Source organism: Ixodes scapularis, unplaced genomic scaffold (genome assembly GCF_016920785.2).
Source record: "Ixodes scapularis isolate PalLabHiFi unplaced genomic scaffold, ASM1692078v2 PGA_scaffold9__187_contigs__length_104089568, whole genome shotgun sequence".
Classification (NCBI taxonomy): Eukaryota; Metazoa; Arthropoda; class Arachnida; order Ixodida; family Ixodidae; genus Ixodes; species Ixodes scapularis.
In genome coordinates this window covers 25,651,891-25,796,069 of record NW_024609884.1, presented here as the reverse complement: position 1 = coordinate 25,796,069, position 144,179 = coordinate 25,651,891, and the positions used below count along the sequence as shown (strand labels likewise).

Here is a 144,179-nt window from a genome sequence, read left to right as displayed (position 1 = left end):
GGTCTTCGTTTGCAGGGGTGATCTGTTTCCTTGTATCAATTGAAGTATTTGACACAATTGAAACACTTGGGCCTTCACTGAGTCAGCGCTTGTCCGTGTTTGTGGGGTCTTCTACTTGTCCTCCTCTTTTGCGCTACCTTTGTTTGTGTAATGTATAACCAACTAGCCCGACATATGAATTGAGTACACCTTGTGCTACTTGGGTTGCTTCATGACTAACTGGAAAATGGAAGTGTCATCAATTCCAGTTCAAAGGCTGCACGGTTTCGGTATTTCGTGTACTTTCCAAAGTACGAGTTCGTATAATTTCTTAGAATTCAAAGAGGGCTAGGTTCGAGTTTGCGCCGGTCGAAGAATTCTCGAATTGGGATATCAGACGTTGATACCGTCTCGGCAGCGCCGCCTCGGAAGCATGTGTCACCGGGATCGCGACGGCAGAGCTGATTCATCACTGTGGCGGATGCGGAAGAAAAGTGCCACTGGCAGCATGTCTGGTGTTGCCGGCAAAAAGACGTGTATTCGTCAGTGCCGCATGCTTCGATTGGCGTTGCAAAAAAGACAAAAAACAGCGACGTTTCATGGTGCGTGCTTCATCAGTCGTCACGTTCCCGCTGTTTTCTGCAGTGTAGTGGCAGTAGAGTTTAGAGTAGTCGGCCTCGGCACTTCGATATCCGACATACGAGCAATGGCCTGCGAGTCCATTCAGGCAAGACATTTCGAAAAGGAATTCGCTTGTAGTTGACGTCTCATTGTCCCGGCCTACCTGATTCGTCGCATGACTGAAAAGTCTAAAAATTTTCCGTGTGGCACAAGAACTGAAGCGAAGAGTTTCTGCGGAGCTTGCTTTCCCTCGACGCGCAAGGTTGCTTGGGGCTTCACTTCTGTGTCAGCATAGCGTGCAATCCCACCGACCCACTTACAAAATGGAGATTGCACAGCTGCGCGTCAACCTCGGCAAGGTTCCAGTCGCAATCTTCAAAGATACTTGAACTTGCACAGTAGATCGAGCAAAGTATATACACGAAGTCTGAATTTCCTCGAAAAACAACATACAAAAACGCTTTATCCGCTCCGCGCTCACGGCGGACTTCCAACCAGCGCCATTTTAACTCGCGCGCTGTTACACGCCCCAGGAACGAGATGTCATCGCTTATAAACTGGCGCTTGCCCCCAGCCTACCGCTGCGGATCAACACAAGATGAAATGAAGTATAGTAATGTTGCCGGCGGCGCCAATAGGGACACCTGTGCTTTAAGATATCCCGGTCCCTTGGTCCCGCCTGGTCCCGCTATGTATCCCAGGGCCCCTAGTCGCCTTTCTACGTTTTCTGTGGTATTTATGAAGCAGTGAAGAGTGTGCCTGCCTATAGCTTAATAAGCGTCCATGGTGTGCGAGCGCTCATGCACCTCGTCGCACACAAGGAGGGCGTAGTGAAGCCACCACCAAATACTTTACTTGGGGGGATACATTCCACTTTGCTCATTTGCATTAGACGGAACGCCTACAGCGCCGAATCCAGCTCTGACGGAGGGGAGGTCCACGTCAGTCTACGCGCATGTGCACGTGGATGTTCGCGACAGCCGCGACGGTGTCTTCTCCGGTTCCACCTAAAGCCACTTCATGTTTCAAAAGTAGCGCAGGGTGCGTCGATGCACGAGGCACGTGCGTTCAAGAGACCATCTTCCGTTTTGCGTATGTTTAGTGTGTTTTAGTATTGAAACTTTAACACTATAAACGAGGAAACCCTATTGGTCTTTTTTTTTTAAGGCGCTACCGGATGTTGGTCAGCAAAGCATTTTTCTTTAGTCTTTAGACTTTATTTATTTGGCTCCGGAGAGCGGCGGCACCGCGCAAAGGCAGCAGCTCGTAACATGGAGGCCTGCGGTGCCGCGTCTAGTGAACATGATAATGTGATGAGCATATACATGCATAATGACGACAACATACACTGAAAAAAAAAAAAAGCCCGTGCGTCTACTTTGCCGCACAACACTCGGAAAGCCAATCACCCTGACTTACGAAGGCAGCTCAGTGAATGACGATGCCGAAACATATGTTTAGACCAAAAAACGCAGTCTGAGTTGTGACATTACGCGATGCATGCGTGACGTTTCGCATTGCCTAATGTCACAACTCAGATTGCGTTCTTCCGTCTATACTCTGTCTCATCCTACGATGGACTAAAGGCCAAAGCCACGGGCTGCCAGGTCCAATCACGTTCTACGCTATACTATGACACGCTTAACATTGACTAGGGGTGGACGAATAATGCTCGAATCCAAAAGCGACGCATCATTTTTATAGCTTCGACGCTGCAAAGAGCCTATATCTCGTGGCTTTCTTTAGGATGTAAAATTGTTGAGTCACTCAGCGCTCTTCAATTCGAGCCACTGTCCACCCGTCCCCTCATCGTGATCCGAGAAGCGGGCACCCATTCGTGCATCGAAGCGAAATACCGCACAATTTCGAAGTGGCTCGTGATTGGATATGGCGGTCCGTAACTTTTGCCTTTAGTCCATCATAGGGTGAGACATAAACACATGTTTCGGCATCGTCATTCGCTGAGCTGCCTCCGTAAGTTGCGGACAAACTTGGAAAGTAATCCGTTGCAAGTAACGGCTTACTTGTAATTCGTTACTTGTCCAATGAGTTTTGTAATTGTCACGTTAATTTTTAGCGGCAGTAATTTATAGTGTAATTCCGTTGCAAAATTTTAGTAACGGATTACTTTAATTACTTTTTACTTTAAAGCATATATGAACATAATACGGAAACTGTAGTAATATCTGTCTGGGACCAACCGCTCGACCAAAGCTCAAAAACGAGCGCTCGCGCTCATACATTTTTGAATACTGAAGGTGACGTGGGCGATCGAAAGCGTCGCTGTGGTCGGCCGTCCATAATTGGTCGAATGCTGACTACGACGTCAGAAAAGGTTTTCTCTTCGACGGAAAGAAGAGGAATGTTAGAACTTTAATTTTGGCGGTGTTGGCAGCCTTGGTTTCAGAGCGCAATGATTCCAAGCTTCCACCATGCTCATTACAAACACCATCGAACTTGTTGTTAACCATACGAGGGCGCCACCGAAACATCTCGCCACTAATAGGGGGTATTCACTGGCGGCCATAGCTGTGTGCGCGACTGCTGAGCGCGTTCTGACGGCGAGTTCTCACAGTTCTTCTGCAACGTGCATCCGGCATCATTAAGATTGCCGGTCTTAGCAACCCTTTAATGTTAGCTCGTTCTGAGCGTATACGCTCTATATATCGCCCTCCAAAATGCATAGTCTGACTGTGCGTCAAAGCTACAGGCACAAGAGCGCAGCTTTGAGACGTAGCGCTTACGCTTGAAAGGCCCGTTACAGCAAATAGCTTGCCCATAGATCGGTTCCTTACTTCCAAATCTCCTTAGCGGAGGTAGACGCTGCTACGGAGCATTCGCACTGCTAGCTTTATATGCAGGATTCCAGGGACCTTTCCAGCCACCGTAAGCTAGCGGGATGGCGGGTGTGCATGGTCGCAGGTTTTGCTGGATTGTCAGCTGACAGGTGAACGGAGTGCACCTACATTCCTTCACTTAAAGGAGCGATGCAACAATTTTTGTACTTTGCGCAAATACCATTAAGAACGGATCCCTGACATCAATGACCTATGAAACACGCGTTCGTTTTTCACCCCACGCAATAGAAGTCCCAGAAAAAAATGAAAGAAAAACGAGCAGCGTTCACCCCCTCAACTCGCAGCCAGAACAAGCGGCCACGTGATCTGGAGCCGATTATATGCCGCCAACGTTGATCATAGCCACGCGCTGGGGTTGGCAAAGCACAGGGCACGCGCTGAGTTCCAGACATTGTTATGGCTCGGCTATTGTCCCCGTCGCAGCGATTGGACACGGGCCACTACCCGAATGCTTCTCGAGCTAGTAATTATCACGAGCCCAAATCGAGTGCCCACGCAATGCTCGGGTCCAATCTATGAACAGCATTTAAATATCGTCATATGGTGTACTGCGATCCCCACGTTACGTCATGAAATTTTGCAAAGGAGAGATTGAATGAAAATGATCGCTTTTGTCCTGGAAATTACCCCGCAACAAAGGAGTTTCTTGGCCAGCGGAGTTGCGTGCGTGTATCCTTGAGCCCCACTAGTGCCAGTAAGCTCGTGTACACTCTCAAGAGAAAAGGGTGTCGAAAGGTGTGTTCTTACACCCTTTGTTCCATATAATACACCCCCAAACTTCAATTCGACATACAGCGCTCTACAGTCGAACAGACGGCCCGAAATTTTACGAGGGGCTTGATAGCCGTGTGGTACAACTTATTAAAATAGCTAATGTACGTTTTACTGAACACGAAAAAAATAATCCGGGTTTTCTTGGTCCTACTGTAAAAACTCGGTGTTTTCTTTATGTGGTCTTTGATACGTAGTTTAGCTATTTAAAATTTTGTACCACACGGCTATCAAGCCCCTCGTGAAATTTCGGGCCCTCTGCTCGACTGTAGGGCACTGTACGTCGAATTGAAATTCTGGGGTGTATTATATAAGACAAAGGGTGTAAGAATACACCTTTTGACACCCTTTTTTCTTGAGAGTGTAAAGTGAAAAACATTCCAACTGAATATCGTTGCACAGCTCCTTTAAATAGAATATTTTCTTTTTACAAGGACTGCCGTAATGCGATGGTATGGGGATTGGTAAGTAGTGTCGCAGAACATTTTTGAAAACATAAAAATTGTTTCGATTGTTTTCTTGATAAATGTACGAGAAAAGTAACGTGAAAGTACTTTGTAACGTAACGAGGAAAGTAATCCGTTCCTTTTCAGCGAAAGTAATTTGTAACGGTAATCCATTACATTTGAGGCTCGGTAATTTGTATTTGTAATCAATTATATTTTTCAAGTAACGGGAACAAGTCTGGTTGCGGTGATTAGCTCTCCGAGGGTTCTGCGGGAAAGTGGACGGACGTACTTTTTTTAGAGTGAAAAAGGTCACCACATTCTATATTTTAAGCGAAGTGGCGCCAAGGAAAGTGTCCTCTTTTCCCCCGTTTACAGCGAAGCTGTATTTGATGCCCCGGTCGGATTTCTGGAATTTCTTTGTGTCGTCATTTTGACGGTAAAAAAAAAATATATATATATATATTTTAGCGATTGATGCAAAAAGTGCATATCACGCATACAACATACAGCGCAGCATTCGATTCACCGAAGAACGAGCAGAAAACAAGCATCCGAACCAGATAATTGATGATAAGGCGCTCCTGATAACAATGCGAAGCACGTAGCTCTCACCGCATACGTTTTGCGGTAAATATTACTGTTGCGCAAGCTGCCGCGGCGACGGCAGTTTGCAACGTGGGTAGTGACGTCACTAGCCTTTCATAATATAAAACAATTTTGCTGTTTACTGTTTACAAACATGAACTTCCGCTTGCGTCCCAAGGGACTTCCGGTCGCTCCGTCATCGTAAGCCTGTCGAACTTGCTTATGTCAACAGTACTAGAAAGCATAAATGCTGCAAGGACAACAAAGTTGAAGATTTAACGACGGCCTTCGGCTGTACAGTTTTATGTCTTCGATGAGTCAAGTTGGTTTACGAGAATATTCAAAATTTTTAGTAGATCGCGCGCTTCTTTGTTTTCTTGGCGTTCACCTGGAGAACTGGTATAGCCTTTCATGGACATTCCGCCTGGTGGCGTTTGCCATGAAAAGGGTCCATATAAAAGTTTGGAAACAGTACATTTACTTTTCTTTCGTCAGTCATTTGGTATAGTGCAGTGGGCAGTCGTTGCAGGTGATACCACAGCATCACTGGCCAACCACCTTCACCACGTGGATTGGCGCCCCGACAATCTTTTCTTTTTTTTTTGTCTCGAACATAATGGTTAGCCACGTGCTTGTCAGGGCCTGAAGTTCCTTTAAAAGTAACGAAACTACTTTTCAAACAATTTCCACTAAAATAGTAAGTTAGATTCGGGTAGAAGTGACCCGAATATTACTCTAAATAGCTGATTAAGTATTTATAATTTAATTTACATCTTTTCGACAAACATTGTGAAAGGTGCGGTTGGTCTTACATGCTTGTTCTTTTTTCAAGCCTGACCAGGAAATGCAGGTTCAAGGAACCCAGGTTAGATGAACCATGAAGCGGGCGTACTTACTCGCACACTTGCTTGGCGTATTGGGGGTTGTCCCCGGCTCTGGCGTCCCTCAGGTTGAAGACGTACCTGAGCCCGCACTCGAAGAATCTATAGTAGTATATATTCTGGTCACATCTTCCCGGCGGGTGCTGTAGGGGGGTGGGTTTTGTAGTGAAGCCCGGCGTGACCGGAGGCTGGAATGATCTGCAGAGCTGCGAGTAGCTGCTCAGAAGTTCGTGCAACACGTGCGAGGCGTGCCCTTGGAACTCGGAAGATATGCTACAGCCTTGCTGCATGTTGATGACGTTGGTGCAGTTCTCTAGGTTTCGATAAGCCCTGCGAGCGTAACGTAACACGTTTTTGTCTCTAGCGCTTCCTTCCAATATGCAGCTAAATAGAAGGTTTGGATAAAGGCCAAGAGGCTGCTAAGCTAGTTTAAACGCTATGCATATTTCGACCGTAAAAATCTGTTCGTCGTTTGCGTTATGATTTAGCGTGTTTGCGACTCATTTTTTTGAATTATTTCCGACTTGGTTTTACCACTTCATTTTGCGACCAGCCACTGTACCACTTCGATATTCTAATGGGTGGTTACTGATTCGTGTAAACGTATTGAACAGGGACTGCACGGCATTTAAATATAGATTTTTTTCTATTGGCAAAAAGAATAAAGAGACGAAGAGGCTGACTCAGCGCTTGTGTTTGTCGGCTAGTTCGTGATTTAAAGATGGGGATTTGAACAGGTTGGAGTTCTAGGTTTTCGCATAATACTGAAACTGCGAAACGGGGAACTTACATGCACAGTTTTTCTTTCGGGGGATTTTGGTTTGCAATCTCGTTGAAGACCAGGCCGCACGCGAAGAACTCTCTCGTGGCACTTTCCTCCTCACAAGTAGTGTCCCTTGTGTGTCCTGCCGAGAGTAAAAGCAAGTACACAGCGAGACGCTTTTAAAGGGCAACTCCGCTTCATTTTTGATATTTAGAAAACTATGTAGCCCTCTTCAGTATCATATAGGAAGACCCCATGTCAAATATTACGATCTAAATCCGTCTATATATTTAATAAACTGGCCAGCAAACCTTCAAGTGAGCCAAGTCGCCGAAATCTGCCAACTCTAGCGTGCGACGTGAGGCGCAATCGTCAGCGCAGTCAATGCGACGGAGTTCGAGGGGCCAACGTTGAGTCACTACGTCAGAGGCATGACTACGTCATTCTCACGTTTTGTTTGTTTTTACTTCTCAGAGCGAAATTGAACGATGACGTCATGAGTTTCTCCTCCCGGTGTTGGCTGAACGGCGTCCACGTGGTCACCATAACGCGCAACGAGCTTGAGTCTTACCTTAGAGCGGTAAACCGGAACCCTCTGCCTGCAGCGGAATTGGCACCCCCCCCCCCCCCCCCCCGGTTGCCGCCATCTTGCCTGTTTGCCAAATTAGTGATCACGTGACGTTAAGATGGCTGCGCCCAAAGGTGGGCCAGATCAGATTGGCCAGATCGCGGTTAGCAGATGGGCACTCTGGGGCTGCGTTTAAATCTTACTCAAATGGCGCCGAGTTATTCCGGCGGATCAAGTCTCGTGACAAGACAGATGCAGCAACGCTGGACGCGGGTAGGTTTTCGAACGCAAAGGGTACGAGAACTTCACCCAGGAGTGAGATAGAAGCTGCGTTCGATTTACTTGCGCCTCCTGCACCGGTGCGGAAAAGTGTGGGGCGGTGTAGTTCCGGTCGTATCTCAATACATATACCGGAAGTAGACTGCCCTACACTTTTCTCAATGAGGTAGACTTTTCTGCACCGGCGCAGGAGGTGCAAGTAAATCGAACGCAGCTGCTATCTCACTCCTGGGTGAAGTTATCGAACCCGTTGCGTTCGAAAACCTACCCGCGCCCAGCGTTGCTGCATCTTTCTTGTCACGTCACTTGATCCGCCGGAATAACTCGGCACCATTCGAGTAAGATTCGAACGCAGCCCCCGAGTGCCCATCTGCTGATCTCGATCTGGCCAATCTGATCTGGCCTGGATCTGGCCCACCTCTGGGCGCAACCATCTTAACGTCACGTGATCACTAATGTGGCAAACAGGCAAGATGGCGGCAACCGGGGTGGTACCATTTTTGACCGCTGGTTTACCGCTCTAAGTTTACTCAAGCTCGTTGGTAACGCGGATGCGCTAGTTTGCGCTGCCCTGCGCGCTTATCTGTCTGTTTCTCCGCTCCCCTTCTCTTTCGTCTTCTCCCCTTCACCCTTTCCCCCGGGCCATCACCGACCACGCCATGCGAAGCGACCCGCCCGCGTCGCGTGTCCTGTCCCTCGCCCCCCCCCCCCCCCCCCCTTTCCCGAACGTCACAAGACCACGTGGTTGGACGTGACGTGGCCATGACTCTGACGACACGAGACCAATGTTGCCTGACGCAAACGAAGTTTCGGTTTCGGTATCAGCTGATGTTTAAATTAGGATTACACAAATAATATTCCACATTTTGCGAATCCGAAGACGTAGAGCTGTTTAGTAGTGCTTTGTGAAATGAAATCACATGTAAGCCTAAATTTTTTTGGAATTGAGCGGAGTTTCCTTTTAAAGGGAAACTGAAGCGGTTCTGTATTTGAGGAAAAACACCTAAATCGTCTACATTTGGCCTCCAAAATCACGAATATTGAGATTTCTTTTTTTTTTTTTTTCAATTTGATGTGCGAAGAATGCAGAAACTAATTTTTTAAAGCACCGCTGAAGACCCTCCTTCCCGAGGCGTGATGTCACACTAGGAGTTTTCGGAATGTCCGCTCTCACGCATCTTCAGCGCCTGACAAAGATATATGCACGCGCACTCTCGCTATTTTCAAAATGGTCAAAAAGAGACGTCACGACTGGTGTCAGTGCCGGGAAATATTGGCGACGTGCGCGATCGAAAGTGTCGCTGTAATCGGCCTTCCATGATTGGCCGAATGCTGACTATGACGTCAGCAACAGCTTTCTCATTGACGAAAATAAGAGCAATGTAAGAACTTCAATTTTGACGCTGTTTGCAGTGTGGGTTTCAGAGTGCAATGATTTCAAACTTCCACCATGCCCATTACAATTTGCAAGCATCATCGAAGATATTGTTCGCAAGGTAATGACGTCACGAGACGGAACCGTAAAAGGGCGTCACCAAAACACCTCGTCGCTATTACCTGACAAGCTTGCAATTGCAGGCGCTGCCCACACGAGCGACACGGGCTTAGCGGCCCAAAGATCCCAGTATGACGTCACGACTTGTCGGTTTTTTTTCGTGTTTTCTGGCTTTTAGTTACACCTACTAACGAAAGGAACCTGATATTCAGATTCACGGAATAAAAAATATATCAAAATTCACTTCTAACTCGTTTTTTCTTTTTTTTTCTTTTTTTTTTTTTTTTCAAGTAGCGTTTTAGTTTCCCTTTAAATGTCTAGTCTCTAAGGCTGAATCTTATACGGCGAGCAAGTGTTCAAAAATGCGTCTTTCGCGCATCGAAACTCAAGGAGCAGAGTGCCAATCGAAGGGCAACACTGAGAACGCGTCGGGAGCGAGCAATGACGAGGCAGCCAACCTCGCGCCGTCATTGGTCGAGATCGGTGGATAAAAAAACGCACAAGGAGCAGACGCAAAGAGCAGACGAACTTGCAGGCCGTATACTTTCAGCACGTGAACGTTAAATACCCCCCCCCCCCCCCCTCAAAAAAAAAGAAAAAAAAAGAAACGTGAACTTTCATTTTAGGTACTGCTATCTCGAGGACTTCAAAAATGCTCCGGGTAATATGCTCTAAAATTACAGAAAACAATGTGGTCATCAAGAAGGTGTAAGACCACTTGCTGCGCCTACTCGAGGACTGCAAAATAATCTAGATAGTACATCTACAATAATAAAAAAATAAAAAAAACCCTGATTAGGTTCTCCTGATTTCGGTATACCATGGAGGTTTGTGAGCCCTTTGGTCTCAAAACACCAGTTGCATTATTTGCAGGTTGCCTTTTACTAAATATTTATTTTGTTCTAATTAATAGTCTACTATAAGGAGAACTTCTCCACACGTTCGGCATACCGTTTTTAGCGTTACTGCTATGCCGCGCATACGCAAATAAAAAACATAAAGACAAATACTTAAAAAAAAAAAAAGAAAAGAAAGTAACCTTTCCGAATGAAAACATTCGGAAAGGTTACACTGTATATTCTAAAGCTGAAATAACGCTGAAAATCGCCTAACGAGCTGTTAGACGACTATCGGGTAGCTTATTCCGTTAGAGTGCTCGCATTGTCGCAGCATTCACGTTAGAAGAGCTGTGCATACGTACGCATACATATACTATAATTAAACTGACTGACCTGACAGTCTCTTGGCGACGTTCATTGCAGTGAGTTTCAGCTCAGCCAAGCACATCTCTCGGTACTTCTGACTCAAAACCTTAGGGAAGTACTCCATGTGCAACATTAGTTCCGTGTCTTCCTCGCATGCCTCGTTATGTAGCACTGTGTTCAGACAACTATAATATCGGCTGAGAGCCCTGCAGTATCAGAAGCGATATGACATTGAAGCACGGTTCAAACATCATTGTTAATTATTCATTTTGTAATAAAGCGACTCACGTAAAATACTAATGTTTTACAGCATTTAAATTGATCATTAGCGAAACGCTATACACACTGTATTCGGCGAGAAGTACACCTAAAGCTGAAGAAACACAGGGCTTGGTGAGTCACGGGCGTTTTATTATCACTCCTCAACCAATTAGATTTTGGTATTAACCACTAAGAACGCAGAAGAACGAATCGCAAGGTAAGAGGAGTGAAACATAGTAAGGCGCACCTGCGTTTCTCAAGTTGTCACTGACTTTTAGTGCGAAAGCTATAACCGTATCATAGAGTCGAGCCGGCGTTGTCCGTAACCGCGAAAAACGGCAAAGAAATTCCCTCCGCGGAACGGCTATTAAAATGGCTGCGACGCGCTGCATTGGCTGTGACTGATCGGCCGCGCCGGATAGGCTGTGGCCCGGACGCCGCGGCACTGCTCTGGAGAGCGTCGGGTGCGCCGCTCTCCAGAGCCCGGTCGGCCGGCCTCCGCAGAGGCTGCACTGCCGGCCTCTGCGGAGCTTGTAGGAATACGCTACGCATACGTTTGCTTTCGCATTCCTACGCGTAAGCGGTAATAAATGTCCACCTCTAATTTTTTTTTTTTTATAGTCGTTAGGAAGTTGCTTTACTTATTAATGAATTTATATGACTCACGAATTGGGGGGAAGTCTATACGCCGCATAGACAAATTTAAATATATATACCGTCGAATAAATTACCCTGTCAGTTTCAGAGATAAAAACAGATTATTCAAACCAATTCAGATCCACTGCTTGCAATTTTTTTTTTTTTTTTTTTTTTTTTTTGCGAGGAGTTGCGAGTAGTATATTTTATTTTGGAAACCTGACCTGCATGTGTGATGAGATTCGACCTCTTTGTCATCTTCGATCTTCCTCAGCTTTGAGTGAAACTTCTTGGCGCACAAAAACTGTGTCTCCCATGCTTTGTCTCTGATGCATAAATCCATTTTTGCCCGATATTCCTCCGGTGTCACCGAGTTAAACGTAGCTGAAAAAAAAAAAAGAAAAAGTGGCGTATGACATCTTTCAACTTGGATACACGTGACACGGACACGTTGTTGAGCTTCAACGGCGTCAAGAATTTTCCATAAATATAATCGTTCGGAAAATTCTGTGTCACTTGCTGCTGCGATTAAGCTGACCTAGCTCACCCACCGTTGCGAGGTCTGATGCATGCAATGCTATTTTCCCGAATGTAATCTTGCATCGGCTGCAACTGATTCACCAGAAAGGCCTTCTGCCCGCACTTTGCCTCTCGAATTACGTTGGTCAGGCATGCCTTGTATTTGCTGACAACTCTGAAAAGTACCGAGTAAATATTGTGCGATATAAGGGAACGCTCGCCATTGCGGCGCTGACTCGTTATGTAGCGGAGTGTCGTATATAAAGGCTTTGGGAAAATAAACGTTGCCCCTTTCCAAGAAGATGATAAAGGTGTTCTTACGAACAGATGAACTGCATGTCTCCATGGCTGTGAGGGATGTTAAGTTTAAACGCCGAATCGCACAGCTCTCTTTGGTTGGCGAAGAGTGCTGTGTCACATGTATTTTCCTCTGCAAGAGGAGAAAAATGACACCCCACTTAATCGTAAAGTACTGTAAAGCCAAGTACATACTCAGTGTTTCCGATGTCACCTTTCGAAAGCGGGTAAAACTAGCTTTTCGAGATACGCGAAGAGAAATAGGACGAGGAAAAAAAAAAGTGGAGAAACACACAGTTGTTTTGTATTTGTCCTTGACGTCGTGATTCATGCAATATAGTTTGTAAATAAGACTTTAAATATATTCTCGATTAGCGTAAACGTATGGCTCAAGTTTAACGCGTTACTTTGACTGAACCTCTAAGAAATCTGTAGCGTCTACCTTCCAGCAAAGCATTGGGTAGAGCCGATCGCTAAGATCTGAAGAGGTTAAAAATATGCTTAAACCTAAAAAAAAAAAAAAAAAAAACAGTCTGCAAATTGACAATGTGCACAACGTAAGCTCGTGAAACGTTATGATCAGTGTCACAACGCAGACTGTTTCTTTAAGTGTTGAGATATTTTCAGCGCGGTCATTCGTCGAGCTCCCCCTGTAGAGTGCCGCTATTGCTCTGCCAACTGCTTTGCGTAGACGCACCATAATGTTTAGAGCGATCGTCGGTGTCTACTTGACTAGCAATGAGAGCCAAGCGAGTTATTTTGGTGCGACATTAACCGCTCATCAGTTTTAGCAGATGACGCAATGTTTGATGCATGGTTTGCGACAGAAAATGCACCTTTAAAGTGGCACTGACACCCCAAAGGTCATATATTTTATTGCCTAAAACGATGCAAGTTGTAGTCATAGACAAGAAAAAAAAAAAAAAAAACATCGCGAAAAAAAAATGTTTGCGAGCGCGCGCGCGTCTTTGTATTTTTTTTTGTACTCTTCTCCCCCGCTGGTCACCTCCTTGCTTCTTTTGATTGGTGACGTCAAAAATCATGAAATTTAGAAGCTTTGTAGGCGACATTTCTGTAACATTTAATAACATCAATCGTAAAACGTGTTTTTTAACGCAATCGCGAACGCACTACGGCCCCTCCCAAATTTCAGAGTCCGGTGTGATGTCGCTTCCTAGATTTGTATCCTCCCTCGGAAAACTTGGCGGCACTCGAGCAGAGGATGATCGGCGAGTCGGGAAAGAAACCGGTCGAGTGCTCACGCAGTTTTTATTTATAGTCCACGAGCCGCGCTCGACTGTCGCCAGGCGGGTGGTTTCGATCCCAGAATTACATATTGAAGCTTTGCGAAGGCAAGACTGAATTTCACCGCGGCAAAGAAGCTTCTGACTCAGTGGTGGTCTCTGTGAGTATGCTTGGGTCAGACTAGGACCAGTACGCCTCTGCAAAGTCACGAACATTCCAACCCGATATCGTTTCGTGACCCCTTTACAGCTGTGCACAGTTCATGTGCACTATGGCTTGTTTTTGTTTTACAAAAACAACAAAATGCGCTTACGCCCATACAGAAATAATCAACGTTCCTTGAGCGTGAATCCTTTTATATTAGATTTTTGGTCGGCATGACTCGTTGGCTTATAAATAGAGGAAATTAAATGAGACCTGGAGAATAAATCTTTCGAACATAGCGTCAAGAAAGGAAATTAAAAGAGGAACTGGTGGCGACAACATTGGGCAAACGGAGGAGGCGTTATGTATACTCGCCGTTTCCGCCGCCTTGTAGACTCAGCGTTTCGGTGACTTGGGCGCCACCGCATGTAGCAAGGACCAGCTGCAGGCTCAAAAAACTGCACAGGGCGTTCATCTCCAGTCATAGACTGTGGACTGCCCTCGGGAACCGACTGCAATGGCAAAAACGGGCGTGCTATTATTATTTGGACTTATCTCTGGCGCACCACAAAATGTCCGTATACACCTATGAGATGCTGCTGGAATCTCTCAAAGAGCTAGGCAAAGAACCCCAGGAATCATCTGTTGTAAGCTGTAACTTCATACTGCACGTGACGTCACGCAAGGGCTTGGACTTCACAGCATTTTACGTGTTTGTGTGTTTGTTTCGCGACATAATAATTTAAACTATCATGTAAAACGGCAGATATGATAAAATCAGGCGGATATTGTAATATTACCGAATATCTGCTCGAATAATTATATACATTGTAAATTATTTTTGTAAACAACGGAAGGCATTATTAGACCCCGATGTTTGCATAATACATTTTGCGCTTGTTCAACAACTTAATTTTCTGCTTCACCTCAATACAATGGGGACTACGTTTTTTTCTGTTTTTTTTTTTTTTTTTTAACAGTTATTTGTTAGGTTCAGCACGAATGTACATCGTGTGTCCACGAAACCAAAAGTGTCGCAATACGTCCCTTAGATGCATTAATAGGCGATTGGTACAGCACCGAACGAGGAAGCCTAAGAACGACTGCTTTTGTCTAACATACTTCCGTACCCGACAGCCCGCGCACTGATATGCGCTGCCGCGCGTGTTATGGGAATGTTGGGTACAGTGCTTATGAGACATTGGACGGGAATACTTTTCATCGCACTATTTGTTCTGAAGTATGGTTTTGTCCTTTCTCTCAATCGATGACGCAGATGTAGGTTCATTGACAGAAGCTTGACGCCAAGCACAACGTCACTATTGAAAGACACGCTGTTTACAAACATGCCCGCGTTTTCCTACACCAGGTGTGGGCACTGCGCGTGCGCAGAAACCAAATTTGGGAGGAGTGAAGCGTCTGCGCACGCGCTGTGCTGCCGACAACGCCACCGCAGCTCCATGACGTCAGGGCCGCGTGTTGGTCCATAAGCTTCGTATCAGTTGCGGAGCTCGAACTCTGCGCTCGATCCAAAACATATTTAGGTCGAAACCTATGGACGGCGCTAGCGTTTCGAGTGGCTGGCTGAGCATTGAGAGCGACGTTGGCTGCACCCTGCTCCGTCAGTTCCGCAAACCCTTGCAAGGTCCGCATCTGTACGCTGGTACTGACAGCGTTATGCGGGGGTGGCCGTGGCGGTTTTTGAGAGATATCTCGCATGGTTCATCTATGCATTGATCGAAAATGTACAGCTTGTGGAGCATGGTTCAGTAAAATATCCTTCTTGAATTTTAAAAACACGAAATAACTGATCGGGACGAAGACAGACAGTACACAGTTTTCGATTAGCAACCGCCATTTAATGATGCCACCATAAATGCGCCAGTCCTCCCCTTCCCTGGCCCGAAATTCTCTAAAAAAAAAAAGTAAAAAAAAAAAAGAGAAAAAGACACCATGCACAAAAAAAGAAAATCCGTTAAGGAAGAGGAAAAAAGCGTTAACGCAAGGGAACTGTATTCGAAGTCGGATAGATTTCCGGTTATGCAGACGTCAATTGTGTACCCGGGCGTACGAGCGGAACGATTACAAGAGCAAACAAGAAAAACTGCCCTTTCTTAAGGTACTGGCAAGCGTAAAAAAAAGAAAAAAAGCTCGGTACCGCGTTATACCGCGCACAGGCCCTTTCGGCAAGTTGCAATATGTGTGATCTCCACTTTAACAGTGTGAATGTTATGACAGTTTACGAACACAGAATGGTAGGGCCGGGCATCGATTACAGTTTTAACCAGATTAATTAATTAATTAAATATGGGGGTATTTAATTAATTACCTAAATATTTGTTCGGTGTTTAATTAACAAATTAATTGATTATTTTTTCGATTAATTGGTGTCTTTCATTTTCATCATAATATTTTTAAGAGAGTCAAAACTAAACTTATATATGGGTGGGTTAATCTCAACTGAAACACAAAGTCGGGGCCGAAGTTTTAATTTTGACAAAAAAAATATATGTTTTTAGATTTTTTAGGTTTTAGAATATTTAGAAAGACCTGCAAGTTTGAAAATGGTTTTCTAAAAAAACCACCTTTCATTTCCTTCATTTTTTATTCACAGTTAGCCAATATAGTAGTCTTTCAGGAATTACCAAAAGAAATTGTAATAGATTGTTTGTATGGCCGCTATTAAACTTCGAATCTCGTGCTATGAGAGTTTTGAATGGGACTTTGCATAGATGCTCAGCTGAGCAGAATTTTGACCCATGTAAGGTTTTCTATTTTTCGATTTAATGTTAGTACTTACCTCAATATCTGAGCGCAAAAGCCAGTGAAGCAGCAATATTTATCCTAACAAAATTTACTTACTTGGCACAGGCGTGATTTGCAAGGTGTGTGAGCTTCGCACTATGTATTGACGGAGAAGGTACGAAACATCTAGACTCCCGGACAAACTTAAGTCAAGAGGAAAAAGTCTTAGTAACCCGGCATGAATCATTGAAAATAGGAATGAAACCTAAACATAGGACTTACACGCTACGAAATGTTCGTTATTTTACGAAAGAGTCCGTACGTGCACAAAATAAACCGTACTTCCTAAGCGTCAGCTACTAAATCCTACATATGTATATGCATTGCTTATATGTATGACATAAGAAAATATGACAATTACATATCAAGTTCGGTATTTCAAACTCAAAGGCAAAAGCAAAAGGCCCCAGAGGAATTCTCCAGCGATCTGCGTACCCCCATATTTGGAGGAAGTAAGCGCTGTGCCCGCACTTGTGGATACGGACTTCTAAGTAACTTTTTTTTTTAAAGTAAACTACTCCAAATTTTATTAATGTTTATGGTTGGATATTGAGGTTAATTGCTATCGATAAATAGAAAACTTTACATAGGCCCAGATTCTGCTCAGCAGAGCGCCTGTGCGAAGTCCCGTTAAAAATGGTCATAGCACGAGATTCAAGAAGTCTTAATAGCCGCCATAGAGACAATATATTACAATTTCAGCTGTGGTTCAGGATAGACTGCTACAGTACCTAACTGTGAATAAAAAATAAAAGTAATACAAGGTGGGATTTTTTACGTTTACTATATTACTCTATGCGTGAACTTCTGGACACACTTTTTTTCTTTATATTTCGCTAGAATCTGAACATCACGCAGAACTGGTGAGCATGGGCAACGGCTACAATGGATGGAGAGATTACCAGAATTTACAAGAAATAAACTGCTGCGAAGTGGAAATTTAGGCAAGTTGGTTCATAGTCAAATATATAAAAGCGCCAAAAACGACTGGGATAAAGAATAGTGTGGGAACAACATAAGGTGCAGTCCGGGGGGGGGGGGGGGGGGGGGGGGGAAGCAATTGAGGTTGATTGAAGAAAAACGGATAATATAGGCTGCTGTAAAACGCTTATACATAACGACAATAGATAAAACCCCTTGGATAAAATCAAACTCTTTCCCCGATAGGACAAGGGAGGGCTCGCTGACGCACTTATTTCATTTTGTTCAAATCTCGAAGGCCTTGTGAACTTCTGGGCACACTTTTTCCTTTATGTTCCGCTAGAATCTTAACATGTCATGAAACTGGTGAGAATGGACAACAACTACAATGGATGGTGAGATTACCAGATTTTACAACAAATAAACTGCAGAAATGTGGAAATCTGGGCAAGTTGATTCATAGTCAAATATATAAAAGCGTCAAAAACAACAGCGATAAGAACAGTGAAAACAACACACGGTGCTCTCGTAACTTAAGTTTATTTGAGAAAACAGAGAATATAGGCCGTTGTAAAATGCCTATTCGACACAAGAATCGATGAAACCCCTCGATAAAATCAAACTCATTCCCTGACAGGGCAACGGAGGGCTCGCTGACGCACTTCATTCCTTTCGCCCCAATCTCGAATGCCTCATGAACTCTTCGGCACAAGTTTTTTTTTTCTTTTTTTTACATATTTTGCTAGAATCTTAACATCATGCAGAACTGATGAGCATGGGCAACGACCACAATAGATGGCTGGATTACCAGAGGAGCATGGGCGACGAGTACAAAGAATGGCGAGATTACCGGAATATATAAAAGCGCCAAAAACGGCAGGGACAAAGAAGAGTGGAAACAACACCAGGCGCACTCGCAACTGAAGTTTATTTAAGAAAAACAGATAATATAGGCACAACGTTTCAAAGTTCCGGTGGTATTCTCAGCCCCCATAAAATAGTACGTCTGCGCCGCAGAATCGATAGTCCCCAGTCAATTGAAGGGCAGATATCGGACCAAATATGCTGAGTGTGCCATGGGAGTGGTGTACGAGATACCGCTGACTTGCGGTTCCGTGTACATTGGTCAGAGGGGCAGGTGTGTCAATGACCGTGCACCCGAACATGCGGCAGCCATGAAAGAAAGCCCTTGTGTTGTCTCCACTTTTCTTCGTCCCTGTCATTCTTGGCGCTTTTATATAATATCTGACGGAAGACTTCCTCGGGTCGGATCTAGCCCGCGGGCCGGGGTTTAGAGACCACTCGGTTAATCGGTCACTAGCTGAGCCCTACAAGATAGGCAATGTTATTGTGGAATTTCCACGAGGAGGATGGGAGGTCGTTCCATAAGTGATACGAAAATGACAAAACTACGGCTTTTCCTTTCTGCGTCCACGCGCGGGTCCAGCTCGCAACTGCTACAGGCCTAGAACTTCCACCAGGATAAAACGCGGAGCTGACACAATCAAAGGCGCCCGCGGCGCCCTCAGTGCCCTGCCAGCCAGGTGTGGCGCTCGCGTCACCTATTGGGCTGAAGCCAGACATTTTTTTCGGCTCGGGCACAAAGCATCGCGAGATCGGAAGCTCCACAACTGAACACGAAATGCTTCTAGCGACGTTGTCCAATCAGTCCTCGCATGGGGGGTATTCACATGTGGTCGTTTGCGCGAGCTGTGCATAAAGAAACTTATCGTCTGTGATGGCGTAAACTAAGCGTGATGCAATATCGCAACTAGCATGCGCTCACAGCCGATACGCATAGCTATGGTGGCCAGTGAATACACCCGATAGCTTCGGAAAAAAAAAAAACATTGCGAATAAATAGGCAGGACAACACGACGTCACCTGGAGCCAGTAGCTGTCTGTTCCTCGCTGGTGTTGTTTCTCGGCGGTAATTACATGGCCATCCCTCAATCCAGGTCCGAGACGCTGATTCTCTTCAATGGCATTCGAGGACACGCGACCGTGCGCGGCGCGAACGTGACGGGCAGCCGCTGGACGGCACTGCGCTCTGGCGATGCCGATGCTCGCGCCTCTCCTTTTCCAGACTTCCTCTTTTCCTCCGAAAGTCGGTTAAACGACATAAACGTGATCGACAAAAGAAAGTCACTCGCAAGCTAGCTTAAGCCTATGCATCTTCAATTCTACGTAAATTCCGAGCAAAACGATGCGTGTTAAGGCCACAGTCCCACTGAATGTGGCAGTTAGGTACTTTTTGGCTACTTTTAAATACTGTTTTGTGGGATTGATGTCATTCGAAAGGCAATGCAATCCTCTTTCATTTGATATTATGTATGTGTTGGTTTTTCTGTTCATGCGCGTTTGTAGCGTTGCGAATATGATGGCGCGCACGCTCACTTGGTCCGCTAGTTCATGTTTTATGAACGATCCATTAAAGATAGCACGGTTCCAATAGAGCAGTTTTGTTAAGATGACGTCGTAGCAGAATGTAATGATACACGTTTTTGGTATTTGCAATACTTTTTTTTTTCATCCCTCCAAATATTGCCCTAAAATTGACATTTTTCAGCACAACTACGTCTTTAATGTCAAGCGCTAGGGCAATGAAATTAGGTATAGATGTAGTGCTTATAATTGGTAATATGCAGAAAAAAATTGAATGTTGTGTAAAATTTTTTGTTCAGATAATTTATATAAAACGTAGCATTTTTTTTTGTGCTTAGAGTAATGGTACTTCAAATGCCGCTGGGGAAATAATTAAACTATGATAAAATATTTTATAACATTTAGAGCTACAATGGTTGCCCAAGAGGTGGACGATGGCTTTTTTTCATTTTCAAAGTCATAACGCTCCAGGAGCCCTTCAAACTTACCTGTTTTTGACGCATATCTTTTTTGGACATCAAACAGATTTATTGGCATCTAATAACATTTATTGTTTGGAATAGATATACTTCGATGTAATAAATTTTCACAATGATCTTCCTTTGGTTTCTTAATAAATAGAGCTTAGCTAATTTTAAAAACAATTAAAAACTGTTTGGGTGTTTTGTTGCGCTACCTGGCCGATGGCAGACAAACTTCTAATTTCTAGTGTTCAAAAAATTTCCGAGGGCGGCTTTGGCGTCTGTATCATCATCAATCTCCGTGTCTTTTTACCTTCACATTTAAAAATATATTGGAAGATTTACTATCGATAAATGAATGCTTTAAGTACTGGGTCAGGTTAATAAATCTAAGACAAATAATTACACACGCGTAGCGTGATATAATGTGTTCATTATTCGATATGATTGAAATCAATAAACAACGAAGACGAAGAGGAAAATAATACACCCGAGTTCACTTCATGCCTAGAGTCACTAAATGAGCTTTAAAGTATCGGCACTCCGTTCCCCAAAATTGTTTTGGGTGCCGCCATTTTGGGTCTTGTTCAGAACAAACGCATCTGCCGAACGTCATGACCCAAAAGTACGACTTCCTCAGCATTAGATGCAGTGCTAGGAAGCTGATGCAATATTGCAATGCTCTGTCGCGGGTTGTTTAAACATTTGTGGGGGACGTAAAAGCGTTTCCTGTGATTTTAGATAAAGCTTCTGGTAACTGGAAACCATGATTTTAAGCCACAATATGGCCAAGTGTCGTTACTCTGAACCGTAGCTAATTTACTGGCACAAGCGGGAACAATGAGGAAGAGGCAAGTGTCAAAAGGTAGTGGCTCGTGGAATCCACGGGGCTTACGTCATGGCCCCTCCAGGTATTACGAGCCTCTTGAACAAGAGCATGAATAGTGTCATTAAATAAGCTACGCGTCAAAGTAGTGACACTTGGCCATATTGTAGCTTAAAATCATGGTTGCCAGTTATTTGAAGCTTTATCTGAAATCACAAGAAACTCTTTTCCGTCCTCCATTTTAAACAGTGTGCGACAAAGCAAAGCAACATTACATGAGCTCCCTAACACCGAGTCTAATGCTGAGGATGTCGCACTTTTGAATCATGACGATAGGCAGTTGCGCCTGCTCTGCACAAGCACCAGAATGGCGGCGTTCACAACACTGTCAGGGAAGAGAGTGCCGATACTCTAAGCGCAGCTAATTTATTTGCTTTAGTTCCCGCGAAACTCCTTTTCCCTGACTGCAACTGAAAGTAAATATGAATAATAGGCCATTATTATAGCTTATTTGGTTATAACCAACTACACATAATGAGAGGATGAAGCGGCCGGGTAGGAGAAACGCGGGTTTTATGTGCGACCGTTCTAACCGTCTCAAAAGAGAGAACGCGCGAGCTTGCGCTGGTTTAAAAAAAAAGGCATCCAAAGAAAAGAGGCGGCACGCTCTGCTCCCTGTTATTATGCGTCTAATTGCAAATTGTTGTGTGTATGTTTATACAGCCGGAAGTTAGTCCGCCTTAGTGGGCGTCTGACTCCCAGCTGTAGATGAACAATTTAGCCAGTGCGGTACAACCGCAAACCTGGGGTCTTTAACGTGCACCACGCAGTAGTGATACACGACCGCACGCCGGTACGATGCTCTTCCAGATCGAAACGGGCAGGGGCGGGGTGGCTTCTGCAGCGCGAGTTTTCGCTCCAAGTGCTCCGACCTGGTGTGCGCTAGACCATGCACTCGGCTACCGACTCCCCCCCCCCCCCCTTTGTGCGTTTAAGTTATATACAGGTATAAGTATTTGAAGATCGACGATGGACGTCGATCGTCTCGAGGTAATGTAACGTAATAACATTATATAAATAATAAACTTGTTGAAGGACTGGACAACTCAGTCTTTCAATTTTTGGATTGTAATATGGCGGTAGCCTATTGTACTTACTGTTGATGAAGAGCAATATGAGGTGACGAGGTAATGATTAAATGATGAGGCTCTATAAGGACAACGACATTAGTGGGTGTCGAACCACAACGCACACTGCCAGACTGGTTCCAAGTATCGTGTACCCAAAGACTTTCTTCACACACAACAGAATATGGTAGAATCAATAAGGATGCTGCTTTACAACTGTACGTGGAACAGGAAAACTGCACTGTGCAAAAGTGCGGCTTATTCGTTAATAGGAGGGACGGATTTCTAGCAGCATTCCCTGATTGACTACTTGGAACAAATGGCCTCGTTGGCGTAAAGTGTCCCCGTTCCAAAAGATACTTGAAGCATACTTAAACCGCAAAGGAGTATGAGGCGAAAAATAAGAAAAAGGAGCCTGGTGTGAAAGGTACAAATCACCACCATAGCTTCTACTATCAAATACAAGGGCAGTTACACAATACACAAAGAGAGTTTCGTGATTTAGTTATATTTACACTAAAGGGCATTGATATCCAACGTACTCAGAGGGATGACCTTCTGGTCAACCAACATAGAGCCTTTTCTACTCAAGTTTTACATGGAAGGCCCGACTTCCGCTGAAATTCCTTACGTAGACGAGTTGTCCGACCGAATAAACTGCAATTACTCCCCCCCCCCCCCCCCCCCCCCCCCGCCCCCATCTGGGAATCTCTCAATCTTCGTTCGTAAGCCATAGTATCATGAGATCGAGGGGTGTGGCTCTTCGTCCGCCGAATATTGCTTCGGCGGGTGTTTTTACCGTGTAAGATGAGACCGTCGCGTGCTGCTGGAACAACAACCTGGCGATTCTTCACTGCACTGCTTCTTCCGTAAGCTTCAAAAGGGCTTTTTTTTTTGTTTCGCACACCATCTGTTCTGCATGCCCGTTGGTTGCAGAATGGTATGGTGCACTAATGTTATACCTGATGCCGGTTTTTTTTTTTCTTTTTTTTTCTTCAAAAACTTGTTTATTTTGTTTGAAGCAGGATTTCGCGCGTTATTAGAGAAAAGTATTTTCGGTAGGGCAAAAGTAGGTAAAAGAGACCGTAGAACGTCAATGACGTGTTTGGACGTCGTGGCAGGCATCGTGTAAACTTCCAGCCACTTAGAATACGCATCGCCCATGACGCCGCAGATGTGGATACGTTTCGCCATCCACCGATTGAATAGTGGATTGTTTTCAGTTACTGTTCATGATGGCGTTGGACTCAAGGAAGACTTCGAGTCTTTCCAGAAAGTTAGCCCAGGTGCCAGGACTTTTGTCGAAAGCGGTAAGTGTTCGAAACGTCGACAACGTCGGTAGCCACGTGTTTTGCTTGACACTGGACACTTACCATTCGCTGAGAAGAAACTTACTTGTTTGTCTGCCACGAGTCGTCCCATATCAGGTCATCACCGCAACACCATCTCCCGACAAAAACGCATGTAGATAGTTAGCAATCACGTGAACTTATAAATTCCCGAACGCTCATAACTTGCCGTCGATAAACGCCGTTCATTCATAGCGTCATCATTGCAAATAAACGTCTTCCTATTTCTTCTGATGGTTTTCGTCATATTCCTCCTAAGCTGTACTTACAACATTATGCGTGTCGGTACTTCCGAAAATATTGCAACGGCGTTTGTTTTCTGGGAACTATAATGTAACAACCTTTATAACATCTTCCGGACCCCGTGAAACACAATATTTCGTGACGTTATTTTAGTCTTCATTAAAATGGTGAGGTAAGTACTGTAAATCTCGAAGCAGTTTACTTGACGTCCGCTTCCACTGGTGTCTTGGAAGGTTGAGTCTACTGAGCGTGCATTCCTGCAGAAGAAATTTTTATTGATAAAATATTAACACGTCAATCAACATTTGATTCCTTCTTGGCAAGATTTATTGCGGAAGCCCGTTACAACCGCCGAGCCGCATCTCCTTATATCAGAGAACAATTTATACCCAGCCTGACAATATCGCATGCATCCGTTTGATGGGCAAGGCTACTTGAGCTAGCTGGGTTATGGGGATATTTATACAGCGTATAGTTGGTTAGCCATTTAAAGTTGCGACGAATCACTCGCTGTAGATGAGCAATTTAGCGAGTGCAGTACAACCGCTAGCCTGGGGTCTTTAACGTGCACCACGCAGTGGTGATACACGACCGGACGCCGGTACGATGCTCAACCAGATCGAAACGGGCAGGGGTGGGGCTCGAACCCAGGATCCCTGTGTTCTGCAGCGCGAGCTTTCGCTTCACGCGCGTCGAGCTGGGTGTGCGCTTTAGCCCACTCGGCCACCGAACCCCCTGCTGTGCTCAGCTAGCTGAGCACAGCTGGCAGCAGCGCGAGCAAGGCCACGAGGGGAACGTGATGGTGCTCGAGCCATCCCACTGTGAACCAATGTTTTGGCCACCCCACGGGTGTGTGTCGCCATCTGTTGGTTGAACTAACGCCTTGTTCAAGATGGCTGCCGTGGGACCGCAGCCTTAACATTGAAATAGTCCCTGGTTCACTGCGTAATTTTAGAAAGGGCGAAAAAAAAAAGACCAGATAAAACACGACAAAAAGAGCACGATGGCAACATAAAGTCAAACAAGCTTTTTAAAAAAAAATATTTTCAAAGCATTAAAACAAAACGAAATATTAAACTATGATGCGCATGTGGATGATACTGAGTAGATTGATTAGTCTGTCCTATAATCGATCTATGACAATATTGTAATATCTGCACACAAATGTTGCGCATGGACCACTTTTGTGCAGAAACATCAGGCTCGGCTTTTTGGAAATAAATTCAGTCGGTCTTATCAAATATAGTTTTAAGGCAAACCGTTTTCAAGGTTAGGCTGGCGTAAAGTCACGGTAAAGTTCAATGACTATAGACCGTTCCATCAGGGTCATAGCAGAGAGGGTAGTAGAGAGAAAAAAAAATGCCCTCCCCCTCTCACCCGTACGTCGTCTGCTCCGCCGAGTGGGCTGTACCTAGCATCCGGCTAGCGTACAAACTCTGTTTAAAATCTCGTCATTTTGGAAATTTCAAGCGCAGATGCGCTGATTTTGGTATGCCAGTTATCGTGTAATACTATGCTAGATAAAAAGACTAATCGGGTCTAATAGCGCTGTTACCTGCTTTCAAATAAAAAAAAAATGGGAAAACTGTGTCAGATTGGCCGGTCTCCCTGGCGAAAAGTAAATCCGGTTGCTGTACCTCTTTTGCTATACAAAGTTCGCATTGGTGTAGGCCTTTAGCGACCATGAGTGGAAGTCTGAAATAATAAATAAAAACCTGCTCCCCTGCCGCAATACACGCAGCAGTTGAGGGTTGTACTGCCGGCTGTCTCAACTGCTACTTAAGTAACGGAAAAAACATACGTTAGTTGATTATTTACCGAAATAGAACAACAGAGAGCTATTGGCTGATTTTGGAGTAGCCATAACTATTCTAAGAGCGCGAACCACTTCGCAACGGCAGCCACGAGCGTGAGTTCGATGTTCCGTACAGCCCGCCGGTACAGCCCAAAAATGGAGAATGGCAACCTCCCTGTTTGTCGTCTGCTAACGGAGTCGGGCGAGTGCCCTCTCTCTCGTTTTATCCCGCCGAACCCGCTGGATTTTCCGGATGTATGGAGAGGGCGCTACTGTCGACCAAAATGGTGCCGCCCGGAGAGCGCTAAATGGAATGGTCTATAGGCTGGTGTAGGGAGCCTTCATGTGCGCTTTGCTAGGGTGATGCCACTCTTTGTAATACCACTTGCCGACAAACCAGCAGCCATTTTGGTTCTCGGCGATAATACGTGGGGCTTATAACCTTCCCGGAAACAAGCACCTTATCTCACAAGTTCGGAGCAGCGTTGTGGAACCCACGGAGGGAGGATTAGCATTTTCCCCTCAGATGAGAGGACCGATGGACACAAAGGCCACTTTCCGGTGGACGGGTAAACAATGAGAGGAACAAAATGGCGGCGGAAGAGGGTGTGGGAAAGGGAAACAGGCAGTTGGCATCACTCTATGGGAAGCGCACATGAAGGCACCCTAGGCTGGGGCGCCCGCCTAAAGAGTTCGTGCACGACTTGGATCGTCTAAAGTAGGGCCCCTTCATGTTTTAAAAGTAGCGCAAGGTGCGTCGATGCACGAGGCACGTGCAACCTGCAGCACTTGGGAAGATTATGGTGGCACACCGCAGCACTGAGCTAGAGTGTGCTAGAAGGGACGAGTAGGACCACGGCCACTCAATCCCCCCTGTTGGTGCGGCCTGCCGATGTCTTTCCGAAAACAAAAGAGCGCGCGTGAGAGGAGAAATTCTCCCATTTTCCGTGGGGCGCTGCACATCGGTGAACGGTAAAGCCCCTTGATGAAAGCGTTTTTTACAAGTACGGCCAACCATTGTTGTGGAAGCGCTCGAGACACGTGCCATGAGCGGGTGCTCCGCCGCCATTCGCTTCCAAGGCCCGCTCATTTCAGTGCTGCGCCGCCATTTGCTTCCAAGGGCCGCTCGAGACATGGGCCTCGTGCACTCGCGCATTTGACGCTACTTGCAAGACGAGCGCAAACACATCGAGGGGCTTTAGTGAACGGTCTTGTGAGCTGAAAGCTACACTCTGTTTCACCCAGTGTACCGCAGGAAAGTCTGTAAGCGCGAGCTCCTTGCTTTGGGCAGATCTCGGCGGCACAAGCTCTCGTGCAGTAAGGGCAGCTGTCAACGCTATGAGCTCGCCGCTTCCAGCCTTCGCTGCGGTACAACATAAGGTGAAACGGGGTATAGAGAAGGCGCCCAACGCGCTCTTGCTCCGCTACCCAGATAAAATATCTGCCTGTCATTGGCTTCGCCGATACCGAGGCGCTGCCGCGGTTGCAGAAGGCAGCAAAACTCGCTTTCCCCCCACCTATGCACCGCTGTGCTCGGCGAAAATATCGTAGTGTCACTCTGCGCTCGCGTGTGTGGTTTGTGTTGGCATTTTGGAAGCTGCCGGAAATGTAAATGCGCGTTCTAGTTCTGAGGGCCAGACGGCGATGAAATGTGCCAACTCCACTCGTGAAACAGGAAATCCTGCAGTTGATGAAGTACAATGAAGTCTCTTCCGAACTGGAGTTCGCACCGCTGACTTACATGGCTGCAGCTACTTGGCCTTCGTTTACGATCAAAAGGTGACCATTTTCATTTGTAGAAATTGTTGTAATTTCAAAGTAATTAGCTGAAACATTCAACCTAGCAAAGCAATAAGAATTTCTCAGTGAAAGCAAGGAAGGATAATGTGCAGAACCCGCTAAACTTTGCAGGTGGCGTGTCCTGAATGCAAGCGCAACTTAAGGGAAATGCATCACATGACGCGGCATATCAGTCTATGTTTAGCCTTGATCAAGGAGGACTCAGCTATCCACGACCTGAAGCTGTCTGGCTGTGCAAGTGTGCAAGCTCGTCTGCACCTTTGTCGAGAGGGCTCTACAGTCGGCAGAGATTCGTGGTTGTGGAAGGATTTGCAAGGTCGTCTCGAGCGCTGTCCCAGACAACACTTGGATATCCCCAGGATGTCCTCAGGACAACCTTTTGAGGACATTATGATGTCCTGAGGATGTCCTCAAATGATCCTGAAAACATCCTACAAACGTCCCATTGTCCGGCCTCAGGACATCCTCAGAGCGTCCTCAGGAGGGCAGCCAAGGATCTTTCTAGTACATTTTTAGGACAATGTACTGCAGGTGAAGCTGTTCACTGAGCTGTTAGGATGCTTTCATATTTTATTGTTTCTAGGTTTTCTCCAACTGGATTTTGAACCTGAAGATGCCTACAAGAGCTGCCTGCAGAAAAAAAAAATGCATTGTTGTGCTGTATTTTAAAGTGAAATTCACACACTAATGCAAGATTACTAGTCAGAGAGAGGCTAAGAACATAGGGCAAGGGAAAGGAGGAAGAAAGCTGGCGGAATGCTGAAGAGGAGAGAAGAAAACCTCTCCCCTCCAGCATCCTGTCGGCTTTCTCCTCTGCGTATTTCCTTGCGCTATGTTCTTAGCCTGTAACTATGAGCATGATCGTGCCATTCATTATTGCAAACAAAGGTAACTGTTCAAGAAATACTTTATTGCAGAGCAAATGTTATACATGACTTTTTTCAATGTCTGCTCCAGACGCGCAGTATGGCTTCGCATTTTGGCCAGCACTCGTCCGAATAGTCAGCGGGATCTACAAAAATAAAGAAAAAATCAATTCCATAAGCATTAATAATAAAAACAGGTAATGTGAGAAACTTACCATCATGTCGAACACCTCCGGCCTTTGACTGCAGCTTTTTCAGTTACTTTCCAGCGTAGCGCAGCCATACTTTGATGATGGTCTCCACGTCAGCTTTGTTTGCGCACTCAACATTTGATTTCAGTGCTCCTAAAACATTGATTTATGATGACAGTCACAGCAGAAATCTAAGATGGTCTACAAAAAAAAATCACAATTGATATTCGTGCGAGGAAGATACCCCTGCTACCGAGTCTACTTTCGCACAGTTGGAAAGCTCGAAGCATTCGTTTACGCGCCGGCATCTTTCCCGCCGAAATTGCCGCTCATTGCTTTCCGCCATTTCGAAGAAGTACTACATTTCAAAACACACTAACCTTTGTGACTGCCTTGCATTGCTGCCATCATCAATTTGGATGGAACAGCGCGGATATACATACTCTACGCGCTGACTAACAACTCCAGTGATATACTTCTTCTTCCTCTAATCGTCATCATCTTCTCCTTCGCCGTTAATGAGAACATTTAAAATTTTTAAACACAAGAAGACAAATAGCCAATAAACATTATTAAGTAAGTAATAAATAAATAAATGACAGCTAAAAATAAAAAGACTAAAAAATTTAAAAAAATAAAAAGAAATAAAGTTAAAAATATTTTTTAGAAAATAAATTACAATTAAGAAATTAAAATTAAAAATTATTTATTTTAATTTTTTTAAGTTTTATTTCTTTTTAGTTGTCATTTATTTATTTATTTATTTATTAATGTTCATTGGTTATTTGGTTTCTGGTGTTTAAAAATTTAACATGTTCTCATTAAAGGGGCGATGCAACAATTTTTGTATTTTGCGCAAATACCGCTTAGAACGCATCCCTGACGTGAATGACCTGTGAAATACCCGTTCGTTTTTCACCCCACGCAATCGAAGTCGCAGAAAAATATAAAAAGAAACGAGCAGAGTTTAACCCCTCAACTCGCAGCCAGGACAAGCGGCCACGTGATCTGGAGCCGATTATATGCCGCCAGTGTTGATCATAGCCATGAGCTGGGGTTGGCAAGGCACAGGACGCGCGCTGAGTTCCAGACATTGTTATGGTTCGGCTATTGTCGTCATTGCAGCGATTGGACACAAGACACTACCCGAATGCTTCTCGAGCTATCGATTATCACGAGCCCAAATCGAGTGTCCACGCCATGCTCGGGTCCAATCTATGAGCCGTATTCAAATATCGTCACTGGGCGGTACTCCTACCGCCCAGCTACGTCACCAGGGTGTGCGGAGGAGAGATTGAATGAAAACACTCGGTTTTGTCCTCGAAATTACAGCGCAACGAAGGAGTTTCTTGGTCAGTGGTGTTGCGTGCGAGTATCCTTGAGTCCCACTAGTGCCAGTAAGCTCGTGTAAAGTGAAAAACATTCCAATTGAATATCGTTGCACCGCCCCTTTAGAGAACATGACGATATGATGAAGAAGAAATATATCACTGAGTTGTTAGTCAGCGCTGCGAGTCTGTTTCCTTCTTGTGTGCCTATGAGTGTGACTGTATCCGCGCTGTTCCATCCAAGCCTGAATTACCAACTAGCCCAAGCATCCTGATTATCAAGCCATCATCAACCTCGACGCTATTTCTGTTTCTGTCCTGGCTTGGCTTAGCTTGCTTGAGTCTCTCGGATGGGTGGATAATTGCCATAACGGTACACCTTGTAGTAGGCGGTAGCTTGCGCCACCTAGATTGAATGATGCCAATGGAACTGAATTTCGAAATACTGCGCGAATACAAAACTAATATTAATTGTAGTGCGCCCTGGTTTTATTAAAGAATTGTTTGATCAAAACTATAGTTAAAAGATGTCCTAAACTTACGCAACTACATGTAATAATTTGTATGTGAAATATAGTTGAGTAGTGAACGTGAACTGTGTATACTACCGCCATTTCATTCATTTATTTTTTAAAAACGATATCAAAATGAGGACGTATATATTACCTCTAACTTTGTATCCTTCGTCCTCAATAAGTCCTCGGAAGGACGTTTCTAGGATGATCCAGCGACTGACGTTCTCAGGATGTCCTGAGGACGTCTTGAAAACCGTGAGGACGTTTGTACCTTTCGAGGACGTCCTGAGGATGTCGGGTGTTGTCTGGGGTGCTTCCACACCTTATGTACTGCCCGCTGATGTGGTCTGTTAACTGCCGAGACCCCTACCACAGCGAAGAGCTCTGCGAGCTCTTTCTCAGAAAACTCCTCGGACCTTTTTTGGCAAACTGGGCTGGTGACCTAAACAGTTCACTCGAGAATATTGAGGCTTTCGCAGAAGCCTCTTTCCCGAAAGGTACTCCGCTTGTGAACTATATGACTCCCTTGGTCTGTTTCTTTGTGAACAATAAAGTTTATATTGCTGAAGTTATGCACGCGGAATCTGATTTTATATTGTCCTTCACAGATGAATAAATGGCGCAGCTCGCGCGTGCTCGAGCGTTGGTTAAAACAGGAAATCATTCGGCCTAGCTATATCCAACTATAACTCCTATATTAGAGTGGTAACAGAAACGGGGCAACAGTTACGGGAACAAGGAAACGACAATTCGCTCATATTGCCAGCAGAACGCAGCTTTAACGCGCAGCCTGCAGCTGAGTGAGCTTTTCGCAGAAAGAATCATGTGCTTTTATTCTACACAGATTTCTCACATCATTCATGCAATCTGGCACTCGTTTCAATTGAGACTTGCGGCTTTACGAAAAAAAAATCTAAATAGCCAGACCGGGCCGGGCCGGGTGTACTGCTCCTCTCTCACTATATTTCGTGTTACCGTAGTATGGACTAACCGCGAACGCTGTGCTAGCGCGAGCGGCTAGCCTTTACTGCCTTGACTGGAGCACTGGCTGCAAGAGCGCTCATGCAACCGCCGAGGCTTCCTTCGAAGCAACTATCTCGCACTTTTAGCACGCGCGGCTAACAAGTACATACTATACTTCGTCTCACCCTAGTATGGACTATTGTTAGCCTCGCGTGCTAAAAGCGCGAGCAAGTCGCTTTGAATGAAGCCGCGGCGGCTGCACGAGCACTCGTTCAGCAGGTACTCTAGTCAGGGCTGTCAAGGTTGGCCGCTCGCGCTAGCACAGCCTTCGCGGTTAGGCCATACTAGGGTGAGACCAAGTATAACGTGAAACGAAGTATAGAGTTCCTCGATATGCTCCCCCGAAAGGAACTCTATCTCTCACCGATAACGAGCGCCACGGCTGGCACTGCGAAATAAAGTAGAACTATCGCTCTCACCGGCAGGGTAAGGCATACGGCAGGCCGCTCCCAAGGGGAGTCCTAATCGAGTGGCGGTGTTAGGACCACTGGAGTGCTATTTAGGTACCTCCGCATGTGGAAAAAACCGGCTAATTCAAGCGACTTCGCTCGTAGCGCCCTCTCAGGCGCTACGAGCGAAGTAGTTTGGATTAGCCGTTTTTTATGAAAAACGCTTTTCATTCCAAACCCAAGCTCGACCGGCACACTGGTCGAGGCCATAGAAACAATATAACGCCATACTATATTTTTTTATACAACCCAGACGTCAGTCGTCACGTACATAAAGTCACAGCGACCTCACTTGTTGTCACAACGCCATGCGACATCAGGACGACGCCTTGACGTCAACGTCATCATCGACGTTGACAACGTGCGTTACACGACATCAAGATTGCGTTCTGACGTCATATTCCGTTGACAACGACGACGATGTCAACGTTGACGTTGACGACGGCGACGACAACGTCACGGGACGTCAAGATGACGGCGTCCTTGTCAATGCGACGTCATAAGGATGCTTGGTGTCAGTTCGTCAACGTCGTTGTCGACATGACGCAACTCGACGTCACGAAGACGTCCTGACAACTTTTGACGTTGACGTCATCGTCGAAAACGTTATACGACGTCAAGACTTCGTCGTGACTGCGCGTAGACGTTGATGCTGGCGAAGGCGACGACATGACACGCCGTCAAGGCTTCGTTGTGATGTTGACGTTAACGATGACGTCAGGACGACGTTAACATGACGTCATAGCGATGTCTGACGTTGCGTGGGGCGTCGACGTCAACGTCGGCATCGGCGACCACTTCCACGTCGTCCTCGACGCGGCGCGCGGCGTCATGACCGCGTTGCAACGGTGACTTGATGTCACGTAACGGCGTCGCCCTCAACGCGGTGCTTTGTTTCGACCGCGTCACAACGGCGACTTCATGTCGCGTAATGGCGTTGTCCTCAACGCGATGTCACGACTGCGTTACAACGGCGACTTTATGTCTCGAAACGGCGTCGTCCTCGACGCGACGGGATGTCACGACGGCCTTGCGGCAGCATCTTGGCGTCGCGTAACGTCGTAGTCGACGATGACGTCGTGGCGTCGTCGCAACGTCACTTCGTCGTGCCATGGTGCTTTGACGTTACCTATGACGTCAAAATCATAAAAAAAGTACAATATAGACCCTGAGGGCCTATTTTGCCTATGCACATGACCTTGACCTGTGCCGTCGCTCGATTGCTCGCAGCGAAGGTGGCGCTGCGATCGAAGTGGCTTGGTTTCACCCACGGTGTAAGATAATACTCTTCAGGTGAGCACAGTGCGCTCCTCGCGCAGGGCAGATAAAGTTCGCTTTTCACTCTCTCTCTTTCTCTCTCTCACTATGGTTTCAAGCGGCGCCGGCAAATGACTCGTCCACCCGTGGGCACGGCAAAGACGGCTCGTGCCGCCTAATGCTCCACACGCGCAGAGCTCCAGCGAGGTTGTCACTCGTGCAGAAAGACCACGGTGTACCGGGGTGTCATGGCAACGAGATCATTTTTTTCGCTCTCAAGCGTGTTTAACATGCAGTGATTTTGGCCCTAGAGCGGCGCGGTTTCTGCCGTCGCGGCGCTCGTGCCGCTCAACTGCTGGTGCTGGCCAGAGCGCCGCGACGGCAGAAATCGCACCGCTCTAGGGCCAAAACCGCTGCATGTGAAACACACTTCACACAGTTTGGCCGTCTGGCCGCCGGCGACACTGTCAGCCGCGGGCACGGTGGCCGCGGAATGATGCAGCCTTTCGGATGCCCGCCGAACGAACACTATCCGATTCCTCGCGCCACGCATTCAGCCCCGCCTTGTCCTCACCTAAAGAGTGTATATTACACCGTGGTTTCACCTGATCGCTTTCCACATTTTGAGGTTCAACTGAAAGCATGAGCGGAGCCTGCAGCTCGTCCCACCCATACTTTCTAGTACACTCTAACCGCTCATTCACACTGGTAGCGGATCCGCGTTCACAAAGCGGTTGCGAACGCGGTTGTATAAAGATCCAGTACAATTGCACGCGCACTTGATGTCATCGAGTGCGCGTGCAATTGCACTGGATCTTTATACAACCGCGTTCGCAACTGCTTTGCGAACGCGGATCCGCTTCCGGTGTGAATGAGCAGTAACCGCTCATTCACACTGGAAGCGGAGCCGCGTTCGCAAAGCGGTTGCGAACGCGGTTGTATAAAGATCCAGTACAATTGCACGCGCACTTGATGTCATCGAGTGCGCGTGCAATTGCACTGGATCTTTATACAACCGCGTTCGCAACCGCTTTGCGAACGCGGATCCGCTTCCAGTGTGAATGAGCGGTAACTGAGGTAGATTTCAGACGCCATGCATTTTCTTCCTAGAAGAGGGGCGCGGCACGTGTCTCGAGCATTCTTACAACAATAAATGGCGCCACTTTTCCCAGGATAGAGGGGCTTTAGGATTGTCGAGCAAGGTGCGCGAGCGCACGGGCATTCACAGCTTTGACTTCATTGCCAGAGAGAGATCTACTAAATTGCTGTAATGTTGTAAGAAGATGGGCGGGATTCGTAACGCCCTGCTTTTCTTAAAAGGGCCATGGAATTATTTTTCAACTTCTTCCTCCTTAGCTTTCCTCTTGAACTCAAAACCAAAATGAGAAAACACGTGGTAGTGACGTGCTTGGGGACCGGATGCGATGACTCCAAGCTTCCACCGTGCTTACTGAGCACACCATGGAACTTGTCATTCGCAAGTGATGATAAGTACCGTCACGGCGCTCATTGGCCACGAGCGCGAATCAAAATATTCTTGGAGGGATTCATTGTTGACGAGCGCAAACGTCCGAGTAACGCAGTGCTCGTGTCCGATGAGTGAGCTTGGGTCGGCTGACGTGTTTTCGGTACCGCGGATGTATCACAGATAATAGGGAGTTTTAGAATAGCGCACGCTAAAGTTTTGATTGCGCAAAGAATAGCGTCGTCGCCACTGCGCATGCTCCGAACGCAAACCAGGTTTTGCGCTTTGCGTGCAAAATTTTAGCGTGCGATATTTCTCGGAAATAGCGTGCGTACGCAAAGGGTCTTTGCGCTTCTCCAAGGAGGATTCGTGATGACAAGTTGGCTAAAGCCGAGACGAGGAGAGTTAAAAAAATGGCGGCTTCCAGGATTATGTCGGCGGCTGCTTTGGCGGCGTCGTGAGTGCGACGTCGGCGGCATCCTCGCGACTGCGATTTTCAATACGGGACGAGATTGCACTCGGTTTGGCAACGATCACCGGCAAATTGATGCTTGTGTCGCGCGAGCATTTCTCGGCGAAGGTACGATGTGCGAAGGTTAGTACATGAGACCTCTCTTGCCGATGCGACGCAAGCGGACACGACCGGTCAACCGCTCGCGTCGCATCCTTATGTTTAAACAAATCTAAAATGGTATTCCGAACCAAAAAACTTGTTTTTTTCTAACCTTACAGCATTTCGTGCTTGAAATAAACATTGACTGTATCTTGGTTGCGTCGCAAGCGCGAGCTGCTTGGGCTTCTGCGTCGCGGCGGAGAAATGCTAAAACTCTCTTGCGTCGCGTCCGCGAATACAAGCGCTAAATTTAGCGCTAACGTGGGCTAAAATTGCGTACGTTGATCTAAAACTCCCTAATAAGCGTAAAGCTTCCGAGGGAAAGGGGGTACACATTAGGCCGCCATATTTTCAAATTTTCGTACCCGAATAGAAGGCTTTTAACTTTTTACCCTCTTTCTTTTGGCCCGCTAAACGATATACGATTTGTAATACTCAATATAAAAATATTTATTTCAGCCCAAAATTAATTTGAGGGTCTATTTAAGCTGTGAGTGACTCTAGTTGTCACCATAATTGCGTTTGAACGTAGTCACACCAAACGTTAATTGGTCACACCTCCGTTAGAAGCCGGTGTATGACGACGACGTCGTTCATACCAGATTGTTTTGTTACTGTCACACTGATCCTTGGCCAATCTCCTCCTTTGGTATGCGCCAACAATAACAACCGGATTAATAATATAGGTTACTGATATTTTTAACAAGATTTTAATACTAGCAAATGTTTTCCATCTTTTATTGTAGAAATAAAAATAGCCCGTCTAAGCGCCTTCTGAATACGATATGGGTTCACGGTTCACACGTTTCCACTAAAGCTCAATTTCCGTTTAAACGAAACGGACATTTTTGTAGGTGCCATTAGGCCGGTCGTGTAAAAAATAGGTATGAGATAGATGCAAAATAGTACAGATGTTTACATGACCTTTAGCTAGATGACATTTGAGCAATCCGCGAATTAACTCGCGATTTGGGTTCGAAGCGTCGCGCATGGCACGCTGAGCTACAAGTGTGGACGTGGGTTGCCGATTCTAAAGAAAATGACATTTTAATGCGAAATCACGAACTGTCTCATAAAACGAGCCGACGTCATCAGCCGCGCCAAACGGCAGATAAACTCCCCTCTCCCAATGGATCGAAATGAAGACACGATCTGAGGAATCCCAGCTTTGAAGCCGCGCAAAAAGCCGAGCCAAACGACAAATAAATATACCTCTCCAAGTGAAGCCGAAATCTCCTGGATACGGCTCTCATTGGCTGGCGCGCGTCATAGTTACAAGGAACGAGGCTCCCATTGGCCGAGGCGAGTCAGTTTCAAGGCGAGCCACCCCATGGCGCTAAGTGCCCGCGCCAGATAAAGCCGCGCCAGAGCGGGCCGGGAAAAGGTAGCGCTTGGCTGGCGGGGCCTTCCAGAGAGAGCCCGCTCCAGCATACTGCGGAGCGCGGCGCGGTCACTTCAGGAGAACGCGCGCGAAAACAACATTTATGCTTTCGCATTTTTTGATTGGGATATATAAGCAAAGAAGTATACTGCTTGTATCTAAGGCATCCAGGTAGTACATTCACGGTGGTTTTATTCGCAGTAACAACACAGCAGCAACGACAGACACATGGAAAAGCGTGACAACCAGTTCAGAGTTTCAAGGAGTAGATGGTATGGTCTAGGGCGCCTTTATGTGCGCCTTGCTTAGGGTCGAGACATCTGGCCCATTTTGTCCCACACTTTTATTTTTCTTTTTTTTCAGAAGCGCGTGAAAGAGTGTGCCCCTGCATGCGTTTGTGGCGCTGACTGTGCTATGGCGACATTTTGTTTTCGTCAATTTTTTTTTTATTTTACCCGTGAGGTCGTGCTGTCGGCATCGGGTGCAACAAAGGGTGCCATCACCCTAAACAGAAGTACATTGAGGAACCCTAGTTTGGCCTAAGTCACGAAATAAATGCGTAGTACGCTTATTTTGTTGCTCAAGCCTCGTCATGTCACTTGTGACCTTGCGACCAACAATGGCACTTCCATGACCTCCAGGGATCACGCTAGCGCATATAAACTCGCTTCGGAACCACTCGATTGAATGAGAACAACCACAGGATCATCATCATTGTCGTCATAATCATCATCAAATTATGAGAATCTGGATAACCAACGTGCACGACCCACTCTATAAAGGGGCGACCAGCTCACCTTCTCCTCAGGGGGGTAAAGGTGGGTGAGGAGGAGTGGCAAATCCCATGGGCCGACATCCTGGGTCCCTAGTGAAAGACCGCGAAAGAGAGCGACAGAACACGAGAGAAAGAAAGCAACGTTGCCAGCTGAAGGACGGCAGTCGCAATGGTAAACGCGAAGAGTGAAAACTCTCAGCAATATAAACAGTGATAATTTAACGTTGTAAACTAAATTCTGAGCTATTCTAACGCTTATAAAAAGCAATAAAGTCATTACGCTGCATTAACTTCCCTTCTGTCGAAATCTCGGAAATCTCGTGGTTGCGCAGTTTCGTATTCCTCGACCGCGCCCACCCGCGCCGCACCGGCGAAGCCGGGTATATGGTTTAGTTAGAGCCACTGAATAAGCTGCGCTTAGAGTATCGGCACTCCGTTCCCCGGCATTCCTGTGGGCGCCGCCATTTTGGCTCGTATGCAGAGCAGACGCAACTGCCGATCGTCATGATTCAAAAGTGCGACTTCGTCAGCATTAGATTCGGTGTTAGGAACCTCATGCAATATCGCTTTGCTCTGTCACGAACTGTTTAAACATTTGTAGAGAGCGGAAAAGTGTTTCCTGTGATTTCAGATAAAGCTTCAGATAACTGGGAACCATGATTTTACGACACAAAATGGCCAAGTGTCGCTACTCTGAAGCGTAGCTTATTTAGTGGCACTAGGTTTAGTTTAGCGTTAGCGCGAGGCCGTACATCTGCGCGCTATGCAAAAAGAAAGCTTCGAAAGGAACGCGAATATCTTTCCACCGGTAAGTTCGTGGATTGTTGAAGTTCACGAAACCGCTCTGATGATGTAACCGTGTTTGGGACAACGAGGGTCTGCCTGCATGCTCCGCCGCTTGTGGCAGCCAGAATGTATGGGAAAATGGCGGACCTTTTCCTCTAGAGTTAGTATGTATGATCTCTATGCCTTCTCCTGCCCCAGCGCGCCGCTTTTTGTTTTGCTTGTTCGGTTTTTTTTTTAGTTCGCCTAGTTCCCACCGCTCCCGCTGGCGCTGCTTAGAATCTCCACTTTCCCCGCTGCGTAGCACGCTCGTGAAGCGTGGGGAGGCTAGCGCAGGCTCTCTTTTGGCAGGTGTGCGCGTGCAGGAATGGTTTTTCTGGCTGTAAAATAGCTCAGCGTTAATGGTGAAGTGGCACTCATCGACGGGCTGTGATGGTTTACTGCTGTGTGCCGCTGTGCAAGTCGAGCACGCGGACTTCGACGGGAATCGCCTTCCACGAGTTCCCGGTGACGGAGATCCGGAACGACTGTCTGAAGAAGATCTCTCGCCAAGCCGAAGGTGAATCAGTTACCCACCAAACTATGTAGCATAAAGAGAAAATAGTTTTTCTTCATGTTCATAGCACAAAATAAGTCGTGGTACGTATATGTTTACAGCGTCAGCCTTTACACGCCGTGTCGCGAATGTTGGACGTTGTACCTCCCTCATTTTGAGCGTTTAGTTAACTATGCACTGATGCTGATATATCTACATACAGGATCAGCCGTCATTCATCGGAAGGAATAGAGTTCGCGTGTTAATGTTCCGAGCTCGCGAATTTCAGATGACGCGGAACTTGCTGACAGGGTGTATATTTTAATTATGAGCATGCGACTAGACGGCTCCTACCCCGTACGGGATAGGAGCCGTTCTGTCGCACTAGGGTCAGGATGGTCAGGAACGCCCTGTGGCGTTTGCTTCTCGCCGGCTTCATGCGGCCGAGCAACGCTACAGCCAGCTGGACAATGAAGGCCTGGCGCTCATGTTCGGGATCGAGCGCTTCCACCAGTTCCTGTGGGGCCGGAAATTCGAGGCAGTAACGGACCACAAGCCACTGCTGGGGCTGCTGGGGCCTGACAAGGCGGTTCCAGTGCAAACCTCGCCTCGTGTGGTACGCTGGGCCTTGATGCTGGCGGCCTACAGCTATAAGCTGGTCTACCGCCCTGAGCCGCCTGCCCCTGCCGGAGGTGCCTGCTGCCGTTCCAGAGTCAGCTGAAGTTTTCCTGCTGGAGCGGGCCTACTCGGGGGTACTCACCAGGACTGCGGTGGTCAAAGCGGTGTCCCGAGGAAGGAGCTGCGTCACCAGACAAACAGCCACAAGGCCGCCGAGCTGAGCTTGGAGCAGGATTGCCTGCTGTGGGGTTCCAGGGTGGTGATTCCACAAAGTCTACGGGCCAAGTTGCTGCATGCGGGGCACCCTTGCGTGGAAAAGACCAAGATGATGGCATGGTCGCACGTTAGGTGGCCTGGCCTGGACCAGGACATCGCGCACCAGGTGCAAGGCTGCCAGGTCTGCCAAGAGAATCAGCGAGGCTCGCGCCACGTGGAGATCACCCCCTGGCCGTTCCCACAGAGGCCCTGGTCCCGCCTGCATGTGGATTTTGCGGGACCCTTTAAGGGCCACGACTTCCTAGTAGTAGTGGCCCTTAGCCCGCAAGAGGACCAACGACAGCACCAGTTGCGGCCAGTGGAGCACCACCCACCACGGAGGCGACAAGCGCCGCCACTTACAAATCCGGTCCCTGCTGCTCCACCGGATGGAGTGCGACCAGTTCAGGCAGCGCCCGGCGTTGCCACACCTGGCCCAACAACACCAGAGACCAGGCAGAGTACGCGGCAGCGAAGGCCACCTGACCGTTACTCGCCAGGGTGACCTTCGCCGTTGACTGGCCAGGACTTGGCAAGACCAGACGCAAATTGGTGTCGGCCGTGTGCATTGTTTATTTGTTCATTTTGTTTTTTGAAAAACAAATTGGGGGGGGGGGGGGGGGGAGGAATGTAACCAGTTGGTAGCACCCCCTCCAGTCTACCCATCTGTGGCCGCCATCCCTTAGCAAAAAGAGGCCGTACTTCAAACGAAGTTGAAATATATTTAGTACGAATATTCATTTTGTATTTATTCTGTATTATTTTGGCCGCATTCGAAATACGCGCGTAATGTATTCAAAATACATTATAAATATGAATCAAAAAATATTTTAGATATACCAAAAATATTATTCCTTCACACTCAAGATGCCATTTGTGGATTAAAAACCGGTCACACAATTTTTTTTTATTTTCGATTTTGTCAGCAAATGGTGTCTCTGTGGTATTTGAAGGCACTACTAAATACATCTCACAAAGCCACATTAGAAACGAACACAAACACAAACACCATGACGCACTGAAGAGCTCATTCACAGTCCCGTTGACTGCTCTACAGCCTTATATAGCCTACATATTGAAGGTAATAATTTTTTCGGTGACCACCTCTGCGCTTATTAAGGTTACAAGTATTCGATCTTCTCCTCGGGAGTCAGTCAAGGGGGAAACAGTGTTTTGAAGTTCGTGGACGATATCTCTTACTAAAAGGCATTGGTACAACTAATAACAATTCGGCACAGTCCCTAAAACAATATCCGCACAAACGGCTCATAAAATACATGTTATTGCTTCTCTGCGTAGCACCACTCAGGGCGAAGCGAATCAAGGCAGTTTCTTCACTTTAAAATACTGTAAACGACTTTATTTTCGTGAGGACCTAATTCTCGCAAAGTTGGCGAATCGCCTACAATTCTGAAAAATAGGTCCCGTGAACAATTCCGGCAAAATGTGAAAACATTAAAATCTATATTGCGATCCCAGCGCGTCGCGAAAATTTGAATTTGCGAATTATTCCAAAACTCCAACTTTGACCTAAATCGCGAAATATTGAGCTCGCGAAAAATAAATATTTTACATTAGTTGTTTTGCCTTTCCTTTTTACTAGTTGACTATTTAATATGGTAGTTAATGTCACTGTATTAAAGTCACTATTCACATCACGTACAATGGTGAGTAGACACGTTCAGTGAACTAACATTGTGCTAACAAAACCACGCCAAACGTATCTGTTCACAGCACCTGCTGAAGCTTTCCAGCATCAGCAAATGTTGTGGTTGTAGTTCCCGAACCCCGTTTGTGATTGGTGTGCAAGGAACTGATCAGGTGTGTTCTTGATAGAAAAAAGGAAACAATAACATAAACTGGGCTGATTTATCAGTGCGATGCTGCGCAATTCAATTGCCAAACTAATCAAATGTATTTAGGCGCTTCAGTGTACTCCATATCTGCTTGAAGTGAACTTCAGAAGGGGAGCTTTTAAATATTTTGGTAGTTTAAGTCAAACTACCAAAGTATAGCAGTCCAAAGGTACTTAGAGTATAACACAACAGTATTTACGATTTTCAAGTATTTTAAAAGTATTTTGTATGTATTTTTGATTGCTCCATTTTTTTAGGGTTGGAGTATATTTTGCATGAATTAAATAAATATTTCAAGAAATATATGTGAACGGTATTTCGTGCCTATTAATTTAGTATTTACATATTTCAAAACGCATGAAGGGAACTTCAAATGTAGTTTAAGTAACGGTATTTTAAAATGATTTTTAGAAGTATATTTTAGTACTAAGTAACAAAAAAAGAAGTTTATATTTTCGGTATATTTTTCGTGTACTTACAATTATGAATTGTATTTCAAATACACTCAAAATAGAATGTGGTATATTTCGAACGTGTTAGTTTTCGCTAAGGGATGCTTGGCGGGTAACATTGGTCACCGCACCAATAAACACCGTGGAGCGTACGCCGCCCCGGTCAGTCATCGTCCACCCTCACAACCAGGCTGCGTGTCTTTTCTTCTCGGCGGGTGCTTCGGCCCCCTTCATCCACATTCTAGAAGGATCGTGACAGTTTGTATATCTGATGCGCGAACCATACTCATATTAGTGATCAGTTTGTCCTAATTTTTGGTGGCTCCGAGGCGAGAGCGCTGGCCTGCGGATTGTGGCAGGTTCGAATCCCGGCCGAAGTGCCCGCAATCTGATGGAGGCTTATTGCGGAGGAGGCGTAACCGAGCTTTCGGTTGCACGTCAAAAGATCCCCAGGTGGTCCAAATTAATCCTCAGTCCTCCGCTGGGGCGTGCCAGACGCCCGTCGTAGGTTTGGCACGTAAAACCCCCAAATTTGACTTTAGATGATAATTTTATTCTACGTACAAATAAAATTTGGACCTAATTGTATTGTTCACAACTGCGTGGTTTTCAGCCGATTTACTTGCGCGGTAAGTTGCAATTTCCAAATGTTTCCAGGCCCAGGAAAACAGCCATGGATTCCGAGTGACAGGAGCAAAGTGTGCAGCCTTCATTTCAAGTCTGGAGACTATAGAGAGGGCCTGAAAAGACGGAGGTTGAAAACAGATGCTATACCATCGATCTTCCCTGACTACCCAGCTTATTTGCGAGCAGCGCCTACAAAGGAGCGACAAACATTGAAGCGTAGAGCCGTGGCATCAGTTTCTACTCTGACCCATCAAGATGCCAAGAAAAGGTGAATGCACTATCTATTGCAGATTGGTGTTCATCAGATTTCTCTTCTTCCTGGTTCTGAAGTGCAGAATTGTGCACTTAGAGCCTAGTGGTTAATATCTTTTTTTTTTAGCTCTTACCTATTAAAAACACTGACTTTTTTCAGGTTGGATTGCTCTAGAGCTGCTGGTTCTGGCGTTGATGCCACAGCTGCGATGGTGTCTGTCACAACGGCTTTAGGGCAGCTTCCACCTACGCTGCTGAACCCTGGGACTGTGCCAAAGTCATCTCCCGAGCCCACCACAGAGTTCCTGACCAAGTCCTCCCCGGAACCCACTGTGAAACCTTTGGAGTCCCCCTGTTTGGAGCCTATGCTGAACCCCGGGCCTGTGCCAAAGCCATCTCCTGAGCCAATCACAGAGCTTCTCACCAAGTCCTCGCCCGAGCTCACTGTGGAACCTTTGGAGTCCTGTTTGGAACTTATGCTGAACCTCGGGCCTGTGCCAAAGCCGCCCTTCGAGCCTTCCCCACAGCCTGCTCCCGTGCGAGCTAGGGCAGTGAAAGCACATGGGACTCAGACGAGGCTTTCAAATCCACGCCTCACGAGGCTCTTGAAGCAAGTGAAAACCGTCGCAAGAAAATGCCAGAGGCTGCTGAAGAAGAGAGACGAGCTGCAACAGATGGTTTCCGCTTTGCGAAAGCAGGCAATGAAGACAGAGGCTGTGATGAAACAGGGAAACTTCTTGCTCTTGCAGGTATGTGCAGTATTTTGATATAGAAACCAAACCACTTATGAAAGCCAAGGAACCTTCTAAGAGATGTAACTCATTTAGGAAAACATCGACGCCAACGACCCAAAGGCCCTCTTCCTTCAAGAACAGCTGACCTTCTTGGGTGCTCCGAAAAGCCACTGGCGTGAGGAGACGGTCCGCAACTGCGTGCTGTGGCATGCTAAGTCTCCGTGTGCCTACCGCCTTCTTCGCGAGACTGGCGTCCTTTCGCTTCCCAGTCGTTCCACATTGAAACGCTACATCGGTGCGTGTACTGGAGAGGTTGTGTCATCCCTGATCAAACAGCGACGGCATGTGGAGGCTAAACTGCATTCCGGACAGGTGTGACATTTTTGTTTATAATTTCTTGAATTACATTTTACAATGTCAAATCATTCTCACAATATAGTCGGTATTTTATATGCCACAATCTTCATCAGACCAGTGTTTCCAATTCATGGGTGATTTCAGATAAGATCGACCAAAGGATGGCTAGTCGACATTTTCAAATCAACTGATGTTTTTATATGTTATTGTCTAGTGTCTGGTATGAACGAATCCAAACTTAGTTTTGACTAGAAAAAATACTTGGGGACAGGAAAAATCGTAAGGCATGAGGTGGTTGGTGGACAGTTGCATTAACGCGCACTGATGGAGGGGGCCCGTTTGAGAGTGAATAACTAAAGCGATAACATTAGGAGAACTCTAATACGTTTTAGACGCAAACTATGGGTATAGCTTGCTTGTAATATAAAGTAATCATATTTATTTAAAATTTATTTATTTTTCTAAAAATTAACCAACATGCCTGCTCGAACGACAAATGGCAAACTTTGGAGGTCTGTATCTCATGAAATAATTTAATCATTATGATATAATTTGCAGATATTATTCTACTAATATATAGCTAATATTTAAAAATAACTAAGGTATCTGTGTGATACAATAGTTAGGATATATTTAGTCAAACATGGAAAAAAAATCAAACAAAGAAAAATTCCGATGCGAATAAAAAAAAAACACCACCCTCGATTTTTTTTTAAATTTAGGTAACCTGTTATACTCTATTTCGGCATTCATTTCCATTAAAACATGTTGCATCATTTTATTGAGAAAGAAGATACAACTCCCCAAAGTAGGGTCCTTTTTCAAAGCCAACACTTAGCAGTGTTTCATACAAGAACTGACTCTGAGTTCCAGTTTCATGAAACCAACACACATCTTTTATATATTTTTATTCAGATGAGGCCAATGATAACTAAAGAAATCGTTCACACACTTAAATTAAGGAGAAACTACTGTGTACAAAGAGGTATCATATTACGGACTAGTGATCCGAGAAAAGATCATGCTGCCATCGGCCACTAGGAACTTTGTTTACTTTATTCTCCTGCGACACTATATGCTATTCCCTCTTCCGCTCTACCTTCATCTCTCTCTCTCTCTCTCATATATATCCCTGATATATATCCAGAACAAAAACATGTTCAAGCATTCCCTTTCTGCGTGGTAGTGTTCTGTGGCTAGCAAAAATCATTTCCTCGCTAAGCTCACGATTATGGCAAAATAGTTGCCGGAAACCGCAGACGACACTCGTCGCTAGTTCTGGCAAAACGGCCGATACAATCTTTTTTTCGCATTTCCCCGCTCGCTGTCAAGGACAAGGGGGTTCGCTTCAACCAGCAAAACGTGGCCGCCGACGCCTGTTTACTGAGCAGTCATGCCTGTCGCCATCTCACTCGCTGGCGTCACGGGCGATAATATCAGGCACAAAGGGGCACACCAACCGGCAGCATTATCCCCAAATACTCGAGCCTCGCGTAAATACATAGAGTGTAAACGCTGTCGCCATGTTATCGTAGTAAGACCGCCCCCCCCCCCTCCCCCAACGGGGGACTGCAGTACGCGACGGCGTACTAACACAACGGCGACGATATCGACATCGCGGGCTCCGAATTTTCCCATAGTTCTACTCCACGGGCATTTCTCGAAACGCTTGATATTGTGTACGCCCGCCTGGAAGGATTTCAGGCGCGTAGTTAAGATAAGGCGGTTCTCCGCGGCAAAAGAAAGCAATTTCACAAAAACTTAAAAGCGGCGGCGACGCGTGTGCGGTGAACGCTTGTAGTTTTGGTGTAGACAGGGTGTGTATGTTCTCGTTGTTGACACCAGCCGGCGATAAGGCACTGCAGGTGGTAGCTCAGTACAGCAAGGGCTAATCCGAGTGACCATCAACGTAACCCCACCGCCAACCCCTCGCGAACCGGTCGCCGACATGGCTCAGGCTGTGTCATGAACCACGTGGTAGAAGCTCGGGTGCTTTCATATCAGCGCGTGGAGGGACGACAGTGCGATTCCGGAAAGTCTTTTTCGAAGGCCGCTGACCACAATTTTTTGTCTGGAGACTTTCCCTCTTTCTTCCTTTGACGTGGATCAAGCTTTGCCGACAGCCTCAGTTGTGACCTCTCTTTTCAAATGTACGTTTGCAGTGAGTGAGCTCCTCAGCCTCGGACTTGTCACTTGTGCACCCAGTAGTTCTTTCACTTGGCAATTATATGCCATCAGTTGGGGTTTAATTTCTATTATTTATGTATACATTATGAAGACGTCCTGGAGCTCCGAACGAGTGTTTTGTGCAGATTACTTTTGCAAACACAAAAAGACTATACCAAAGCAGCGGAATTTTCGAAGTGTTGGCGAGTTGGACCTAAACTCGTTGAAGCAAATTCTTCCGCCTGACTGTTCCACCAAAGTGAGTGCGACGGACTACCTGTGCTACCATTGCTTCATGCACATCACTAAGGAGATCTCGATGCGAAGCTCAGAGCAGTGCCCTGACATATTTGTGCCAGCTGAAGAAGCAATTGAAGATCTAAATCGCAGCATATACTACCTACAGATGTGTCGCCGCTGAGACAACCAAGCGTCGTAAGAAGTCGGGACAGGCCTGCCTATGTCAAGAGAAAGCAGACAGAACTGGAGCAGGTTGCTGTCAAGAATATACGCTCAAGGCTACGTATTGCGTACGACAGGGACGCACCATCGGGGTCGTCCGAACCAACATGCTCCACATGCACTGAGTGGGTGGACAACTTTCGGCAGGCCTTTGAAACCGCCACCTCTCTCCGGGAACGTTGTCAACTGCTTACACTCCTGCCGTCAACACTGACGAAGAATGAGGTTCAAAAGATGATTCCACAGGCCTCAATGTACCTCATCAGTAAATCCCGAAAACTCAAGGAAAAGCATGGCGTGTGGTATGAGCCGGATCCTTACACGAGGTGCAAGGTGAGCCCTGAGAACCTGTCTGCTGCCCTAGAGTACTTCACGAAAGACGAGCTACAATGTTCGCGCCAAAGTCCCAACCAGAAGGACGTCATCTCTGTCATGCTCAACGGAGAGAAAACGTTCGTGCCAAAGCTCTTCATGACACGCTCAATACGAGAGGCCTTCCGTATATACAAAGACAAGCATCCCGATTCCGGCGTTGGGCTAACGAAATTTTATTCGTTGCGCCCTAGATGGGTCCAATGTATTCCACACCAGGAAGTGTGCGTTTGTGTGCGCTGCGCCAATTATTATCTTTGTATTGCCGCTCTAGAGAACGTTACAGGCTCAACATTCAACACTGGTGAAATGAACTCGTCATTTCTGTGCGACCCAGCAACAGAACTGTGCCTTCAAGGAGACTGTGATCACTGCCCAAAAGGCCAGTTTCTTACACTCCAGGAACTTGATATCCCGGAGGATGAAGAGATTGTGCTTGCAACATGGGAGTCCGGCGACCTTGTGAAAAAAACTTTGGAACCTGAGACTTTCCTAAAAGTCATCCAAGTGACGGTTGGAAGTTGGTTACTTCACAACCATATCCAGCAAACGCAAGGTAAAGCGATCTACGATGAAAAACAGTGCATGCAACGCGGGAGCATTGTCTTTCATTTTGACTTTGCTGAAAACTGGACCATCGTGCTTCCTGACGAAGTGCAAGCATATCACTGGAAAAAAAAAAACAAGTTTCGATATTTACATGTGTAGTGACGACAAGAAAATCTACAAACAGCTTTGCCATCATCAGTGAGGACCTGTGTCACGACGCCGCTCACGCTTGCTTGGCTCTAGAAAAAGTGAAGGAGTGGGTTGAAGACAACGTTGCGGTATACTCGTACGTGACGTACGTAAGTGACGGCGCCGCCAGTCATTTCAAGAATCGCTACCAGCTTCACCAATTTGCAAAGGACGATTGCCCACAAGCCCAGTGGTTATTTTCTGCATCTGGACATGGGAAAAATGCATGTGACGGAGTTGGCGGACTCGTGAAGCACCAGGCCACGCTGAACAACCTGAGAGAACGTTCAGTAAGCGCAATTCAGACGGCCAGGACAATGGTGAGCGTTCTATCAAAGAAACTGAAAGGCGTGCATCTTGTATATCTGGACGAAAATGAGGTTGTTCGGTATCGTGAACAAAAAAAAGAAGTGGCTGACGGTGCGCGCCTTCCCTGGCATTCAGTCTTGGCACGCGTGGCGGCTCAGCAAGTCATCAACAGAAGGGACCTGTGACGTATATGTAGCATGGACAGTCGGATCTGCTTGGAAGCAACTTTATTAAATGGGTACAGCGAGGAAAACCTTAGCGTAAAGTGCCGAATTTGATTTCCCAAGGACTGCTCATTTTGAATGCAGGGACATCTTATTTACCACATTTTTCTTCACGGGGTATTTAACCTACTGTTTTTGTTGGTGGTTACTAATAATTTTTATCTGATCACTATAAAAAAAATCCCAAAATGTTATCCTCGAGCAGGATAAAATATATCGGCTTGCCACGATTCATTCATACACCGAGAGCATCGAAGCTGCTCCAGTTAGGCACTATAGCATCCGTCACCTGAAATTGTTTGTAATCGTAAATACACAGCCAACCTAAATATCTTACTATTATATCTTTGTTTTTGTGTGTGGAAGTAAAGTTATTTATTTTACTCTAGATGTAAAATATACCGGAAGGTACAACTTCACACTGCATCATCTTTTCTCAAATCATTAGTCTCTAATATGATACCACTTTGTACGCTTATGTAAAATGCTGTATATAGTTTCTCCTCCCTTTTACTGTGTGACCGATCGCTCTTTTTATCAATGACCTCATCTGAATAAATGTATATAAAAGATTTGTGCAAGTTTCATGAAACTGGAACTCAGAGTCACTTCTTGTATAGGACACTGCTAAGTGTAGGCCTTGAAAAAGGACCCTACTTTGGGGAGTTGTTTCTTCTTTCACAGTGCAATGATGCAACATGTTTTTAATAGAAATGAATGCCGAAATAGAGTATAACAGGGTACCCAAATTGTAAAAAAAATCGAAGGTGGTGTTTTTTTTTTATTTGCATTGGAATGTTTCTTTGTTTGATTTTTTTCCCATGTTTGCCTAAATATATTGTAACTATTGTGTCACTCAGATACCTTATTTATTTTTTCAATAATAGCCATATATTAGTAAAATAATGTCTGCAAGTTATGTAATAATGATTAAATTATTTCATGAGATACAGATTTCCAAAGTTTGCCATTTGTCGTTCGAGCAGGCATGTTTGGCAATTTTTAGAAAACTAAATAAATTTTTAATAAATATTATTACTTTATATTACAAGCAAGTTGTACCCATAGTTTGTTTGTAAAAAGTTTTAAAATTCTCCTAATTTTATTGTTTTAATTATTCACTTTCAAACTTGCCCCCTCCATCAGTGCGCGTTATTGCAACTGTCCACCTCTCCCTGCCTTACGATTTTTCTTGTCTCCAAATTTTTTTTCTGGTCAAAACTAAGTGTGGATTCGTTTATACCAGACACTAGACAATGTCATATAAAAACATCAGTTGATTTAAAAATGTCGACCAGCCACCCTTTGGTCGATCTTATCTGAAATCACCCTCATATGAATTTGAATTTTGGGGGTTTAAATTGCTTTCATAATATAATGTTTTGTTTAACCACCAGAAAGGGCTCTGTAATAGAAAATGGTAGAGGCACTCAACACAAAAGCAACAATGATAAGTCCTATTGCCGCTGCTTATAGGATCGCATCTGTATTGTGATGTCAATTTTCCTAGGCACTCAAGGGGTCCCTGGTGATGGATGAGATGTCGCTCAAGCAGGCGACAACCTACCAGAAACAGTCTGACACTGTCCATGGTCTGGTCGATCTGGGGGGTGCCGAGTCCGACTTCGGCCTCCAGGATCACCTCGCAACCCACCTACTTTGCTTTGTTTTCGTTGGATTGTCCACCCACTACAGGTGCTTATTATAAGTTGCACCAGGAAATTATTATTCGTTCAAAAAACTACATGTATAAAAGCGGTGTCGGGTCTTTTTATATCGAAGAACTTTTCTTCCTCTTGCAGGTTGTCAGTGGGCTACTACTTTACAAAGGCACTGACTGGAGAGCAGCTCCAACTGCTGGCATTAAAGGTGATGGCATCCATCGAAGAAGCTGGATTTCGGGTTGTTCGACTCGTTGGCGACAACCACAGCTCGAATTGCAAGGTCTTCTCCAACCTGTCGGGAGGCAGTATAGTGCCTGTTGTGACGTGAGTACAAGCAGCTGTCAGATTTAGGAGGTGCAGAAAGATCAGTGATTTTACCGTTTGCACCCATATAACATAATTCTGTAGAATTTTGTTTGCTAGATACTGATAACCATGAACACAAGAATTTTTTTCCAGTCACCCTCTGGATGAAGCCAGAGAGTTGTACCTCTCCTTCGACTACTGCCACGTCGTGAAAAATGTGAGGTCTCAGTTTCTGGAGGCCAAAAGGATCTTCCGTAACAATGGAACACTGATCCTTCCTGACTACCTGAGGTAAAATAAATGCTTGTTCTAATAATCTTCCCAAGTATATTAGCTTATACTTTTGTTATGCTAAATCGTAATGCAGGAGGCTGTACGACCTCCAGCAACGCCAAGGAGCCTTCAAGATGGTAAGGTGCCTCACAAAGAAGCATCTGTGGCCCTCCAACTTTGAAAAAATGAATGTTGGGAGAGCAGTCGACATCTTCTCGCCTCGGGTGAGAGAAATTATGAACTTTTATGCGCAAATAAGTCGTCCGGAATAGTTCAACCAAAAAAAGAATGTGTGAATTGTCAATATTCTGTTGTCATTTTCAGGTGACCTCTGTCCTGCGGTTCCTGCAGCAGCACGGCCAGCGACTTGGTGCTCCAGGTTTCGAGGGTTGCCTTCCCACCGTGGAGTTTATGGAACTCGTGTATAAGTGGTTTGTCCTCCACAACCTCAAGAGCACGACAGTGCATGTCACCAGCCGGGATGCCATGAGGATGCCCTTCTGGAGTCCAGACGACGAGAGGTAAACTATAAATATTTAGCAGCCAATAATTCGGTGCACGGATATAAACACTCTGGCAGTGTGTTTACGTTCATGGAGGAGCAGGCATGTGATGACAAAACGATGGGATCCTGGTTTGGGACAATGAACCCGATATCTCACATCTGTGTGTCTTCATTTACTACAGGAATGGCACTACACTAGTGTGAATACTGGCACCCGGCATGCACTGCGGAGCAATTTGTGTCTTTCATTCTTGGTCTTTATCCTCGTTTTTCAGGCTTTCCTGGCTGCAAGGCGACTGCCTGGCGTACTTTGCCTCGTGGAAGGCAAGCGCAACTCACAAGATGGAGTTCTTCTCCGCGGAGACATACGAGGCCTTGAGGGTGACGACCACGTCTACTGTGCTATGCACACGCCATCTTCTGAACTCCGGGTTCCATTTCGTACTTACTTCGAAGTATTCTAGTGATGATGTAGAATCGCTTTTTTCCACAATCCGTCAGCTGAACGGATCAAATGACCAGACAGATGCGTACTCAGCTCTGTCCGCACTTCAGAAGATCTTGATGACAGGGATTCTTCACTCGTCGACCAGCGCCAATGTGGGAAGTGTGGTGGGCCCATTGGGACACGCGTCAAAGCTTCCTCCCCTCCCGGTGGAACAGCCAACTGCCAGCCAGGACCTTGGCAAGCTGCTGCTCCCTCACCTTGCTGTATTGGAACGATACCCCTGTATGCTATATCCCTATATATTGCTCCTCTGTGCTTTTCTTCTTATTCTTCCTGCGAGACTGCTATGCTGTCATAGAATGACTAGATATCGCTCTAGCACGACATTTTGCTTTGCCAAGCTTTTGTTCTTATTCTTGCAAAGAGACTGCTATGCTGCTATAGAATGAGCACATATGTCACTTCATTCTAACCGTTGAAAACTATTTTCTAGGTCCTCCCCAACAGAGCTTGAAAGCAAGCACCCTCGCCCTGATTGCTGGATTCCTCGTTAGAGCTGTTCAGGACAGGATTCAGTGCGAGGGTTGCTTGCTTAAGCTCCAAGCCCCGCACTCGTGCTCACCGACGACCGCCCTGATAGCAGGGATGGACAGGGGAGGGCTGTCATACCCTACGCTGGCATTCGTAGGATTCGTCTGCCATCTCGAGAGGGCTGCAACTGGTGCTGCTACGGTGCTGGCGAGGGGGCCGAAGCCACTAAAGACTTTCACTAGTGCAGTTCTGCCTGCTCTCATGAAGAATCCCTTCTTTGAGTGCCCCCAGGACAGTTCTGTTGCGCACAAGAGAGCCCTAGTCAGCCTCCTCCTCTCCAAATTCATGAGGCCATTCTTGGCAAACCTCACGAACGGCATGACCGAGGCCCACGCCAAGAGGAAATTGCATAAAAAAAGCCGATGTCGAGGAAAGTCCTAAAAATCTGAACATGGTAGTGAACTTGTGGAGAAGTCATTCATTTTTTTTTTCTGAGGTACAGCAGTTACTAATTTTGCTCATTAAATTATGTGGGACTGACTTCCCACTGGATAAGCATCCTTAGAACTAAAGTGACTTTGTGTAATAACTATTGCCATTTAGTAGTGAGCATGTTTCTATAGTCGTTATTTGTAGTGCAATATTTTTTTGACCGTGACTTGTTAATGGTGTTTTTGATTCTTCATTTGCTACTGAACTGTATCTGCATGCCCCTAAAAAACGCTAGCCGCATTTGCCTGTTGCTTCATCCTTCTGGTTTGTATAACAGTGACCCATCACTCGTATAAGACTCGTCCGCAACTCGATTCAGCAATTTTCGGTCTATCTGTGTTAATAAATTGTGGCAGATATGAGCATACACTGCATTGACCTTGTTTTTGACCTACTGTAAATAAAAGAAATATAATAAATATACAGCTTTCTCTGTCTGCTATTTTAACAATTTATGAGTTAGACTATCTTATTGGTCTATTTTAAACATGTTAACGCTTTTGCCTCTCCACAGCATTATTTCAAAAGAATGAATATACGTTTTCTTCAAGTATACAATTGTATATTCATTACTAGCATGGCAAAATAAAATTTGAGCAGACGAGAGCCATATCCAGAAACCGAAACTGATATATATTTATTGAAATTTTGAGTATATCTGAGTGGGCACTGTTCACAAAAGGTATCAAACTGAAACCGGTCTTATTAAGTGAGAACGAGCACCTTACGTGTGGCCGCGTTGTAGGGCTCGAAGCTATACTGATTAGCAAGCACTCCCATTTGTCTCCGTTGGCTTCACATGAACTTCTCAAAGGAAAAAATTAATAATTAATAGGCCGGCAATAGAAAGCGCTGTCGCTTTACTCTGTTTACAGAATATGTCAAGAAAGCTATACGCGATTGTCGATAGAAAAGTTTACAATCGATCAAATTCGAGGGTTTTATCAACACAACTGCCGCCCGTCGCCTGCGACCGCGCGCGCATTTGGAGATGATACGTGGCGGCGCCTGGCGGATTTCGCTGTCCCCAGCCGTGGTCACGTGGTATTTTTGGGTACACACGCTCCTGTAGAGAGGGGAGAGCTGAGCTGGTCGCCCCTTTATAGAGTGGGTCGTGCCAACGTGAAACCGCAGTACGCGGTTAGTTTTGAGAAGTGGAAATAATCCTAGTTTTGTCAAATACGAGCGATATTAAAGCTTATACCCCAGTCCGCAGGGCTAAAATCAGTCAGTTCCATGGAACATTTCACTGGTCAGCAAATCAGCGCGCGCCACCCCAGGCACAGCGCCCCCCAGGGGACAGAACGAGTGTCAATTCTTTAACATACGCTCACACTCGAAACACGCGTAGTCTGGATTGCAAGCTTAAATGTCAAAATGGAATGTCACAGAAATGAAATTCGTTGGAACTGACATTAACTTGGTCATGTACCATGCAGGGATATTATTCATATGATGTTGTAGGACAAAGTAGAACGCAAAATGCTTTGTTCTGTTGCCTAGTATACACCTTTTCCGCCACTGATCTCTATGACAATTGCTGGATCGCGCCTCCCCGCTTGTTCGCTGCAGCGCGAGTGAAGCCACCGGACTTCACTCGCTTGGGATACGATTTGCCGTTTTTGCTAGCCTTTGCTGCGGTTTTCCAGCGTGCTGTAGACACGTTTTCTACTCGTTCGTCGTCATTCGACGAAGAAGTTTTTTGAAGACTCTGTGTATTGTTGAGACTTGCCGTTGTGAACACGTGGAAAATTTTACGAAAGTGCAGTGTCGCAGGAAAAAGGCACAACGTGTCGAAAGGAAGGACTGGCGGCGTGTTCAAAGCTTCCTTGGCACGCCGAAGTGCCGTGTCTCTGTGCCTTCGCACGCTTGGATACCGACCAAGAACCGACGCCGTGTGTATGTGTTTAGCGAGTGCAATGTGCGTGAAGCTGTTCGTGCCTCTGGATCAGCGTCTTTTCCCCTCGCGGTTTAGGAACGAGCTTAATCCAGCGTCCACTAGCGACGGAAGATGGGGGGAAGGTACGTCTTTTTTTCGTCCTTAGACGATTTACACAATACCGTGCACAACAGCTCCTCATCACTGATCAGTGCTGGCTTATTATCAACCTACTTAATTGCGCTTGACGTTTGAGCGCGGCTCGCCTAATTGTAATTGGTCAACAGATTGCACACGACCATATCGGCCGCGCTTCAAAGATTTTCATTCTCGCCGTCTTGTACTTTTGCTTTCGAAAACCCCCCTGGCTCCACAACGTTGCCCTATTCGTGCTCCCACGGAATCTATTAGAGTAGATTTGGGACATAGCCATGGTTAATATAGTACATAAGAACACGTATACAGATCTCCCCCTTTTATTGATAGCAACTCACCGGAACAGCTGGACGATCCAGAACTCCGTGGCCGATATATATAAATGATCTAAAGGCATCTACGCGCGACACACGTTCAGAACTTTGGCGCGGCGTCAATTCTTGACCGGTATCCAAGCGTGCGAAGGCACAAAGATGCATCACTCGGCGTGCCAAGGAAGCTTTGATCACGCCGCGACACCGGCGACACGTTTTCGACGAGTTGTACCTTTTGATACGGCTTCACGCACATTGCACTCGCTAAACACATTCACACGGCGTCGGTTCTTGGTCGGTATCCAAGCGCGCGAAGGCACAGAGACACGGCACTTCGGCGTGCCAAGGAAGCTTTGAACACGCCGCCAGCCCTTCCTTTCGACGCGTTGTGTCTTTTTCCTGCGACACTGCACTTTCGTAAAATTTTCTACGTGTTCACAACGGCAAGTCTCAACAATACACAGAGTCTCAAAAAACTTCCTCGGCGAATGACGACGAACGAGTAGAAAACGTGTCTACAGCACGCTGGAAAACCGCAGCAAAAGGCTAGCAATACGGGAAATCCTATCTCAGCGGGGTTGCGTCCGGTGGCTTCACTTGCGGGAACGGCAAGCGCGATCCAGCAATTGTCATTGAGATCAGTGTTTTCCGCATAGTCGTCGCCATCTTGCGTGTTGCAGTGACAGCCGCGCCGTCTGGCGTACGGTTGTAGTAGTGCGCCCATTTTGGTATGCGGAGAGCAGCGTTGTTCCTAGCTCCCGCGTTGTCCCCATTGACCCCGTATATCGTATCTTCATTGTTTTCCCTTTAGTGAGTTCTTAATTTGTTTGTTATTGAAAGTGTGAATTATTCTTGTGTTCTGGCGTGTTTATTCGCCTTCATGGCGCCCGTTGTTGCGCCAAGAGCGCCGAGGGGTTCGTCGCCAGCGTCGCCGGTAATCGAAATCGGAGGTATGTTCACTTTTCCTGAGCACGTTTACCAGTGCTTACTCTTCGCGTGTTGTTGTTTGTGAAGAATGACAGCCTTCTGCCAATGACTAACGGAGGGTTTCTATGCGCGAGCGAGGGCGACACTGGGTATAGAAGTATCATCGTTTAATCGTAGAAATACTCACAATGGGAGTTGGCGACGCGGGCCGAACGGCTTTTGTTATGGTGCACCGTGGAGGTACGATCGCTAGTTACCGGGACATCTCTACTTCGTATGACGCCCAGATGCGTCGGAACTATTCAGCAGATGGGGGTGAAAGGGGGGGGGGGGGGGGAGGGGAGGGCGACGACGATTTTGCGCCCTCTTTTCGTATTGTTTCCATTAACGTATTTTAACGGACGTTGCTACCGAGCAACACACAAAATTATAGTGCAGATCCTCGTAGGAATGAACGGAATGAAAAACAAAACTTGAGTAGTCAATAACAATCATTACAGCCAGGGTCTTACATTTGCATCACAAGCTGCAAAATTCGTTCTAAATTTGACTTGTCGAGGCCTATTACTGCACTTGTAGATGTCCGTTTCTATTCTGCCTATTTGCTTTTTTAATGTGCTGATATTGCATCGCTTCCCCGCTGATATCAGTGGGGAAGCGATGCAAAGTGTATACGTTACAGCAGCATTCGCTTTGCGACTACTTGTGTTCGGTGCACAATTTGTCGCGCGCTATCTTCCGTTTTCGGAAATTGCTGCTGCAGCCAACGACTGCGCAGTGGTAGCCCGATGACCAAATATGCGCAGACATGATACATCGACGTATTAACCCACCTTATTACAACTCACTTCGCTGTCAAGAGCTTCAAACCCCATTTAACGCGCACCACTTCAGCACCTTGTCAGCCGGCTAGGCCTGCTCCCGCATACCGGAAGTGTTAGAACCGGAAGAACTATTCCCGCTGTGCGCCGAGTCGCCGAGTCGAGGCTACGCACGTTACGCGCTGGGTTGAGGTTAGACGGAAAAGATGTATACTCCGTTTCACCTTATGTTCTACCGCAGCGAAGGCTAGAAGCGCGAGCTCATAGCGTTGGCAGCTGCCCTTGGTGCACGAGAGCTTGTGCCGCCGAGATGTGCCCTAGAGCAAGGAGCTCGCGCTTGTAGCCTTTCCTGCGGTACAACACAAGGTGAAACAGAGTATATCCACAAACTAGCCTGCATCGGAGGGCGCTGACTTCTAACCGATGATGATAATGATGAAAGTTTGTTCCTTTGATTCCTTATAGCGCGATTGCCACACCGGTGTCCCTCCATCGCTTTAAGTTGCGCGACTATTCCTTTTCTTGGACTCCATAAGGTGTACGACTCACGGTTAGCCCGTTGATTGTCGTCGCTGCATTTCAGTTGTTGCGTAGTGTGAACGCAACCGACACAAATGTATGAACCAGGCTCTAGGATGTAGTACGACGACATAAAAATGCACTGTCGGTGTCGTGACGGCGGTTGGAGATGATCCAGTTCGGAGTTGCTTAGCTTTTAATGCGTTAGTAGTAGTGCACCTGTACATGCGCTGACCTTGTACTGGTTTGGAGCGCTCTTATATAAAGTTCGCCACGTCACCACAGGAGGGCACCACGGCCCCACTTGCTGCAGAAACTGGCTAGGAAATACCTTCTCCAGGCGCCGACAGAGAAATTTCGAAAGGCCTGGTGATAGGGCGCATTGCAACGGAGGCCGCACTGGATTGTCGGACGTAACGTAACGTAACGTAACGTAACACCTGTCAACTGAAGATCATCGGCGACGTCCCCCTTCGCCAATGGGCAATATGCAAAATAGCAGCGTCCCTAGCGGTTCAGATGCACACTGGGAGCAGGAGACGGTCAACGCGTAGTTTCGGTTTCACCAGGTTGTGCATCTGTTGTCTGTTATTGTCTCCGCACCGCCATTGCTCACGTCGTCGCGGATTGTTCCACACTTACACTTGATGCACTAAATACCCTTCTTTTTTTCTCGTCGCGACATATCAGACACAGCAAATAACGAAACAATCACAATTTTGCTGGCACGGGGTGCGAGCGAAAACTCCGTAACAGCGAAGTCAAGTGAACGCAGATCGGCGTACGTCGAACGCCATGTCAGCTCAATGAGTGCATTAGTTTGCAACCTCGAGAACAGCCATCGAAACTATTTCGCTACGCTAAGTGACCTGATCTGCTTGCACCAGGGAGAGTGAGGTTTCGGGAACGCTCACCCCGCAGAAGAGTGCTGAGAGGCTGCACTCACCATGCTTTGTTATATCTAACCGCTGCGCGAAATGCTCACGAATTTCTTAAAAAAATCAGCATAGCAGCAGCAGCGATTTCAGCCCATTTTTGTTTTCTGGAATATTTGATACGTATACGTAAGCTATTTAGTAAGTTATATCACACAGCTGTCAAGCCGCTCGTACAAGTCGGTATCGTCAGTTCGTCGTCAGTGAACTGAATGTCGAAATGTAATTTTGGGGTGCTATATATGGCACAAGGGGTTTAAATACTACACTCGTATTTCCGAGAGTGAAGAGGGGTTTCTGGAATGTTCACCCCGCGGGAAAGTGCTGAGAGGTAGCATTCGCCATTCTTTGTTATATCTAACCTCAGCGCGAAATGTTAACGCATTCCTTCAAGAATCAGCTTGGCGGCAACAGCGACTTTGGCCTTTGTTTTTTTGTATCTGTCAAGTACAAGGTACCCTTAGGTGTTTTTGTTATTCTTGACTTAAACACTCAGCAAAGTCTGGATAAACTAGATATATTATATGTGCTCCTACATTTAGTATATAGAAAAACAAAATGCAAGTTATCTTCACAACGTTGAAACCATGAACTCACACATTAGCATACGCCACATGAGAAGTCACGCCAATGGCGATGATATTTCTTTTAGCGATAATCCGCGCCTTGAGACAAAACAAACGAGCAAGACAAAAAAAAAAAACAAGACAAGAATAGGAATGGCCCTCAACGTCTTGCCGTTTCACTAAGGGCCGGTTGCACCAACGTCGCTTATCTTAACCCAAAGCGGCGCTTTCCTAAGCCGGCTTAGCGCCCTAAACCGAGCTTAGGTAAGCACGGGTTTAAATTCCGGTTGCACCAAGGTTAAGCCGGCTTTACAGACGCGCCCCTAGCTAAACGCTGGATTTGCGTAGGGAATCTAGGGACAAACAGAGCAAACTAGGGAACGCTCAGAGCGACGAATACGATTGGCGGAGAGGAATCACGTGATGTAAACAAAAAGAAAAACTGCCGTCGTAGTCGTCGTCGGCGTCTGCTTTTGGCTGTATTTCTTCGGTGAGTAACAAATTAAAGGTCTCCAAATTCAATCATTTTTTCGTTTAACTTGCAATAACAGAAGTCAAAGCTTCAAATAAACACGAATGCTCTTTACATCTGTGATTGTGTGTTTAATATCGGTTGATAACAGGATATTTTGACAGTGGTAGTAGTTTTCGTGCTCACATTTTGAGGCGAAGGATCCATCGGGGGCCCCAAAACTCACCGAACGCGAGAAGGACACTCTACTCACTACATCGCTGAAGACAAAACATCATGGATATAAGTAGGCAGGTAAGATGACTACTAAAACCAAGTCAAGCCTGAGACCGATGAAGTTCAAAACAGTGACGAACTCGCCACGGCAGCTGCGAAAATGCGCGGAAATCGTCGAATAGAAGTCGTCGAGAGGTCAGGTCACGAGACCTTGCATCGACGGTACTCGTTGCTATCAGCAAGGTGACAGAACTGCACTGTACCGTCGTTGAACACCCGCTGCAGCCTCAAACGGACTTCAGTTTCACACTGTCGAGTTCAGAAAAAAAAAAAAAAAACTCCCACTAGTACATCACATCGCGCCGATAAGAACGGTCGTCTCTTCGCATCACCTGCCCCAGCCTGCCCCGATACAGCAATGACCGAATCTAACATAGTAGTCGTTACGATTTGTCGTCGCCACGAATGAAAGATATAAAGCAAAATATTCCTAAAAAATCGCGATCACCAAAAAAGTTACGGACGACACAACAAGGCGCAACTTTCAACTGAATTTTATTGAAAACGTGTTCCGGTATATAGTCTCAACCATCGTCACAATGACAACAAACGACAAAAGTAAAGGGAAAACACCATCACAGAGCACAACTCGGAAACAACAGTATCTCGTTCTCGGGAAACGAATGAAAGATATAAAGCAAAGTATATAAAAAAAAATGCGATCACCAAAAAAGTTACAGTTATGGAACGATACAGTTTTCTGAAGCCAAGATTCTACTCGCGAGATAAGGAAAATTCACTGAAGATTGTCTCAAAACTCAGAAAACGAAAGAAATCGAATTTTCGCTGTTTTATTACTTAAAAGCGCCGCAATCTAATGCAAACGGCAGAGGTGTCGACAATCAGCTGATCGCCGAGATCATGTACTGCCAGTCTGCCACTATTCAACGCGCTGATCAGGCTGAAGGATACGCGCTGCAAGTGTAAATAAACAAGGTGGTAAATAACAATACGTTACAGCTATGCGAAAATTAGTAAGTACATACGAATAAGCTTGTTGACAGAAGAACCAACGGGAATACAGACGTGAGCCCCACAGCTCCGTACGTTTCTCGGTTAGGGCTAACACGCCCTGAAAGTGGAGAGCCAACTTGAAAACAGGGGTCGATAAACACTTCACGCGACAATATTTTGCATCCTTGTCACAATCGAAAGTCATTTTGTCGAGACTTTCACGCTGATGTAGCCTAAAACACTTTGCACAACCAATTTCGTCCACCGCGTCGACCGAGACAAACCAGCCGCCATGTTTTTAATCCAGGATTAAGAAACAACCAGAAGCAAAGCGCCCAATGTTGGGCGCTTAAGTTAAGCGTAGTTTAGTGCTAGGTTTAGCGATAAGCGAGTTTGGTGCAACCGAACGAAACCGAAACTAAGCTTAAGTTTCCGGCTAAGCTCCGCTTTGCGCTAAGCGACGTTGGTGCAACCGGCCCTAAGTAGAGCTGTAAACAATGTAGTTTAATTGAAACGACAAGCCAGTGAAGCCACCTTTCCGCTAACTTATAAACTATATATATATACAGGGGCATGCAAGCTTTCAGTAGTTCGTCGACAAACAATTTGAAGCTCCCCAGACATTTTTTTGTATGATGTCTTTACAACTTTAATAAACTGTGACGTTACACACAAGACTCCAACAAAAATGAGGTCAAGGCACAAAAATACGAAAAGCGTCAAGCAGCCCAAGTGTATTCCGGCTAGTGCAGTCTGTGCAACCTCCTCTTTTGTCTGTGGTTGGCTTCCATATCCATGTCGTCCATGTCTTCCAGGTACCCGTCGTTTCGGTCAGGGGGGTACCCGTCGTCCTTTTTATCGTGACTGGCGTCGTTTTCTACGGCGTCTTTATTTCTAGGGTTGGACCTGCTCCCCGTACCCCAAGGTTTGTCCTTTGCCTTATCCTGGTCGCCTCTCTTGTTCCACGTCTTGTCAGTACCAAAGTTGTCACCTGCGCCTTTTGCACCACCGGCCTCGTTGTGGTCCTTTTGATTATCATGATGATCGCTGTGTTTATCATCGTCGAAGGCATCCTGGCTCCTTTTCCCTTCCTTGGTGTCAAACGAGTCCTCGTCTCCACTGCTCTGTTCGTCCTCGCTATTGTCCCAGCTGCTCTTCCGCTTATCGTTCCCCTTGTGCGGCGGTTGACGCTTTCCGACAGGTGCTACGCCATCGGTGCCCCAACGATTGGAAGGCATCGCCTGCTCCCGGGGCTGTTCGTTGTCCCGGGTGTACACCGCGTCATCGCCGTGGTTTCCGGGATAGTCATCCGGTTTCGGTACACGAGGTTCTAAAGGTTTCTTTCTTTGAAGAGGTTGTGGCGGATTCTCAGTAGTTGCCTGGTGGAGAGAAACACGTTATTCAGTATTACTGCGCGATCATATGGATATAGCTTCTTGTGACTGGAAACACTCCGTACTATATCAAATGTACTATACGTGTAGTAATTACAGCAAAGCACTGAGCCGTGCATAGCTTCAATTCTTGAAATGGGAACTAAATGTAAGGCTATCATTAAGCCCTACCTACAGCTTGCGCAGCATTTAATGCAGAATGTGTCCAATGGCTGGCTTCTAGCAGTTTCCTATGGCGCACATCCTCTAACGAAAAATTGTTGCACTTGTTCTGCGTCACGGTGCGGCTGCAACTCGTGTCCTTGATGATTGAGTACGAGTCCCTGTCGAACGCTGATCCAGCACTTGTGTTTAATCTGTTCTTGTTATCTAGCAGGTGTTGAGCGTGCGCGCTCGCACATATGTTGCAAGAGTATGCAGGAAGTGAGGGGATCGAGAACAAGCACGTGCTTCGAAGAAATCAGAAACACGCAAACTAGCAAAGTGAAAGCTGATGTTGCGACCGCAAGAGACTCGAAATTTGCGCTCCACTCCCACTTGAGCGCTAACTTTGGCAGGCTCTCTTTCAGAGACACTACGCACGGCTAAGTTCGCGCCACCGAGGCACCAAATGCGCACCAAGTTCATCTATGGAACGCCACCGCGAAATAACACACAACGCCCATTTTGTGTTACTAATGCCCTTGCCCCGACAATGCCTGAAAGGGGCGAACCTTTTGTGTCATTATGATTGCGAATATGTATGCCGATGTGCCTATAAAGCAATTAAAAATTAAAGCAAAAGCGTTTATGCGTGCAGGATGACAAAAATTCGTGTCTTTATCGCTCAGTCGTCTTCTATCTGTACGCAGTACACACAATATGCATTCTGTCAGTGGGATCGCCGGACTTTGACTACAAACTGCTTAACCTCAATACAAAAGTCAAGTTGAAGTTACAAGTGGGCTCTTGCAGTCGAATCTGGTATAACAGAAGCGCTGGATGAATACACGTGCAAGGAAGAAAAGCTAAAAAAAAAAAAACAAAGTCCGTCCTGTTTTGTTTTTTTTACGTTTTCTGCGGCACTCGCTGGCTGAACTTGATTCAATTTAAAATATCATCATAAAATAAACAAGCCACGGCACTCCGTATTTTATTCAAGATGGCCTCCGTGGGAGTGCGGCCTTGAAAAGCAACTTCAGCCACAATTTATAATTTTGTTTGTCTCCAAAATCGGAAATTATATTATAGACTACACAAGGATTAATGAAGCTTCAGCTTAATATCCTGAAAATAAAACAGGTAAATTCTCAGTATAAGAGAAATTGGCTTTTTTTTAAATATATTTCCGGCAACGCATCAGGTCATCGCAACCTCCCATAAGTCTTTTCACGTTATTACTTCTACCTCGTCTCAGCGTATTCAATGCGTTCATCCCCTTTGAAGCGGGGGAAAAGAAAAACTGTGGAAAACGTCACGCGATTTTGAACCACCCGTGTCACGGAATCTTGTTTGTGCCGGAAGGAAAATGGGATTAGGTAAATCTTCGTTTCGTAGAGGTCATTTTGATACACATTTTAGTGTTTCCATTGAGAACTTCGGCAACACATTTCTAAAATTGTGCGAACATTTTCAATTTTATATTCCTAACGAGCGTGTTGGTACGATGTACTAGATAACAGAAAGTGTAAAACAGAGAGAGGACGAAACAGTGCATCTTTAAGTAAATGTACTCGTCTGTGTTTCGTCCTCTCTCTGTTTTATACTTTCTGTTATCTAGTATTTTCAATTTGTCTAAATAAAAAGAGTCATTATTTTTCCAGTGAAAGTGCTTTGAAGTGAACGGAGACTCTTTGGTGAATTAGGTGTCACGTTTTCACTGGAAAATTTGCCGATATCATGCGAACTTCATTTTTAACAATAGGCTCTCCAAATACTTTGCCATCATAAACGAACACCTAAACTAAAACACCGTTAATATCTCTTGGCTCAGTGCTTATGCGCAGTTTGTATAAATTGCGCCTCATCGCACAAGATTAAAATTGATGGCTAAGGCGGCATTACCCCCGCCGTGAGGCCGGGTATTATTTATTACAAGAGCAGAACGGTATGCTTAATGCTACCACAGACATCTTGCTGAAGTAGAGTACGAGCACGGGCTGAAAATATATTTTCTCTCTTGTGACAGCGTGCTTATCATTCCTACGACATTTTTATTCTTCTATGTTTCATTCTTATTTAAGTTTTTACATGACTAGCACTTCGTTCTCTGATTGAGTATTTAAAGACGTTGCGTCTTTAAATATTTAATCAGAGAACAAAGTGCCGGTCATGTAAAAACTTAAATAAGAATGAAGCATAGAAGTATAAAAACATATATGTTTAAAGTTTCCCAAGTTTCTACACTATACTAACGCGCTTACCTAAAAATAACAAGCCAGTTATGGTTTCAAGGCATTTTGAATTTTCTGAGTAACTTGTGTCCTATAAAACGTTTAATAAATAGCATACACTTTAAAAGTGTGCTAAGGAGGTTTCTATGTTTTTTTGTTTTTATTTTTGTTATGGCTCTAACTTGATCTACCTAATTCAGGGAGCAGAACAAAAAAGCAGCACAACCTATCTGCACCTACAAAAAGCGCGATCTAAGTTTCGTACGCTTTCCCTCTTCTTGTTCGACAAGAGGGGCGAAAGTACCGACTGGACGGCGCATAACAGCCTTCAATCAATTAAGAGCGCGGTCTTGAGCCAACCTCGGCCATTTCTTGCGGTATGATCGCAGCTGAGAATCGATTCAAATGACGTATAAATCGCGCGACGTGACAATTATTAGCGTCAACTCTCACATGAATTCTTTCCTGCTCGATCTTTCTCTCTACTTCCCTTGTGCTCAGTGGTAGATTTTGAATCCATTATTTGACGGAAGGCTGTGTCCAGTCGGTTCCTCGTATTATCTCTTCTTGGCTCAATAGTGGGACAGCGTATGACACTTTGATCGCGAGTTTCATATAGAGGCGGGACACGCACGAACATACTTTGTCTATTTTAGCCTTCCTGTAGCAGGTAGATCAAGATAAAATCGCAAAGAAATGTAAAACGGCTTTAGTGCATGCATCTTTAAGTAATTCGACACGTTGGTTGTTTAAATAGGACGCCGCTGAATTACCCTTCAAATGCTTGACAATTCCTCACCTTGTAGATTTGGTCAGTAAACCTCTTGAACATTCGTCGCCTGTGGGTCGCCTGAGCGCCTGGTGGGTTTACATATGTGGCTGCGGTTTTATCCCAGTATACGCTTGGTGGTGCTGGTGGCGCTTCAGAAACGTCCTTTTTGCGAGCGCCATCGTTGCCGATCCTGCCTCGCCGCACTGTAAGGTACACAATGAAGCTAATAGTGAAACGGTCTTCAGATAAAACGTTCTAATGCTCACGCAATTGGAGACACGACGACCATTCCAGGGCAGCTACGTAAAAACACTCCACGCTGATTTTCCTGCCACCCTCGGGTTTGGCTCTTCTATTAAAAGCCGCGCGAGCAGGCTCTTAAAATATTTACGCGTCTACTTCCCGACAAGGCCCCTGGGAGAGCCAATGGCTGCAATCTATGGATAAAGGTCGGCGAATTACGAGGCTGAAAACATGTATAGTCCTAAGAGAACAACAAAAACAAAACAAAACAAAAAAACAGATTGCGTTGTGGCATTGAGCCTGACATTTGCCGAGTTCCCTCCGTAGGCTGCAGCGACTGGTTCTCCCAAGTGCTTGGCGGGAAAGTAGACGCTCCAGCTTTTTTAAAACGTACCGTTTTAAAGAGACACTGAACCGAAATTTCGAACTCACTAAACAAAGCCGGGCGGATAGGCGGGAAGCTGCAAAACCAAAAAAATATCACTCATACGGCGATATATGTAACGGACCGCCGTATTTTTTTGGAAAAGAAGTGCGCGATTGAACCCGGCCGACGAGGCCGACGAGACAAGGCACGTCACGATTCCCATTCTCTCCTCCTGGCTACGTCCCGTCAAGCTGGTGAACCGAAACGAGGAGGAGAGAAGCGAGGCCGCTTCTCCTCCTTCTCAAATTCTCCCGGAGGACAGTTACGTCAAAGAACTCACTTGATCGCGTTCTTCTTTTCCAAAAGTACGGACATCCGTTGGAGATATCGATCTACGAGTGATGTTTTTGGAGTTCGTAGCGTCTGGTTCAACACTTCTGCAGCCTTACTTTGCGAAATCCAAATTTCGGTTCAGTGTCCTTTAAGTGACAGTGTAAGAAACGCCGGGCGTGGCTTAATATGTTAACACCCCTTAATTGTTTCTTCCTTCTCCGGCGTCCTTTGGGCGAATACCGCGATCTGATTGTGTACGTAAAGATGCGATTCTTGGGGGAGGGAGGGGTAAACAAACGGTGCACAAGGAGCGGACGAACGAGCGCGCCGTATTCGCAACTCCAGCCCTCTGCTCGCCCTCTCGCGGAGGAACGAAGAACCAGAGAAGCGGGGATGGCGACGGAGAGGGTAGCAGGGATTGTCGGCCTTGGTGCTTCTGTTACCGCATGGTTGTGGTCGGCGTGTGTTCGTGCATCATGCCGTTTTAACGGAAAACCGTGATTGCATTAAAATAACATTTGTTGATTTCACCATCGTAACTTTGAAAAGTCAACATACTCGTGTTCTTATTAACGCACGTCAACATCTCCGGCACCTGTAGTCTTCTGCCCTGAACACTTCGTATTTGTACCAAAATAAATTAATTTTACCACACTGACCAGTGTCAGCGAGCAGGCACACGGGAAATTTCGGAGAATCTATCCCCGTCCCTTCCGCCATCTTGGGACTACCACCCCGCCATCCCCCCCCTATAGGAGTCTAGATTCTACAAAACGTTTGTGAGTTTGCTTTCCTACGAAACAAGAAGGCAGGCCAATCATGACGCGCAATAGAAGGGTCCCTCCCAGCGAATGACAAATCTCGGAATACGATTACATCTTTAAAAAACACGCTCTGCGCTGGGACATTGAGCAAGTGAAACGTCGGTCATGACGCCTGCGCACATCGCATTAGTTTGGTCTAATCGAATTGTGAGCGTCGTCAATCGCTGATATTTTGGTATTGTTTCCCTTGCATTGTTCTCTTGTGTTCTGGAGGGAAGTGAACACACACTTTTTTTTAAGTGTGTGCGCTGAAAGCGTTCACGACCTGTACTTGGCTGGATACTCTGTACCAGATCGGAACTACAGGGCGTGTGGGGAGTTAGAATACATCAGTATGATCGCTTGATGGGGTAACGTTCCAATTAAAAATCACGAAATTTAGCTGCATACTCCATAGCAAAACTTACCGCCAGTATATTGGCACTTTGCTTGATACCTGAAAAGCAGAACTGAGATCACGTGTACAGCGTGGTAATGGAATTCGGAGTCGGGTCCACAGTCCAATGACTTTGCGATGGTATCAGTGCAGTGCTTGAAGTTGTTGTAGGCTCTGTTGTAATACACGAAAATGCATTACTGCAGCATCCTAAGATGGATCATTGCTTCTTTTCTTTTTTTTTCATCACTACTAAAGCTGCTATAAAACTAAATGCTATGTAACATATGCCTATGTCGATATAATATTCGCTGGCGGTATATTGTCTTAACCGCAGGAGGGATCCGTAAAAACAGCCCTCGTATCGTAAGAGTTCAGTGCGGTTGTGCTACAGCGTTGCGAAACCCGCGGGCGTGAGCATCGTCATGTAGGACGATGCGCGCGCTCTAATGACTTTGATATAGGCTGCACGCAACGCGGGACCTGGCGCCTCTGTGTCAAGGGAGTTTTAGACTTGCTATTTGGGGAGCTCTTGACTTGCGGCGGAAAGGCCACGGAATCAGTAGTTTTAGTTTAACTGAATTAAGAAAACAATAAGTAACAACAACTTCCTCAGTTTTTGAGGCTGATCCTCTGGGCTTAGATTTGGTGCTCGTGGTGCACTGTGCCTGGCAAATATTGTCACGAATGACGAGTGATGAGGCGATAATAACTGGAGAAACTAAAGGTTTAATGGAGCGAACTTGTGCCCAAAAATAAAAAGGGAACAGAATAAAGCAGAGCGTCGCGGGCGTCGAAGTCGGCGTGACAGCAGAATCGAACGCTGGGGCGAAACTGACTCTGGCTTGCCACGCGGAGCCCCTTTTGTACACGCGTGGGCTTCTGGAACAATCGGCGTAGAAGGTTCGGCGTGTCGAACATTCTAACCTCGAATTAGCAACACGGTTCTCGAATTTACGAGAACATTAAGTTAGAACCAGCAAAAATGCGTCATCGCCGCAGGGAATCGAACCCTGGCTTTCTGCGCGGAAGGCAGGCGCGATAACCGTTAGGCCACGAGCGCGCTGCCTGCTTGGTCAGCTGCGCTCGCGGCGTTACACCCCCCTGTAAAAAGTGCATCGCCCCGATGCAACGCAAAACAAAACAAAGCACATAAAAAGAAACGGCGAACTAAGGAGTCTTTTGGCACGCATAAGGTCCACAGTCCTATCGAGCGTAGTACGGCTTTAGACGAACGACGTGGACGACTTCAGGTCGCGGTGGGCGGCGGGATGATGTCCTTGCTCCGTCGGACATCACCTCGTAGTTCAGATCCCCGAGTCCACGAAGTACTTTGTAGGGTCCAAAGTAGCGCTTCAGGAGCTTCTCGCTGATTCGCCGGCGGCAAATCGGTGTCCACACCCACACCCTGTCTCCGGGCTGGAAGTGGACGTCCCGACGACGAAGGTTGTAGCGGCCAGTGTCGATACGTTGTTGGACTTGAATCCGGAGTCTGGCAAGCTGACGGACTTCTTCTGCCCGTTAGGAAACCACCTGGGCGTCGTCGCTTCCGCCGACAGCCAGTTCGTGGGGTAACATCGCGTCCAGCATTGTCGTCACTTTGCGACCATGAACCAGTTGAAAGGGTGTAACTCCGGTGGTCTCTTGCACGGCCGTGTTGTAGGCAAAGGTGATGTACGGCAACACCTCGTCCCATGTCTTGTGCTCCACGTCGACGTACATGAAAATCATGTCGGCGATGGTCTTGTTGAGTCTTTCCGTCAGCCCGTTGGTCTGCGGGTGGTACGCCGTGGTGAGATGATGGCTGGTGTGGCTGAGCCGAAGCACTCCTTGTGTCAGCTGGGCCATGAACGAGGATCCACGGTCTGAGATCAGGACTTTAAGGGCCGGAGGACAATGGACTCGATGAAAAACTTGGCGACTTCAACAGCCGTACCTGATGGAAGGGCTTTCGTTTCGGCGTACCGCGGGAGATAATCTGGGGCGACGATGATCCAGTGATTTCCTGACGTCGACGGCGGAAAAGGGCCAAGCATATCTATTCCGATCTGCTGGAACGGTGCGGTCGGGGGAGCAATGGGCTGTAGGAGACCTGCAGGCTTCGTCGGCGGTTTCTTACGTCACTGGTACTTGGCATGACCTGGTGTAGAGGTGGACGGCTTTGGGGAGCTTTGGCCAGTAATACTTTTCTCGAATGCGGGCCAATGTTCGGCTGTAACCGAGGTGTCCGGACGTCGGGTCGTCGTGACATGCTTTAAAGATCTCCTCCCGAAGGTCGGTCGGGATTACCAGCAACCACGGTGTGTTGTTGTGCCCGAAGTTCTCGTTGTAGAGTACACCTTGTCGAATGGCGAAGGTCGGCAGTACTCGTGAGAAGACACGTGGTACGGTACTCCCGTTCCCTTCCAGGTGCTCAATTAATGCGCGCAGCTCAGGATCGTCCCGTTGATGTCGTGACATGTCGTCGGTGTTCACTGCTCATAGGAAGCACTCGTCGTCATTGTCGTCGCTGCAGCCGGGAGGGGTTTCGACCGGGGCTCTGGACAGACAGTCGGCGTCGCTGTGCTTGCGGCCTGACTTGTAGACCAGTCATGTTGAACACTTGTAGTCGGAGACTCCATCGAGCGAGGCGTCCTGACGGGTCCTTGAGGTTCGCAAGACAGCAAAGCGAGTGGTGATCCGTCACCACGCGGAACGGGCTCCCGTACAATTACGGACGAAACTTCGTCATTGCCCAGACGACCGCAAGGCGTTCTTTCTCAGTCGTGGAGTACTTTTTCTTCGCCTAGGACAGTGTCCGACTTGCGTAGGCGATGACTCGCTCGATGCCTTCTTGCACTTGGAGCAGTACTGCGCCCAGTCCCGCGTTACCTGCGTTCGTGTGAATCCCAGTTTCCACATCCTGATCAAAATGTCCAAGCACAGGAGGAGTCTGGAGTCGTAGTTTCAGCTCGTCAAATGCCTGCTGCTGCTCCTCGGCCCATTCGAACTTCTCGGCGTCTTTCGTGAGGTGTTGCGTTTCTTGTCGGAAGTTCGTCACGAGGACCACGGTGCGCCCATCCTGAAGTTTGGTCACTCCTCTTGCGACGCCGATTCCTCTCCCCAGGAGCAATTGAAGGTTGCCTTCCAGGACAACTTCGCCGCAGGTAGCTGTATCGGTCACGACGGGTACGACAACACTTGATCGCGGCGACAGGTTCACGTGGTCGGCGGTGGCTCGGACGGCGGCTGACGCTGTTTGGGCTTTCTCTGAAGGCGGAACAGGTTTCTGCAGCGTCAATCTGTCTTCACGAAGGTCGATGACGGCGCCATATTCACACAGAAAGTCCATGCCGAGAATGACGTCCCTGGCACAGTCTCGTAGAATGACGAATTTCACAGGGCACGTCTCACCGTGGATCTTCACGGGAGCGGTGCGTCTCCGGACTGGTGTGATGAGATGGCCTCCGGCGGTTCGTATTTGAGGTCCATCCCACGGCGTTGTCACTTTTCGCAGGCGGCGAGAGAGCCTCCCACTCAAGACTGAGTAGTCTGCCCGGTGTCCACGAGTGCCGATGCGTCAAGGCCATCGATAACAACGTTTCGGCTGTTGGACACCGTTGCAGGGCCGTCGGTGCGATGCGGGGCGTCGGGAAAGTGGGAGCGCTCCGGCGTTCTTGGGGGCTGTTTGCTTCCGTCGTTTTCGGCAACGTCACCTCCAGGCGTTGCCGCACTTAGTTTTCCCGGCGACGCAGGGAAGATAGGCTCTCTCGGCGGGGTCGTTGCGCTGGGGACGCTGAATGTCGTGGCGATGGGGAGCGGTCTTCACGGCGGAGAGACGACACTGGGGAGGGCGAGCGTCGGAGGTACTCCTCGATGTCGCGAGGGCGTTCGTCGTATCTTGGACGCGGGTCGCTCGGGTGGAACCCGCGCAGCCCTAGTTGTCTGTAGGGGTATCGACAGTAAATGTGGCCGGCTTCACCACAGTGATAGCACAACGGGCGTCGATCGGCCGTCCTCCACACGTCGGTCTTTGGTGGCGCTGCTTGTTCTGGGTGGGCATGCGCTCGATCTTCCTGGCGCCGGGAAAACTGCAGTGCTGGAGGTTCACGTCGGAGTGGTGCCGTGACCTGGCGGTGAGCTTGCGGCGGTCGTCGGGTCATGGCGGCGTAGGTCAGTGTCGGTTCCTCGGGTGCGGCCTAGGTGACTGGGACATCTGGTAGGAACGCTCGCTGAACGTCTTCTCGGACGACCTCGGCAATGGAGATTAAGGCCGGGCGTTCAGCAGTCGGCAGAAGCTTCTTAAGCTCCTCCCGGACGATGTCGCGGATGATGTCGCGAAGGCCGGGGATGCAAGGGCTGATGTCGTAGCCCGATGCAGAAGCAGCAGCGACGCTCGAGTGCCGATGGTAGTGGCTGGCTCCTTGCGAGGAGGGCACGTTCCATGTTCGTGGCCTCCGTGACGAAGTCTTCGACGGTGGATGGGGGGTTCCGAACAAGACCACCGAAGATGTCATCCTTGACACCTCGGATTAGGATCCGCAGCTTCTTTTCGTTGGTGGCTTGAGGGTCGGCGTTAGCGACCAGGCGCAAAACATCCTCGACGAAACTGGCGATAGACTCGTTTGATCCCTGTGTCCTCATTCGAAGAAGGTCCTCGGCCTTCTACCGTCGATATTGGATGGCGAATGTCCGTCTCCGCGCATCCTTGCAGGCGTTCCACGAGATCAAGGAAGTCTCGCGATTCTCGAACCTGTGCCTGGCGGTCCCTTTAAGCGAAAAGTAAAGACTCTGCAGGTGCTGTTCGGCCGTCCATCGGTTGTGCTGGGCCACTCGCTCGTACTGGTGTAGCCAGTCCTCGATGTCTTCATAGGGCTCACCGTGGAAGGACGCGGGCGTACGGGCAGCGACGGAAAGGACAACAACGGGTGGAGTCGTCATCGTCGAGGTCTTCTTCTTTGGCTTCTGCGGCAGGGGTCCGAGTTCCGGGGGTAGGCCTTGGTTACGTCGACTTGACCGGGCTTCGGTCTGGTCTTCTGCAAAGGGTAGCCTCCCGGGGCTGAGCACGTCACTTGGCCGGCGTGTTTTCGGAGGGGTACGATGCACGGACATAGAATGCAAATACCCCGCACCTCCACCAAAATGTCACGAATGACGAGTGATGAGGCGATAATAACTGAAGAAACTAAACGTTTAATGGGGCGAACTTGTGCCCAAAAATAAAAGAAGGGAACAGAATAAAGCAGAGCGCCGCGGGCGTCGAAGTCGGCGTTACAGCAGAATCGAACGCTGGGGCGAAACTGACTCCGGCTTGCCACGCGAAGCCCCTTTTGTACACGCGTGGTCTTCTGGAACAATCGGCGTAGAAGGGTCGGCGTGTCGAACATTCTAACCTCGAATCAGCAACAGGGTGCTCGATTTACCAGAAGATTACGTTAGAATCAGCAAAAATGCGTCTTCGCGGCGCGGAAGGCAGGCGCGATAACCGTTAGGCCACGAGCGCGCTGCCTGCTTGGTCAGCTGCGCTCGCGGCAATATGTTTAATATGAACACGAAGCTAAACAGCACAACTAACCATACCGAACCTTGAACGCTGGTAACGAAGTTCAAGACGTTGGAAATGTCCTGCGTGGGATTCCAACTAAACGGGCTGGTGGCACATAGCCCCCTTTATACTACCAATGCCTGCCCAATCTCTGGCTTCTCCATGCTTTGCTGCTTCACGCGACCGCCGCCAACCCCCCCCCCCCCCCCCCCCGCGCATAAAATGAAGACGATGCTTCTATGCTGTGCACAGGCTACTACAGCAACATGCGTGATTGCATTACTTTGAGAACACATTATTCATAGCTTGTGAGCAGCGGCAAAAGCAGTTTCTAAAAATGAATAAATCTAGTGGACGATAGGTATGACCCAATACAAATTACGAACCATACAGACGAGCTAATAAACGTTCACAATGCCAAACCAGCAAGCACTGAAAGCTTTTATTTATGAGGCCAAGTAGCAGGCGAGGCGCAGAACGTGAAGTGGAATCGCAACAACCAGGGTCCTCTGGGGTTACAACCGCTACAAAGTCATCGCAGTGTGGAAGGTGTTAGCTCTGCCGGGCTTCAGGTTTTGTAATGTGACGCACTGTGCTTGTCGTGAGGCGCCAATCACTACCTCGAGGTGCGCGCGCGAGAAAGAGGGGGCAGGTAAGCACTGGAGAGCCAGTCAAACAACATCGAAAGAGGAGCTGGAAGGGTACGTGGCTGATCAAGCTTTGACGCTATGGTGGCTCGAGCCAAGCTGGGCTTTGAGTGATGCCTCAGCAGGATGTGCGAAGAAGGGCCAGACAAGCCGCCCTCAATGTCGGTCGCAAGAAGGTGCCCACCGCATACTTTTGAGTAGCTGGAGGTAGAATTTGGGACGCGGTCTTTCCTTAAAATGAGCTTCAGTTATTTTTCTTGGTCCCGGGTGCTGCTTAGGGTCTTGTAAAATGACAGCCTGGGCACCTTCTTGCCCACAGCTACCACCACAAATGCCATAAACAGCACCTAGAATGCAAGAACGCACGATAGAGGCTTATTCACATTGTTCACGTCTTTCACATTTTATGTCTTGTATGGGGAAGCGGCCCATCCTTGTGGCAACCGGCCATTGGGTAGGTGCTATCAGTATACCGGAGGCTATGCCTGTGGTATTATTTATGGACTCAGGTTTGATCGATTTAAAGACCATAGACTTACGTCACGTTTTTGTAAGTTCGGAAAACGATTTTTTGATATTTACAATGACACTGCCATAAACTAACTCAATCTACAGGGATTGCATAAGGGTAATAAATATCTGTGTAAAACATCAGTTGTCTATGTATTTTTTTTTAAAGCGTCACTGAAGAACATGACACGGAAGTGCACATCATACTCAGAGGAACATTCAATAAGCTTAGTCTGGCTTCTGGGGGAAGGGGGGGGGGGGGGGTCTAATTCGTTGCATCAAAAGCAAAGCAGCTCTTGTTACAGAGGCAGCGGAACAAATTTTCTACTTTCAATAAATTCTATTAAAAAAATTACCTTTGACGTCGATAACCTACGAAACAGGAGTTAGTTTTCTCTTCCACGCAATATCAACCAAGAAAGAAATATGGAAAAAAACCAAGCTGTGTTCTTTCCTCATTTCGCAGCCAGAACAAGCAGCCACGGGATCTGGTGCCGATTACATGCCGTCAGTGTTAATTATAGCCACGCGCTGGAGTTCGCAAGGCACATGGAAATGGCCGACTTCCATACATGTTTGAGGTTCGGCTATTCCTGTCAGTGCAGCGACTGAGCACGAGCCACTATCCGAATGCTTTGATTTCTTAATCGTCACCAGCCCCACTGCGCGTTTTCATGAAGCCATTTATTTAATCGGCTTGTTTGGAACGCATTCAAGTGTCATTGGGTTAACATCGGTAGCAGGTGCGATTACAGGAAGTAAGGTATAAGCATTTTTGCTGACGCCAAGTTGCAAACATATACAGGCGGTGACAGGCTAAGAGAGCAGTGAAAGCTCCACCTCCAGCACACGCCCGTCATCAAAAGCAAAACGCTCGCACAGGAGGCGGAGCGTCTAGTGCATTCTTAACATGTCACCAACTATAAGTTTTATTTAAGCACTTGAAAAATCCGAGATACGTGCTATTCCTCTGTAGTCGCTGACAGCTTACGAGAAGCAGGCCGTGTTTACGCTTCTCGCTTTGAGGTTTGCTCTTCGTCGTTCTTATCAGCCAATATTGCAGTCTCAGTGTTGGTGGATCAACACTACGAGGATTGAGTCACACAACGTCCTGCTATTCTTAAGTTGCCTGTAACTATTATGCTGTTTATTTCTTTAAACATGAACAGTAGGCCGCAAACTAAAAAGGAAAAAAGTAGCGTGGTAGCGCGGGAGTTTTGCCAGTGATTAAATAATTATTGGCGTTGAGCATGACAACGAAGAAGATAGTGCCGATAATAACCCCTTAAAAGGGTACCCTATTGACCAAAATTTTGTTTAGATGGTTTAAGATTAGAGCATTACTCAATTAGTCGGCGATTAAAGCGTTACTAATCTTAAATAATTTAGGAAGTGCTCGTTACCAGTACTACAATATCATCACTCACGAATGTTTCTTGTGGAATATGAGGGGTTAAAATTTCTCAGACAGTTCGGGGTTTGGGTCTGTGCAGATTCCGGGAATGGTTCGGTCACATAAAATCTTGAAACGTTTGCCCTAGCAATGTAGTGTTTACAAAAACGTTCCGTACTCGCATATCCTTTTTTGGTTACCCTGGCTCTCGACCTCGTTGAACACCAGAGCACACGCAAGGAACTCTCTCGTTGCCAATTCCTCCCGGCAGGTTATCCACTGTTTCACTGCCGCCATGGATTCTGAGTCAAAGTGCAGAAGTTTCAAATTGTAATCATGTCACTCTCGTGCCTTCCACAATGTTGATGCTTTTATGCGTGAATTGTTTCGTATACTGTGAGTTTAATATCCTGGAGAACTCGGAGCGTCTTGGTTTAAAAAAGCGCGACAAGACAAGGACAAACTAAAGACGAGACACACGAGAGCGCTGTCATCTGTCTCGTCTTTACTTTGTCACTATCTTGTCGCTCTGTTCTAAACCAAGATACTCATCGACCAACTATCCCACACATACCTTTTTGGCAAAAACACGAAGATAACCAATCACAACGAACAAAAAAAGCAAAAGAAGAAAATCCCCGCGAATGACGAAGTTTGCAGTTTAAACAAAATAAACATGTGATGTTCGAAGGGACATTGATCAAGACGTTCCTATTCCTCGCTGTCACTTCGCGCATCAGATGTTTTTAGATCTAACCGTAATCTGAGCTTCGTCATCCGTTGGTATACTGATAGCGTTCGTTGAGATTCGCTACCTCCGTGTTCCACAAAAAAATAAACTCATGAACGTTTTGTTAGACTGCACAAGCTCGGTGTCCCCCTGCTGAGCAAAACTATACATATTTAATTTTAAAAAAAGACATTGTTCACGTGCAGGTTAGCTGGTGTAAGCTAAACATGATGGTTAAAACCAGAGACTGATCGAAAAACAAAAATGCTCAGTAGAAGAGAAGAGAAAAACCTGCAAGATGTATTAATTATAGGCTCACGAAACACAAACGGAATGTGCGGAACAACGCTTCCAATTTTGAAGTGGTTAAGCATTTCTACAAATGTAATGGATGTACGGCAACATGGTCAGAAGCAGAAGTCTTTCATAAAGAGCGTAATGATATTGCCGCGTGCGAATAGTTGAGCCAGGAACGTGCTTGACTCCCGCGCAGCTGGCTGGGGTTTTGTTCCCACCAGCGCTTGTCCTTTTACAGCGGAGCTGTTAAGGACTAGTTTCCCCAGAATCGTGTCCCCCACAATGAAATGTCGACACAAAACTCTGGTTGCCGCCGTCGCTCATAGATGGCGGTAGCTGTCCAGAGTGTTGTTTGCCGGTTGTCCCCTTGGCCGCCGTCGCTCATAGATGACGCAAAGTTTCATGTTTCTTTTGTTTGCATGACTGAAATGTTCCAGATGACTCGAGAATCTTGTTTTTTGTTCAAGCTCGGAAACTTCTAAATACCCACGCACTTACAAAAGGAGCTTCGCATGGAAGCTTGAGGAAGTGGTCCTTCCGTCGCCGTCAAAATACGGTCTTTGCCACTTTATGTTTCTCGGCACAAGTTCGCCGCATTAAACTTTCATTTTAAGTTTTATTAATCAAGTTTATGTTTTTATTCCTGGCAATATGAAACGTATTATGCAAGAAACAGTTCAGATAAAACGCCCGTCAATAGTCCGATCACCCCAGGAGTTGCGCGATGCCACCGCTGCCGTGGTGCGTTATGGTACCGGTAGATCTCCCCAGTTTTCCTGCTGCATCGGTGCGGGCTTTATGTCCGGCGTTTGGAAATTTTCGGGATAGCACGATACTTTTAATCGTGTTTACTGACGGTTTTTGATGGGTGGCTTTACCCCTTGTGTGCCGGGGTGTTCAACATGAACGGCCAAAACGTTATCGGACTTCATGTTTCTTTCCGAAAGAAAGCAGCGTCCATAAAGAGTAAAAAGTAAACAGAGCCGGACAGGAAGGCAGGAAAAAGAGCGTTTTTAGATTTGTTTCGCGATTTCCTTCATAATTTATATCCACCCCATGGCACGTTAGCTAAAGAGTGTAACAACACAGGGCACGAGACATAGCAGGGCGTGCCGAAGTGTGCCGTACGTTGGAATGTGTCCCTGAGCACTCGCTTCGTTAGCGGTCTATCTAAATCCGGACCTCCGCGCTGCTTTGCGTCGGTCGTTTTGACTGCATATTTTGCTTGATTTTTTTTTTTTGGTTTTTACAGTTGTTATTGCAGACGACATTTTGCAAGAACAACTGTGCTTCAAAAAATCACGTCAATCCCATACACACACACACACAAAAACGCTCTGAATCTTGATATGCATCGCTTGAAATGAAACCATTTTTTTTCGAAAGAAGGCTTCAAAACCAAACCCACCTTGTGTTGGTGTATTATGCACCAACATGATTGTGGCTGTCGTTACTGATCCGTTCTGCATTAACACCAATCAAGACCACAAAACAAAAAGTAGAAAAAAAATAGGTTTTTACCGTTGGGTGAGTGTTAGCGTTCGGAGCTTGCGCATATAAAATAAAATTGAATAGAAATTGTACACGAAAACTCATCTCCACCTAAGGTTTCTAGGCATCTGGCATGGTTTCTGCTTTTTGACAGATGCGAGTGGTTACGGCGAGTCAGGCATGTTATTTCTGTAGATCGTTTCTAGTTTCTGTGCAGGCTTCCCCCCGCAGTTCTATTGTACCCTGTCGCGCAGGCTGTCAGCCCAAATGAAACGACTTTTAGAAAACTATCGCACCCCGAGAAAGTGTATTTAACTCTGACTTCCTTGCCAATTAAACGTTATGCACAAGCCTTAGCATTACAAGGTTCCGTTTACCACCGGCACATATGCTGCTCCGGGGTGCTGCACCGAGCCGATGGTATCTCAAATTCGTGTGGTCTTCACCATTTAACTAGATGTTCAGTTTTTTTCAAGTCTATTGAGATGTCCGAGCAGCCGGAGTGATTGAGTAGTGACGTCGTTGTTTTTCCCACGGCCGCATTAGGACCACCGCGTAAACGACTCTAATGTGGCAGCAAACGACGAAGCTATTCTAAGGCGTTAAGACGACTGCGCTTTTTTGCGCTTGCTGACAAACAAAGGCATCACAAACAACACAATCTTATGAAGCACACACGTGACAGGAGAATCCCAGCCAATACCGGAGCGTCCCAAAGTAGTATGCACGACGATAAACGCGCACCTCAGCCGTATGCAACCGGGAAGCCGGAGAGCGATGACTACAAGTATAACGAGGCGGCGGCCCCACTTCCGGAGTGCGCGCGCTTGCGCAGTTTGCTTGGTAAGATTGGTATATTACATTAGCCGAGCGTCCTTTCAATTTCGAAGTTAGTAAAAAAAAGTGTCTGCAATTCTAAACTTATTTGTACATGGTTGACCGGGGGTCTTGTAATCTGTGTTGATTTTTTTTTTAACTTTTTGTACCGTGTGTAGATTTCAAAGGTTGGTTCTGCTTCCCATTATGGCTTTTATACTTCATTGTGATCTTTGCACCCTTCGTTCGGGTGCAGATGTGTAAGGTTGGTTCTGTTTTCCATTGTGTATGCAGGGTTGGTCGAGTTTTGGTGCCTTCAGAGCAGTCTTGTACACGTTACTAAAAAAAAGTAATCGATTACAATTACTATTACTCTTGGCTAAAAAGTATTCGATTAGATTACTTTATTACTCGACGGCAAAAGTAATTGGACATTACTTAGAGAAGTAATCGTTACTTTTCCGATTACTTTATTGTGTGAAGACATATCTTTAGCGCTCATAACAATGAACTACTTCCAAGTTCCAACCTATATTTCACATTTGCACAAGTATTGAAGAAGAAAAACTGGCTCCCTCTTCGTGGTCGTTGCACCTTCACAATGCGGACACAAGCATAGAATTCGTTTGAAGACGTTTAATGATTTGGGCGTTCGCCAGTGTGTGTGTGTGTGTGGGGGGGGGGGGGGGGGGGGGGGGGTGAAGCGGAGGGGGTTCTAGATTTTGTTAAGCTTGAGCAATGGTTGTCGCTCAAAGTTTGTGTCGCTCATTTTATTATACACATGCGGATGAGCTCGCATGTTATACAAAAGAGCAGCAGCTCCAGGATTTGAAACGGATCATGTGTAGTATCCATTAGCGGAAGAGATCGCCCCGACCACTTCTCAACTCGAAACATTGCTTGTCACAAAGACCACGTAGGGGAAATGGGGAAATATTTCAACTGCCTTTATATTTTGCATCCGCTTTAGGCATTCTTCGGTTCTGGTTCTCCTACGGGCTGCGAGTAGGTACCCTAAGCAGGATTTTTTTTTTATTTTTTTTTTTATTTCTGTGTGTGTGTGCGTGAGGGGGCTAGTTTGAACGAAGGACTCACAAAGCTACATTCTGCTTCCTCAAACTTCGCCGAGAATCGCCTTTGTCACGCACTGTGGCTTCCCTGGGGCTTCCCACTCCCAGTCACAGCTCGAAAAAAAAAAAAACAAAAAAAAACGGACATTCCACAGAAACTGTACATAGAAAGAGATTGACCTCGTTTCCTACAGCTCCGCAAATTTTTTTTTTTTTTTTTCGTTCGAAAAAAAGGAAGCAAATTTTATTTTTGTCATTTCATAAAAAAAAAGGCCTGTGCCGAGGGGGGGGGGGGGGGGGTCCCGTGGACAAATTGTAACGGTTACAAGTAATTTTATTACTTCAAAAAGTAATCAGATTACTCTTGTGATTACTGCCTAATAAAAGTAATCAACTGATTACAAAATTACTCCAAAAAGTAATCGATTACAAGTAATTTGATTACTTGTAATGCGTACGGTACAAGTCTGCTTCAGAGTTGGATGCAGGGTTGGTCGAGTTTGGGTGCCTTCAGAGTGGCGACCTTGGGGGAAGGATATATTTTATAACGAACAGCAGGAAACGCTACGATCAGTTCGATATAGCAAGTAGTTCGATATAGCAAAACCGATTACAACGAACTTTCATGAAGCGTTCATTGTAAGGCGAGAGCTTCTCTTTCTTTCTCATCTCTTCGCTTCCACCTTGTAACAAAGTGCTGGAATTTTTTTTTTTTTTTTGCATGCGTGCAGAGTTTGTTTTTTTTAGCTTATCGCTCCTTCTTGATCGCTCCTCTTCGTGGGCAAACGCTTTGGAATGAAACTTTTTTTTTATCTGTGCGTGCGTGCAGAGTGTATTTTTTTTAGCTTTTTTCCCCTTCTGAATCGCTTCTCTTCGCTCAATTTTGTACGCAACTTGAGCTTTTGAAATGTTCTTTCTCGCCTGCTTCTTTTTGGGATTAAGAGACATGCTAGAAGAAGATTGTTTGCGCTTTTTTGGAATCCTTCCCGGGGGAAAATTTCGATATACCGAATATGTTGTTCGTTATATAAAGTACTTTTTACATGCATTTTTATGTAAATTTTCCGTGAGTTCGATATTGACAATAATTCGCTGTACGTGGGTTCGTTCTAAACAGGCTTCACAGTATAAAGCGTGGAGAAAATGAAATTTGTAGCTGAGTTTAAGACATTGCATTTCCACCTTCTTCATTTCTCTTCTACGGAATTTTTTTTTTCGACCACAGTCTCTATTTTTAACTATCATGGTGAACAAATTTTTTTTATTCTGAGTCACACAAAAGAAGCCGCGCGTAATTCCAATAACTGTTCATGGAACTAAAACGCATTAATTAAGCAAGTTCTTTGTCCAGTGAGTCATTTTTGAAAGTGAGTACCACTTGTTGCCACCAATCATATCTGCAACGTATCCATAGTTTTGGCGGTGCGGAACGCCTCCTCATTCCATCGTTGAAAGATTTGGAATCTAAGCAAAGTGGCCATACTCAAATTCTAATAAAACCCTAATTATTCAATTGACATTACAATTTTAGCATTTCTTTATCCCTTAATCAAATGTATTCTTTTTTTTTTTTTTTCACAAATCCGGCGTTGGGAGACATGGGCAGGTAGAACACTATGTAGCGAAGGTGCACAATCTAACCATAAGTAAAGCTTCAAAACTGAGGCATTTCTTTACCATTAAACTTGCCCTTGAGCAGAGACGGATTTATGTCAAGTTCTTTTAGGCAGGCTTCCTTGTACCGGGCAGTCAGGACATTCGGGAAGTATTCCATGTGTTTTACGAATTCGGGGTTCCTCTGGCAGCTCGAAGACTCAGTAACCGGAGTGAGACAGTGGTAGTATTGTAGTACGATTCTGGATTGGAAAAAAATGGTAATAGAAGCCTCTACTAAAAATGTTGACTAAAACACTAACAAAACAAAAGTTATTTTTTTTTGGCACAGTAATGTTTGCATTGTATTATACCTAATCAGATACCGCTATACTGTATTCATTACACGAGAAAAATTTACAAAGGGCCCTCTATAAATATACCCCAGATGTCAAGGTTTATTCATCTGCCCCGATTCCCACCTGTCATATTGACCCATAATGATGACCTACTTTTCGTAGCTTCTTAATTCCCGCACTTGAATTCAACGATCCTTAAAACGCGTTCCAGAAATTTTCTTTACTCGTTTCCAGGTTTCTAATTGTATCTAATGTAAATGTGTACGTCCAATTTAACCTACCCGTTAGACGGCATTACATAATAGTGAGATTTAGCACTGCATATGCGGGCAAACGCATGCACTGTACGTTTGCGTTAGCGTTGCCTAATCCACATTGTGCGTGCGCGGAGCCCAAAATGTGTCTTGGAATTGCACATGGTGACGACGCGCATGCGCAACATGGAGTACAGATCGTTAACGCAAATGCGCAGCGCTTGAGCGTACTCCTATACACAGCACTAAAACTTTCTCAAATTAGCCCATTAAAAAAGTCACATGACGCCGCAACACTGAACAGAGTGGCCGTGCGTGGGTTATTCGGTGGCAGTTCCTCAGCGCTAACAAGTTCTTGAAGTGACGAAACATTCGTGCCATGAGAGTTTGTTCCTCGGTCGTTTCTCGAAAAAGGGAAGTTTAAGTAGTAGATTATGCCTCATCTCCGACAACATATTCTCCACACCGAAAATCCCTGGCTTTTGTGTCCGTCGTGACTTGACCTTCAAACCTTCCAAGACGGTTCAAAATATTCAGACCCCAGAAGGTTATTTTCGTGCGAGCGTACACATACTCCGAAAGGGTCGCATTGAATATCATTTAAAGGAAAGCTGAAGTGGTTCTGTATTTGAGAAAAAAAAAAAAAAACACTTGAATCGTCTTCATTTGGCCTCCAGGATTACGAACATCGAGATTATTTTACAGTTTGGTACACGCAGGCTACAGAAAATCAGTTACAAAGTACCGCTGAAGCCCCTCCTTCCTGGAGTATTACGTCATGAAAGGACTTTTCGGAATCTCAGCTCTGGCGCATCTTCAGGGACTATCAAAGATATATGCACGCGCACTCTTGCAATTTTCAAAAACGTCTGAAAAATACGTCACGACCGGTGTCAGTGCGGGGTATATACCTGGCAAGCTTGAAATTGCACGCGCTGCCCACACGAACGACACGCGTTCGGCGGCCGAAAGATCCATTTATGACGTAACGACTGGTCGGAGGTTCATCGTGCTTTCTCGCGTTTAGTTTTATCTTCGGGGAAAACGAACGTGATATTCAGATTCACGGGATAAAAATACTCTAAGATTCCCCTTTAACTCGGTTTTGTTTTAGTTTTTTTTTTAGGAACCTTTTTAGCTTTTTTTCAATAAAGTCCTTTTGTGGTCTTTTTGTGCCAGAAACGACCAACCACACCTTTTCTTGAGAAACGGGCTGGTCGAGTATTAACGAAAAATTTGTTTTCTTTTTCCACTACCGCTATTATTAAATTTTAAATTATCGCGATTAAATATTTCGTGCTAGTTCTAATTGTACTTTATAAATTGAAAAAAAAAATCTAACTGTTTTGTTCAGTAATATATCTACTTAAAACTGTGAATTGTAAATGTAACCATGTAAGTTCGAATCCTCAATGATTAAAACTTTTATGTTAACTTCTATAACGCATTTTTTTACAGGGCCATTATTTCCACTGTACTGCATAAGGCGCATATTCATCATGAATCAGAAACAAAAATACTAACACGCTTTAAAAAAATACTTTTGACTGTTACTGAAAGACGTTTAGAGCGGGAGTTGCAACTGAGTACCTGCACGACTTCTTGACTGCTTTTGCGGAATCCGACGACTGCGAAAGGCTCTTCATGTCTGTCTCGAAGTCCCTGGTGCAGGTGAGTTCGACACCCCAGGCAGTGACCGGACTGCATTCGGCCGCCAGCTTGGACTTGGCTACGCGAAACCTGAGGCGTCGGACCTTGAGACCACCTCTTCGGCTGGTTTCTGTGACATAAGGTGAGGTGTCTTTCAAGTCGCGAAGGGCAGATCAGATGTTCCACCTTCGGAATGTGCACAACGACGTGGTGCCTCGATCGGGTTTTATGCGGATCGCAAGATTCTCTGCTTCTTGCACAAGGGTGGCGATGATGTCAGAACGCCAAACTCTTAAAGGCTAAATGAAAAAAAAAAGTAAGACTTTAAGGCATCTAGTATTGAGGTTTATCCACTATCCTTTCAATTAAAGCCAATCCAAGCCAATCCAACCTCGGCGTCGTTCTGAGGTCCCCGCAACCCCTGCGCAAAAAGCAGACGACTTGCTCTCCGCATACGGCAAACAAGTGTTCTCAAACGCGTCTTCGGCGCATCGAAACGTGACGAAGGGCACGCCGATCTAAGAGCAGCACAAAAGAACGCGTAGAGAACGCACGATGACGAGGCGGCCAAACTCGCGCCGTTATTGGTTGAAGTCGGGGATAAACAAACGCACGAGGTGCGCAAGGAGCAGGCGCACTTGCGGGCCGTATCGTCTGCGGCAGTTTAAAGGGACCATGAAGGCAGTTTCGAAGTTTTATTCGACGATTGGAAATGGATGTCAGGCACGTCTCGGATACTGTTGACCAAGTTCGAGCGCGAAAAGAAGTTTGGGTGCCGCATTAATCGAGCAAACAGGCGCGGTAATATTAGCGCCGGGAACGATGCCTGAGACCCCACCGAGGCGGCGGCAGAAAGGTGAACTAAAGTGCGCCGTAGAAGCGTGACGACAACGGGCTCCTCGCCTGGCGATTGGTTCAAACGATAGACGCGCTCTTGGTTTCGATTTCGGTGGTGAGATGTGATGAAAAAAGTTTATTTGAACGTTGGATAATCTTTTGAAGTTGTAGTTGGGAATTAATAGGTTTCATACCGTGTATAAAAGCATAATCTGAAGCGATCCCTCCGTTTGTCACTGGTTGAACGCACCCCGCACTGCTACCTCGGGCGCGTAACAAGCATCGAGCAACCATGGACAAAAAAAGAAAAAGAGGTACGAGCGCCGGGGGCGGCGGACTCTTGGTTTTGGTTTCGTGCGTCCTCTCGTGTTCGCTTTGCGAACTGGTGTCTCACCAATCATGCCGCGTTTATGTGCAGTTGTAGGTTGCGCGAAAGGTCGGCTAAAGACGTGCGGTCGATCGGGCGACGTTAGTTTGCATAAACTGCTGACCGATGCAGCAACGCGCAGCATTTGGTTGCGCGCCGTCGTCTTGCGTAGAGCTGTGGAGAGCGGTGTCAGGATTTGTTCGTTGCACTTCCGACCAGAAGACTTTGAGCAGCACCTTCACGTCAGCCGGAGTCTCGGTAAAAACATGAAGTTCCCGCGTGTGAGGAGAGCGTGGCGTTGTCGTCCATTTCTTCCAGGTTTTCTTCACAGACCGCCGTGCACTAGAGCCAACCACGGGAACCACAATGAGTGTGCACTGAATCCTACCGATGCCGACAGTGCTCCCTGACGTCACTTCTCTTTCCAGAGGCGAAAAAGAGAAGAAATCTGAATGTTGGTTTCGGTTTCGCAAATTTATTTGCAGGTACAGAAATAAGAGTCACAACGTTCTAGAAAAAAGTGTGTGGCATGCCAGGACCCCAATGCTTCCGAAAACACCTTAAAAAAAAAAAAAATTAAATTGCCTTCATGGTCCCTTTAAGAAATGCATGGCGTGGCGCGTACCTTGTTGTCGTCTCATTGTTGCTCCCCAGTCAATTAGATGACGGAATTCGGCGATATAGGGGAACCCGGAAGAACGAAACACGAAGCAAGGAGTCGGAACAAAAATAAGCCACACCCTGTTTTCTGTAGGGTGTCAGTGACATGGAACTTTCACGGAACTGCAGCCAACATGCGGTTCTTCGCACTTTATACCCGAGAAAATGTTCGTCTGCTTACCTTCCCGCAAAGCAATCCAAGACGTAATCACTGCGATTTATGGTGATTGGGCACACGACAAAAGTCCAAAACTCGTTTCCCGTCTAAAAATGCGTAAACTGTGATGTTAGACTAAAGGCGCCTCTGAAGACACAATGAGGAGAAATGAAGGGAGACACTGGAAGCGTAATGAGGACCTACTAACCGTTCGCGCGTTCTTGTGGCGACTTGTCAGAATGTTCAGGCAACCAATTGGGCCGCATATTAGTTACAGTCTAAAGAATAAAAGCCCGTGCGCCTACTTTCCCGCACAACACTCGGATAATCAATCACCGCAACTTACGGGGGCAGCTCAGCGAATGACGATGAGGAAACATATGTTTAGACCAAAAAACGCAGTCTGAGTTGTGAGATTAAGCAACGCAAGCGTGACGTTTTGCATTGCTTAATTTCACAACTCAGACTGCGTTTTTGGTCTAAACATATGTTTCGGCATCGTGATTCGCTGAGTTGCCTCCGTAAGTTGCGGTGATTGATTATCCGAGGTTGTGCGGGAAAGTAGGCGCACGGGCGTTTTTTAGACTGTATTTCACCGCGGGCGGCGTTCTTTTCCCCCGTGACGCAGACTGATGGTGGGATGGTATTTTTATACTGTAATTGTCAGAGTGCGCTTCTGCCGGGCAGAAAACCGCTTTTGCAGAGGAAAATATCCCTTCACAGTTTCCTTCGTTCCATTTCTTCTTCCACTCTTCTCTCCTCCTTTCATCACATAAGCAGGTCTCTCGGCCTCTCTCCACAGAAAGGAGGAGGGTCTCCCTCTTTTTGAGGGGAAAGGAGGAATTGCGGAAGAGTTTCCTGCCTTCTGGCTGCTCGTTGGCCTTGAAGTTGGAAGTCAATTTTTTTTTTTTCTAAAAGATTGGGTGTGATTATTGTCAACAACATCAATAATAACAACAATAACAACAACAACAACACCAAAAACAAAAACAATAGTAACAACAACATCAACAACAAAACGCGTTGATGGTTGTGGTTTCGATAAAACTATGGCAGTGGTAGAAAGACCGGAGATCGGTGTTTCAATCAAATGAGGTTTGTGATACTTCGTTCGGCAATGCGAACTGACAATTTACAGTTTCTCGATAATAGACCTAGCAGGAAACCCGGCCATGGACTAAAAATAGGCTGGGATGCGTTAATGCGCTAAATTTCGTGCGAGAAGCGTTACGCTCGACTTTGACGGAGTTTCGTCACACGCAGAACAAGGCAACATAAACCTAAAGCATAAACAGCCCATAGAAGGCTTCTAGAAGCACATAGAAGACGTTGTTAATCCTACTTGATAATAAATATCCTGGTATGCGAACGCAAAAGGAGACAAGGGACACGCAAAATACGTCAGACATGGACAATATCCGTGTCTGACTTTTATTTGTGTGTCCCATGTCTCCTTTTGCGTTCGCATACCAAGATATTTAACCAACACGCTCTACTAGATCTATGATAATAAATAATTATAAGAAACAATGAATCGTAACAAAAGATATGTACCAAGCTCAGTCGGAATCGAACCCCTGACCTTTACTCGACGGCATAAGAAGGAGACTAAAGTAAGCGCAAGCAGCTTGACTAATAAGACACACGAAGCGTATGACATTATAGGCGAGCGTCGGCGGGAGCAGAATGACTCTCGAATGACGAATCATAGCTCCCCGTTCGATCTAACGACGTAACGCACGATTGGATAGTGCATAACGCGTAAGACCTTGCAAAGTCGCCAACGGTTACCGTGTCGGTTGTGGTAAGCCTCCTCGCGATTATTTGAGTTACCCCAAGGGGCTCCTCTCAATCCAAAAGCACTAGAGCCCCAGCCACATCAGGCGTTTATCACGCGTCTCATTCGCTTCGGCGTCTCCCTGCGTTGCGGCTCGTCGCTCAGGTACAATGCCAGCAATGCGACGCGCGAAACGCGCCGACTTTTGTCACAGACAGATCTCGACGTCGAGTTTGGAAGTAGCTTACCAGGCGGAGACCCATCGGGGTTGCGTGTGCTCGAAGTAAAGCCGGGCGCGACTTCTGGAACATCCGAGTGAAGGCTGCTTCAAAATGCACCGTTTTCTTGCGTTACGTATACGTCACCGAAACATACGTGTCTCGAATGTCACGTGCCAGGCTATCTCTTTTGAACTGCTAGCCACGCTTAATGTGACGAACAGAGGTCCCGGTGACTTGATGCTTAAGCAGACGTAACCTCTTGTAAAGTAACGTAAGAAAATGGGTATGTATGAACCAGCCTTTAGTCTTCCTCCAGCCGATCGAGCAAGGTGTGTGATTCTTTCGGAATTGTCAGTACCTATTTTTCGGTGTAAAATTAAATGAGGAGGAGATTATAAGCTCTAAATAGCATTCTTCGTCCAGCACCAATACATTGTAAGCAGGTGAGTTGCTGGATGTCGGGTGCTCTAGGCCTAGTCGATCTGGCTATCCCGCTCAGCACCCAAACGACGAGGGCTGAGACGCGTGCCCTTGTGGTGAGTCGCGTCAGCGCTTGCGGACGCGAAGAGACGCGGATGCCGACGAAGTTCGTGAAAAACGTGCCCACGTGGTTGGGCCTTACGATTTCAAGGGGCTACTCGTATCCTGGGAAGAAGCAAAAACCCATGGATATATTACAGCACACACTGAATGAAATTGAAACTAGTCTCGATAATTTTGATAAACCCCCGAAGGTACGTGAGTGTGTCGTGTGCGCAATGCGTGTGGAACCATCCAAAGCTCTCCGCAACCAATCATAATAAATCACAACGCATGCACACACGACACTTTCTGTCCTCTCCCGAGCTTATAGAATGGCCAAGAGAAGTTGTTTTTTCCTTTCGTAATTTTGTTTTACCTAACCCTAACTGTAAAAAAAAAAAAATTTCTCGGGGTTAAAAGGCATCGCTTTGTTCGGTAGACGTCACACCGCACAACGCTGAACATGCAAGAGACGTTTGCGGCATTATTAGACGTACACGCACCCTTAGTAATATTGAAGCAGTCAACGCTGTAGCCTTGAATGATTCCTCGAATTTTATGCAGCTCCTGAGATATGAACGTCCTTTCGTAGCAGCTTGCCTGGATCATGACGTTGGCAATGCACATCTTGTACTTCCGCAGGGAGCTGGTAGAAATTCCGCCATAGGTTGTAATGAACACAATCCGACCACGTAGCACGAGGCGTGGGAACTCACTAGCATACGTAGTCGTGGCTCCCATGATGGTGGGGCAGGTTCATGCGCAGGATCTTGTCGCATTCCGTCTGGCCCCGCCTAAAGTTGTCCACGTCACAATCCACACGGGCGGGTGACTGCTCTCCTGCACATGTTTCAATGGGGCCGATATTTGTATGACACCCACGCACTACACTTTTCGAGATTACATCGTATAAAATAAAATTGTATGAACAAGGCCTGAAACGAAGATTTGTGCTTTTTAGTGGAGGTTTGAGAAAGAGAAAGGGGGGGGGGGGGGGGGGGCGTCTAGATAGTTTATAGCAGTGAAGCGGCACACTTCCTGCGAGCCTCTTGTAGGTAGGGTTATATGGTCGTCATCCGTATGTAATTTCGCTGCTGATTTCTGACGTACGTTTGGTACAATTTAAAAGAACCTATTAGTTTTGCTACGGAATAGTAATGTTTGGAAGGAAAAACTAAACTTGCATAGTACTTGTGTGTTGCTTGTATATTCGTAACTTTTTTTTTTTTCGTTCCTTACTTCACCTCATGGTTGTTTTTCTTTCTCTGCTTGAGGCCTCAACCTTATACGTACTGCTGCCCCGAAACCGTTTTCTTAAACAAATGGATATTAATACAGAGTTTGAATAGAAAACGGTACATGGTCAGCTGAAAAACGATGCTTTTCTCTCATTATTTGTTTAAGTTTAGCACCATTCTGCATAAGATTAACACCCCTATCATGGCGGCGTGCCTGGTACGAGCACTAAGGCGAGACATATTTTTTGTTTAATATTTGATGCATCGTGGCTTGGATCAACTTGCTTCTTCTTCTACTTCCACAAAGGTGGAGACTGCTACCTTTCAGAGCAATTTAATATTCCTCTTGTTGTTTGTTTCGCTAACAATTAATGATTCTAGCCCCTTCTTTTTGATACATCAGGGCCAAGTGCTGTTAACAACAAGGTATAACTGAGCAGGTGCAGAGCTTATGTCTGTTTCAGACATTTGCGTCATTTCTTGGCCAGCAACTGAAACGAAAACGAAAGCATCACTGGGACAACCGCACTTCGTATGCAGCGTGACAGCCCACTCAAAACGTGGATGGGTGGGTCACGTGGCTTGTGATCAAACAACCAAAGATTTAGAAGAATACGAAGAATAAAAGAATATCTTGGGTTCGTGATTGATTTTCCTAGCTGGTCCTTAAACTGACTGGCACGTGGCATTCGAAGCATAGTTGTCCCGGTGACTTTGGTATTTCCGTCTTTTCAGGTGCTCTTAACGCAAGGACCAGTATTTGAACCAATCATCAGACTCAATCTTAAGAGTTCTGAGGAGCCTTTCAGGAGGTATGGAGGCGGGTCGGTGAAGTTAAATAGCGCTTTGCCTGCGCAAGTTCATTTGCAAATAAATTATTTTGAGGAGTTCCATTCTCTCATTGGTATCCTGTATAAAACTGCATACATTTTGTGAGGTGTAAATAACGGTTTAAAAACTCATAATTATTAAAACAGTGCGAGTTGTGGCGCAGTAAAGCCTTATTACAAGGTGCGATTTTCCACTGCAAATTCGGTGCGGCAGTGAAGCGCACATGCAATATTTCGTGCTCCTGTTCACATTGTCGGGGAACAAAAGCGATTTTTCGCCTTTGGGAAGCACGTGTAATGAAGACGGAGGCCCGTTTCAGCTACGGGGGTCATGAAACGATATCGCGTTGGAATGTTCATGACTTTGCAGAGGAGTACTAGTCCCAGTCTGGCCCATGTATACTCTCACAGACCGTCACTGATTCAGAAACTTCTTTGTCGCGGTGAAAGAGGCGAGGGTAAAAAGGGTCTATTTATTTTAGCCTTGCCTTCGCAAACCTGGGTGACCTGATCGTGGAATCGAAACCATTCGCCTGACAACAGTCGAGCGCGGCTCAGGGATTGGACACAAGAACTGCGCGAGCACTGCACTCCGGCTCGTAACAGTCAATGCCTCGGCGGACATTTTGGTAGTGGCTTGTGTCCAACCACTGCGGTGATGAGAATATCCGAACTCTAACAATGCCTGGAGCTCAGCACGTATTTTCTACTTTGCTAACCTCAGCGTGTGGCTATAAATAAATTTGGCGGCATAGGATAAGCACCAGGCCACGTGGCCGCTTGTTCTGTGTCCGGTTGAGGGGATGAACGATGGGGGGGGGGATCGGTGGCCGAGTGGTCTAGCGCACACCAGCTCGGAGCACGTGGAGCGAAAGCTCGCGCTGCAGAACCCAGGGATCCTGGGTTCGAGCCCCACCCCTGCCCGTCTCGATCTGGATGAGCATCGTACCGGCGTGCGGTCGTGTATCACTACTGCTTGATGCACGTTAAAGACCCCAGGCTAGCGGCTGTACCGCACTGGCTAAATTGCTCATCTACAGCTGGGAGACTCGTCGCCCCTGTGAGGCAGACCAAGTTCTAGGCTGTATAAACACACACACAACCCAATTTTTTTTTTTTTTTGAGGGGATGGACGATGCTCATATTTCTCAGATTTTTTTGGTGACTGGCATTGCCTAGGAAGAAAAGCTAAGACAAGTTTATACAGTTACTAACGTTAGGATGTGATTCGAAGCAGTATTTAGCGAAAGTTGTAAAATCGATTTGTGGCTCCTTTAAATGGATACTTCAACGAAATTCGAATTATACCCGTTGTGTCCAGAAAAAGGCCACAATTTCCGTAAATGACAATTGCACGTTGGTATTTTGACCCTGATGGCTGTAATTTTCGTTATAAACGGCCCACTCTAGCGAGCGCTCGGAGAGCAGCCAGCGGAGAGCACGTCACATCCGGCGCAATCGTGACGTAGTCTGTCTCGGTATAAGAAAAGCTGCGGCGAGGCAGACGTTGTCAGAATGCCCTAGCCGTTCCAGCCACCGAAACGGTCGAAGCACGCCAACGATCGGGCCACCGCAACTAGCCGCAGAGCTGCTTTTGTGTGAATTTTGAGTGAAGGGTTAATCTTCTATGAAAAAAAAAAAAGACGGATCTCCTCGTGGTGAATGATGTTGATTGGGGTGAAGCTCTGGTGGTGCTGATGATACTGCTTTTATTGTTCATAGGTAGAGCTGCTGGTGCTGATTATTTTTTTTTATGGCTCATAGATAGTGCTGAGTTCCGGGTTGCGTTTCGACATCATTATTACTGCTTTTTGGTCGGTGAAATGCAGAGCCAGTAGTTCTTCTAGCGGATCAGCTTGCATCCGCTAGAAGCCGTGGGAACGCATCTCCACCGCTTAAGTCAACGGTCCATGCCAGAAAAAGAATGTCTGGTATGGATCGTGGTTATCTACGCAGTTGAGCATTTGACCGCAGCGACCTCTCGTCTAAAAACGTTGAGCCAATGCATGCAAAGTTTAACGCGACTATATACGCATTTGACCGCAGCGCCCTCTCCTGTATAGGCGTTGAGCGGCTACATACAGCTTTGGAGTGCAGCGTAGTAGTTAAGACGTCTGCCTCGTAAGCAAGCGCTTCTGAGTTCAAACCTTCGTGCGGGCGGACGTTTTTTTGTTTTTTTTTTCTTTTTGTAAAGTGGGCCGAACCCGGAGGCAGTGCAATCGATGTGAGCAATATTAGGGGAGAGATTCTCCCCTAATATTGTAGAATGAGAATAGCGGCATCTGCGACACACAAAAGAGAGTCCCATTGAGTGGGGATTTCCTCCCTCCCCTCTTCTCTTGTGCTGGCCGTAGGCCTGTCGGGATGACGTCAGGTTCAAAACATGTATAGCTGTAAGCGAGACAGTTGTCGTCACTACCTGTCAAAGTTCCTAGACGGGTATTACAATCGAGGCTTTAGCGACATCCACCAGGTGCTCTTTGCTAATCGTTTGATTTGTTTTAAAGTTTCTTTTCGTGTCGTTTTTTAACAAGATATTGGTGTGTCCGATATGATACTTCTCCTTAGAACACGAATAAATCGAAAAATAAGCGCCGAAATTTCGTTCTAGTATCCCTTGAAAGGAGCACTCACACATCAAAATCATTTTTTAATTATCCGAAACGATTGAAAACGATGCCGGGATATTACCCTCCAAATTCGAAACTTGGGAATTTAGTATTTGTGAAGTAAAAAAAACAATTTCCCAATGCCGAATTTAAAGTTCCCGCGCGATCCGCGCCGGTACGTTGACGTCAAATATTGCGGAGTCCTGAGAGTCGACTTTCTTTCACGACTCTGCGCTGTTGCCACCGCGACCCGATGCGAGGAGGAAAGGAGCGGCAGATAAGGGTGCCGGCGGACCGAGAAAGAGCGGTTTTATTCCGTGCGAGCGGTGCCGCCTACCCAGGCGGCATGTTTTCCGAGGGAGGATACAATTCCAGAAGGCGACATCACACCGGGCTCCGATTTTCGGAAATTCAAAAAGAAGGGCCGTAGTGCGTACGCAATTACATTAAAAAACATGTTTTACGATTGCCGTTATTAAATGTTGTAGAAATGTAGCCTACAAAGCTTCTAAATTTCCTGATGTTTGGCGTCACGAATCAAAAGAAGCGAGGAGACGAGGAGCAGGAGAGGAAAGCGCCAAAAATAAAAAGGCGCGCGCGCGTGGAAAAACTTGTTTTTGCAATGCGTTTTTTTTTTGGGCGTGTCTATGACTACAACTTGCATCGGTTTAGACAATAAAAAAAATACGACCCTTGGGGTGTCAGTGCCCCTTTAATTTCTTTTGATTTATTGTGTAGTGATATCTCCACAGCCATGTACGTGCGTGTGCGTCGCTTTGCAAACCGATCAAAGTAAAGCCCCCGGGTCCGTTTGTGTAAGCCTTGCAAGTAGCATGAAAATGAGCCAGTGCATGACTCCCGTGTCTCGAGCGGCCCTTGGAAGCGAATGGCGGCAGAGCACCCGCTCGTGGCACGTGTCTTGCGCGTTTCCACAACAATGGTTGGCGATACTTGTAAAAAACGCCTCTATCAAGGGGCTTTAGAACAAAGCACGCGACACTGCCCTTCGGCTTTCGCAGAGCGTAAAGCCGGGGTCCCACTGCTTACGCATCACACAAAAGACAGTCGGAATACAGATTCAAACGCGGGTAACCGTGAGATCCGTGCTCCGAATGCTACATGGCAATGAGTTCAAGGAGTAACTTGGCACGCGGCGTTCGAACCACGGATATGGCGGTGACCTGTGTTTGCACACTGTCGTTTCTATGATGTATGAGCACTGTGACCCCGGCTCAATGGCTATCACTGCAAGTGGTGACGAGTTTACATTGCTTTGTAGAAAAAAAAAAAACACTGCAATCGAAGAAAAAGTTGCTTCTTAATGGCAGTCTGCGACACTGGCGGGTCCGGCCATGCTGGCAAAACAGAGGCATATAATCGGAGTTTTACTCTACGGTACGTTGTGAAAAGGTGTCCTGAAATCTATTTTTCTGCAGGCCCTATTTATGTGGCCCAAGGACCCAGAGTTATTCTGGAGATATTACCGGATGATGCCGAGCACGTTCGAGAGATTCCGTGCACTCCTGAAGGCAAAGCTCACTAATATGTCATGAGAGAGTCCAACCTGTAACTGGCAGTCCTTGCTATCACTCTTTGGTATATCGAGCCCCTCATCAAACAGCGCCGATTTGAGTGAGTATAAAGCTAAATGTTCTTGGGTTTCTTAGCGCACTCGATATTAGTCTTTCACCTAGTAGTAATATTTACTTGTCCCCGCAAAAATGGCAGTTAATGCGCTTTTGGTAGCGCTTGACGGCACACACGAAATGTATATAGCCACCTCGCTTGTCTACATTAAAGAGGAATGCAGTGCCAGGTTGTCTGGGTGTAACCTTTGTTTGGTTTGAGCAAAGCAGGTGTCACACAAGATGTTTCGAATCAACATTTTTAAAATCATACACAGCAAGCATTTTTTTTTTGTATTTGTTCAGACACGTTTCATCAGGGCTGTCAATGCAGAATCTATAGCATTACAATTCAAGGTGGGCGCCCTTAACAGTGGCAGTAAACTGAATTTACAGATCCTTTTTTGGTATCATGTGTACTATACCGCCTTTGCATGAAGCGACTTCACTTGCGATTTCACTGTTGCGACATCGTTTCTGCGGAAAAAAAAAAGAGGCAATTTCGGTGCGATTATGAAATATTCGTAGCTGCGGCAGCGGCAAAACTTCCTTCGCAACGCCGTCAACGCCGCTCTTGCGGCACGAAAGGACATCCAATAAAAACGCAGCTCGTCCAATATCTTAGTGTCTTAAGCAATATCCAATATCTTAGTGTCTTAAGCAATATCCAATATCTTAGTGTCAAAACATGCATAAAAAAAAAAAAAAAACGCCGTTGTTTGTATAGAGTAGATTATAATGGTGCATTGTATCGGAAACTTCAGCCTGGCCTAAACGGCAGCCACGCCGAATTCACCGGGACAACTGATCGCCATACGGAGCCTGGCAAGCAATGCAACAAGATGTAGCTTTGTGAAGCAGTTACGAGTCACGGTTGTGCCGGTTTACCGGTCTTTGCTGTACCTTTGGTTGCTCTGTACGCACACGACGCAAATGTGTGTCTGAACCAGCCTTTACAGTTTTTTAAAGTGTATGCTGAGAAATGAATACGTTAAAAGCTTTCACCCGCTTCGCGGCTTCCGACTATTCGCTAAAGTGTCATTCGATGAAACGTGGGCGTTCGCTAAAACGTCATTCGATCAAGTGAGTGCCTCCCTCGGCGACCTTCTTCCGAGTTTCAACGCTGCGGAAACGAGTCAAGACGAGTCCGGGACCGTCGCCCGCTTGTCGGGGCCTGCGCGAAACGAGTCCCGACGAGTCCGGGACCGTCGCCTGCGTGACGGGGCCTGCGGCAACAAGTCTCAACGCGCCCGTGACGTTAGCGGGACGTGTGTGTGTGCGTGGTGGTTGGTGCGCTCGGGAAAGAAAGAGAGGCATGGCCTAACTGCGGAGAACTTTGGCTACGTCGCACTGGACGGCGGACTTTGCTGCATCGCACTTGACGGCGGGTTGCTGCATCGCACTGGCTGCCCTGGCGGAAAGTGAGGAAGAAACGGACCCTATATAAGGCGGAGCGCGAGGCTGCTCCGTTGTTCTCTCGAATTTGACGACTCTATCGCTACCATGTAATTAAACCGTTCGTTACGTTACCAAGTCTCCCACCTCCACTGAACCCCTGGGTTCTTCACTTCGGGGAATGGACGTCGTCTCGAGCCAGGAAGCTTCCGGACGTGCGGCCTAAACCCCGCCTCGAACACGGTCTTTGCTGTAGCTTTGGTTGCTCTGTACGCACTCGACGCAAATGTGTGTCTCAACCAGCCTTTACAGTTCTTTAAAGCGACCTTACACAGAAAACGGCTCACTGTTGCTTGAAAGTTAAAACATAAAACAGACCGTTCTCACTAAGCTTTCGGCGCATGCGTGACGCCATCATAACTTTAGTTCACAAGTGGCAGGAGGCAGTGCACGAGAGTGCTCGTGCTGTCTCGAGCTCTACACGCGCAGTGCTTGAGCGGGGTTTTCGCGGGGGCAAAAATACAAAGATGCACAGCGGCAGCGATGGCGTAGTCACACTGGCTGGTGATATTGGCCTATTGAGCATAAACATTTACGATGTAACGAGAATCTCAGACCGCCAACTTTGATGGTGTGGGTGTTGAAAATACAATGCTTACAAGCTCCTGCAGTTTAATTTGCAGAAACCATTATGATCAAACTTGTTGTTCGCGACTGTTTATAGCTAGCTAGGATCTCAAACATTGGGCAAAATGCGGGCACTGCCGTCATGAGTAGGCTTCACAACAACGCGCCGACGAAAGGCCTCGCCGCTAATAGCTGAATGACGAAGCCTGCTTGCTGCATCATTGGCCTTTGCTTTGAATTCACAAGTCGATCAGTGTATGCTGAAAAATGAATACGTTAAAAGCTTTCACACCGGACGTGGTTATCCGAAACAGAAAAACCCAGTATAAATTTTCACTATATGGATTATAGAAATGGAAATCTGCTTCTGGAAACCTCAAATCCAGATTGCAGGCAAGTGCGTAATTTCTGAAAACCTACAATCCATATAGAGTCTAGATAGATTTCCAGTTCTATAATCCAGACAGCGAAAAGTTATACGGGGTTTCTCGTTAGAGTAAGAACTCTTCACTTAATATAATCCAGGGCCAGTGATTATTCAGCCGAAAGAACTGCATCAAAGCCGTAACTTGGGTTTGTTTGCCGCAGCACACAGGGTAATTAATTTTTTTTTTAAAGTTTTGCAGAATATTTGGCAATATGAGCATATACGTATATATCAAGACAGACTTTATAAGGGGTCCATATCACAAGAGCGAATGACATTTTAGCGAACGGCGACATTTGAGCGAATGGTCGTTTTAGCGAATAACGGGGGCGCGCGTTAACCCATCCGCCGCGCTGCGCTTTACGCCGCTTCGCGGCGACAGTCTGCGGCAACTCATTACAAAAATATGAACTCACTTGGCGCACCCGAAAACGCCGCTTCGCGGCGTCCGACTATTCGCTAAAGTGTCGTTCGATGAAACGTGGGCGTTCGCTAAAACGTCATTCGATCAAGTGAGTGCCTCCCCTTTATAAGCTGCCTTAAAAAAAAACTTTGAAACATTCGTGAACTTTGTGTTGTGATCTCATCCTTTAGCGAGCCTCAACGACTGGGAGGAAACCGCCGACGGCATCCAAGCAGAATAAGATTCCCCATACTGCGGGGGAGAGGAATCTCAATCTTCACGTGAAGCACGTGCAGATTGAGTCCACTGCCGAGTCTGGAAGTTTCTACGATAACTACAACAAGCTTAATTCAAGGCTACATACTCATTTTAACATATTAAATGTAGTGTAACTGCGGTGTTTTTCTGTGTTGGAACATGTGCCGTTTTAGCGTACACACAGTGTAGTCCTGATGGCTGTCATGGACAGGTCGTTGATGTTCGTAGCTGTAGGCGTCGGTGTATATTGACATCAAAGTGATTGTTGCAAGTTTAAGGCTTCCAAGCTACGGCAGTTGCTAGGTAGAAGGGCTCTGAATTTGCCACCGCGTAACAATCTGTTAGCCTCACGTAATTTCCCCCTACGTCTTCGTTGTAGGCGAAGCGTTTCAGCTAAGGCCCGACTTTTTTAGGCCCTGTCCTTAGCTGTTGATGACCTTGATAATGTCCTCACGATATTCAACTATCGACTGAGTAGAGCAAGGTAAATTTTAGTTGTTGCACCATTGTAACAAAAAATGATCAAACTGTGCTGATTTGGTCTTGTACCCATGAGGTACGTCAGGAAAGCATGTGGGGTTTTGGCCTCGAGATTCTGCACCTTCCGCATACCAATTGACCGCCTAACAAACCACGTCAGTCGGCCTGGCCACTGCTGCGCTCAGCAACTTCCTACGTGACGACAAGATGTACGTGCCAGACGTTTATGTTGACGAAGTCGACCCCCTCGGCAACATCGTCGATGGCCAGTAACGCAAAGTGGCAGAAAAGGACAAGAACGTGTTGTTCAGCTTGCCAAGGTTGACATTACGGCGGCTCGGCCGAACAGCCCGCAAACGAATCCCAACGGCCACTGCGACAAGAGACTTATACTGTAGGTATTTCGCAAAGGAAGGTGCTGTGCCATGGCAACAGAAGCGCGCTGGCTTGAAAGCCTAAATAGTTCTGCCGTAGCGGCCAAAGTGGGTTGACCGAGTACCGCCACAAGCCTCAACCAAGTGGAAGGCTGAAGTCTGCTCCTGTTACTGTGTGGTCATGACGAAAAACACTAAATATACCATGGAGGTAAGCAGCTTTTGGAGGCGACACGCCCGAGGGTGACCAAAACAGTTGTGGGTTTGTTCATCGTTGGGGGCGTATTCCTCCGCACTTCTCGCTTCACCTCTGGTGGAGTCATGTCACCTCCAGGTGCTTCCTACCCTTATGAAACATACAAGCAAACCAAATTCAAAACCAAAGGTTGCTAGAGGCAATTAGGTTTTTCAGATTCTTGGGAAATAAGTAGTGTATTGGATACAGAAGAAGCGTGATGGTGAGAGACTCAAATATTATGGCTGAAATCGACTCCTCACTAAAATTAGATCTCAGAAAAATTAAAATATTTATTTCGTGATTGAAACGTACATACCTTTAGAGAAAACCAGATAACGTCCTAAACGCCCATACACATATCTTAATTTACCACCAAAAGAAATTTGGCAGAGACACTTAAGATTACTTACGTGTAGGAATGCGAAAGCATCCTTACACGGCAGCGCATTCCTACAAGCAGCGTGCAACGTCTTCCTATCGCACACGGTGCTGCGGCGATGACATCACGCTCCCCCACTGCGCAGGCGCGGCGAACCTTGCCGGTTTCACGACTGCTTCCGTGACGAAGCATTGCATTGCTGTGCTTTTCTCTGTGCTTTACTTCTGAAGCGCGGCAGCTCTGAGCTTGAGCGCACCCGCCGGCTTCCGTGACGACGCATCTGCGTTGCTTTGATTTTCTTTGTGTTTTCTTTCCGAGCCGCGTCCACTTTGAGCTCAAACAGCCGCGCCGACTTCCGCGACAAAGCATCTGATATGACACGTTGCACCCAATTTAGGTGCCGATTTTCGCGGTTACGGGTTTTTAGGTGTCGTTTTTGCGGCTACAGATGCCACCGACTCCGCTCCATAAAGCAGTTAATGCGGTCGCATTAAAAAAAAAAAAAAAACAACACAAAAAAAAACAAAAAAAACAGACAGTTGAGCGTTCTGTGGGGACCAGCCTTTTTTTAAATGCAGTTCTAGAGGTTAAAAAAAAAAGTACAGACTTAGATGTAGTAAGACATATCAGGAAGGGACCCCCGAAATGCTATCTCCAGAACATGAAGAACCCTTGACATTTTCTGGTTTATTTTTCCCCCACCGTTTTTTTTTTTCTTGTTTCCATATTTCTCAAATTGCGTCGGGTACGCGAAGATTGGTGCTTTTTCATCGAGGCGATCGGGGCGGGGGGGGGGGGGGGGGGGGGGGGAACCGAAGGCATCTGCTTTCTAACTAAGTCCTAGGATGGAACGCGCGCAATGCTGCATGGAGAAATTTAGAGCACAAGGTTATATTTTGTCTCCTCTTTAATGTACAAAGCAATAGACAACCCCCGCCGTGTTTGCTACAATCAAATAATTTGATTTCCATTCTCACACTGATGTTTATCGATGGAAAAAGCCGCGCTCGGGAGAAGCGGGTCCGTGACCGCCCCTGCGAAGGATGCAGTCGAAAACACACACGCGAATGTCGAAGACAACTGCGCTTTCTCCGCGTGACTGCGTTATATAGGGCCACCGCAGCTGCAGGAGCGGTGACGCATGAGCGGCGTCGCGAAGGAACTTTGGCAGACTACGCGTCCTTCCCAATGTTTCATATTCGCACCGCAATAGCGTTTTGCCGCAACAACGAAGTCGTAACCGCGAAATCGCAAGTAAAATAGCACCATATGAATAAGCCCTTAGAACCAAAATAAACAAAGCCGTTGAATTCTAGTGAATACTCCCTATAAAAGCTCGCTGCGCACACGAGCGACACCACGGGGGTCAACGAACGCTCCCTGTAGAGTGTATTCAGTAATTGCTACAGCTGTAAGCACCGTTTGGCGCATGCTAACATCGACCTTCCATAACGTTCCTTCCACGCAACCGAAGTTACGGCTTTCGACGAATGATACCCACAGCTGGAGCTCGTCCTTCAGCTGTAGGAATCATGTAGAGTTGAGATTGGGCCCGAATTTTAGGGCACGACCTGATCCCGCCCGAGTCCGACTATTTATGATTTTTGAGCGTCGGCCCGAGCCCAACCCGACCGGTAGGTATTTCGGCCGGAGCCCCGCCCGAGCCCGACTTTTATTTTTAACATACGTCTGAGCCGAACCCGACCTGAGTCCACACTTTTAACAGAAAATGTGTTTTACTCTGGATCCTAGCCACGCTGCGCTATGCCGCGATAACTATGCTTGACGTGGGCGCGTAAGGGAACTTTTATTTTGATCTCCCTTCAATCGCTAAGATCCTTCGTTAGTTCGCAGTGATCGACTGCCTGCGTGTCCCGTAGAAATATGAACACAGGTTTTTTTTTATCGAGGCACGCGACACTAACACATTCGGGAGTTGTAGTATACCATTTTCTGGGGTTCGAAAACGACAACAGATAACAATACGCTGGCCTTGCTGTGAACAATTTTTTTTTCTTCTATCGGGTATCCTTTTCGAATTAGCAAGAGGCAATCTACGAAAAGTCCCTATATTCTGTTGCAGCGGCCCTTGTGTAAAAACTAATGCTTGCGGCGCGTCACTTGGGTCAGCATTTTCTACGTATTACCTTGCACTTGCTTTTCGCTGCTTTTTGCATGTTCTAAGATGTTATGGAGGATTACGCTGTATCTAAATTTGCTTTGCCAGGTTTGCCAAGATCGTGTTGTCGACTCCCGACACCTCAATCAGGGCCCGACCCGAGTCAGACGAATCTGGAAAGAAATAGGCCCGTACCCGACCCGAACTCCAACAGGGCGTTCATATATTGGCCCGAGCCGGACCCGATAGTCGGGTCGTGTTCGGGTTTTTGGGCTTGTCCGAGCCCGCACAGATCTCTCATGAGCATTACTCACAATTAGGGTTGTCACCTTCCCGGTTTTTGACTGGCACAGCCGGTTTTATGCGATAAATGGGCGATCACCGATCTGTATATAGAACCGGCCGTCACTTGCCAGTTTTTTTAACTATCCAAGAGCATTTTTTTAGAGGGGAGGGGGGGGGGGGGGCGTTTATAAATATATTCTTGACCATCAACGTTATCTGGTATATAGGCGTATGCATTTTATATTCTAAAGCAAATTTTATATATAATGTCCCGGTCCCGGGAATTGTTTATTTAGCAGCAAATAAGACATCATATTTGTAAAAATCTCGAGCGTTTACTATTCACTGTAGCACGCAGAGAGTCTGCGATTTATAGAAGGAGATGAGAGAACGGGCGAGCGAGACATCACTTTAAATCCGAGGACACACTTCTTTTGTAATTCTTGACTCGAGAGGTATGAAAACATGCTCGCGTTACACGAATTCACGAGAGACCATAAGTTTTCAAGAAAGAGGCTCGTGCCGGTTCTCGTGGTGTATACCGGCGTTCACTAATACCCCATTCACACGGTCATAGAGGTACCTTTAGCTAAGGGAACTTCATTCTCCGCGGCGAATCACTTCACTATCCTCCGCGCGTGGCGTTTGCTCGAGACCGAAGAGCGCGGGCTAATTCGTTGATTACAAAGGGACCTATGTTGAAGGTACCTTTATGCTGATCCTGTGAATCGGGTATAAGGAAACCCCCAGAACCAGGAATTGTTAAAAATAATAGATTTACGCTCGACATTTCCACTCTTAGCATAACACACTGTCTTAGAGCCATTTTTATTCGAAGCGTTATTTAATACGCACTCATTTTTATGTAAACTGCAATAATCGATTCTCCACCAGCTGCAAAGGATGAATAGCGGTGAGATATTTGTTATTGGCGGTTTTATTTTGAGTAAATCATATCCATTAATGTACGTTATTGAGTTCAGTGTTGCGTACATATACTTACATGCGCTATGATGCATTATTAGACCTATCTCATTCATTTGACCTCGGGAAGCTCGTGTCAAAATAAATTGAATCTGTGTATCAGCTAAGACTGTCAACACTGGGTGTTTCGTTTTACTAGTTCAATCTAACATAATTACCCCCCCCCCCCCCCCAAACAACAAAAAAAAAGGCCGCTTTTTTATTTTAATAAAGGTGCCAACCCTACCCACAGTCAGAACTCATGATTACACAAGAGTTTCCTACCCACATGGCTTGCAGGTGACCTCCTCGAACCGGGAAAAACAAAATCGCTCGTGCCGAATATACGCTACGGAAGTGTTCTTCACAATAGCCGCCATAGTGACGTCATTGCAAGCCACGTATTACGTTCTCCTACCAGGCGATAGGCAACGAGGGAACACCGTTAATTTACTGGATTTCTCTACGTACGCTCCTCGTAGTTGAAGGCGTTGTCTCCGCCTACGTGATTCTTGGTGTTCACGTTCCTCCGCCGCTCCTTCTCGTTGAGCCACGGCTGCTCGTCCTCCTCATCGTGATCCTCGTCCAAATGAGCGAGTCTCCTCGCTGAGACCGCCGTCACGACCAGGGCGCCCATCAGCAAGACAAGTGCCAGGGCTGTTGACGACGAACTCCTCATGGTTATGCCTGGTCTCGGCCGTGAACTCTGCCGTACACTCCGCCGAGGATCAAAGAAGAGGCACCGCTCGTTCGGGTTCCACTGACAGGCTCTGAATCGTGAGCTCGCTCTCACGTGCTGAGGCGATGGCTATAGCAGTGGGGTTGACGTTATTCCACGGTTCAAAGCGGTCTAAAACTCCAAATGCATAGATACATACAATACATATTACGTACAGGCATACATACAATACATACAATACACAGAGAATACACACATACATGCAAGCATAGATACGACCCTTACTTTTCATGGACACGCCGATCCTTGGCTAACCTCCTATTTTGGTATGCGCCAACCAAGGAGGATAGAAGGGTAGGAGAGGGCATGACGCCAGCCGCGTAGCCTCCACAAGCCATGCTCCCTTGACGCCTCGCCTCTTTCTCATTTTGCTCCTTACTCTCCTCACTTATCAAGCCAACGTGACCACATTACGTGACCGTAGCTAGCCTTCGTCTAGATATGGGGTACTAGAATACACCACAGTCTAGACTTCGATCTGATAAAACTTACCGGACGGAGCGCGCGCAAGCCTCCAAGGAATCCTTCTACAATCAACCATCCATCTCACACGTGAGATGTCACGCGCACCAATTGCCAGAGAGATCTACGTCACGTTGGCCACAACATCATTTAAACTTTTTATGACTAGGCCGCACCAATATTGCAACGTGCCCCCTCCTAGTACTTCTAACCTCCTTGGCGCCAACACACGACCGGCTTTATTAGCGGCGAGATGTTTCGGTGACGCCCTCGTTCGGCTACCTTTCGTGACGTCATTACCTTGTGAACAACAAACTCGATGGTGTTTGTAATGGGCATGGCGGAAACCTGAAATCATAGCGCTCTCAAAGCAACATTGTCAAAATTGAAGTTCTTTCATTCCTCTTATTTCCGTCGATGAGACGTCTTTTGCTGACTTCATAGTCAGCATTCGACCAATTGTGGTGGGCCGACCACAGCGACGCCTTCGATCGCTCACGTCGCCAATAGGGGCGACAAGGTCACCCGAGGCAGTGCGAGCACGCCGCATTTGCTTTTGCTTATTTAGTACTTTCTCTAGTTCGCTGATTCTCCACCGCGTTTACTGGCGCCGTCACTCACCACACTAGCAGACGCTTTCCCGTGTGCATCTATATGTGTCTCCGCTCCCCGACCGGCGACGTTTTGACGATAATCGGCTGTATTTCAAGGACTTTTCTCGTCGTTATTGAGAATGTACGTTCGGTAAAGAGCTACAAGCTGATCTAGGTCGCATTCTTCTTTGGTCAAAAGATAACAAACTTCTCTTAAACTTAAACCAGATGCGCTACCATGCACATCACTGCCTCGCGCCAACCTTCGACCCCTCCAACACTTTTCCTGAACCGAGTGGAGATCCCAAGAACAACGTATATCCATCTCCTAGGCAGTGTTGTACGGAACGGCGTTCCAGGAACGGCGTTCTTGGAACGTATTCCTTTTAGAAGGAACGAAGGAACGCCGCCGCTCCATTTTTCATTGGTGGAACTGTAACGGGAACGCGTTACATTTTTACTGGAACGGAAAATGGAACGGCGTTCCTTTTTTTCGTCCAGTGGTGTATTTTTTTTTATTTCTAAGAAGGAAAACTGAAATTATAAAAGTATAAAAACAATATCTTTACGAAGAGCTTGATCTCGTTAACTTCTTGGTTTCTTATCTTGGGGTTTATTTTGGGGGGTCTTCGCTTGGTAACAGTCGGGTGCAGGAGAGCTAGTGGACATCGATTCTGTTTTCAATGTCCGAGACTGCGGTACAAAAAGCAAAACTTTTAGACGAAGAAAACTACACAGAAAGAGGGAAGTTACAAACTCAGCTGCTTTCTTTGCCTCCACGAATCCTCACACACTCAGAAATCTAAGGCCGACTACAGCCATCACTGAACTTCCGGGAAGAGACATACAGTTACAACAAAAGAACAGGTTACGAGACATCGAACACACCCCTGTATCCCGAACATTGGCCACTTAAGACACACAAAAACTAACCTTCATTCATCCTACCCGTGTCCCCACCTTTAAACTGAACAACAAATCCCACCATTACAAAGAAGGACTTCTAGCTTTCAAGACTGATTTTCCAAAAGCCCTACCCTCTTCTTCACTTGCTCGTCTTCCGGACAGCAACACCGAGAAGAAACTATTATTAAAGAAGAACTGAAACAGTTGTGTATTTAAGGAAAATACCGAAATTGTCATTTTGCCTCCAGGATCACTAATATCGAAATTATTTTTCAAGTTGGTGCACGAAGGCTGCAGAAATTAACTTTCAAAATACCGCTCAAGCCCCTCCTTCCCGGGACGTGACATCATATTAGGAGTTTTCGGGATCTCCACTCTTGCTCATCTTCTGCGCCTGTCAAAGACATGCATGCGCACTCTTGCTCTTTTCACAAAAGGTCAAAAATAGATGTCACGACTTGTGTCAATGCAGGTGAATCTGCGATCTGGCATACTTGCAATTGCACGCGCTGCCCACACCAGAGGCACGCGCTTGGTGACACAAAGAGATATAAAGCTGCAGTACAAGTCCCCTGTTGAGGCGGACTTTATAAACATACCCACACTCATATTATTATTTTTTATTGTAAAGCAGAGCTCTTAGGCACCCGTCTCCAGCTTGAGCGGCGTCGCCGTCGCCGTATGCGTAACGGCGCGCGTTGCATTATGGGACGTTTCCCCACTAAAGGGAAAGTTTTCCCGCTAAATTTAGAGGAAAATATTTTCCGCTAAATGAAAGACGATTACAAGTCTCCCGCTAAGTTGAGCGGGAGACTTTCCCGCTAAACTTAGCAGGAAAACCTTTCCTGCTAAATTTAGCGCGAAAATTTTTTCGCTAAAGTTACAGAGGAAATTTTCCCGCTAAGCTTAGCGGGGAATTTTTTCCGCTATATTTAGCGGGTAAATGTTACCGCTATATTTAGCTGGTAAATGTTACCGCTAAATTTAGCAAGAATATTTTCGCAAAATTTAGAGGGAAATTTAGCGAAAATTTCCCGCGAAATGGGATAGGACCAGGAGAGGAGGAGGGGAGGGTACGGAGGGGGAGCAGGGACATAACCTCCCCTCCTCCTCCTCAAGAGCTGCGCTCTAATCACGGTGTAAGATACACTCTTTAGGTGAGGACACGGCGGGGCTGAACGCGCGGTGTGAGGAATCAGATAGTGTTCGTTCGACGGGTATCCGAAAGGCTACATTATTCCGCGGTCACCGTGCCCCCGGCTGACAGTGTCGCCGGCGGCCAAACGGCGAAACTGTGTGAGAACGAAAAAAATTATCTCGTTGCCAAGACACCCCGGTACACCGTGCTCTTTCTGCACGAGCGACAACCTCGCTGGAGCTCTGTGCGTGAGGAGCATGAGGCGGCACGAGCAGTCTTTGCCGTGCCCACTAGGGTTCCCTTATAGACCTTTCCAGAAAAGGGCTGCTGGCCGGTTTCATTTTTAATGTTCGTGCGTAGCGCGCGTGATTTGCTCGCTTTCCGAAGCGACGCACACGCGCGTGCTGAGCTGTGGAGATCGCACGCTGAGCTGTGGATTTGTAAACATTGGAAAGGTCTATAGGCTCCCTACGGGAGCCAGAGTTGCGCGTTTGATTCTACGTGCCGCGTGCCGCCCTCGCCGCTATTCGCCGAGATCCGATCACGTGAGGAGCCGTATCAAGTGTCGTGCAGCAAAGTAGACGTTGCACGCGCCCCGGCGTACGTTCCCCGGCTTTTGAGTGCGCCGCGCGCCGAATTCAGTCACGTGAGGAGCTGTATCCACATGCCATGCATGAACGCGCAACTCTGGCTCCCGTAGGGAGCCTATACAGGAACTCTAGTGCTTACGGGTCGACGAGTCATCTGCCGGCGCCGCTTGAAACCATAGTGAGAGAGGTTATAGACGTTCGTTTCCTTTAACAAACCTTGGTTGAAATGACGAGCCTGTGGGCTCGTCGATGCTGGCATGAACGTTCGGAATTGTTGTTGTTGTTGTCGTTGGCCTATGAAAGTGTTGGCGCACGACCGGCTTTATAGGGGCGACCTGCTCACTCCGCGTGTCCCAATAGGAGCGCGCGCGCCAAGAAATATCACGTGAACGGCTTGGAGGGACCGAGTGTTCTGCTTGGCGCCGCCCTAGCTCGCCACCAAAAGCGCGGCGGCCGCTATGGAAGGCAACGGGTGCGTGTTGAAATAACGTTGGTTTCGGATGAGTTCTGTCACATTTAATAGGCAGGCGCTAATGCTAGCACATAGTGTGTATAAACTACGGTAAAAGGAGTCACTATATCATAGTTTTCTCCAGCAGAATAATTAGTATTGTGAGCTAAGCATCTATAGGGTGTACGAGTGTACAGGATGGTGCATCCAGTCCGCCTTCTGGAGTCCACTCCCGGGATCGGAATAAAATATCGAGTTAGGTGCTCCGCTGGTGGGCCGTGACGCCCCTTAGTGAACATTCGAAGTGAGACACTGTCGATTGGTGGTGACCTGCTGACTGGCCCGGGGGGGGGGGGGGGGGGGGGAGCAGACCACCAGTGCGATTACGCCCTAGGGAAGAGGCAAACGGAAGCGAGGAGTCCGCGGTAGCAGAAAAGTGGCTAGGAGCCGCGTGGTCGCTACTTAAGGACAATGTCGCAGCGGGTCCCTGCAACTGAACGGAGGAGGTGCAGTGTTCGATAGGACGGTGTTCGGGGGCCAAGTTGGCACTAGAATAAGGTGGGAAGCGCGACGTTGCACCGACTCGAGGGAGGCAACAAGTTGCCTGGTTGCCGATTCCCCCACCGAGCAGCAAAACTCCAGGATGGGCAACACCAGCGCTGTGAACAGCAATCTGGGCACATCGCGACTGGCTCTTCTTGTGGACCGAATGACGAAGCCAAGGAGTCCCCTTTCCCCGGACACGACGTTTTAGATGTAGCGATGGAAATCGAAATGCTGGTCGATGATGACACCTAGGAGCAGTGTTGTACACGTTTCTCAAGAAAAGGAACGCAAGCTCGTTCCTCATTCCTTCTGATTTTTGGAACGCGTTCCCGTTACAAGTTCCATACGTGAAAAAGGAACTCGTTCCCGGTACAGTTTAAAAACGGAACGTATCGTTACATATACGTTACATTTGTATTTTGCTGATTACCATTTATAGCTAGATCGAGGAAATTTTTTATATCTATCCCATCAAATGGGAACATAATATTTTGAATGCCGTGATGGAAGAGCACCAGGAGAAGAAAACAAGGGGAAGCAGGGTTTCATTTTTTGACATATTCATGCAAGTTTAAAATGCTCAGCTTTTAAGCCTATTCATGTTTGTGGTGGACGATTCAGACGAGCCAAATATACTGTTACGTCATATTGCACCAGCGTTTTACAGCAACCTAACAAACTCCCTTGTTCGAACTTAAAGGACACACGCAAAGGAAAAAAAACATTTCAGAGCGCAGCTCTTAGGCGCCCGTTTCCGGCTTGAGCGACTTCGCCGTCGGCGTAACCGTAAAATCACGTGACCCCCTCAGGTCACGAACGGTTTCAAAACTGTTTATGCAAAAACAATCCCTTAGTAAAAAGAGGCCGTACTTGAAAGGAAGTTGAAATGTATTGAATATGAATATTCATTTTGTATTCATTCTGTATTATTTTGTCCGCATTCGAAATACGCGCGAAAAGTATTCAAAATATATCGTAAATATTAGTCAAAAAATATTTTAGATACACCAAAAAATATAATTCCTTCCCCCTCAAGATGCCATTTGGGTATTAAAAACCAACTACATTTTTTTATTATTTTGGATTTTGTTAGTAAATGGTGTCCCTGTGGTATTTGAAGGCACTTCTAAATACATCCCACAATTACACATTAGAAACGAACGCTAACAAAAAACACCATACACGCACTGAACACCTGAATCACAGTCCTGTTCAGTCAGTCAGAGTCTTGAGAGGAAGGAAATCACAGGAAGTGTAAGAGTCCTGTTTAGTCAGTCAGTTAGAGTCTTGGGAGAAGGAAATCAAAGGAAGTGTTGCTGAGCCAAGAGTCCTGTTGACTGCTCTAGAGCCTTATATAGCCTGCACATTGAAGGCAATCATTTGGCCGGTGACCTGCTCTGCACTTATTAAGGTTCCAAGTACTCAATCTTGTACTCGGGAGTCTTTCAAAAGGGAAACAGTGCTTCGAAGGTCGTGGACGATATCTCTTACTTTTAGAAAAGCATTGGTAGAACTAATAATAATTCGGCGCAGTCGCTAAAACAATACCCGCAAAAAACGTCTCCTAGAAAAAATGTTATTGCTTCTCTGCATAGCACCACTCAGTACGAAGCGGGTCAAGGCAGTTTATTCACTTTAAAATAGTTATTTTTCTTTTCATTACTAGTTGACTATTTAATACGGTCACTATATTAGTGTTGTATTCGCGTAGACTATGTGGCTACCGCTTGAATACTTAGGTTTATTGATCAGAAGCGGATCAGCGTTCGGGCACGACTGGCTTGCGCCATTGGGGCTCGTGTCTCTGGGTCGCGCTCGGCGGGCACGCGCTCTGGCTGCAGATCGCTTTTGATATTTGGTGGTCGCGTGGCTCCGTTGGCCACCACAATTAGTCACTCACATCACGTACAATGGTGAGTCTACACATTCAGAGAACTAACATTGTGCTAACACAACCACGCCAAACCTATCTGCTCACAGCACTTGCTGAAGCTCTCCAGCATCAGCAAGTGTTGTAGTTGTAGTTCCCGAACCCCGTTTGTGATTGGTGTGCAAGAAACTCATCAGGTGTGTTCCTGATAGAAAAAAGGAAACAATAACATAAACTGGGCTGATTTATGAGTGAGATGCTGCAGAACTCAATTGACAAACTAATCAAATGTTGTGTTTAGGCACTTCAGTATACTCCATATCTGCTTGAGGTGAAGTTCTGATAGGCGAGCTTTTCAATACTTTGGCAGCTTAAGTCAAGCGCATTGCAGTCAAAAGATACTTAGAGTAAAACACAACAGTCTTCACGATTTCCAGGTATTTTAAGAGCATTCTGCACGTATTTTTGATCGCGGCATTTTTATTAGGGTTGGAGTATATTTTGCATGAAATAAATAAATAATTTAAAAAATCTATGTGAAAGGTATTTTGTGCCTACTAATTTAGTATTCACATATTTCAGAACGCATGAAGGGAACTTCAAATGTAGTTTAAATAGAGGTATTTAAAAAAAAAAATATTTTTAGAAATATATTTTAGTACTAAGTAAAAATAAGAAAAACAGAAGGGTGTATTTTCGGTCTATTTTTTGTGTACTTACAATAGACCGATCTCACTAAGCATTGCACGCATGCGTGACGCCGCCATAACTGTAGTTCATAGGATGCAGACGCCAGTTCACGAGACAGCTCATGCAACCCCGTGCTCTGCTCCTGCAGACCTCCAGCGGGGTTGTCGCACGTGCAGAAAGACTACAGCTCCCACGATGCATGGCGGCAGCGGTGGTGTACTCGAACTAGCTGGTGAGATCGGTCTATTATGAAGTGTACTGCAAATACACTCAAATTAGAATGTGGTATATTTCAAACGTATTAGTTTTCGCTAAGGGAGATGATAAATTTAGCCAGTGCAGTGCAGCCGCTAGCTTGGGGTCTTAAAGGTGCATCACGCAGTTGTGATAGACGACCGCACGCTGGTACGATGCTCATCCAGATCGAAACATGCAGGGGTGGGGATTGAACCCTGGATCTCTGGGTTCTGCAGCGCGAGCTTTTTCTCCACGTGCTCGGAGCTAGTGTGCGCTAGCCCACTCGGTGACCGATACCCTTTGTCGCCGAGTATAGCAAGCGAGGACTGCGTATTACGTCATCGTCATTGCATCCCCAAACGAAAACACCCTGAAGCTCAACAAAAATACGACTCAACAGGACCGACGTGGGCATCTTGGCGTTGCCGCCAGCTCGCGTACCGCTCGTTGCTAATGCTCTGTTATACTCCGACGTTAACGAAAAAAAAAAAAGCAAATTGGGTTGTGGGGATATTTATACAACGAGTAGTTGATCAGCTATTAAAGTTGCGACGACTCACACGCTGTAGAGGAGCAATTTAGCCAGTGCAGTACAACCGCTAGCCTGGGGCCTTTAACGTGCACCACGCAGTAGTGATACACGACCGCACGCCGTACGATGCTCACTCAGATCGAGACGGGCAGGGGTGGGGCTCGAACCCAGGATCCCTGGGTTCTGCAGCTCGAGCTTTCGCTCCACGCGCGTCAAGCTGGGTGTGCGCTTTAGCCCACTCCCGACGTAAGCGCAGCGAACGTAACGTAGCGCAGAACGTGGGTCTTTGATTGGCCGCTAAGCAGGAACTCAATATCTGCGACCAGTAGGAAGCTCTGTATGCTGCGCTATGCCACGTTTGCTGCGCTCGACGTCGCAGTGTAACAGACCCTTAAGACGCCGCCAAACGAGCCCGCAGCGACGCGGACGCGGCTTGGATCCACTGTGCGGAGAGAAAGTCGTCTGCTCCTCGCGCAAAGGTTGCGGTGACCTCCGAACGACGCCGAGTTCTGATTGATTTTTGATTGGAAGAATAGTGGGTAGGCCTCAATACTAGAAGCCTTCAGGTCTACCCACTATTTTTTTTTTCGATCAGCCAATAAGATATTGGTGTTCTGATATCGCAAACACTGTGCAAAAAGCAGACGAACTTGCGCTCCGCATAGTCACTGGCAGGATGAAAACGGTGGGACGTCTCTTTCGGACGCCCGGCCTTCGGCATGCGCACGTCGCCTTCCTCCGTGCTTTTGCTGGCCGTGAACCCTCGAAGCTCACAAGACATCCAAAGGCTATCGAAGTTTGAAAGCCCGCGCTGGGGGTGGAACAGCTGAGAGATTTCCCCTGCCGTTCTCCCCCAGGCAGCGACTACAGGGGTGACGGTAGAGGGGGAAAGGTGTAGGTCTTACCTTCTAAGCGGTGTGGCGTCGATTCATGCGACGAGGCCTGGCAAGCTGTTTGGTGCGGTGTCGCGAGACGTCCCTCACTGCTCTGAACACGCTTGAAAATGTTTGCTTTAGCCTGAGTTACGCACCCGGTGAGAAATGCAGCATTTGTGGATACCATTAGGTCCGTCGTTGTTTGCCACGCGACGTGTAAACCTCGAGGCGGGCAGAGTGTCGCGGCCTTTCCAGCACCAATAATCTACGGTCTTCGAGACTACTGTAAGCACGTACTACAAAATATGTGTGTAGAAGCGTGGTTGCGTGCATACCGATACTGTGAGCATCAACGAATGGCTATGCATTGCGCATGAAGCGCATGCTTCTGCAATTTTGTTCTGGTTATGAGAATAGCCGACTGGGAGGCCGCTCAAGAAGTAAACAGTAAACTCACTACCCTTCAAACATAGAGCATTTAATGTACACTCTGAAGCCAACGCAATGCATTACCGCTGAGTAGAAGTATGAATACTACGAAGGTCCGCACGTCACACATGTGGCCGGTGCTGCAATAGCTGATGCCGAGGCGCTTCATTTTTTGTTGAAAGAACTCCATGATTTCAGACGTTGCTTCGAAACAGTGAAAGATAATTGCTGTGTCCATGAGGCATTTTCGGTATTCTCTGACGTGTCTGAAAAAAAAAAATTGCAATAGCATTGAGCCGCTTGATTTTGCTCTATGTATTTAGATTCCGGAGCAGACCCCATTCAAATTAATAAGGCCAAAGCTGAACTGAATACAGGAACTGTCTAGCATGCGGCGTTTGGCATATCTGTAAACCATTCTCTAACTTTAATTAATTTTATTCATTACATTTTTTTAAGGCTGGCATTGTCGGCAATGAATAGGACTGTGCACCGAATAAAAGGTTTAACCAATTGATCGGTATTCTTTATTGTATTAACTAGTCGGTTCATTGGCTCTAACGGGGAGGCTTAAAAAATTTGAAGTACAGCCCCATCGCTGGTATTTACGTAGCCTTGCGTTGTAACAACAATGCGGTTCAATGAATGCATTTAATTTAATTTATTGTTAGGTTTTGAATACATGCAGTGCCATGGGCTGATGGAAGGCGTAGATGAAAGGACAAGATATAAATGTATACACGTTTTTACTAACCTGAAGTTGTCATCAACTTCATATTTATATTTTAGTGACCGAAATAAATCATGTGTCATATATTTTTTAAATATTTATTTAATTCAAAAATTATGCACGGCCACGGGAAGGAAAAAAAAACAAAGCAAAAACAGATCCGGGCATTTTTCATTCCCCCTTCCGCTTCTCCTAAGGGTTAGCAACATTGCAAACCGAAAATAACGCAAAGAAGAAGGGATATTTTACAGCAGTAAGTTTACGCGGCGAATTGTTTATACTAGTACCTGTTAGACAAATTTATTTATAACATTGATTTCTACAGAAAATTCGCTAGCATTTGGTTTAGTCAGTAACCTGAATAAGAGTTTATTTAAAATTTTCAGGTGCAGCGGGCTACTTTAAAAACAACGAGTCTTGCTGGGCTGAAGGCTCTTCTATACGTCACAAAAATGACAGGGATACAAAGTTCGTGGTTGGCGACTTTGAAAACATGGTGCTTCGAGGGAGCACAAATAATGCTAGTGATTAAATACTTGAAGTTGAATTTGACAGTAGCGAAAATTATGTATGTTACAACCCCCAGAATTAATGGTTCACTTTTCAAAGATCAATTTGATAACAAATTAGTTGGCAATTAATTTATTCATATGATCAATTAATATGTATGTTAATTGAACAATTTTATAATCCGAGTAATAAAACACCAACCAAAGAGCGCTTTATCCTTAATTAAATTAAAGAAGACAATGCTAGAATCTCGTTGCCTTTGCAGGAAAAATGATCTTGGTGTTCCATTTTTAGTTATGAGTTCGCTAGCGATTCCGATGAAAACGTCGTAGCCTTGTTGTTCCTTGTCACTCACTTCGAATTTAGTTAGACATTAGACAAACACTGGAGCTCCAAAGCTACGCGCAGAACCGAGATAAAGTAGGCTCCCCGTATAGCTAAGCTGTTGGCTTAGCTATACTGGTTCCATTGCAGTGCGGCCATACATGTGTCCAGCCCCCCCCCCCCCCCCCCCCCCCCCCCCATTCCCCGCCCCCACGCCCCCACCACAGACACACGCAATAAAGCCGAAAGAGACGAAAAACGCGCCTGTTCAGTCTGACATTGGAAGAGGCTATCACCGAAATGTGATGAGGTCCATTTCGCAAGCATCATTGCTGTCAAAAACAGGCACGGGCGCGTCGCAAGATCTCGTACAAACAAAGCATTCTGCCAAGCTACACACGTGTTCAACTTTCTGTGGTATTTTAGAAGTGTAGAGTGCTCGTGCACAGCTTTCATTGGCGCTCAAGGTGTCCGAGCCCACGGGCGATCATAGTTTTGGCTTCATTGCTACAAAAAGTTGCCACCAAGTATAGGCTCACACAAGTATGCCTTTCTCTTCAAAATGAACGCATAATAGACCTTTTGAAAAATAGACCTATTGCTTAATTCCAAGTGTCAAGGAGAATGCCGGGAATGTAAGTCTACGCGCTGCACGCGCCTTCCCTGTATAAAAATTTCGAAGTAAATAACCAAAAAAAAAAAAGGCGTTGACAAACTCGCGTGCAAGATGCCATTTGTTTTAGGCTTTTGCTTTAGAACAGCTACTGCTGGCAGGCGCCAGCACGTGCGACGCGTAGACCTACATTCCCTGAATAATCCTTGACAATTGCGTAATTCAGCAATAGGTCTATTACCCAAGCTATAGGTATCTAAAGTCATTGTATCCTGGGAAAGTAGCGCCAATACTTTCCCTGCCTGCTACGCGAACACAAGTACTAACATACAGACGACCAAAACCTCGCAAGATGATTGGCTAATCGGTCTTTCAGAAATATTTCTTGCCATAAAAATTCACGAAAGGTTAGATTGTTGCCAACCTACCCGTCAAGTAGTAACATTATAAACATTTTTAGTCATGTAAATTTGCAGCTGGGCAATGTTGTAATACTTAGTAAAAGTCTCTGCAAGTGTGTCCCCAAAGTTTAACAGATCCGTTTTAAATGCGCACAATGTCACTGCAGTCTCACAATACGTCCAAGTTTGATTCGGAATAGATACGGAGTTCCTCGTTAAAGGGGTATTCACACGAGGGAGAAATCCCGGGGATTTCTCCCCGGCACGCGCGCATCACGAGATGAAAACGCGAGGCTTTCACACATCGCAAAGCCTGACGTTTTCGTCGTGGGATGCGCGTGCCGGGGAGAAATCCCCGGGATTTCTCTCTCGTGTGAATACCCCTTAAGGAATATTTAAAAGCAGTAAGGAGGTTTCGTAGATGCTGTTGATCGAGGCAAACGAGCTGTTCTGAAAAGTCGCTGAGAATCTCCTCTTCCAGGATACAGACCCACCGATAGCTGTTCTCAGTATTCATAGCTTGCTCACCGGTGCTCGCAGTAGAGCGCGGCGTATCTGCGGATTACCCCCGAATCATCCGCGGATATCTGCAGTAAACTGGCGGATGCGATACAAAATGAATCAAATTTGGCGGATTGCGGATCGGATGTGGATACCAGGGGCTGCTGATATGAATTAGAGGCAGGTATCCGGGGGTCCGGATTTGTATTTTTTTCCGAGGCGGCCCATAAACCTGTGTGGCCGCACAATGTACAGTGAATAAGTGACTGATACTATGCGGTGAATCATCGAATGTACCGCCTGAGTCAAAGGAGCCAATGTCTGTTTGAAGGGACCGCCATAAATCGGTTTCTTAACTTATCATTCTAGGATTTACTACCGAGGTGCCCGAAGGCGGCGGAAGCTTCGGCTCAAATTGTGGAAAGATTGGCTCACCTGAGTAAATCACGAAAATAAAAAAACTATGTACTAAAAGTTAGGGCGCAAACAAGCTGGTGAAGGTTTAACATTTTGGACAACACCCTGAGACTGAGGGGTTTTGTCCAAAATGTTAAAAACTATGTTTTCCCCATACTTTGCTTGTGCACTTAAAATAATATTTGTTACTGTGCTGCTAATTTAGGCCAAATTAAGTGAATATTAGGTAAGCTAACTGCAATTTCTTTTTATTTCAAAAAAATTGTAGTCAAATATACCGCAGAACAGCCCAAAACGATTTTCTTTTAATTTTAAGAAAAAAGGCTTAGTGATAAATTTTGCATTGACAAAACCAGTTTTGATCTTTTTTTTTTTTTTTACTCCGGAGGTTTTATGTATTCGTACTATTAATTAATAGATGCACCACATTCGAGCACCTCTATAGTTAATCCCAGCGCAGTAAGTTAAGAAAAACCGCGATCGACAACTTTAACTCATGTGGTATTGCGGGGGCAAAGTACTCCATTAGATAAAATGTGCCAATGGTGGAGAAAATTGTTCTTTATGCCAAGAAAAGTTTAATTCTCACCAAAAATCGCGTTAGAACGTTTGATCTCGTCAAAAATGCTGTCCCTAGAAAAAGAAAAGAATGCTGGAGTATCAGTCGTCCAGGGAAAGTGTGCTTTTGTTTGGCAGGGAAAGAGCGAAGGATTGTCTTTGGGCAAAGAAAATCCAAAACGTACAAGCCGCGAGAAAGTAGAAGGAGCCTGCAAATGGCTTCTTTGCCTTTAAGTATATATTGAGGAGACTGAATACGACCCTTGGAGTGGTGGAACTTGTGCCAGCACGAGTTTCCGCACCTCATTCTAGTTGCGCAGTTCGTGCATGCCATCCCAGCATCAAGTGCATCAACGGAGAGAAACTTCTTATTAGCTGGTATTAATTTAAGAAAGGCGAAAGAGTCTGAATCCGTCCATGTTGACGATATTTTGTTTCTTTTACACAGCAACCTCGACAAGTAAAACGAATCAGTGTGTGTGCGTTTTCTTTTTTTTTTCGACACGTGGCACCGAGTTGTTTCGAAGTATTAGGTTACGAGCATGTAGTTGAGGGTTCGTGCTTAAAAATGAAACTGAAACCGTTAGGATATGCCATTATTGAATATTGTGATATTTTTCCAATGGTGTGCTCGCGCCTTACCACATGTACGCGAGTATTTTACAACGGGGAATGAGCGCTTTTCCTTTTCCGCTTTTTTATTGCTTGGCCTAAATATTGAAGTTGGTGCACTCGAATAGGTGACGACCGAGTTCTCAGAGCCAGTGGAGCGCAAGTACCCCTTCCGGCTGTTCCCGTTTGGCAAGGACACCGAGCGTTGTACGGAGAGCAAGGTTTCGAGCAATAAGAGTAGTGTTGGGAATGTTCCATCCGCCACGGTTTACGGATCGGTGCTGCACAACCCGCTGGACGCGCTCCGTCTTCTTGTCCCAAAAGAAACGAAAAATTACGCCCCGCAACGTTCTCACTTGTGGCGTTGGCAGCAGGACGCGTGCAAGATGCCACGCTTTAGTACACAGAGCAGTCTTTATCAGATACGCTTTCTCGCGGAACGACAAAGCCGAGGATGGTGCAGGCTGCACCTTGTCCTGCACCATGTTTGTCACTAAGTCCCAGTTTCGTGACACTGTACTATTAACGGCAAAGAATGCACCGAGAATCTTCAGCACCAAGACGCTGACGATTCCCGAGGAGAAGCACCTTTGACTTTTGTAGGTTAAGCTGCGCATCGGATACGGCTGAGTACTCCTGAAACAAGCGAAGTTCTTCCAAAATGGAGTCTTTGTCACGAAGAAAAAAATTCACGTCATCTCCATATGCTGACACGCTAAGGAAGACGCTCCCCAGAATAGGAAGGCCACGGAGGCGTTGACTATTTAACGGTCGCGCGGAGGAATGTGTTGACAGTTATCGTGAATAGCAAAGGTGACAGGGGGCCTCCCTGACGAACACCTCGTTGAATAGGAGAGGCTGGGCCAATACCGCCACAGGAGAAAATGCGAGCTTCACTGGAGGAGTGACACGCTTCAGTAGCTGCACATACTTGATGGAAAAATCGTGCGTATAAAAGAATGTCAAACAAAAACTGGGGGTCAACTTGACGAAAGGCTTTTTGTTGGTCCAAAGAGAATACGCAATAAGGAGCCTGGTCGGACCGACTGTAGGAAATGAGGTCGCGAATGCTTGACAGTGCCGAGTAAATGCTTCGTTCTGGCACGCAGCAGATTTGCAATGGATGGGTGACAGTGTCAAGAATTGAACGTACTCGTTGGGAGAAAAGTGACATCAGTAGTTTCCAGTCGATGTTTAGGGGTGATATCGGTCTTTATGTGGCTAGCTTTATTGGATCATAATCCACTTTATACACCATAATGGTAAAGTTTTCACAAAAAGAAGGTTTCCAATCGGGTGTCCGGAACAGATTGTGAACAAGCTTCAGAACGAATTCTCGCAGTTCCGCCCAGAAGGTTTTGTAATAACCAAATGGTAAGCCATTAGGGCCAGGGGATGAATGAGCCTTCATCTGCTTGACGGCTTCATCAAGTTCTTCAAGGAGCGGGGGCATTTGCAGGGGATGCTTGCGGATCTTCACTTAGGTGAGGTAAAGCTTAGAGTAAACGAGAGCTTGTAACTCGGCTATGTGCTTGTAACCCAGCTGAGCCATCGTATATTTTCCGAAAATAGTTCGTAAATTTTGGTAGATTATAGCCACACGTGGGCCGCTTGAAGTTGCCCTACTTGACGGCCGCTCCCGTAAACGGAGGAAGTGAAGGGCTCCCGGGCCTCTTCGACTGGACACGGAAGTGTTCCACTTGAACATACAAGGACGACGACTGCAAAATCGCTTGGTGCTGCACCCGAAGTGCGTCTATATGTGATTGCACAAGCGGTGAAATAACACATGCCCTTGTAGGAATTCTGATGTTCGCAGTAACCGTGTTCAGCAGCTCGGAATATTCACGTGATGGCATCCTTCACCACTCCGTAAAGAGGCGATGAAGTAGGTATTTACGCTTTTTGAGCTGTTAATTGTCGCAGGCCCATAGGGGCCTGACGAAGGCATTTTCTAACTATAAGGGGCCTGACGACAACCGCCATCTTTGGTTCTGCTTTACACTCGTTGCAAGTATATCGATAGTGGCTGCAACTGCTAAACGGTCGCTCACGTGCAGCCGGGTCATTGATGGAGTGATGACTTCGAAACGGCGAAGGAATGGCACGAGTACAAGTGGTAAATGTATATGGTCGAGACGCGTATTTGACGTGCCTCTTTGATGCATATGGCTATAAAGCAAATCGTAAAGTTGAATCCAAGAGTCAACGAGACCAAATTGTTGCACCAATGCGTGAAGGTTTCGCGTGAACCGTTCTGGACGAGTTGTGTGGCCGAGACCGCGGGAGTTCCTATGACTGTCTATTACACACCTAAAATATCCCCCAAGAACAACGTGTCTGTTCTCTGAAAGATATGCCTCTAAACTAGAAAAGAAATTGCTCGAAAATTGCGGATAGGCAGGAGCATAAACATTTACATTGCGAAATTTGCTGAGACCTAGAGTGAAATACAGACAAATTACACGTCCTTCACTATTCGGAACAAAATAATCACTCTTAAGAAGGTCTTTACTCAAAACAACTACGCAACACCATATGCCCCGGTCGCGTCGTGAGACTAAAAAAAGAATCAACTAATCACCTTGAAATTGAAGACTTCAAAACTTTTTTGAAAGCTTGTCTCCTGTAGAACCAATATATCAATTCTAGTAGCCCCTGCCAAGTGAATTACGTCAGTTTGGTTGGCGTGACTTCTTAAACTTTGCACATTTAAGGATGCATTGTGCAATGCGCAGCTGCATTGATAGCTGTATTGATAATAAGTAAAGAAAGTAAATCGCAAAGCAGAAAACTATCGTCCGTTGCATTAAAAAAAGGACAGTCCTTGAATTATCAGATGTAATCTAAACCCGAGCTCATCGCTTTTGCTTGCTTCTTTTTTCTACTTGTCTCACGTGCCTTTCAAGCATCGGGGCCCGTTGTTCGCAGAAACTTGGCCGCCGTCGCGTCTGTATCGGACGCAGAAGAATCAAGCGAAGAGTCTCGCACGTGCTGGCTGGACAGAGGACGACGGCCTCCCAGCCGGTTGGTGTGGAGTCGTTGCCGGTGGTCTCAGTAGGCGGTGCTGACTTGGGGGAAATGATGTCTGGAATGCTGCTGCCGGGAAGGGACACCGGAGCCACCTCCGGCAGCGCGGCCGGAGCTGGGAGCAAAAGCTTCTCTTCGGTCGCTGTTAAAATGGCTGACTCAGGGCTCTTTGCCGGAGGCGGCACTGACGTGTCCTCGCTTTGCTGTGGCGGTTCGGGGCGATGGTGAACGGACGGCTGTTTCCCGATCGTCGCGAATGACTTTATGCTGATGCAGTCCGCCGTCGCGTGGTTTCCAGCACAGCGTCGACAAAGCGCTGAGCACGCAGCTGTCCTATGGCGGAAAGTCGAACGTCGACCACAGAACGGAGTAGAACGTGAGGTGCGCTAGGTGACCCTGCTGCTTGCACCTGCTGCAGACTGGTATGACATTCGGGTAGTCGCTTGTTACTCGATGCTCCAGGATCCGAATAAAGTTGGGAACAGGCTTGTCTGGTCGCATTTCCCTCTCTCCTGTTCGGAGACCCTTGCAAACTGTGGGTCTGTCGATGTGCGTTGACCTTTCAATTTTCACGAGCTTGCCGTAAGGGGCTAGCGCCCGCGCGAGGTATTCCTCTGTGTTGCGATAGGCCTTGGCGAAGGTCACGTCCTTCTTTCGCCTCCCCTTCTTGTCCACCCGGCAGGGTTTGGCCTTCGCATTTAGGATCGGCGCCCGGCCGTCTGAGCCGTTGTTGACAGAACACGTCGCCCGGCGCCGCGTGGACGCCGCCACACCTGGGAGCGGAGCTGAGCCGGACTCCTCTCTCTGGCTGCGGGGTCAGTCGATCCAGGAACCAGCTGCCCTACCGGGAGAGGATTCCGGGGGACGACGACGGCGGCGGGACTTCCGGCCGAGTACGTTCGGCTCAAGTTTTCGTCCGGCGCCACTTGCGGATTATCCCGCTAAACCTTTCCCGAGCCAGGACGCCGCATAATGAGGGGATCATCTCCATCACGGTCAACGTCTCACGAGCTGACAGCGGACCCTTCGTCACCGACTCCTGGCGCGGCTTATTGAGGTCAAGAATGCCCCGGCGCCGGATTGGGAAGCCCGTCCGACGCTGCAGTGTGTGCGTGTATGTGTGTGCGCGCTCGAGAGGAGTGGGGGCGGGGCCTGAACGTGACGTCCGTTGGCAGTTCGGCCACCATTGGCTGCCAACCGCTGGAACATAAACAGCGACTGTATAAAAAGAGCAAACGAGAGGCCGCGAGTGTGCTCTCCGACGAACAAGAAACTTCTGTACTTATGTAATATAAACAGAGTTTATCGCGAGACACCCTCCCGTCTCCTGATGTCCCTGCCTGGAGTCGGCCTGCGGTTCCTGTCCTCGCCTGGCCCTGCCTGAGGCTGCCTGGGGAACTCCTCGGTCGCAACAACTGGTTGGCAGCGGCGGGATGACGTGCCTGCTCATGGTTCCTGGTACGGGTGAGTGCTTTGCAATTTTCCCTTGATTTGCCAGACCTTTTGCTCAGTGTTAGGTACGCGAGTGGAAGGCTGCCCTTTCGGCTCAGAAAAAGCGAAGTTCAAGCTGACTGAGTTAGATAGGGGAGGGAGATTGCGACACTCGGGATCATGGAAGTCAATGAGCTACGCATTCCTGAGTTGGTGGCGGTATGCGAGGAGCTTGGCATAAGCGTGGGGCAGGCAAGGCGAAGAAAGCCGATCATGGAGCTACTTCGCGAAAAGGAAGTGTCCGACGCAGAGCTTCAGGAGGCTTGGGAGCTGATTCGGGAGCGGGACGAAAGAGCGAAGGCTGAAAAGCAGGAGCGGGACGAAAGAGCGAAGGCTGAAAAGCAGGAGCGGGACGAAAGAGCGAACGCTGAAAAGCAGGAGCGGGACGAAAGAGCGAAGGCTGAAAAGCAGGAGCGGGACGAAAGAGCGAAGGAGGAACGCGAGAAGCGGGCTCATGAATTAGAACTCAAAAGGTTAGAGGTATCGAAAATTGAGGCTGAGCGTTCAGGTCGTCCTGGATCGGGTGTGCGGCTAGCGGAGAGAGTCAAGATTAAGGACCTAATGCAGCCCTACAAACTAGGAGAAGACATTGGTCTTTTCCTGGTCAACTTCGAGAGAAGCTGCGAGCGAGCAGGTTTCGCGCGCGAAGACTGGCCTCAGTATTTGTTGACGCTGTTGCCCTGTGAGGCGGCCGACGCGGTTGCGAGGTTAAGTGGAGAGGAGGCCGAGAGCTACGAAAGCTCGAAGGCCGCACTTCTTAAGAAGTACCGTCTTTCGGCAGAGGCGTTCCGCCAGCGCTTCCGCACGGCGACTAAGAAGGGAACGGAGTCCTTTCCCGATTTTGCGTACACGCTGAAGGCTAACCTGGTAGAATGGTTAAAGAGCTCAGACGTGTACGGGGATCATGATAAGGTGATCGAGTGCCTTGCGGTAGAGCAGTTTTTACGAGGCATTCCGGAGACCGTCAGGTTCTGGGTCCAAGACAGGGACCCAGACATGAACCTCCGGAAGGTGGCAGATCTCGCGGAGGAATACTCCATGCGCAGGGGTCTAGACAAAGACAAATCGGGACAAACGCGCTCATGGCGAGATGGCCAGAAAGAGTTTCGGTCGTTAAAGGAAGACTCTGGAAAAGGATTTCTTAGGAGGGGAAACATGAGGGATGTCCCAGATGATAGAGAGTCGCAGAAGGAAGGGGGAGCCGTCGGTAAAGAAAAGAGAGAAATGCCTGGAAATAACGCGCGAGCCTTCGAAGCGAAGAGGCCAGTTCGGTGTTTCCGGTGTCAAAAACAAGGGCACATCGTGGCCAACTGCCCCGAGAAGGTTGTGTTCTCGTATGTTGCAGAGGGCGCCGACAACAGCGCCCTACTGGCTCCGTACACGAAAGAAATGCTAGTGAACGGCCAAGCTTGCACGGTGCTTCGCGACTCGGCAGCAACAATGGATGTAGTGCACCCTTCTTACGTCGAGTCGGGTGACTACACCGGCGAGTGCGCCTGGATAAGGCAAGTAGTAGAGGAACACAGCGTATGCCTTCCGATTGCGAAAATCTGTATCAAGGGGCCTTTTGGCGAGCTCATCACTGAGGCGGCAGTCTCGAAGAACTTGCCTCAACACTACCCGTACTTGTTCTCAAACAAGTCGGAGCTGCTGCTTCGCGAGCAAGGAAAGACTTTCGCGGAGGAGACAGTAATGGCACTAACGCGATCCCAAGCAAGAAAGCTCTCATCAAGGTTAAGATACGAACCTAACGAGGAGGAGGGTCGGTCCGCGGCGCGCGAGGAGCTGGTCGACGGAAAACCTGCAGGCGCGGCAAATCAAGAGGACTTGCGATCGGAGGATGCCGCGAGGAGTTCCCCACCAGATCAGCAGCAGATTCCAGAGGACCATGAGGAAGGGCAGGGTTTTATTTCGCCATTATCTCCGAGTCTGGACACGCTTCGTGGTCTTGATCGACCTACACTGATCGCAGAGCAAAAGAGTGATGCCACTCTCAAGGCATTGCCAGACGGTTACCAGGAGGGAGTAGCACATCAGAATATTTCGTTCTACACCAAGTCAGGGCTGCTATGCCGAAAGTACCGAGACAGGAAGGGCCGAGACTTTGACCAGCTGGTCATTCCGCTTAGATTTAGAGAGGATCTTCTCCGGCTGGCTCACGGGAACTGCTGGTCGGGCCATTTGGGAATCCGGAAGACCAAAGCAAGGCTGATGCAAGAATACTACTGGCCCGGATGCTGGAAGGATGTTGAAGAGTTCGTGCGATCGTGCGATGTCTGTCAGCGCGTGGGGAAGTCATCCGACAAGCACAAGGCTCCGATGCGTTTGGTTCCCATCATCACAGAGCCGTTTCGAAGGCTGGTAATTGACATCGTCGGCCCGCTTCCCGTCACGCAGTCGGGATATCGCTACATCTTGACAGCAGTGTGCCCTGCTACGAAGTTCCCCGAGGCTATCCCTCTCAAGGAGGTGAACTCCACGAACGTAATAGATGCACTCCTTTCCATTTTTTCCCGCGTCGGATTTCCCCTCGAGATTCAGTGCGATAATGGAAGCGTCTTCACAAGCGCCCTAACTACGACGTTTCTGGAAAAATGCGGAATCAAATTGATTCACAGCTCTATTTGCCACCCACAATCTAACAGCGTGGAAAGGATGCACGGGGCGCTGAAGAGGGTGTTGAGAGCTTTGTGTTTTGAGCACCAAACAGACTGGGAAGCATGTATTCCGGCCACTATGTTCGCGCTCCGTTCGGCACCTCACGAATCCACGGGCTTCAGTCCTGCGGAGCTCGTGTACGGACGAACGCTGCGGTCACCTCTGCGACTACTGCGCGAGTCACTAGAAGACCAGAGCGAGGACCCAACCGTCGTACAGTACGTTTTGAATCTCTTGCAGCGACTAAGTGAGGTACAGGCCGTTGTCGGTAAGGCCATGAAGAGGGCGCAGGAGAACTCAAAAACATTTTACGATAAGTCCGCCAAGCCGAGATCATTTCAGGTGAACGACCGAGTTATGTTGTTGATAACTTCAAAAAAAAAAAAAACTCGACGTTCAGTGGGAGGGCCCGGCAGTCGTCGTGCAGAAACTATCGGACCTCAACTATGCGGTGAAGTTAGAGGGTAAGAGACGGGCTGTGAAGGTGTATCACTGCAACCTCATGAAACCGTACAGGGAACGGGAGGTTATTGTGAATCTAACACTGAACGCACCCGAGGAGATTCCTCCAGAAATTCCCTCTCTGGGTACTGACACCAATCTGACGGCCGAGCAGCTGCTAAAGAAAACTAAAGGAACAAATGACCTGGAATCTTGGCAGGTTTCAGAGTTAGAGGGAGTGATTCGGGAGTTTCTGGACGTTTTCTCCGATAGGCCAGGGAGGACAACACTAACCACGCACGACATCGAGCTGACAGGCGATCAGCCGATTCATGCAAGGCCCTACCGGGTCTCTCCGCGACAGAGGGAGATCATGAAACTCGAAATTGAGCGAATGATCGAAATCGGGGTCATCGAGAGAGGCGAAAGCGATTACACTTCGCCTCTTATTCTTGTGGAGGTGCCGGGTAAAGATCCCCGACCGTGTATTGATTACCGGAAACTTAACGCTATTACGCGAGACCAGACGTACCCCATTCCAAATATCGAAGAAAGAGTGGAGACAGTGAGTGGGGCGAGATTCATTTCTACTTTCGACCTGGTAAGAGGTTATTGGCAAGTGCCTCTTTCTGAAAGAGCTCGCCGGTATGCAGCCTTCATCTCACCACAGGGAACATTTATCCCCACCGTACTGAGCTTCGGCTTAAAGAACGCTCCTTTCTGTTTTTCGGGACTCATGGATCGTGTTTTGACTGGACTGAGCGACTTCGCCCTCCCTTATTTGGACGATATTGCGGTATTTTCAGGAACTTGGAGAGACCATCTCGACCACCTACGACAGGTGTTGATGAGGTTACGAGAGGCCGGACTCACGGTTAAAACCGAAAAATGTCAACTTGGAAGAGCGGAAGTTCACTACTTGGGACACGTTATCGGCCAGGGACTTCGGCGCCCTTCCGAAGTTAAAATTGCGGCCGTGGTGGAGCTCCGACGACCGACGACAAAGAGGGATATTCGGGCATTTCTGGGTCTAGCTGGTTATTACCAGCACTATATCTATAACTTTTCAGACATAGCCAGTCCTTTGACCGACGCTCTTCGTAAAAACGAGCCGCAAAACCTGATCTGGGACGACGCGAAAGAAAGCGCCTTTAAAACCTTGAAAAGGGCGTTAGTTCAAACGCCAGTGCTAAAGGCCCCTGATTATGACCAGACGTTTGTCGTGCAGTGTGACGCGAGTGATAGGGGAATTGGGGCAGTTTTGTCGCAGGTAGACGAGCAGGGAAACGAGCGACCCATTCTCTACATTAGCCGAAAGCTGACAGTTCGCGAGGAGGCTTACAGCACCTCGGAGAAGGAGTGCGCCTGCCTGGTCTGGGCTGTACAGAAGTTATCTTGTTACCTGGCCGGGACTAAATTTATCGTGGAAACAGACCACTGTCCTCTTTCTTGGTTGCAAAATATGTCCCACAAAAACGGCCGCCTCCTCCGCTGGAGTCTCGCTCTGCAGCAGCACGCATTTGAGGTGAGATACAAAAAGGGGAAGCTAAATGGGAACGCTGATGGCCTAAGCCGGGGCTTCTAAGACGTGAACGAGCTCCATGATCGGATTGTACAAATTTGTAAAGTTTTTTGTTTGTTTCAAATCCTTGGAAAGGGTCATCTTGAATTTTTGTGATTGTGTTTTTATGTCAAAGCACGCTACCATAACTTTTGTTTCTGTTTGCCTGGTTTAGGGTATGGTTTACTTTAAAGGGCTTGGTGACAGCCTGAGCTCGAGTGTCGAGTGAGGGAGATTTTAGGTAGTAGGTGGAGGGTGGTTGTCTTTATTTTTTTTGGTCTGGCGGATCGGGGGAGGAAAGCGAAGCACTTGTCGCTACTGGGATCGTGACTTGCTATGTTTGTCTCGCCCACGCCTTCCTCTTGTGACCTGAGTTGAGGTCCCCCACTCCAGAGATTTGGACCCGACCCTCGCCTACGTCTCAAGGCAGGAGAGGATCACCGGACCCTCTCCCAGGAAAGCGAGGCACTCATCGAGTCAGCGCAGCAGTGTGGGACTGCTGCCCTCCTGATGAGCTCAGTGGCGGCGGAGGTGTTGTTGCGATAGGCCTTGGCGAAGGTCACGTCCTTCTTTCGCCTCCCCTTCTTGTCCACCCGGCAGGGTTTGGCCTTCGCATTTAGGATCGGCGCCCGGCCGTCTGAGCCGTTGTTGACAGAACACGTCGCCCGGCGCCGCGTGGACGCCGCCACACCTGGGAGCGGAGCTGAGCCGGACTCCTCTCTCTGGCTGCGGGGTCAGTCGATCCAGGAACCAGCTGCCCTACCGGGAGAGGATTCCGGGGGACGACGACGGCGGCGGGACTTCCGGCCGAGTACGTTCGGCTCAAGTTTTCGTCCGGCGCCACTTGCGGATTATCCCGCTAAACCTTTCCCGAGCCAGGACGCCGCATAATGAGGGGATCATCTCCATCACGGTCAACGTCTCACGAGCTGACAGCGGACCCTTCGTCACCGACTCCTGGCGCGGCTTATTGAGGTCAAGAATGCCCCGGCGCCGGATTGGGAAGCCCGTCCGACGCTGCAGTGTGTGCGTGTATGTGTGTGCGCGCTCGAGAGGAGTGGGGGCGGGGCCTGAACGTGACGTCCGTTGGCAGTTCGGCCACCATTGGCTGCCAACCGCTGGAACATAAACAGCGACTGTATAAAAAGAGCAAACGAGAGGCCGCGAGTGTGCTCTCCGACGAACAAGAAACTTCTGTACTTATGTAATATAAACAGAGTTTATCGCGAGACACCCTCCCGTCTCCTGATGTCCCTGCCTGGAGTCGGCCTGCGGTTCCTGTCCTCGCCTGGCCCTGCCTGAGGCTGCCTGGGGAACTCCTCGGTCGCAACATCTGGCACATAGCCGGGGATGGACATGCAGGCAACCCGCGTTATACGCGGAGTCAAGGACTCGAGAGCAGCCTTCCGGCCGCAAATGGACCGGTCACCATGAGCTCGCAGCTGGGTCATGGCGGCGGGAGTACGTACGATGACAAGGAAGACGTTACCTCCAATGCGATGAACCATGTAGACGAGCGGAAGCCCGACAACACCGGTAACAGCGTCGATGACATCAACGGACGAGGCTTGGTCGGGCGCCACGACGTTGAACGTATGCCTTCGTAGACTGGAACTCCTCAGTCGTGACAGGGGTCGTATCCACGTTGCATGGTGATTCTTGTCCCGTATGACCGCAGAACGCAAAAGGCGACTAGGGCAGAAACTATGACTCAGCTGAATAGGCGATCCAACAAGCGCTCCTGGCAATGACCTTCAAAAACTTCTGCAGAGACACTTAAAACTTCTTACAAATGGGAATGCGAAAGCATGACAGCACGTTCTAGGCACAGCTTTAGTCAGCCGGGCCTGTGGAGCTGCCGTGGCGTCGGGGAGGTGTGCTGGTCTCTCACCCCGGAGGCGCGGCTTCGATTCCCACCCAGACCGAAATGTACGTACGCAATTTTCTTTTCAAGACCATTAATTTACTATGTTTACAAGAACCTCCCTGAGAAATTTTTCGCAGCCAGTGGGAATTTAGGTGCCGTTTCGCTGCTACAGATAACGCCCAGCTTATCGGAATTTAGTTGCCGTTTTTGCCGGCTTCACCGTCTTTGCTCAATGAGACAGTTAATGCTTTCGCATTAAAAGACAACCTAGGTTGCTATAGAAGTCGCTATTTTGGCCCCTTCAAACCTTCAAAGCTTCGAGAGGGTCGTTCTAATCCAGATGCACCAAGATCACCATGGAGCATCATCGTACTGAAAGCGCTCCTCGCCAAAAGGAAGTTTTAGCGAGTCGTTTTTCGAGCACACGGTTCCGAAATCACGAACGGTGCAGCTGGTACGTTTCATAAAACCGTACGTGTAATTTAACATATTTTAGCGAATCGTGACACTGGCGCAACCGTGTAAACCATGATGATGATTGTGTTTGATGGTGACGCCATCTTCTAGTAAACATGTGAAAAATTTTGCAACGTATAAATCCGTGGCGGCTCGTGTTTCCGGCGTACGACTGATGTAAACAAGACGGCCGACGTATCATTTGCCGGTCAGAATTTCAAGAAGTGCGAAGCTATATATAGTAAAAAGTATCTGAACGACTGTAACGGTATGTGGTGTGTCTCCGTCATCTTGAACTTGAATGATCGTTCACGTTGTGTGCCGTCGAACCAAATCATTACGTCTGCTCGCGGTCGCAACGGCAGCTAGTTTGCCCGCAGATCGCAAAAATTTACTAGCATGCGCAGTTTACAGCATTCACGATCGCTTACCATACCATTGTGAGCAGCCCTCGAAATGATTTGGTTGAACCTCTCAAATAAAGCACACTAACAGAATGCTAAATCGCCTCCCGCTGTCCTAAACCTAACGCTCGGCTGGGTCGGCGAATTCAGTCGCTAAACCGGCCGTAATCTTTTTTTTAGCCGAGTCGTGAACGGTGCTGGCTGCGTTGCGGTGACGACTCCAGCGGCCGGAACGGGAGAAACGAACGAGAAGAGCCTCCCGATGCCCCGAACGACTCGCGCGCGCATGCGCCGTGGCGTCGCTGATGCGTTCGAGGGCGAACCGTTCGTGTGGAAACGATCAAGCACCGACACCGCATGTGGTGGTGGTACGAAGATGTACGCTGTTTCGCCGATGTGTGCGTAGCACAATCTCGATATACAAGAAACGTCTCTATAAAGCTACCAGTCACCAGCAAATTTAGATCGTCTCAACAAGAATGGAGACGTCAAGGAGCGATTGCTAATTTCATGAGCCAAAATGGCGAACATACGGGGACCTTGGCGCAACTTTCCCACGATCCATTTACTTTAGCCAAACACTTTAGCCATTTACCCAAACACAAATACAATCTTTGGAACGTAGGTACGTACGTGCTTTCGTCTGCAGCAGAAACAGTTCGAGAAAAAAAAATCGAACTTTGCACTTGCGTTTTTAATAACGCCATATTGTGGTTATTTACTTCGATTCTTCTACACAAAGAAGAAGAGCGCATGCAGCGCGTGTGCATATGTCTACAGCATTCTCTTTGTTACTTGGCTAATTTAGCGAAAGGTCTATTGCAAGCATGGCGTCCCTGCTGGTACCGGATACTTGCTAGCACCTGCCGCCTGCACATGAAGGTAACTTTGAGATGCTTGCGATTACGTGCTTTTTACTTTAGCCGGGACATACAGGTGGCCAGATACACCGCTAGCAATCACCTAATTTCATTGGGCACAAAGATAGAAAGAGAGACAGGAGATACTTATTGTAAAACAAACATGTCCGGCGCTCGAGATCTTTTTGTTGCGAAGGGGTCTAAGATACAGGTTCCTGTGAACTCGCACACATTGAGCGTTGGTGAAAGCTATGCACGCGCACTCTTCACTACTTCTCAATTTTATTAGAAAGGTTTCCAGATTATTCCATAGTGCTTTCACAAAAAACAAACTTTAGGAAGCGTATTGCGTAAAAGCGCATGGTGTCTTCAACTTCATTTTAGCACGGCGCCGTTATTTTTTTTCCTGAAACCCGAACCATGACATAGTTGGCGCCGGAGAGGTAATGCTACTAAAGTTCCTCGATAAGAGATTCCTACAAATAGCGACAATCTTTGAAGCGCCGACTGCGTAACAATGCAGGTTTCAGGAAGCGAACGGGTACGCACATCAGAAGACTGAACTGAATGACGCCATGTTGTTCAAGTGGGATTTGTTTTGTCATTTGTATTGGTTGTCATTGCTTGTAAAAAGAAGTTTCAAAGGACTTTCAATGCTACTTGCGACAAACACTGGGTGCGTCTTTAAGGTAGGAACATTATTAGACACGTAGGAGAATAATTGCCAGATAACTAGAATGTATAAAAAAAAAAAAACTCCCTAGACCAAATGATGTCGACTGGCCGTTCCCTGGGCTTATGTGACATTAAACTGCCATATTGTTGATGATATAGTCGGTAACAGGTTAAGAGTAAAGTGGAAGCTCCTCCCATTTCTTTCCACTTTTTCAGAGCAAACGCTGGAGAGGAAGTGACCTCCTCTCCAGCGTTCGCTCTGCTAAACTGGAAAGAAATGGGAGGAGCTTCTACTGTAGTCTTGGTATGTCACCGACTATATTATATGTGCTATGTCGGGGCAGTATAGTTGGAGAATTCCACGAGAATACTTCGTAAATACATTACCACGATATTGCTTTTAGACATGTGCGTCGGTTGTGCCATGAACGAGCAAAACAACGAGAGCGACAGTAATTGTCACAGCCGTCCTTCCTCTGTTGCGTGGCAATAAGCTCAAGGAATAAATGGCTTGGTAACGTTGTTTGCAATCGATCAATAATGGATGGGGGAGTACATATGGACGCGAATCTTGTCTCGAGTCATGATTGCTTTTCAAAGCCGTTTCTCAGATTAGTTTCCGCGTGGTCTGTGGCGCATGGTTGTCCCGGTGATTCTGTCATTACTGTCCTTTTAGTCGCTGGACGGGCGAGATGACAAGCAGTAATCCCAGGAAACAGTGATCTAGCTTCGCAGACTATTAGAGTGTCGGAGCAGGTGCCCGAAGACAAATGATCCCATTCCAATTTTAATTTAGGATTTTAGAGGTCTGGAGTGTTGACCGGGCACAACGGTACACTGAGAATTAGATGAGCCTAGTTCAACATCTTTAACATAAAATAAATGTCAGTAACATCCTGCTTTAATTATGCTTTGTCAGATTGCAGACGCAATTGGTTTAGAATCGGACAACGGCAGATCCTTCGGTCTGCACTTTGGCTACCGTTCTGTTTTTGTCGGAATCAGATTAAATTAATTTGGTTTGTAATCATGAAGAGTCTGAGAGTTATCGTGGAAGGTAATGGCTCCAAGCAAAGCGGGTCTATATACTCTATACAAAGGGCGTTCCAAAGGTCGGAGGATTAGCCCATGGCGCAGCCAATATTTGTATAGGAAATGATTTGGTAAGGTTATAAAACTGTGGAAAACATTTGGCTCCCCGAGAACTGTAGAATTTTGTATCATAGGAAAGTTTTTATTTACGCAGAGTATATAATTTATGCAAATGGCATATCGTTGAAGTACGCTCATAAAAAGAATGGCTGCGCATGCGAGGTCAGCCTCCTTGTTTGATTTGGGGAAAGGGTAATCTGCCGAACTTTTCAACTAACCTCTCCTCCCTCCTTTTTATACTGTGTTTATGTATCGCTTAATCTCATTCTAACTTGACAGAGATGTCGTAGTAATCCCTCTTGCTTAGAACACCCTGAGTTTCCAGCCGCCTATATTGTACGCCGGAAAGGTTAGACTCCCCGATGTCATACCAGCTATGGTCAAAACTCACAGGCAGATCATTTCCTTGGCCCTTATGACAAAGGAGGTACGTATAGGCGACGCCCTGATGACGTTCTCTTTGAGCAGCACCGCGTCATCTTCGAAGACGTGGTCACATTTCTCGATGGCCTTCAGGAATCCCCGCTCTCGGCACGACTGATCTACGTATACGCGGAATTGTCGCAGAGAAAATGTTTTCTCACATGCACCATAGACAAATAAAGCGCGCATACACGTAAAAACAAAATTGAGCTAACTCTACCATAGCTTCACGCAAAAATATTGACTTAAACTTTCTGCTCACGACCTAAATTTGCAAGAGAATAGTGCTGAGCAGAATTTAGTCGCCTGAATAGTAAACAACTGCTATGGTATAATTTGACGATGGATAACACATCTCCAATTTGAATGGGCTATCTAAAATTATAACTTTAAAAGTTTTCAGTGTACTTCAGGTAATTAATACGCTAATTGTAACTTTACATTCGTAAGCCGACATCCACCGCAGTTAATAACGTAATTCCGAGGGAATAATTTCTTTATTTCTTGTGTCTTTTTTATTATTATTTTTCTTGAAAAAACACCCTGTACAGACGTATTACGCAACCGAAAAATAAGTATTTTACACCATAGAAAAATATGATTGGTTGTTTTGATGACTGGAATTGTGTGGCCACTTCTTGTTTTTATTTTGGGTATAAAAATTACTTTGGAAAAACAGCTCTCTTTCCATTTATTTGGGGTGAAGGGGGGCTGCACTTGGTCAATTTAAATTATATTCCAGATCAAAGATCTTCATGTGAGTAGTGGAATGTACACAGTCATGACCTTATAACTGAGCACAAATAGAATTACCCCCTGCTTGCCCCTCCAGATTCCCAGCACGTAGGATGTTCCCAGATATCGCGGTGCTGGTGCCGATTACCCGGCTTCTCTTACGTAGGAACGTTGATGCCTCCCATTATAGGTAGGTGTGCCTATAATGGGAGGTAGGTGTATAATACATGTGTGGGTTAAAGATGCATTCAAATGAACTTGCTTACGCCGGACACGTTTGTGGTTGTAGTGGTTGAGCTCCTTCTGTGCTACGCTCCGGCCGTCGCAGGTGATACCATAGTCCCGCTTCAGGAGCGTAGTCAGAGTGTGCAGTCGGCTCAGGGCGTGCACTTTGAAGTCACAAGTGGTTTCTCGCGATGACTGCTCAAGACATTCCTGGTATTTTCCACGTATTCTGGATGAATGAGGACAAAAAGGTAAATTAACAAAACACAAGCAAAGTTTGCTGACCTCAGACGTTCCCCAAAAGCACAGCCTTTGAGACATTCCGCTGTTCAACAGATAAATTAGTCCGGTTCGTTTGATAAGCTACAAGCCAACATAGTCACACAAGAAACAGGACGTGGTCGAATTAAGTCATTTTTATGATTTAGCCTGGTAACCCAGATTATTTGCACTGATATTACAAAGCTCGCAATACTCGCACTTCATGCGTCTGAAATTTACAATATAGAACCGTTTGTTCCCGGCGAGCTATAATTACGTATGAGGAAGTTCTAGCTACTGCATTGCCGCGCTACCGGCTAGCTCACTGAAACGCCAGGTACTGGAAAAAGAATCTCCTGCAAGCCTCACATTGGCGGTTGACATTTCACTGTTAAATTTGTTTCTTCCGGAAGCTTACCTAAACCATGCGAAACTCATCAAAATGACCGCTTTTGCTTGTGTTTGCTCGAAAAGTAGGTGTTTATGCACCTCGCCCGAACACACACCACACACACGCACACACACATAAACACGCACGCACACACACACGCACGCACGCGCACGCGCGCACGCACACACACACAGAAAAGAAAGATGGTCATGGCGCTATCTACAAAAACAAATGCACGATACTTCCACCGCAATAATAATATGTATCGTACCACTGCGCGCTAATGCTACCTTTGTATTGATTTGTTTCGAGCATACGTTACACGGCATGTTAGCAGGATTGTGTTTGCGGATCTCTAATTGGTTTCCTGCGAATCTTCAAAACTAGATCGCAAGTTAGAGCGCGGTTGCACTATATTTTATATAAAAACGCGTTCATATAATTTAATCACAATGCCCGTTACGAAGCAAGCACCCCTGCTACTGTGGATGACCTGTAGCGACCCCTATATTCGCTGGAACAGGCTAATGAAATATGGGCACCCAAGCACAGAATGAAGTCACATAAACAGTATGCGTAGCAGTGGTCAGAAATCTATCGGGGTTTTTAAGGGTGCCTCGTGATCGAGAGCTTTGACTTTGGAAATACCTTGGTAAGGAACGAGCTTTGTTTTGTCCGGAAGGCCTGGGCTCAGCCAACACCACCTAGAATAATCAAAGCCTCCGCATCGTCTCCTCTTCCTTCATGAAACGTCATCAGAGTCGGATCGCGCTAACTCGGCTATTGGGCCCGAGTCCGACCTTCTACGCAGTGATTGGACACGAGCCCCAGCCGAACACTGACGCAGCACTCGTGCCCAATCTCAGGCCTCGATCGATCTGACTGTGATGACGGTAAGGAGGCCTTCTGCTTATCTAGGTGGTGTTGGCTCAGCACGGATGGGGATTGTGTCATATATGCTATTCCTTAACTTGTCAACAAAAATAAAAGTTCTTAAAAAGGCCCGTGGTACGTGGGGATGTACCAGTTACGTATAGAGCAGTGGTTCTCAAATCGGGGTCCGCGGACCCTTTACGGCCCGCGAAGGCATTCTAGGGGTCCTCCATCACCTGCGCCGATCCCCAAAGGGTCTGCGAAACATCGATCGTTGAGAACCACTAGTATAGAAGATGCAACTTCAACGGGAGCTCTGATAGCAGATCAAAATAGACTGGTCACGACATACTGGCAAATCCTGTCGTTGTCGGTGCCGATTTCCATGAGTTGGAGCATTCGCATGAAGTCGCCGGCACAGAACTCGTACCTCCTTTGGGCCTTGTCGACCTCGCACTCTTTTTCATCTTCAAGGAGCTGGTAGGACAGCTTTGCAGCGGCTTTTGAGTCGAAGGAAGAAGAAAATAAAAACCGAGCTCGAAAACGAGGGTGAAACCCAAAGCTTTTGTGTGTTATCAGCCTTTTAGCACAGGCATGTCTGAGGGCTTTCGCTCTAGTCCACAAAGTGCGTTTTATCGCAAGACCTGTTACATTAGCAACCTGAGGTCTAAAATCTAATTCATGGTAAACGGGCAAAACACATGTTTCTTGAACGTGACTGATAAGGGAAAAAGCGTTATAAAAAATTAGACCAACATTTGTTTATGTTGGTGCCGGCATGTTTTCTGTTGACCTCCACGGCTGCGTTAAGTGTCAATTCATGACTGCTTTACAGGGTAAATCCTCGTTACGTTGGTTTATTTGCAGTAAGGCGCCCGATACGGCCTGTTAGCAGGAGGATTAGGGAGTTTTCGTAGATCGTTTTCCCACTTTCACCACGCTCTCCTCAACGAAGACGCGACGAAGTGTGCATGCGCGGCGCTTGCCTTGTCTGCAGGATTTCCTACCTTGATGTGGGTTGCGGAGAGCTTTGAGGGGTGGCCGAAACATCTTACGAAAACTCTTTATTGTGTCTCTATACATAGTACCGCATATTGAGAAAGTTCGGACAAAGGGTGGAGCAAGGCCCCTACAGTGTCAGTCCTTGCAGCGCGATGATGTTTTGGACCTTGTTTGCTTACTAAATAAATACCTCGACTAAAACAAAAAATAAGAAGGTAAACACGATCGTTTGGAAGCAGATTCAGTTAAGTTAACAAGGATCGAGATACTGAAAAATAATTTGAATCTGGTGAGCGTGGTTTGAAAGTTTTCACCAACTATTGGCTAGTCACCAAAAACTTAAACCTCTAACTTTGGTGGCGCTAAAACTTAATGACGGAATTCAGCTCAGATATACTGGTACCAGTGGCCTTAGTTGGCCAGCGATGCCAGTAGTGTTTAGCAGCACCCATCCGTTCCTTTAGCCACCGCCTATCGCGTTGGTGTGCCCATCCTGATGTTCCAACTCTGCAGATATGTCTCTGTTCCGAATATAACACACATGCTCCGCTTCACTTGAAGCCAGTCCGATCCGACGGAGGCAATCAAGTTGCGGCGAAGTGCATCGGCACGGCGATCGTTGTCTTTGAGGGTTTGCTACTCACCGGCTCAATCAATCCCGTGCAGAAATGAAAGCACAGGGCCGCGGTGCATTAACTGTGCGCGATTCGTTTATTAGACGGAGATAGCAGACGCGAAAAACCGATGGGCGTCGCCACGATGCACTTCTCGTGCTTCTTGATCCCCTCCATCGGATCGTGGTTTCGGGTTTCGGCCGCGGTCGCAACTCTCGCGCGACGGCTTTTAAGTCGCAAAAGAGACAGTCGCTTCCAGTCCGATTATGCGAATCGGTGCGCGAGTCGCCTCTTCCTGGCGGCTGAACCAATCAGCGGCGCCTCGAAAGTGACGTGTATGGTGCGCCTCGCGTTTTGTTTACATCCGGCACGTCTGCGGGAGATGTGACAAAAGTGTGGTTTTTAGTAGACTTAGTAGCAGACTTGTTTGTAAACAGCGCGTCGGTCTTTAGACCGCTTTCGTGTGATGGATGCCATGTTGAAATTGGACGTTATTCGGGTGGGCGACAAAAAAACTAAAGTAAATGGTTTTAAGCATATCGACAATACAAAAAATTACAGCCAAGAGAAGCGTAGAACTATTGGCAGGGCCCCCTTGAATTCTGGTGCCTTCCAATCAGCAAATAGAGGGATTCGCTATTTTGATCCAACTCACCTACGCCAGAATTCAACATGGCAGCCCCCCCCCCCCCCCCCCCCCCCGCTACCATTTCCCTACTCATTCAGCATAATTTACTGGCGTTATGCAGCCGTATTTGCTGAGCTTCAGATATGTGCTTTCCAACCATGCGTGCACCAGTACAGCCGGCGTGATCAATTGAAACCCGTTTATTCCGCGCCACATAAACAGGTGCACGAGGAGCCTGATGAAGTTAGAATTATCGCTGTAAGCGCAGACCAATGATCAAGAAGCACAAGCGTTCATCTTCCTCGCATGTCTTTTTTGTCGAGAACACCATTTCCAACAAGGCCAGTGTATTTGAGAATCCGTCCAAGGTGGGTCAGTGAGCTATGATTCAGTTCCTAACAGCGAAAGGATGTCAATTATTCGATATTTGAGGTGCGCGAGTACTGGTTACAATCGAATAGCGAAGTGTCATTCCTAGCTTTAACGCTGTTCAGAAAACCGGTTTTCGCGGTTGTACTTTCCATTGTGAAGCTTATGATGACGCAGTGCTATTCAATTCGAACCGATATTCGCACAACCCTAGTCGATTTTCATTGCAGGATATGGGCGGTGTATGTTGACAAACGTGTGTCGAAAATCACAGTTACTGACTGGGCTCAAACGTTTTGTGAAGGACTTCCAAAATCGAAAGATCTTCCGCGACCGAGACAGACGCCCTGCCGATCATCCGCACAAAGCGGATATTTGCCCCCCCCCCCCCCCCCAAAAAAAAAAAAAAGAAGTGGGATGCGTGTTTGAATGCATACGGCGACTGTTTCTAAGGAACCCTGGTGCATTCTTGCTTCCTTGTACATTGCTTTGTTTAAAGGGGCACTGACACCCCAAAGGTCGTATTTATTTTTATTGTCTAAAACGATGCAAGTTGCAGTCATAGACACGCAAAAAAAACCGCATCGCGAAAAAAAATTTTCCCGCGCGCGCGCGCGCCTTTTTATTTTTGGCGTTTGATTTTCCCGCGTCTCGCCTCCTCGCTTCTTTTGATCGGTGACGTCAAAAATCAGGAAATTTAGAAGCTTTGTAGGCGACATCTCTATAACATTTAATTACGGCAATCCTAAAAGATGTTTTTTAACGCAATTGCGAACGCACTACGGCCCTTCTTTTTGAAATACCAAAAATCGGGAGTTCGTTGTGGTGCCGTCTCCTGGATTTGTATCCTCCAACGGAAAACAGGCGACACCGCTCAAAACCGGTCCGCCGCAACGCCGGGCGCTCGCTCCTTTCCTCCTCGCTTTGGGTCGCCATGGCAACAGCAGGGAGTGGTGACAGGAAGTCGACTCTCAGGTCTCCGCGATTTTTGACGTCAAGGCACCGGCGCCGATCGCGCGGGAACTTCGAATTCGGCATTTGGAAATTGTTTTTTTACTTCACGAAAACTGAATTCCCAAATCTCAAATTTTGAGGGTAAAGTCCCGGCATTGTTTTCAATCGTTTCGGATAATAAAAAAAAAATATGATTTTGATGTGTCAGTGCCCCTTTAATCCTGCCGCACCTGCTGACGTTTTCATTCATCTTACTAAAGGCACACGAACGGGTGTCATTTGATCGTACCTCATACAACCAACTGTATTCTTGACCTGCATTACTCGCAAGTCTTGTTGTTCGCATGTGTGTTTTGTTTTTTCCATTATGTTTTCTAATCATACTTACTAAGAGCGGGAACAGCATACACCATGCTGTTCCCTCTCTGCTGCAAGATCTCGGTAGGACACACGCCGAGAGCAGTCCCTCAGTATCGACCAGAAGGGCATTTGTTTCCAAAAGCACAGTTATACATAAATAAATATAACGGATGTTTTAAAACAAATTACGAAGTGCCAATAACGAGAAAGCTTAAGGAGCACACGTTTATTAAGAGCTGTTTTTGCAACCTTGCAACTGCACGCTGTTGAAAGAGTCTTAAAAGCACGCAGGCGCCAAGCCAGGCATCAATCCAAGTGGCGGTTCAAAAAATGATCGGGCAGGTTTTTTTTTAAGTTTTTTTTTATCGAAGTTAGCACATTTGTGAAAATTCTGCGGTGGATAATTCTGCAGCTAAGAATCTTTCTCTGCAGAGTCCCGCCTGTCGTATTTCTTGCCTCGTCTCATGGCGCAGATGGGCTCGTATTTCTCCAGGATAAAGTTCTGAATGAAGGACAGGTGACTGTTCAGCTCCATTCTTGTGTTACAGTGAGTCGCGTGCCGCCCTCCGTTGACGCAGTGTCTGTAGATACTTACCACTCTGTAAGGATACCCGAGAATGAGAAAATTAACCTCATTGCCCGATGCTGCGATGACGCGGTACTCTTGCTGCATTTTCTTCTTTTTTTATGAAAGATCTCAAACCGATTTAATATTTTTGTTTATTGTGTGAAGTTGTGATTATTCAGTGTGCATAAAATCTGATAAATGAAACAGTCGGCAGACATATTTTTTCGTAAAACTGATGCATGTCTACATCGTGGCTACAACGCGCCCGAATTACCTTACCATCTTGGCACGCCAACAAATTATGGAATCACGGCCATATTTGAACTATTACCAATAATTTTGACCCTTTAATGGCCTTTCACATAAAGCGACAGTGCGAGAAAATTATCGGTGCCAATTTCAGCTTTATGCGGCAAAAAGCCCGGCACACAGCGCGCACTTCAGTTGCCGTCCATGGTTTTTCTTTTGTTTTGTTTTGTCGCACGGGCGTCGTTACAATCGCACAATAACGGAAGTCGCACAGCGATGGGACAAAATTCGTACCATGTGAGACGGGTTTTGCTCTTCTGCCTCACCTACCGGGTGTCTCAAGTAGCGGCCCGGCTCTTGAAATCGACCGCCAAATTCGGTTTCTTAAAGGGATGCTGAACCGACATCTGGATTCCCCAAAACACGCGGCAAAAGCGTGAAACAAGATGCTACAAACACAAAAACATCACTCATACAACGATATATTGTTGTATAAGTGTGTGGCTGTAGTTTTTTTTTTTTTTAAGGAGGTGCACTTAACAGAAATGTTCACGTCATGTTTCTCCAAGAAGGAGAGGGAACGGTCTCGCGTCTTCCCCGCCTCGCCGCCTTGACGGAGCGAAGCAAGGGGAGGAAGAAACGAGATATCTCTACGTCACGCGCCTCGTCGGCCTGGTTCAATGTCGACCTCTTTTCCCAAAAATACGGCCGTCCATTTGAGACATCGCCATACGAGTAGTGTTGTAGCGATCGTAAAGTCCCACCTAGATCTCCGGCATTGTTTTTTTGAAATTCAAATTTCGGTTCACCATCCCTTTAACCTATCGCGCTACAATTTTGTGCAGCGTTGCCCACAGGTAAGGCATTTTCGCTACACAATTTGCAAAGAGCGAACTTACTTGAGAAAAATGTAAAAAAAGAAAAAGGCTTAAATCTTATGGAAATGCAGCGAAGCCGCCGGTCTTCAAACAATGGGGCGCCCTATTGATTGAAGACCGGTGGCTTCGCTGGGTTTTTAGTTAAGCCTTTTTCTTTAGCACTGTCTTAGTTACGCGTGTATTCTTTGAAGAGGATGTTTCAATGGCAGCACCAAATGTAACCTATCATTTGCGCGTGATGTGATCTTATATGTCCTTGATAGTCTGCGCCCATCACGCTTTCCAACAAGTGTTGCACAAAAACAAAAATGGTGAACATGTTACTACGTTTTGCACAGGCTTGTTGACTAGACATATCGAAACGTTTTCTCTGCACAATTCTTTGTCATTGCCTGCAGCTTACTCGTTAAAACATTATACTTCGAATTTCCTCAAGACGTTTGACTGATGAGCCATGCGCTTTTTGGTTGCCATCGTTCGGCACGTTTTGCGTGGTCGTCGCAGGTATTCAGTAGCAAGATTGAAAGAAAGTGGACCATAGAGAATCTTCGCCTTAGATATTAAAATGTATGGAAGCAAATATTCGATATCGCGTATATTCACGTATTTCTAAGGTTCTTGGAGCTACGTTTTAAAATACAAAACTTATACTGCACGGGCTAGGCGCGAGCGAACATACACTAGCCTGCAACTTTTAGAACTGTCACGAAGAAATCACGTGCTGGCTTGCACCTTCTCTGGCTAGAGAACTGTCTACGAGAAACTCTAGACTATGCCGTCATACTGGTGGTGTTCTTAATGAAAACGATACAACGGTCTTTTTATTTCATTAAAGCCCATTTTCGACGAAATGCTCGAGTGAGCAGGTCTTCATGAACCTGTTCGCAATCGCAAACGACATTCATTACCAAAACTCAGAGACGCTTTGGCTCTACTGAAGAAGTAACTCGTCTGTACTCCTTGCTCTTTTATAATTAATGAACCAGTTTGTTTAAGTTAGACTTGCCTGCAAATGTATTTCTTGTCAGTGGGAGAATTACGGGTTGCATTGACAAATCCGGAAGCACACTGGAAGAAGTATCGAATAAATCGGTTCCCATCGCACGAAAACTCTGATCCTGAAAGTAGAAATGGTTATATGCATACACGTGTCTGGGATGAAAAGAGTATAAATGGCTGTTACTCTTGTGGTGGTGGTGGTTCTGAATAGAGATCTCGGGGAGGGGGGTGGGGGAGGTAACCCCCCCCCCCCTCCTCCTAGATTTGCAGACATTCGCAGAAAACAATTCAGGTCAAAAGGGGAAAGATACTCCCCGCCTCCCCCCCCCCCTTCCCCCCACATACACACTCTCGCTCCCCCACACCTTCGCTCCCAAACACCCCCGACGTACCTGATCTTCAGTGAGAGGACAGAAGGGAAATAACCTGTACGTGCCGAGGCCTGTTCAATAATATTGCTACTGAGAGTGTGAAAACAGTGTCCTCGGGTTTAGGCATAATATAAAGCAACTCTAACATGCCGGTGTATTTACGAATTGGGGTATATCCATACAAATGGCTACATGTTCACACATGTGGGTATATCGACGACCGTGCGAGTATATCTTTTCCCTTAAACAGGCAATGTAATCGGAACGTTTAACTATTTATTTCCGCTACCATTTTACGTTGTTTCTGTAGATATGTACGAGAAATAGTAATTGATCATCTTACTGGGTGATTCAAGGAGTGGCCAGGCTCTTTAAATCGACCGCAAAATTCGGTTTCTTAACATATCGCGCTACGACTTTGTGCAAAGTTGCTCACAGATAATGTTTTTTTTTTTTTTTTGTTAAATTTGCGAAGAACGAACTTACCTCAGGAAAAATTAACGAAAGAAAAAAGGCTTAGCTCCTATGGAAACGCAGCGAAGCCACTGGTCTTCAAACATTAGGGCGCCCTATGGTTTGAAGACCAGTGGCTTCGCTGCGTTTTAAAGCATTTTGAAGCATTTATAACCGCCTTTTTACCAACTTTGAATATGCCGGATTAAATTGAAGTAGTAGCTTTTTTACTCTTGGTTAATATAACCAACAAACATGGTGGGGCAACAAAATCAGTCTGAGGTCTAGGAATCTCAATCATCCTTCCTCTGGAAGCTCGTGAGGTATCTCAGACTGGTCTAAACAGCCTTGTTTTTCTAATGGTGAGAACGTTGGACACATTGCCTTGGGAGCTGTCGAGGCCCTTACGTATGAGTCTGTCATGATATGCGACATACACTAGGTCTTTAAGAACTGTTGCAATGCCTTATCTGAAGCATACTATATTTTTTGTAGGTGGGTTTTACTATTTCACGTAGCCTAAGTACATTTTCAATAAATGATGAGCAACTCCAGAAAACTGATTTGAGAAAGCTCTCATGGATTTTGAAAGGCGTTAGCACCAGACGATTCAGTGCAGTCTTCGGTACATACTAAAGGCCGTCCTTGAGGCAATGTGGAATATACCTTTTTGATCTCAATCGAAAAAGCTTCATTCCAGGTGTTTTTTTTTTTTTTTAGCAAAATGGGATCATTGATTGTCAGACAGTTCATAGTCTTTCCCGTAAAAATAATTCAACTGACTTTTGCCAGATACCCTTTCCCGATATGATCATACTTAAGGGAAAGTCAACGTTGTCTGTCTTTGTGCTAAAAAAAGATTTCTAAACTACAATTCTTGCTTCTTTCAATATTGGAGAAAATCTTTAAATCCAGCGACTAGTATCTCTTTGCTTCACTTTATGTATCGAAGACTGCATTGAATATTTTGCTGCTGTCGCCTCCTAAATTGCCTCGAGAGCTTCGGAAAGTAGTTTTTTTTGTATTGCTCACCATTTATTTAAAATATATCTACGCTGCGTGGGATGGTAGTACCCACTTACAAAAAAAAAGAAGAGTATGCATCGGGTCATGCACTGCACCAGTTCTTAGAATCACCTGTATCTCGCACATCATGACAGACTCCTACATAAGAGCCTCGACAGTTCAGTGCTGAAATTGTACCGCTATGATTATGATTGTAATACATTTAGACATCAACGAATTCGGCTTACCAAGCATTTTGTTCAACGTTTTCATCACTTAAAAAATAAACTGTTTAGCCCAGTTAGAGATAACTCACGAGCTTCCAGAGATTCCTAGACCTCCGACTGTTGTGTGTTGGTCATATAAAGGAAAAAAGTAACTCCTCCAATTGATTCGTGATATTCAATATTGGTGAAAAAAGGGGCATAGTAAACCAATGCTTCAAAAACTATATTACCAAGTCCTGCCCGCCCTCGGTCCAAGTAAGCTGTGAGGCAAAATATCTAGTTTACAACAAGCGGGATACCCCACAACGCTAGTAAACTCTGTCACTAAAAACTTCCTTAAAAATGTCAAGAATGGTGAATGTTCAGCAGGAAGGTCAAGACATAGAATGAAAAAGCCAGCAGTTGTATCTCAATTTCATAACATCTCACACATCTCAAGACGATAGGAAACCGTGCAAATGTAGATATGGTCTTTTCAGCTCCCAACAGACACTAAGGATTATGCAAAAAAAAAAAAAGTTTAAACTACCCAAAATTACAGTACGGACTGCACAAAAAAGCCTCAAACACCTTACATCTCGTGCACGGGAGTGGTTTATTCTATTTCACCCTCAGGTGGCAAAACATCTATATAAGACAAACTGGAAGATGTGTATATGACAGCTTAAGAAGGCACAACAACATCAAACAAGCACATTCTGGACATCTAGGCATCAATCACCGGAATTGCCGGTGCCCAGCAAACTTAGAAGAACTGCACTGTTATCAGCAAGAACGTTTAACAGCTGACGCGAAATATTATTGAGGCTGAGGACATTGCGAAGCTAGTTGAAATTTAGCGCCTGTCCAGTATACTTCTTGTCCTTTTCATTTTTGCGCTATTTTATATGTTTTACTGAAAACTGTTCTTTACGCCAAGAACTGATTCGCAGCGAAGGTCCTTTAGTGCGTTCTATCTCGCTAAAACTGTTGTCCCTAAAAAAAAAAAAAAATTCAGAATGCAGGGCATAAATCGTTCCGGCAAAACGTGTTCTCTCTCGGCAGGGAACGAGCGAAGAACTTTCTTTAGGGAAATAATTCCCAAAATGTATAAGCCACAAGAAAGCAGAAGCAGCCTATTTCCCCCTTGATTTCTTAATCTCGTGATATTAAATGAATGTGCAGATTTCAAAACGAATGTAACTCCAAATTTTGCGGATGTGGTTCGGATGCGATTACAAAATATGCGTATGCGGATCGGGTACGGATATAATTTAAGAGCATTGCGGATGCTGTTCGGATGCGGGTCGGATTCGAATCGGATGCGGATAATCAAACTGTTATCGGCATAGGGCTTTACTTATTGAGGTATGCTGCGCTAAAAAGTTACATTGAACACGTAAACACGTAAGCATGGAGATATTGTAGACAGAAAAATCACATGACGTTCATGTGAAATCGCAGACTAATAACTGATTTTTTTTTGTTTCTTCTTTCTTCTTTATATGCTTGAGGTGAAGCATGAAGATTTGCCCGACAATTCTCGGAGTCAAAGACTGGATGATTAGTGTCATCATGCAC

The 144,179-nt window shown here is 46.7% G+C and overlaps 2 protein-coding genes and 1 pseudogene across 2 annotated transcripts; 1 reads left to right on the top strand and 2 right to left on the bottom strand.

Annotated features, from left to right (window-relative positions):
• The first annotated feature begins 38,290 nt into the window (after window positions 1-38,290).
• Window positions 38,291-52,039, top strand: LOC120836071. The gene is made up of 11 exons (XM_040213256.3): window positions 38,291-38,473; window positions 42,288-42,525; window positions 42,670-43,258; window positions 43,337-43,615; window positions 49,382-49,566; window positions 49,674-49,859; window positions 49,995-50,132; window positions 50,209-50,338; window positions 50,439-50,635; window positions 50,895-51,349; window positions 51,561-52,039. The coding sequence occupies exons 1-11, from the start codon at window positions 38,347-38,349 to the stop codon at window positions 52,037-52,039; spliced, it is 3,003 nt and encodes a 1,000-aa protein (XP_040069190.2). The 5' UTR covers window positions 38,291-38,346.
• Window positions 52,040-60,652: 8,613 nt separating this feature from the next.
• Window positions 60,653-102,394, bottom strand: LOC8050600 (protein starmaker-like). Its single transcript, XM_040213267.1, has 3 exons — window positions 102,187-102,394; window positions 64,475-64,650; window positions 60,653-61,288 (listed from the first exon to the last, which is right to left on the bottom strand). Exons 1-3 carry the CDS (start codon window positions 102,392-102,394, stop codon window positions 60,653-60,655), a joined length of 1,020 nt encoding a protein of 339 aa, XP_040069201.1.
• Window positions 102,395-111,822: 9,428 nt separating this feature from the next.
• LOC121833735 lies at window positions 111,823-127,071 on the bottom strand (annotated as a pseudogene).
• Window positions 127,072-144,179: the final 17,108 nt, after the last annotated feature.

Excerpts from the sequence above, each read along its gene's own strand:
- LOC8050600 (XM_040213267.1), bottom strand. The coding sequence starts at position 102,394 with ATGAGGAGTTCGTCGTCAACAGCCCTGGCACTTGTCTTGCTGATGGGC. Across the intron at positions 64,651-102,186 it reads CGCCTTCAACTACGAGGAGC|TGCGGCGAGGCAGGATCGGC; the intron begins GTACGTAGAGAA and ends TGTACCTTACAG. Across the intron at positions 61,289-64,474 it reads TTACTGACCAAATCTACAAG|GCAACTACTGAGAATCCGCC; the intron begins GTGAGGAATTGT and ends TCTCTCCACCAG.
- LOC120836071 (XM_040213256.3), top strand. The coding sequence starts at position 38,347 with ATGGTTTACTGCTGTGTGCCGCTGTGCAAGTCGAGCACGCGGACTTCG. Across the intron at positions 43,616-49,381 it reads CTAAACTGCATTCCGGACAG|GCACTCAAGGGGTCCCTGGT; the intron begins GTGTGACATTTT and ends CAATTTTCCTAG. Across the intron at positions 50,133-50,208 it reads ATCCTTCCTGACTACCTGAG|GAGGCTGTACGACCTCCAGC; the intron begins GTAAAATAAATG and ends ATCGTAATGCAG.